Source organism: Rhinopithecus roxellana, chromosome 19, assembly GCF_007565055.1.
Source record: "Rhinopithecus roxellana isolate Shanxi Qingling chromosome 19, ASM756505v1, whole genome shotgun sequence".
NCBI classification, from domain to species: Eukaryota; Metazoa; Chordata; class Mammalia; order Primates; family Cercopithecidae; genus Rhinopithecus; species Rhinopithecus roxellana.
The window spans coordinates 49,133,992-49,275,726 of NC_044567.1; the positions used below are offsets into that span (position 1 = coordinate 49,133,992).

Consider the following 141,735-nt stretch of genomic DNA (forward strand, 5'->3'; position numbering starts at 1 on the left):
TGAGTGGGTGGTGGGAAGAGGAAAGGAAGAGGAGTGGAAGGGCACAGCCTTGGTGTGGGCTGGGGACTGACTGCGAGATGCCTCTTGGAGAAGCCCCTGAGCCTCTGGGGGAAGCTGGCCCCTGCTGGTCGGCCACTGGCACCATTTACAGCCAGAGCCTCTGCTTCGGGAGATGGTCTGTCTTGGGGGCGCTTTCCTGAAGGGAAACAGCATCGATTTTTTTCTTTAAAAGATCCCTTACTCCTTTTTGGCTAACTTCCTTTCTGATTGCTTTAGTTTCTTTACCATCCCTCTCCCCAGATGGGGCACTTCCCTGGGTTTACCTTGGTCCACGTGGTCAAATGAAGCCTGGGCATGGTCACTTAGCTCTGGGTGTAGGAAGGGCAAGATTTAGGCTTTGGGGCCCAGGACCCCGCAATCTGACTTCTCCCATTTCTGGGCCTCCCGAGACCTCCCAGAATCTGAGACCGCAGTGAATAGGACGTAAGGATAATGGGGCGGGGGAGAAGGGATCCCGTCCTTACAGCATCGCGCCCCCAATTCACTCCTAGTTAACCCTGACGTCGCCAACATAGTGTCTCCATCACATATCTGGCACCTCCAAGTGATGGTTAAGCCGATGGAAGAGCCCAGCCCAGGCCCGGAGTGCAGGCCGGTGGTGACCGGGCCGAGGACGGCGCAGTCCCCATCCCCGCCCCGGGAAGCGCAGCCACTTTCTCGCCAGCCCCGCCGCAGCCCTCCCCCTCCCGGGCCGCGCCGCTCTGACCGACTGGGCCCGGGTGGCGGCGCCCGGGGTGGGGTGCGGGGCGGGGGCCGGCGTTCCCCGCGAGCAGCCCCGCCCCCGCCCGCGCACCGCCCCCGAGGACTCCGCGGGGAGGAGGAGACTCGGGCGCAGAGCGGGGGCCGCGAGAAGCGGGAAGGGAGCGCGGGGAGCGGCGGGGCCGGGGCCGGCCCAAGGGCGCCCTCGCCTCTGAGCAGGGCGCGGGGGCCGGGGCGGAGGCGGAGGCCAGCGGGGCAGCGAGAGCAGAGAAGTTTGGCGGCGGAGGGGCCGGGCGTCCCGGGGTCGCGAGGAGGCGGTGGCGGCGCGGGGACCGGGGCCATGGGGGCGGGCGCGGGCTGCGGGGCGGGCGCGGAGGCGGCGCGGAGCGCACTGAGCCCCCGGAGCGGCGCGGCCGCCGCGGCGCAAAGTTAGCCCGGCGCCCCGGGACGAGCCCCGCAGCCGCCGCCGTCCCCGGACCCCGTCTCGGTCATGGGCGAGCACCCCAGTCCGGGCCCCGCGGTGGCCGCCTGCGCCGAGGCGGAGCGCATCGAGGAGCTGGAACCTGAGGCCGAGGAGCAGCTGCCCGCAGCGCCGGAGGACGTGAGTGCCCCCTCCCCGCCCGGCAAACTTTCTGGGGGCACCGGGGGGAAAAGCCGCCCCTGTCTCGCCCCACGCCGGGCAACTTAGAGGTTTCAAGGTGACGCGGGAGCGCCCCGGATTGGCCGGGTCCCCGCGGGCAGGAGGGGGCGGAGGGACCGGTTTCCGCGAAACACGCGCGCACCGCTTCCCTCGCTCTGGTTCCCGCGGCTTCCCTGCGGGACACAGCCCCGCAGCTGCGCCGCGGACCTGTCGCCGCCGGAGCCCCCTCCCCGCCGCTGGTGCAGTGCCGGGGACACGGCGTTTTCCCGCAGAGGCGGCCGCGTCACGGCAGTGACTCCCCCTCCCCTCACGCCCGCGACTTGCGGGCTCCCGGAGCTGAGGAAGGAACGGACGCTGCAGAGTCCCGGTCCCTGGCCGTGCAGGCCGGTCTGGCGACCCCTTCCTCCGCTCCCGGATTAGCTCCCCCCCTCCCCGCCCCCGGCACCCGCCTTGTCGCGACTCTGATTGAAATTCAAGCCGGCCCCCGCCTCTGACCCTGGCCGGAGCAGGGAGGGAAAGTGCTGGGAGCGGCTTTGCTCCTAGAAGGAGGCCCGTGAGTCCAAGACTGTGGCTGTGCCAGGGGACGGTCCCCTGGGCGAGAAGAGAGAGGGGCTGCCCCGAGGGCTTCCCCGCCCTCTGCTGCTCGGGTCTGCATCCCTCTGGTCCTGGGGGCCGGCCCTGGGAAGCCCTGAGAACTAGAGTTTATTGGGTTAACCTCCCGGGGCTAACCTACAAATAGGGGTGAAAAACCGGGCAGACACCCTGCCCTGCCCACCCCCCCGCTCCTTAGGGTGGGGAGATGGAAGTGAAACCAGGCTCCCAACCTACACAACCAAAGCGGGAAAGTCTGAATGGGGTTGGGGGATAATTTACCATCTTCTGTCTTTGGCGTCTGCAGTTAAATCTATCACTTCCTTCTGGCCCTAAATCCCTGGCAGAATCTGATGTAGTCACCTCTTAGACTCAGCCTTGGAAGAGAATGGGTGGGCTTCACCGCATTCGGCATTCACCCCCCACCCGCCCGCTCCCACCCAATAAAAACAAAAAATAAAACAAAACAAAAAAACTGCAGGCAAAATGTTAGTGTTTATGCAGAGTTGAGTTCTCCTGTGGGGCGAGGGTCTCTTCCCCCCAGCAGGTGAGACCCATTGCGGCAGGGTCTGATGGAATTGCACCTGGCCATGCTCTCCCAGCCCTGGGAGTAGCTGTGAACATAAGCTCTAGGCAGCAGAAATTATTAGAGGCTCTTGGACATAGTTGGACGCCTTTATTTAGTAATTGTTGAGAATCACTTGTTCTGCCAGTTCCAGAACCAGCAACACCCACCTTGCCGCCCCCGCCCCCACCCCATCCCTTACTGTGAGTTTCCTCCCTCTGCTCAGTGTGGACTCATTGGGGAGCTCCTCCCAGACTTCCCCTGCTCTCCTGTGGCCAGTCCCTGAGCCTGGTCATGACTCTTGGGCAGCTGCTGGGAGGCTATGTCAGAAACATCCGAGGACTACAGAGACCTTCGTGATAAGTGTGTCTTTCTTTCTCTCCTATTCCTTCTCTCCTGCATGGCCTCCCTCTCTGCCAGCACTGGAAAGTCCTGTTTGATCAGGTATGTGAGCAGTTAACCCCCCACTTCCTTCCAGCCCTCCCTGAAATCGGTCTCAGTCTCCCTGCTTGCGTGGGCTTCCCTAGCTCCGCGCTCCTGAGATGGTGACGTGGGGTGGGGGTGTGGCTTCGTGTATCTCTGGGACTGAACGACGCTGCTCTCCAGGTATCAGGAGGAAGAGATGGACTCCCCTGAGAGGATCTCCCTCCCGCCTCCTCCCTCCTCTGCTGCACCAGAGCCGGGTTTACACCATATATAAATTGGACGTTATATATTGAATGCCTGGGAAATCCTCCGTATGCCAGGGGATTGCAGTAGGGGGCTGGAGAGGTGGGGGAAGGGCTCGGACTGACAATCCCTCTCCCTTTCTACCTCCACTATGGAGGGTCCGTGGCCACCACTGAGGTCAAATCTCTGCTATCCTTGGGGGCTGACTTACAGTATGGACTCTTTTGAAGGCTGATTCAGTGTTTTTAATTCTGTCATAGGGATGAGAGAGTGCTGGGAGGTTCCAGAGGGGAAATTGTATGTGATTCTTTGTGCAATGCCTGGAGTCTAGGTGTAGGGAGTGGGGTTGGGGGTGCCAAGTATTGGCTTTTGAACCTGGAGATGGACATTTGACCTTCAGCAAGGAAATGGTTCTCCTCTTTGCTTAGCATTCGTGGTGGGTGCTGTTATGTGCTTCCTTCTCCCTCTTTGCCCCATGTTGGAGGATAGTTGAGTGCTGTGGTCCTGGGATGAGAATGATTGTGCCATGAAGTTTGTGCACCTTTGAGAAATTGGTGTGAGTGGACCAGAGGGAATGTGTTGCGTTGGAGAAGAAGATAAAGCTGAAAAATTAGCTTGAACCAGGACTTCGTCGTAGGCAGGGGAAGCCTTAGAAAGTTTTTTTAGCAGGGTTGTTACAGTATCCAAGCCAGGCTTGGGAAAGCTCCAATGTCTTAGGGGACAAAGGGTGAATGGCCTGCAGGGACCAGGGAAGCTAGGCAGTAGCTGCAGCACTGAATGGAGGCAAGAAGGTGACAATGAGGATGGACAGGAAGAGGGACATGGAGATGGAAGAATTGGAAGCTCTTAATAGACCATAGAGGAGGGGAACCACATATCTAACTTTGAGATTCTGAACCTAGGAGGGAAAGAAAAAGTTGGAGTGGGGCCGGGTGTGGTGCCTCACACCTGTAATCCCAACACTTTGAGAGGCTAATGCAGGAGGATCACTTGAATCCAGTAGTTCAAGACCAGCCGGGCCAACAAAGTGAGACCTCATCTCTACAAAAATTTAAAAAATTAGCTGGGCATGGTAGCACACTCCTGTGGGTCCAGCTACATGGAAGACTGAGGCAGGGGGATTGCTTGAGCCCAGGAAGTTGAGGCTGCAGTGAGCCATGATCGTGCTACTGCACTCCAGCCTGAGTGACAGAGTAGGACCCTGTCTCAAAACAAAAACAAAAAATAAGTTGGAGTGCAGAGAGACGTTGGCAAAAATGACAACTTTGGTTTGAGACAAGTTCAGTTAGAGGAGCCAGCTGGTTGCAGATGCCGGAGTGGGCGTGATGACACTGAATTGCAGTGTGAAAGGCCTGGGGTGAGGATTTGGGGTTATCATCCATATTAACCACGAGGCCTGGCTGTGGTTTGAAGTTCAGAGCATGCACTGGCTCCTGTCCTGACGGGTAGAGCATCTCTCCCTCTGGCTCCTAAGAGTACAGCAGCTGCTGGCCTGATGCCCCAAGGCAGGAGGGAGCCCGCTGCGCCACTGCCACCACTACCACCAAGCTGCCAGCCCTTCACACCTCCTGCCAGATTTAGAATCAGAACCTAGAACAAAGTGTATCGTTCTTTTTTTTCTCTGTCTGTGTCTGTCTTTCTCATTTGATTTATTTCCTTTGCCAGTCCTTGTGTGTATGTGTACATTTTAAAACAAACCATTTGGGTGAAAGGAAGAGAGCTTTTAGTAGGAAGAATTTGGAACTCAAGGGAATGTGTAGCACCTGATAGTAGCTAGTGGTCTATGAAATCCAATTTTTCCAACTGAAGGTGGATCCTGGGTGTCACAAAGAGCATACCCCTGCTTCTGGGAGGCCTGCCCAGAATTAATTCTAGGAAAGAAATTAGGCCAGGCACAGTGGCTAATGCCGGTAATCCTGGCATTTTGGGAGGCTGAGACAGGAGGATGGCCTCCCAGAAAGTGAGACCCTTTCTCAAAAAAAAAAAAAAAAAGAAGCAAGCAACCCTGGTAGGTCAAACTGCAGTCACGGATGGGACATGACGCCCATCAGAGTCCCTGTAAGCACAAGTGGCTCTGGAGTTCACCTTCCAGAGATCAGTGGCATGGGAGGCTAGAACCAGTCAGGCATCTCCTCCCTCCCTTCTTGGGTCAAGCAGACACCAGTGGTCACCCAGTTTAAAACTGGGATCTGTTAGGATCTGTTTTCCAGGTGTTAGGGATGGATTAGACCAGTCCCTCTGTACTGTCTGGTTCTTCAGCATGTGGAGTAGCCTTGATCTAGCCTGACACCAACTGGACCCCAAGGGCTAGAAGCCATGGCGTTGGTCTTGTTGGTCCTATATGGTCACCCTTAAACTAAATGGCCAGGATACCTTTTGTGGCAATTGGAAGTGATGAAAGCAGGTGACCCCAGTCCCATGGAAGCTTCTGTGTCTCCCTCCCTGGCATTCTGGCATTTGGCCCGCTCAAGCAGGAGTATAGTAGGGTCAATCCATGCCATGCACCCTCACTCCCCGGTTTCTTCCCCACGGGTCCCAGAAGTTACAGCAGGCGGGAGACCTGAAGGTCATCAGTTCAACTCGGTATGTTCCATGTGTTCATGTCCTGTTCAAACTTCTTCTTGAGGGAATCGTCTTTTCATATTTTGGAGATCTTGATGGTTTTCCTAAATATTTAAGTAGATTTAAAATTTACGATAAATATTAGTCTGTTGTTATAGTATAATATCATAGCAAAGATGTTTTATTTTTCTGACTGGGTGCTCACACCTGTAATCCCAACACTTTGGGAAGCCAAGGTGGGCAGATTGCTTGAGCCCAGGAGTTAAAGACCAGCCTGGGCAACAGGGCGAGACCCCATCCCTGTTCTTTAAAAGTTAAAAAAAAAATTTTTGTTAAAGAAAAAAGTCTTATTTTCTGTGGAATCTGTTGAGCTTTTCCTTCATGATTCCTTCTGTTGCTTCAGACCTGAGATAGTTTTCATCCCTCCCCAGATCTCATAAATATGCCCTTCTATTTCCTACTACTTTTTCTATGATTTAAAACATCATATGACCCTGTACTCCACCTGCATCTGATTCCTATCCAGCTATGCTAGCATCACTTATTAAGTAGGCCTTCTTTATTGTATTGTTTGAGAAATGTTATTTGGTAAATTTTTGTGTGTGGTTGGGTTTATTTTTTATTTCTGATTTATGCCACTGGTGTTTATAATTTTGCACAGGTAATGTCCCCTTTAGTTATTGCTTTATATCTGTTCCATATGTTTCTGAAAAGCTTCCCTTTTTCGGGTTATGCTTTGATAGTCTTATTCTCAGTCCCTTCCTGAATCCCAGGGAGCTTTGATCCAAGGTCAAATATTTAGTCAAAGGCCAAATAGCGAGGCAGTGACAGATATGGGACTGGAGCCCAGTTAACCCACAAAGGGCTTCTTGGGTTGGAAAAGTCATTTCCAGGTTTACCCGTAAAAATGCCTCCAAGATCTCTGAATGTTTAATGAACAAAAGGGTTTGGAGCAGAGTTCTGTTAAATCAACAAAGCACAATTGCTTTCAAGCTCAAAAGAACAAAAGGGAAAAGGCAAAATTGAAAGTAACTTGACTGTCTTCCTTTTTCCCTTCTCACTGGGAGCCTGTATTTCCTAGACCCCCAAAAGAGACCCCAATTTTGCTAATCTCCCAGAAGGAAAGCAGATAAGTACTATCTCACCAAAATTATAAACATAAACATGTGCTACGATGAGCAGAAGGCATGGGGCCACCACTTCAGTGGGTTGCTAGAGGCAGAAACTTGGATTCGGAGTCAGATAGACCTGGGTTCAAGTCTTACTCACTTTGTGATTGGAGGTCATTACATTAGCTCTCTGAGCCTCAGTTTCCTCCTCTGTAAAATGGGGACAGTAAGGTTTAACTCCAGGGTGACTGTGAGAATTAAATGGAAGTGGAAATTCCCTTTGCAATATCTGATTCGCAGTGGACATTCAACAAATGTATCTTCATTGAGAATCAGAATTAGATTGGAGAAGCACAAGGACCACTTCTGAGATCCAGGCCCCTGTGGGGAAGGCAGCTCCTCAAGAGATACTTCTGAGCCCAGAGGATTTTTCTGCTTTCTGTCTTCCAGTGTCTCCCCTTCCCAGCCCCCTGCCCTCCAGCCTGGGGCTGTTCCCTTGGCCTGACTTCATTTGTAGTCCCCGCTTCAAGCTGGCTTAAGGGTGTTCTGATAAGACCCCTGAAGGGATTAGCAAGGAGCTGCAGAGAAAACGCCTGCCCCAGAGACAGGGTGTTGGCCACCCCCAGAACTCACAATTAGCCAACACTGCAGGGTTCCCAGAGAGGAACAAAGGCACAGGCTAAACTGGAGTCCTTGGGCTCTGCACCCCCAACTCCTTATCAGGTGGCCTCTAGGACCCTTGAGGCTGTGGACTGCTCTCCACCACAGAGCCTGCTTCCCTACCTTGCTCCTGCCCCAGTGACCCCATCAGCTATACTGACATTAACCCTTTTATTCCTGACCACTCACAAAAATGCATTTGATTGCTTTGGGCAACAGGGCCGAGGGATATGAGATTGAACGTGGCCTGGCTGCCTTCCTGACACATAATAGATACACACGTTTGAGCGAATGACAGGTCGAACTACACCTCTGCATGCATTGTCTTGGATTAAAATATCCTCTCTAGGAGCAGGCCCTGACTGTGCAGCTACGACACTCATGGCAGCCCCTCTACCACCGTATGGCTGCTGCTACCTCAAGGAATATAAGTTATTAGAAGGTTGGTGGAGTCGTCTTGTCCAGTCTGCTCATTTTGTTTTTGCTTGTTTGTTTGTTTATTTGTTTTGAGACATAGTTTCACTCTTGTTGCCCAGGCTAGAGTGCAGTACCGTGATCTCAGCTTACCGCAACCTCCACCTCCCAGGTTCAAGCGATTCTCCTACCTCAACCTCCTGAGTAGCTGGGATTACACGTGCCCGTCACCACGCCTGGCTAATTTTTTGGTATTTTTAGTAGAGACGGGGTTTCACCATGTTGGCCAGGCTGGTCTCAAATACCTGACCTCAGGTAGTTCACCCTCCTTGGCATCCCAAAGTGCTGGGATTACAGGCGTGAGCCACCGTGCCGGCCCCGTCTGCTCATTTTGCAAATGAGGAAACAGAAGTCAGTGGCCTACTGAGGTCACTTGGTGCAATAGAGCCAGAGCTGAGACTAGATCCCAACCCTGCTTTCTATCTGAACTGTGTTCCTGCCATCAGGCCATTCACTTAGTTAGTGCCTTGAGTAATCAAAGCAGGTGGAGAGGACACACATCTAGGTCAATTCCCAATTCTGCTCCTACTAGGTGTGTGGCAATGGGCAAGCCAGGTGACCTCTCTAGGCTTCAGTTTTCTCATCCGTAAAGTGCCAGACAAATACCTTCCCCTCCACATTGTTGTGAAGACAGGATGCTGTGTGTATAGTGCTTGGCACAGTATGTAGTGAGCACCTCATAAATACTACTGGGTGTTAAATTTAAAGAAAATTTAAAAAGACATATAATAGAGTAGGTTTTTTTGTTTTTGTTTGTTTGTTTGTTTTGTTTTTTTGAGGCAGAGTCTCACCCTATTGTCCAGGCTGGAGTGCAGCGGTGCAATCTCGGCTCACTGCAACCTCTGTCTCCCGGGTTCGAGTCATTCTCCTGCCTCAGGCTCCCAGGTAGCTGGGATTATAGGCATGTGCAATCGTGTCTGGCTAATTTTTGTATTTTTAATAGAGACGGGGTTTCACCATGTTGGCCAGGCTGGTCTTGAACTCCCGACCTCAAGTGATCTGCCTGCCTCAGCCTCCCAAAGTGCTGGGATTACAGGCGTGAGCCACTGCGCCCGGCCAGACCTGGGTCTTGAATCAGTGTTCAGAGCCCCAGTTGGGGTTCCTTCCACCATATCAGGCTGCCTGCTTTAGGGAAGAAGCTGAAAAATCACATTCCTCCTGAACTTTCCAGAGAGAAAGGAGAGAAGGTTTTGGACAGAAGCTGCCTGGGGAGCGTTGTGCATGGCAGAGGGTGAAGGGTGAGATGAGGTGTCTGGCCACCAGGTAGACAGGGCTGGCACTCCTCTGTCTGGTGTTCTGATCTGGCAGTTCCTGCTGGAGCTTTACTTAGTGGGCTGTCATGACATTGGGGCCATTGTCTTGTGCTAAAGAAACGAGTCCATGTGTGTCTTAAGCTGTGAACAACTAGAGGTAGCCCCCATCACCGTTCCCCAGGCTTTTGTGAAGCAAGGTACAGGTTGAAATCAGTATATTTGAGTCAGTAAATATTCTCTGAGGGAGCAAACATTGGATGTCTAACTGCGTGCATATAAATTTGTTGTCTTATTTTGATCTCTCAGCAGCCCTGTGAGGTGTGTGGTGCTGCACCTCAAAAGAGGAAACTGGCTTGGTGCAGTAGCTCACACCTGTAATTCTACCACTTTGGGAGGTTGAGATGGGAGGATAGATTACTTGAGGCCAGGAGTTCAAGACCAGCCTGGTCAACATAACAAAACCCGTTCTCTGTTTAAAATAAAAAAGAGGAAAGTGAGATTTGAGGGGGTGGAGTTTGCCCAAAGACAGCAGTGAGGACCTTCTTCTGCAGTTGCATATGTGTGTAAGCGTGCGCGTGTGTTCATGTGTGTGTGTGCATGCGTGTGTCCCCACAAGGCTTCTGGGTGGCTCCTGAAACGGGCCAGGATATGCAGGAACAGCTGAGCACCCTTTATCCTTCCAGCCCTTTATCCTGCCTGCCATGCACCCCCTCTGCATCTTGCTCCGCTCCTTCTCCCTGGATCTGTTGGCTCTCTCTCCTCTGGGGGACCAGAGGGACCCTTTGGTGGCTGCCAGGAGAAGCAGCAGCGGCCAGAGGTTTAGGCTGAAGGGGAGGGATGGGGTGATGTCAGACCTCTCCCTGCTGACATTCACTCTCCACTCCCTGCCTGCAGCTCCCTTGAGACTCCTGGGCTTCATGGCCATGACTCCGCTTCAGTCCCCAGGCGGCATGTCAGGCTGGGCCGGATGAGTCAGCATGGATGTTACATCTGCTCCTCCCGGGTACCCAAGGGCCTCTGAGTCACAGCCCCCAGCAGCCCCCTCAGTGGCCTGGCAAAGGCAGGGGCCGATCTGGAATGGGAAGGGAGCTGTCTGTGTTCCTGGGAGTCCTTGTGAGGAGGTCAGAAGGAAAAGGGGCCTGCAGGAGTCCCCCAGGGGTGGGAAGGAATAGGCCCAGTGGAGGAGGCAGTCCCCCATCCCATGCTGCCCACCCCATCCATCCCCAGCTGCATGCCTTCCAGGGAAGGTGTGTGGTCGTTTCTTGCCCTCACTGCCCAGGTATTGGGAGAGCTGGGTGGTTTTCTGGAAGCATGCCAATTGTCAAGGGCTCAGCCTGAGTTCAGGAGAGGATCCCTGTCTCTACCTAATCAGCTTGCCTGCCCCCATCCTAGGGTTCGGCTGTTTGACTTAGGGCAAGGGGGATGCTCAGGGGGCCGCTTGGGAGAAGTCCCATTAGAGGGCTGCGCTGCCTCCCCCACCCCTCTATGGTGGCAGCTGAGGGAGCAGAAATAATACAACTGGGAATCCTGGAGGCTTCTCCAGCTGTCAGGAGCCTGGCCTGGCCAGATCCCAGGGGAGTAGGGGTCACAAGGGCCCCTCATGCCTCCATCTGGGGAGGCTGGAGGACAAGAGGTATCAGAACCTGGTTTTGAGAGCTGGTCTCTCTCCTTCCCACAGAGGCTTGAGGTCTCTGAAAACCCACTCCCAGCCCCAGCTTGAAGCAGTGCCTCAGGCAGTGGGCATGTCTCTGAGTACCTCAATTTCTGTATCTGTTAAATGGGATGAACCAGACTTGCTCTAGGGTTGGCATGAGAACAAAAACAAAAACAAATTGTGAAAGTCAGTATTTTAAAGAGTCAGGGGAAAAGGTCAGGGGAAAGTGTGAGGTGGTTTTTCTCTGTGGGCGAATTAGCATCCTCATTTGCAAGAAAGTAGAACTGGAAGAGAAAGCTCCTACTCCCCTAACCTCCCTGCTGACCTCGGCAGCTGCAGCCTGGACCTAATTTATGGGGCTGTAAATATCCATGAATGGGCCAGAGTTCCCTGGTGGGCTCTGGCCGTTGGGTGGGGAGAGCTCTACTGAACCATAAACCCCTGGGCAGCCTCGTTAATTCTGCTCTGCTCAGAAGCCGGGTAATGAGGCAGGGGGCTAGCAGATGAGCCATGGTAACCTTCACCACCACCCACCAGAGGGGAGAGACAGCTGCCTGCACTGTACTCCAACCCTAGCACCGGACTCCAGCCCTAGCACACGTGCCTGTGCTCATTTCCCAGGGCTCATTCTGCCTTGGTATGTGTGCACGGGAGAAGACAATGGGGATCCGGGTTCCCCGCTCTAGATCCCAGGTCTCTACCTTCCTGGCCCAAGAGGTCTCTACCCCAGTGGCAGCTGGTTCTTTGGCCCCGGGTACTGCCTTTGAGGTCCTTGAGAGTACTCACATCCCTCCCTGAGGTCCAGGACCTGTCTAGATCATGGACAAGGAGAGGGTCCTCCTGGGAGAGAGAATTCAAGCCTTGGAGGCTGGAGTACGGTGCTAGGGCTGGAGGAGACATGTATTTGTCCTGGAAATGCAGCTGATGAAAATCACACATACATCATAGACACAAGAAGATAGAGGTATGCACTTCTTTCTCTCGTGCTTTCCTGCTGCTGGGCAAATTCTGAAGCCTTGGCCTGGCTCCTGGGCCAGCCCCTGGGAGGGGAGAAGCAGTGCTGCTGTCCTGGGTGCTGAGCAGGCAAATCCCAGCTCCAGCAGGGTTTGCTCCCTGAGAGCTCAGCTCAGCGGCCCCATTAGGCCAGTCACAGACTCCTCAGCCTCTCCCGGGGCCTGGTGTCCCCAGTCAACCCTCAGGCTGGGCCTGGAGCCGACAGACTTCTAGCATTGCTGGAAGACTCCAGCAAAGTGTCAGCTGCCTGGAGAGCCTGTGCTACTCATGGGGCGGAAGTGAAAGGCTCTGCTTCTGAACCAGCGGCAAAGGGGCTGGGTTCACCAAAGGGAAACATGACTGCTGTGGACTCTTGCCTTGTTCCCAAAGAGTGTTCCATCGAGTGTTACTGTGAAAAAATACTATGACCAAAGGTCAAATAAGTTTGAAGAATGCTGGGCTGAACAAAATCAGACAGGTTTCTCCAGCCTAAGACCTTGCAGAGTCCGCGATATGGTGCATTATGACCCTCCAAGAGGGTTTTCTACTTGTAGGACCACAGAACCCTTATTTCAGGTACCATCAGGTACCTGGTATTCCACAGGACACACCTGGGGAAATGCTTAAACATCAGCCAGGCGCGGTGGCTCACCCCTGTAATCCCAGCACTTCGGGAGGCTGAGGCAGGCAGGTCACGAGATCAGGAGCTGGAGACCAGCCTGGCCAACATGGTGAAACTCCATCTCTACTAAAAATACCAAAAATTAGCCAAGTGTGGTGGTGGGTGTTGTAGTCCCAGCTACTCAGGAGGCTGAGGCAGGAAAATTGCTTGAACCTGGGAGATGGAGATTGCAGTGAGCCAAGATCTTGGCGATCATACCACTGCACTTCAGCCTGGGGACAGAGTGAGACTCCATCTCAAAAAAAATAAAAATAAAAATAAACTCGGGCGATGTTTCATTCAACTGAACAAGACAGAGAAAAACAAGGGAGGGCAAGATGGGACCAACCAGCACAGTGGAGGAATCCTGAACTGTTTCTATCTTGACCGCGAACTCACTGTCTGACCTGGACTAGTTTATTTTGTTCCTTTTGCCCTCTTCACCCGTTTCCCCATAAAACGAATGTGATGCCTGGGCCACAGTTGATCCTTAGTGAATATGTGTTAGGTGGACACGTAAGAGGATTGGATGAGGGTCTCTCAAACTCTCTTTAGCACAGCACTCTAGTGATGGGGGAGAGTGCAGGCTCTCACCCCTCTGCCTGGATGTGAATCCATCTGCACCGATGACCAGCCGTTCACACTTGGGCACCCCAGCTCTTGGTGCCTTGGTTTCCTCTCCTGTAAAATGGAGCTCACAGTAGTATCTACCTCTTAGGGTTGCTGTGAGGTTTATATAGGGGGGACCACTCTCAAAGTGACCAAGTTAGGACATTTGAGAGTGAAGGAGCCACTGTAAATCACACTCAAGGCCGGCATGGTGGCTCACGCCTATAATCCCAGCACTTTAGGAGGCCAAAGTGGGAGAATTGCTTGAGGCCAGGAGTTTAAGACCAGCTTGGGCAACATACCTAGACCCTGTCTCAAAAATAAAAATAAAAAGAAATTAAAAATTAGCCAGCTATGATACCACATGCCTGTGGTCCCAGCTACTCACGAAGCCAATGCAGGAAGATTGCTTGAGCCCAAGAATTCAAGGTTGTGGTGGGCTACAGTCATATCACTGCACCCCAGACTGGGCAACAGAGCAAGATCCTGTTGTTTCTTAAACAAGAACAATAATAATTATTATGCTTAGACAACAAGTGTATGCCAGGACTGTCACAGAAAAACCAGGATGTGTGGTGGCCTGAGGTTTCAGTCAAGGATTGCCTGATACACAGCAAACTTTCCACATATATCAGCGCTTATCGTGTTGCTGTTCACTGGGATAGTATGCAGAAGGTCAGCACATAAACTAGCTCCGAATGGAGCTGCCCTGCCTAAGGAGAGCTGGGGGCTGCTCCTCAGTCCCCTCCCCAGCACCTCTGGGCTTTGGAGGCCCCATAGCCCCTAGAACTCTGCAGTGCAGTTTGAAAACCACTGAGTTTCCCTCCTGCTTTCCTATACCGTGATTTCTGATTCCCTGACCTGCTGTCCCTCTCCCCAGTGTTGCCAGGCCCCTCCAACAGCACAGACCCAAATGACCCCAGCCCTTCCGCACTCCCGTGTGGAATTGCCTGCTCCGATCCCAAATGTCCCGTAGCCCCTTGACTGTGCAAAGACTCTGAATAGAAGATTGGCTGCCCTCGTGGGCTGCATGGGTTGTGGATTTCTCATTTTCTATCCCCCATTTTCTTTTTTTTTTTTTTTTTTTTTTTTTTTTTTTGAGGCGGAGTCTCGCTCTGTCGCCCGGACTGGAGTGCAGTGGCCAGATCTCAGCTCACTGCAAGCTCCGCCTCCCGAGTTTACGCCATTCTCCTGCCTCAGCCTCCCGAGTAGCTGGGACTACAGGCGCCCGCCACTTCGCCCGGCTAGTTTTTGTATTTTTAGTAGAGACGGGGTTTCACCGTGTTAGCCAGGATGGTCTCGATCTCCTGACCTGGTGATCCGCCCGTCTCGGCCTCCCAATCTATCCCCCATTTTCATATGGCACGCTTATGTGCATGGGGTGGCTGGCCCTTACATCTCCCTGAGAAGAGTTTCTGCTTGATTGATGGAGAAACTGAGACAGAGTGGTCGAATGAACTACCCAAGGTGGCACAACAGCTGTGAGTGGAGCCTCCTGGAACTCTCTTCCTCCCCTTGCCCCAGAGTGGGGAAGGAGCCCCAGATGACAACAATACAAAGAGGGAATGTGGTGGGTCAGCTCCCCCACCTAGGTGGACTGAGCACCCCAGGAAGGAGTCCAGCATCGAGGATAGGAGATGGCAGACCGTGTGGGAGGCCTCAGGCTGGGCGAGCTGTGACCTGGAGGATTAGGGTCGGACGCTGGGTGCTGGCGTGATTAAAGGCCGAGGCAGGTGGGCGGGCCAGCTCCTCAGTGCGTCTGTGTCCTCCGCTCAGGCTGAATGTGAACTTGGCCGCCCCTCCCTCCACGGCGCTGACCCCTATTCAGGAGGCAGCTTCCAGGACGCTCCCAGGCTCCTGGCTCTCTGCTGGGCCCTTGTGGTCCATTCGCAGCCCACATTCTAATGGCTGCCCCGACCAGCCCTAGAGCAGCACTGGTCAGGCCGCCTCAATCCCACCCAGCCCAGTCCCCATTAGGAGCACCTCACTACCAAAGTGGGTGAAGCCGGGGCACGGTGCCTGTGGGAGGGGAGCTTCAGGACCAGCGGCACGGTATTAACGAGGAAACTGCATTAAAAGGGCTTGTTTTCCCGAAAGCTCCAAACCACAGTTTGGATCTGCCTAATGATCCCATCCCCCTTAAGCAGGCTGTGAAGGAGGCGAAGGGTAGGATATGTGCCCAGAGAGGGCCGGCCACACCTCCATCACAGCGGGATGCTCCCAGCTTTGCCGCAAGGGAAGCTGGTCTGGCCTTCAAGCCCAGGCCCTGTTGAGCTGCTGCCCCACGAGAGGAAGGTAGCCCACTTTGTAGATGAGGTAGTTGTGGCTCGGGAGTTTACTGTAAATTACACAAACCCTGGTTAGTGGCGGACACAAGCATGAGGTTTGCCTTGTTCCTTGCTACCCCTGAGTGAGGGGTGCAGCCTCTGTTAGAAGCTCCCAGCTTCCTTCTGGGGCAATGGGATGCACCTCTCTCCTGCTTTCTGGGCACTCATGCTCTCCCTGGCTCTCTCTGTCTGTCTCTTTCTCCCTTTGCCTCCCTTTCTCTCTCCCCCACGCCCCACACGCATTGTCAGCACCTGCCCTTGCTCTCATCTTCCTGGGGCTGGGGGTGGGGGTCGAAAGGTGTCCTGTGCATTCACAGAGCCCAGGCAGCCGGCCTATTGCTGCCTCTCCCTCCCCCTCCCCCAGCCGTCTTCTGGGCATCCCCGAGGCCTCATTATTAGGGTAGCGGTGACCCCCCCATTGTCTGGCCTGTCTGGCCCTGCCATGAAAGGTAGAGTTTTGGCAGAGAACCGAGGCTCGGCCTGATTCCAGCTTGTTCTCTGCTGTCTGGAGCCTGTTAACTATGCTCGGGGCAGGGCAGGCAGGCCCTGGTTGGGGGTGGGGGCTTGAGGAGCCACAGGGCAGCCATGTCACTAGGACAACAGCAGGGAGCCCTGGAGGGGGAGGTTGAGGGAGAGAGCAGGTGGTTCTTTGTCTGGAGCCTGATCCCAGCACCCCCACCGCACCCCCACCCCACGGCCCTCCCCAGCCTGGGAGGCAGCCCCTAGAGGGGGATTGGTGCCTGCTCCCAGGGCACGCAAAGCCGCTGGGCTCCCTCCCCCAGGCAGAGGCAGGAGAGACTGCACAAGCTGTGCTGAAGACCCATGGCCCCCTTGCACCCCTCACTGGGGGGATTCCCAGGACTCCACCTGCTCCTTCTCAGCCTGCACACCGCCCCCATCCGCCCACCCAGCACAGGAGGGCCAGGCTAGTGAAACCCTGTGATGGAGCAGGGGTTGGTACGGGTGGCTTGTAGAGATGGGAGGGGTCCCAAGCACCAAGGAAACAGACCCTCCCTGGCTGCGGTTGCCACATTCCCTCTCCAGGCTCCATTTTCTTAGCTGAGCAGTGAAGGAGTTTGGAGCTGTTGCTGTCTGGGGCTCTTTCCTGATTTAAAAATCTCTGCCTATGGGGCTGGGCGCGGTGGCTCACGCCTGTAATCCCAGCACATTGGGAGGCTGAGGTGGGTGGATCACGAGGTCAGGAGTTCAAGACCAGCCTGGCCAAGATGGTGAAACCGCGTCTCTACTAAAAATACAAAAATTAGCCGGGCGTGGTGGCGGGTGCCTGTAGTCCCAGCTACTCAGGAGGCTGAGGCAGAGAATTGCTTGAACCTGGAAGGCGGAGGTTGCAGTGAGCCAAGATCGTGCCACTGCACTCCAGTCTGGGTGACAGAGCAAGACTCCATCTCAAAAAAAAAAAAAAAAAAAAAAAGAATATCTCTGCCTGCTGTAGGGCTGTGAGACTCCTGGGCCCCACACTCACCTCTTTGGTACTTAAATTTTGTTCCTGAGCATCAGAGCAGTCCCTGGAGCTGGAGGTCAGAGGCACCTGGCCATGGCTTAGAGGAATCGTGCTTGGCTGCCTGGAGGTGGAATCCAGGCTCTGCCGCTTGCTGGGCAAATCACTTCATGTCTCCGTGATAACTTTTCTGTGCCTCTGTTTCCTCATCTGTAATACGGGGACATGGATAGGATCTACGACATAAGGTTGTGTAGGGGTCAAAGACATTATATGCATAAGGTGCTTAGAACAGTACTTGGCTCCATGAAAATAGTCAGCAAATATTAGGTGTTTTTATTCTTCAAGATCTTTACTGAGCAACAAGTAGGTGAGTTACCTGAAATACTTGATGTTGTGAACCAAACAGATGTCATTCGTGAAACCTGGCATTTTGGCTTGAAGGTGGGAAATACAGATTTTAAAATATGCCTCAGGACCAGGCGTGGTAGCTCATGCCTGTAATCCCAGTACTTTGGGAGGCTGAGGCAGGAGAATCGCTTAAGCCCAGGAGTTCGAGACCAGCCTGAGCAACATAGTGAGAGCCCATCGCTACAAAAAATTTAAATATTAGCTGGTTGTGGTGGCACACAACTGTGGTCCCAGCTGCTTGAGAGGCTGAGGTGGGAGGATTTCTTGAGCCCAGGAGGTTGAGGCTTCGGTGAGCTAGGATGGCTCTGCTTCACCCCAGCCTGGGTGACAAAGCGAGATCCTGTCAAAGCGAGATCCCGTCTAAAACAAAACAAAAAACAGTAGACCTCATTGGAGATGTCCTTTCTTGTTGAATTCGGTGGAGAATTGAAATAGCCCATGACTGGGATTCCAGACTGTTGCTCTTTGATTGTCTCAGAAGTACTACACACGGAATCCACTTTCCTGAAATAGCCTTCATTGACCATCTAGAAAATGCGAAAACGTGGGTTTGGTATTCCGGACTCCCCTCGCCATGCACACACATACACCCTCAATGTCTGTTTGCCTTTTAAACAACTCATAGCTGCATCTCCAGGATGCACCTTGTGAACAGGAAAACTGGCGCCCAGGAGATGCTTGGTGTTAAAAGTGTTGCCGTGGGCATTGGGTGGGTTCTGTGAGGGAAGGGACAGAAATGATAAGGTCTTCTCTGGGAGAGGTGACTAAGATTCTGCCTCCTCTTCTCCTCCTCCTCCTCTTCCTCCTCCTCCTCCTCCCTCCTCCTCCTCCTCCGCCTCCTCCTCCTCCTCCCTCCTCCTCCTCCTCACTCCTCCTCCTCCTCCTCCTCCTCCTCCTCCTTCTTCTTCTTCTTCTTCTTTCTTCTTCTTCTTTTCTTCTCCTCCTTCTCCTCCTTCTCCTCCTCCTCCTCCTCCTTCTCTTTTCCTTCTCCTTCTCCTTCTCCTTCTTCTCTTTCTTCTTTTTTTAAGATGGAGTCTCGCTCTGTCACCCAGGCTGGAGTGCAGTGGCGTGATCTTGGCTCACTACAAGCTCCACCTCCCGGGTTCATGCCATTCTCCTGCCTCAGCCTCCCGAGTAGCTGGGACTACAGGCACCTGCCACCACGCCCAGCTAATTTTTTGTATTTTTAGTAGAGATGGGGTTTCACCATGTTAGCCCGGATGGTCTCAATCTCCTGACCTCGTGATCTGCCTGCCTTGGCCTCCCAAGGTGCTGGGATTACAGGCATGAGCCACCGCACCTGGCCTGATCCTGCCTTTTCTAACTGATTTTCATGGAAAATCAGTGCCTGTCTGTTCATCTGAACACCCACTATTTATTCATCCAACAAATCTCGGTTGAGTGCTGATAATGCCAGGCTCTGTGCTAAGCCTCGGGGATAAGTTGTGATACCCATCTGCGAGGCACACAGTCCAGGAGGAGGCAAAAGCAGACAGACACCAGTGTGGGTTGGAGGCCCAGAGGTCTGGACAGAGCGGAGGGCGCAGTGAGAAGAGGCCAAGCCTGAGGGGAGCCTTCCAAGAGAAGGGCACATCTGAGTAGTCAGGAAGGGTGAGTCGGAGTCTTCCAGGGAGACAAAGGAAGAAAGGGAATCCCAGGCAGATTCGTGTGCAAAGCTGCAAACGATGAAAGAGCATGGTGCAAAACACAGATGCACACTCATGTGCATGCACAAACACCCCGCAAAACAAAAACCACAGAGCAGAGTGTCTCCGGGGAGACCCGCCAATCCTCCCTGCCTGGGTGTGTGGGAGGGGCTGTGGGAGGGTGGCCTGGGGCACAAGGACTTGCAAGGCGGTGCTTCTTGCTCCCCAGGGCCCTCTGGCATCCCCCCTGGAGTCCCTCTGGCCCAGTCCCCTTTCCCTTTGCCAGTCGCAGCTGAAACGTCCTTCTCCTGCTGTCCTCTCCCCTGTCCCAGGCCCCAGAAGTTTCTCATCTTCCTCCACCCATTGCCTTTTCATTTGTACTTCCCTCTCCATGGTGAGAGGAGGCAGTTTAACTTCTTTGAGCCTCAGTTTCCTTATCCACATGAGATGGCTGGATTGGGTGATCCTGAAGTTCTGCAGGTCCTCTAGGACTTCAAGTGATTGTCATTCCTATTTAGATGTTTCCCAGGGAGATCCTTAGAAACCTCCCAGACACTGACTGAGACTCTTTGCCAGGGGCTGGGGATTAAAGCCAGTGAATAGTAGTGGAGATCCGGGCACCCACATCAGTGTGAAGAGGAGGTGGTGCCCTGCTGACCCCGCTGCTGTCTGCTTTTCCCTCAGTTTGACCCTGGGAACACAGGCTATATCAGCACAGGCAAGTTCCGGAGTCTTCTGGAGAGCCACAGCTCCAAGCTGGACCCTCACAAAAGGGAGGTACTCCTGGCCCTTGCCGACAGCCACGCGGATGGGCAGATCTGCTACCATGATTTTATCAGCCTAGTGAGTGCTCTGGGGCCCTGGGTGCTGGGAGGGACCTGTTTGAGGGTTGTGGCTTCCACACATTTAAAGGATTTAGGCAATTCAAAGGATCTGCTGGCCTGCAGCATTGAAAAAGTCCAGGCTTCTGCAGGTGAAAGTGTGCCACCAAGGACTCATCTTCTCTTTGTCTCTAGGCTCTGCCCTCTGCCTTGTCAGCCCATCCTCAAGGCAATTTCAGACCCTCCCATTGTGGCAGCAGCTGTTCTAGCCCTCATACCCTCAGGCCGCACCTTGCAGAAGGAGGGAGGGAGGGAGGAAGCGGGGGGGTGGGGGGGTGGGGGGGGCGGAGAGAGAGACAGAGAGAGAGAAGAGGAGGGGAGGGGAGAGAGAGGAGAGAGAGAGAGATCCTTCTTAGGGTAGCTCTTGCACAAGGCCTGGTATGTTCTCCCTCCCATTGGCCTAGATTGGGTCAGTAGGATGGGTAGATTGAGTTAAACCAATCATTGCCCCACCCCTGGAGCTTCGAGTGGGGTCAGTTCCACCAAAATGAAGGACTGGGAGTAGGTAGGGTATTAGTGGCAGGAGAAGGGACTGGGGAATGGGGGCCAGGAGTGTCAGTGCAGCACGTGATAGAGCCAGAGCTCAACAGATCTGCTCAGCAGATGCCCTGGGCTGCCAAAGAGGCTGGAGAAGAGAGGCCTATGAATCCTGCCCAGCGGCCTGTATCTCAGAGCAGAGACTTCCCCTCACTGAGGGTTAATGCTGTGCTGTTTCAGGGGCTGCTGTGGACTGGGGTTCAGTGGGGTTAAGCAGGCAGTATTTTACCCACCATGGGATGCAGGTGACATCAGTAAAAAAGTGGCATGAACAAGCAGGTTGAAAATAAGACCCAAAGTTTTTGCTGGGTTTCCCTATTGGTGAGATGGAGCTGGTCACCTCTCTTCATGTCACCCATGGAGGGAGCGAGAGTGAAATAACTTGTGTGAAGTGCCCCAGGCTCCTACAATTCAAAGGCACCAGTGATGGGGGAGCTGCCACCACTGGAGCCTGTCATTGTGCCACATGAGTGCTCTGATGTGGATGCCCAGGAAGAGGAGATGTTTCAACAACCTCTTGGCTGAGGGCCAGCCTTGGTCCAAGGGTTGGCGTGATTGCAGGGAGCTGCTGTGGGGCATTTAGGAGTGGAGGAATCGACTGCTGTTCAGAGTGGACCCAGATAGCAGACCTTGAGGAGGGCAAGGGACAGAGCTGAGCTGAGCAGGGGAGGGGGCAGTCAGGATTCACAGGATAGGCAGTGGGGGTGAGTCCCGTGACTTGGAACCCGGCAGTGCAACCAAAGACCAGGCCAAAGGTTTGAGCCTGCCCAGGCTCATCCACAGCCCCAGCCCTAGCACCTGTGTGTTTGTTGCAAGGTACCCTGCTTGGTCATAGGGCAGAGTCGGGCACGCAGGGCCAGGAGTGGCTTCTCTCCAGCCAGGGGTCAATGGAGCCTCTGTGTCAGCTCAGGACAGCCAGTTACTTGTTACTGCTGGGATTTCTGGGATTTCTCTGTTCAAATTCTGCACTGGATCTGTATGAGCAGGGCTGCCCTGGAGAGCAGACAAAGAAGGGACTCACCAGAGGGGAAGCTCTGAGTAGAGCAGAGAACTGAGGACCTGGAGTCTAGCAAACCCAGGTCCTGGTCTAGCTCTGCCTTTGCCACTCACTGGGAAAGAGCCTCTGAGCCTGGCTTTTCCCATTTGTAAAATGAAGCCAAAGGATCCCCTCTTTAGGGCTGCTGCAAGGATCAAATAAAAGTATTTGAATGTTTTTGATGTCTCTTAAATGTTCTTCCACCAGGTAAACTCCTCTGCATCCTTTGTGAGCCTTTACCTGCCCAATCCAGGCAGAGTGAGTCAACCTTTTTCAGAGCCCCCACAGTGCCTTGCCCAGGCCTCTCTCATAGTACAGACCGCCACACTGCATTACAGCTGAGCAGCCTGGGTAGTCGTGTGTGAGTGTGCAGGTTGTATACTATACAAGGGTGCCTAGCTGAGAGATGATGGAGACTGAAATCTGGCCTGAACTTTGCCCCCCAAGGCTTGGCATGGGTGCACCCATCCAGAAGAAGAGGCTCCTTTATCTAATTGGCACAACAGGTCCATATGGGCTAGCGTGGACTGTGGAGTCAGGCAGATCTGGATTTGAGTCCTGACTCTGTGGTTTATTAAGTATGAGTACCTGGGGAAACTACTCACCCTCTCCAAACTTCAGTACCCATATTTGTAATGTCAAACTAATACGGGGCACCAAATAACTGCGATGGCACCCTCTTTTGCTGTTTTTACACTTCTGTCTCCCCTTGTAAGCTCCATGAGGCCTGAGCCCATGGTCACGACTGTGCCCAGCACAGCACTGGGCACGTGAGGGACACGGGTGGATGGTGAGTGTGTACTCCTGCTAAGCCAGCTCCCACCATGGGTCTTCAGGGCCCCTGGGCCGTGTGTGTGTGTGAGTGTGTGTGAGTGTGTGTGTGTGAGAGTGTGTGTGTGTGTGTGCTGTGCATATGCCCCTGTGCAGGTGCATCCTCAGGGACTGGGAGAGAGACAGGTAAGAGTGGCCACAAAATAATCTGACAACATGATCCTGTCTTGGGCTTGCAATGTGCACGAGGACCCTGACCCTGGCCTACATTTACAGAGCTCTTGGGCCATTGAGAAGAGCTAGATCTAAGCTTTGTATGCATGGAGAGGATGGGGATAGAGAATGGTTAGAAAAGGTTCATCTGGGACGGCCTGCTGGAGGGGGCAAACTTTAAGCTAGATTTTGACTGTGAGACACAGCAGAGCTCAGGAATGTGAGGTGGAGGGACCCTACAGATGGAAGTCCACACCGCCTGGCCTGGTCTGAACCTAGATCCTCCCCAGCCACCTGCCCTCTGACAAGGCCTACAACCGCTGTGCTATGTGGTCTGGCTTGGTTCACCTCACCAGCCCACTGGGCTCCTGCCTTCAGGTTTAGCCTGATGTCTACTGCTGGGCCCAGAGTCCCAGGAATATATTGATAATCCCCACACCAGTAAACATGAGGACAGCTGAGGTGTGGGGTTGGGAGAGCCATACCTCTAGAATTTCTCCCCATGAGAAGGGTCTAGAGTTGGCCATGGAAGGCAGGTGGGAGGTAATGGAGGCCTCAGGAGGCCAGGAGTCAGCAAGGCCACCTGTGGTCTTGGAATCAGGCTGACCACTGGGTGAGGCTGCCAGAGCTCTACCCAGTATGTGTCAGGGAAGCTTCAGGCCGCTGAGGATACAGCCGGTCTCCAGGTGGAGCTCTGCAGCCAGTCCTTGGGCTTGCTAGGCATTGCAGGTCTTGTGAAGGCCCTCAGGAGTGGTGACCTTCCCCAGGCACAGCTTGGGTTTTCGCTCTGGGGGCCTCTCTGCAAACCAAGGGCTACCTGCCTCTTCCCAAGCTAGTGTGTCTGAGGGTGCTACCTCCTGCTCGTCCTTTGATTCTCACTCAGACTTCACCTCCTCCAGGAAGCCTTCCTTGACCTCTGACCTCCCTTGGGAATGGATTGGGCTCCCTCTTGTGTGCTCCCACAGCAGCCATCTGAACTGTGATTGCTGGTTACTAATCTGTCCTGAGCACCACCGTATCCCTCCCTGTGCCTGGTAATGAGCCTGACACTTAGGAGTTGCTCAGTAAATTGTGATGCACGGATGATGAATGAGTGGATGACGGAAGGTATGGTGAACACAAATACGGGCTCTGGAGGCTTACTGGGTATGAACTTGATGGATTCCTAAAGCTCTCTGAGTCTCAGTTTCCTAATCCAGTAGAATGGGGATGTTAATAGTCCTTATCTAACGGGAAGACTGGTGATCATCAAATGAACCAAAAGACCTGAAGGGCTGAGAATAACGCCGACACATAACAAGACCTTGGTGAATGTTGCTTCTTATTAACTATTATAGGAGAAAGGGAAATGCGGGATCAGGCCTGGTGCAAGGAACATGCTGGCTGGGAAGTGGGTGGGGGGCTCCGCTGGGCCCCAGCTCTGACACTCTCCCAATTCCACTTCCTGCACAGATGAGCAACAAGCGTTCCAACAGCTTCCGCCAAGCCATCCTGCAGGGCAACCGCAGGCTAAGCAGCAAGGCCCTGCTGGAAGAGAAGGGGCTGAGCCTGTCACAACGACTCATCCGCCACGTGGCCTATGAGACCCTGCCCCGGGAAATTGACCGCAAGTGGTACTATGATAGCTACACCTGCTGCCCTCCACCCTGGTTCATGATCACAGTCACGCTGCTGGAGGCAAGAACAAGGGTGGGGAGGGGGTTGCTCTGCCTTGGGGAGTGGCGGGTATGGGGAGAGGAGCCAAGAGGATGACACAGATCATGAGGGAAGAGGGACATTTCTTTTCCATTGAAGGGCGATGGTTGAGGATCAAATAATAGTTGTATTGCAAGTCAGACTCTGTTGCAGTGGATACCAGTGTTGTAACCCTGGACTGCAAAGATATTCTAAAGATTATTACTTCCAACAATATTGACTGCAGCCAAATCCCCATAGGACCACTGCCCCCCACCCACCCCAAAACAACAGCAACAAAAACGATGTCATAAGTTCATTGACTTGGGAGATCTAGCCAGGCTAACTCATTAAAGCCAGTTTATTTAGTTCCTCCCCAGGTGGGTAATGTGGACCAGTCATTTGCTCCATTTTCCCGCCTGAAAATCAGAAATAACCAGACCTGCACTCCCTCTCCCAGGACACCTTTATTATAGTGAGAGGATGGCTACGGTGCTTTCTGAACACAAAAGCATCATACAAACACATCTGGGAGGGAGTGTGAACAGGTAAATATGGGCTTAACATTTTTAAAGAACATTCTCCCCTTAGGGAATTCTCTGTGCCTATTGTTATGCTAAATTCTATTGCTTATGCAACAGAATCCAAAGGTACCCCTCGCTGTGTTGGTGCCCATGTGTGATAAAACTCAATTCTTTTGGCTTCTCCGCTCAAGAACCTGTGCAGCCCACCCCAGCTCCAGCTCCAGCTCCTGAACGGATGCTTGGCTTCGCTCTGGGATTTGATGATCTCCGCTGTTTCTCTTCCAAAGCCACGGGCCTAATTACCGCCTCTGCATATGTTCTTGTAAAGTTCCTGCCTAATCAAATGGCAGGATCGTTAAGCTTCACGGCATCGTTCTTCTTTTTTTCTACATCAGAATATCTGGTCTGCAGGCCAGCGTTCCACTGTTTGTTGTTATGGCTTCATCCAAGTACATGTTGAAGTTGCGATGTTTCTGAGATATTCTTGGACTTGTTCTTCAAGTGCTTACTGTGTTGGTCTATTTATTAACTTCTATTTAAGGCCCAATAATAACGAGATGCCTTGGAAGCAGGATTTGCTGCCAGGCCACCTTCATGGTGTTAGGTGGACAGAACAGCTCCTCAGAGAGCCCAGGCGAATACAGCTACCAGGGGACTAAGCCATTCCCAGGCTGAGCGCAGAAGGTTTTAACCCGACACTAATTATAGTTTCCTTCTCTAAGTGTGTGCCGGGCAGGGGGCTGGCTCTTTGTGTATAGTTTATCACTTTTAAACCTCATGGCCACTCTGGAAGTCTGGGTACTGGTACCCATTTCCAGATAAAGCAACTGAGGACCAGATAATTCAGTTTGCCCAGGTTGATCAAGAGGAGTGATTCTGTGTCCAGATTGTTTCATATGAACCTCAGCTATGTAAACCCAAACCGCCAATCTAGAAAAACTGGGAAGTGCTCAAATAGCTGAAATAACGATCTCAAAGCCCTTGTGCTATAACGCCCAAGGCTTTTGTCTTCTATACAAAAGAAGTAACCTGGCTTTCGGATTCCATAATGAATAGAAAATAGGGGGGACATGGTGCGAAGAAACGAAGGGGTCTACTACCAGCAAGCAATAAGAAATAGTAGCCGACAGCCTGGCAGTGAAGGAAGTAACAAAAGAAAAGTTTAAAGCAGACCTGAATCTTAAAGAAATACAATAATTGGCTAAGTGCGGTAGCTCACATCTGTAATGCCAGCACTTTGGGACGTCAAGGTGGGAGGATCTCTTGAGCCCACGAGTTCAAGACGAGTCTGGACAACAAAGTGAGACTCTGTCTCTACAAAAAATCAAAACATTAGCCAGGTGTGGTGGTGCATGCCTGTGGTCCTAGCTACACGGGAGGCTGAGGCAAGAGGATCGCTTCAGCCCAGGAGGTCGAGGCTGCAGTGAACTGTGTCCATACCACAGCACTCCAGCCTGAGTGACAGAGTGAGATCCTGTCTCAATAAAAAAAAAAAAAAAAAAAGTAAAAAGCATACAAGAATTTGGGGGGCTTAGCCGAATGCAGTGGCTCACACCTGTAATCCCAGCACTTTCAAAGGCTGAGGTGGGCGGATCACTTGAGGTTAGGAGTTCAAGACCAGCCTGGCCAACATGGTGAAACCCTGTCTCTACTAAAAATACAAAAATTAGCCAGGTGTGGTGGTGGGTACCTGTAATCCCAGCTACTGGGGAGACTGAGGCAGGAGAATTGCTTGAACCCAGGAGGCAGAGGTTGCAGTGAGCCAAGATAGTGCCACTGCACTCTAGCCTGGGCAACAGAGCAAGACTCTGTCTCAAAAAAAAAAAAAAAAAAAAAAAGAGAAAAGAAAAGAAAAAAAGAAAAAAAAAAAGAATTTAGAGCCTTGGGTGTACGAGCAAAAACACTATGCTGGCTGGGCGCAGTGGCTCACGCCTATAATTCCAGCACTTTGGGAGGCTGAGGCGGGTGAATCATTGAGGTCAGGATTTCAAGACCAGCCTGAGCAACATGGTGAAACCCTGTCTCTACTAAAACTACAAAAATTAGTTATGTGTCGTGGTGGGTGCCTGTAATCCCAGCTACTCGGAAGGCTGAGGCATGAGACTTGCTTGAACTCAGGAGGCAGAGGTTGCAGTGAGACTGCACCACTGCACTCCAGCCTGGGTGACAGAACAAGGCTCTATCTCAAAACAAAAACAAAAGCAAACAAAAAATGCCATCTTCCTGGGGTTGCTGGAGGAAATATCACTCTTATAGCCCAGATCAATACCTGAGATATTCTTTTTTTTTTTTTTTAGACGGAGTCTCACTCTGTCATCCAGGCTGGAATGCCGTGCTGCAATCTTGGCTCACTGCAACCTCCGCCTCCTGGATTCAAGCAATTCTCCTGCCTCAGCCTCCTGAGTAGCTGGGGTTACAGGCGCCTGCCACCAAGCCTGGTTAATTTTCATATTTTTAGTAGAGACAGGGTTTCACCACATTGGTCAGTCTGGTCTCAAACTCCTGACCTCGTGATCTGCCCGCCTCAGCCTCCCAAAGTGCTGGGATTACAGGCGTGAGCCACCGCGCCCAGCTCATACCTGAGATATTCTTAAACAGTTATGCATATGCCCCAATTAAGAACACAGGGGCCGGGCGCGGTGGCTCAAGCCTGTAATCCCAGCACTTTGGGAGGCCGAGACGGGCGGATCACGAGGTCAGGAGATCGAGACCATCCTGGCTAACACGGTGAAACCCCGTCTCTACTAAAAATACAACAACAACAAAAAAAACTAGCCGGGCGAGGTGGCGGGCGCCTGTAGTCCCAGCTACTCGGGAGGCTGAGGCAGGAGAATGGCGTAAACCCGGGAGGTGGAGCTTGCAGTGAGCTGAGATCCGGCCACTGCACTCCAGTCCGGGCGACAGAGCGAGACTCTGCCTCAAAAAAAAAAAAAAAAAAAAAAAAGAACACAGGGACATAAATGATACATTTTAGCAGGAGTCCCAGAAAAAAAAAAAAAAAAGTTACGATAAATACCCTTTTAGAGATTAAACAAGTATACTTCAGTCACATGTGCAAAATCAACTTCTGTGGAATGTTAGTGAGAATGTGGAGAAACTGGAGCCCTTGTGCACTGTTGGTGGGAAGGTAAAGTGGTGCAGCTGCTATGGAAAACAGTCTGGTGTTGCCTCAAAAAATTAAACATAGAATTACCATATGATCCAGCAATTCCACTTCTGACTATATCTCAAAAGAATTGAAAGGGACTGGAAGAGATATTGATACACCCATATTCATAGTAGCATTATTCACAATAGTCAAAAGGTAGAAGCAACCCAAGTGTCCGTCAGTAGAAGAACGGATAAACAGGCCGGGCGCGTTGGCTCAAGCCTGTAATCCCAGCACTTTGGGAGGCCGAGACGGGCGGATCATGAGGTCAGGAGATTGAGACCATCCTGGCTAACATGGTGAAACCCCGTCTCTACTAAAAATACAAAAAACTAGCCGGGCGAGGTGGCGGGCGCCTGTAGTCCCAGCTACTCGGGAGGCTGAGGCAGGAGAATGGCGTAAACCCGGGAGGCGGAGCTTGCAGTGAGCTGAGATCCGGCCACTGCACTCCAGCCTGGGCGACAGAGCGAGACTCCGTCTCAAAAAAAAAAAAAAAAAAAAAAAAAAAAAAAAAAAAGAATGGATAAACAAAATGTGGTCTATGTTCACAGTGGAGGCTGGGCCCGGTGGCTCACGCCTGTAATCCCAGCACTGTGGGAGGCCGAGGAAGGTGCATCACCTGAGGTCTGGAGTTCGAGACCAGCCTGGTTAACATGGTAAAACCCTATCTCTACTAAAAATACAAACTTAGCTGGGCATGGTGGCCAACGTCTAATCCCAGCTACTTGGGAGGCTGAGGCAGGAGAATTGCTTGAACCCGGGAGGCAGAAGTTGCAGTGAGCTGAGATCATGCCACTGCACTCCAGCCTGGGCGACAGAGCGAGACTCCATCTCAAAAAAAAGGAAGGGAAGGCTGGGTACAGTGGCTCATGCCTGTAATCTCAGCACTTGAGGAGGCAGGAGGATCGCTTGAACCCAGGAGTTCAATACCAGCCTGGGAGGTAGAAGTTGCAAGCTGAGATTGCCCCACTGCACTCTAGCCAGGGCAACAGAGCGAGATCCTGTCTCAAAAAAAAGGGGGGGGATCATTCTGACACATGCTACAACATGGATGAACCTTGAAAATATTATACCAAGTGAAATAAGCCAGACACAAAAAGACAAATACTGTATGATTCCACTTATATGAGGTACCTAGAGTAGTCAAATTCATGGAGACAGAAAGTAGAATAGTGGTTGCCAGGGGCTGGAGGGAGGAGGGGGTGGGACGTCATTGTTCAGTGGGTACAGAGTTTCAGTTTTGCAAATGAAGAGTTCTGTGGATGGATAGCAGTGATGGTAGCACAGCAACATGAATGTCATTTAATGCCACTGAACTGATTAAGGCCGGGCACAGTGGCTCATGCCTGTAATCCCAGCACTTTGGGAGGCCAAAGTGGGCAGGTCACATGAGGTTAGGAATTCTAAAGTGGCCTGGCCAACATGGTGAAACCCCATCTCTACTAAAAATGCAAAAATCAGCTGGGCATGGTGGTGCACTCCTGCAATCCCAGATACTTGGGAGGCTGAGATTGGATAATCGCTTGAATCCGGGAGGCGGAGGTTGCGGTGAGCCAAGATTGCATCATTGCACTCCAGCCTGGGCAACAGAGCAAGACCTTGTCTCAAAAAACCCCCAAAAAACTGATTAAGATGGTAAATTTTATGTTTATTTCACTATAACTTTTAAAGAAATCAACCTGTGTGGAATTTGTCATCTCCCAAGTGGGTATGTGAGTTATTACTGGAATTAAAGTTCAAAATCCTCCAAATCCTTTCTACTTAGCATGGAGGAAGTGTGGACAAAGAGACCCCAGGACCATTTTGTTTCCATTTGACACAAAATAAGCAAACAGAAGTGGGTGAGGGGTGGTTAAAAGCTCAGCTTAGACCGGGCATGGTGGCTTACGCCTGTAATCCCAGCACTTTGGAAGGCCAAGGTGGGCAGATCACCTGAGGTTGGAAGTTCAAGACCAACTTGACCAATATGGAGAAACCCCATCTCTACTAAAAAACACAAAATTAACTGGGTGTGGTGGTGCATGCCTGTAATCCCAGCTACTCAGGAGGCTGAGGCTGGAGAATTGCTTGAATCCAGGAGGCGGAGGTTGCCGTGAGCCGAGATTGTGCCATTGCACTCCAGCCTGGGCAACAAGAGCGAAACTCCATCTCAAAAAAAAAAAAAAAATTGCTCAGTTGGGTACTGGCTGTGGGGTATCCCTCTTTCTCCGAGAAGAAAAGGTGATAACTTCCCGTAGGGACTCCCAGTGCTAGTCAGCACAACAGGAAGTTTCCTGGGCAGTGTGCACCTAGTAACAGACTCTCTCTGTTCTGTCCAGGTTGCCTTTTTCCTCTACAATGGGGTGTCGCTAGGTCAATTTGTACTGCAGGTAACTCATCCACGTTACTTGAAGAACTCCCTGGTTTACCACCCACAGCTGCGAGCACAGGCTTGGCGCTACCTGACATACATCTTCATGCATGCAGGGTGAGTACCTGTCTTCTTTTGCTCTGTCAAAAGACCCTATAGAAAAACAAGTGGTCAAGATAGCCTGGATTGAAATACAGTTTTTAGTTTATTTTTATCTACTTAGACACAGGATTTGAGATGGCTGCTTGAAACTTATTTAATACCAAAATTATGTAAATTATTGAGAGTGAATGGGAAAGGGAAAAATAGATAAGAAGGAAAATGCTAAAAGCCAGCAGTGAGAACAGCACACACATACACAGCATTTGATTCCATGTACTTGCTAGAGGTGGCTTGAAAATTTATTCTAGTGCTTCCTAGTGGCTTCCTAGAGCTTTTGCTTTGGCCACTAGAGCAAAAAGGGATGTCAAGCCACCAGATTTATTGTCCATAACTGTGTGAGTGCCCTCGCTGTGTGTGAGTTCCTCCCAGTCTGGTCTCCATAAATATAGAGGGTCTTCTTGAGAACTCTGGCGATGATTATAGTTTCTATTTATAGAGCCCTGTAGCCTGTTTTGGGGCTGGAGCACAATCAGTTTTCACTGGTGCCTCCCACTTCATGATAAAAACCTACCAGCTGGCTAGGTGACCACCCAGGTCCATGTCCCTTGAGCAGCAGTCTGGAGGCTTTTATATGGTAGAAGCCCTTTGATGGGAGAGGAGAGACCCCAGACACTAAGCCTTTGTGGTGTCTTCTCTTCTGCAGTCTCTCCAGAGAAGTGAAGGAGCTCACACTTAGCCTGGAGAAAGCCCTGGGGGTGCCTGGCCCTCGAGTGGGAACTGGGAAGGGGGTGACTCTGGCCCCAATGACGCCATCATTCCCATTGCTCAGCAGAAAGACCCGCAATGACCAAGAGGGTTGTCCCATCAGCCTCCCTTCCCCAGAGCCTCTAAAGCAGGTGCAAGAGCTAATCCCGAATTGGCTGCACCTGCAGGGGAGGGTGCTTTCTGGTGAAGAGACCTGAATGAATGCCTCTGCTCGGGCGAAGATTACCATTGGTACAGGCTGCTTACCTTGTCTAGCTTGCCCCAGGCTTCGATCTCACAGGGATAAGGAGCAACAGGATGGCTGTCATGCTTCACTCACATCCACTCATAAGCCAGGGGTGACAGCAGACACGGGGGCTTCCCTGCCCAGGCATCCCAAGCCAGTGGCTGCACGTGGGTTGGGACTGTCTGCCTTCTTTCCAGGACTGCCCCCTGACTTCTCTTGGTGCCTCAGGCTGAGGAAGGAGAATAGCCAAAGCCTCCTTGCTCCATCCTCTGCCTCCTGGAGCCAAAAACAGTGTCCTCACAGTGGACAGGGCTTGGATCCCCCCAGCTGAGGCCTAGAGGACTGGCCATGGTCCTTTCTCCAGTAGTTCCTTTGATGGGTCAACGCCTGCCAGGAAGAGTCCTGGGAGGATTCTCCAGGTCTATGGATTTTGAACAAGGGGCTCTTGCCTGGTGTAACAGAGATAGCAGTAGACAGGAGATAGGGACAGCTGGCCAGCATCTAGGGAGATCGCAGCAAAGTGACCTGTTGACCAGGTGAATTGATTGGCTCACATCTGTAATCCCAGCATTTTGGGAGGCCAAAGTGGGAGGATCACTTGAGGCCAGGAGTTTGAGATCTACATGGGCAACATAGTGAGACCTTATCTCTATGAAAAATAAAAAACTTAGCCAGGCCAGGTGGTGCTTGCCAGTAGTCTCAGCTACTCTGGGGGCTGAGGTGGGAGGATCGCTTGAGCCCAGGAGGTCAAGGCTACAGTGAGCCAAGATTGCACCGCTGCACTCCAACCTGGGAAACAGAGTGAGACCCTGTCTCAAAAAAAAAAAAAAAGAAAGAAAAAAAAGTCACCTAAAAAAAAGTGACCTGTTACTCAGAGACACACTGTAGGCCTGGGAATCCAGAAGCCAGTGTGATAAAGAAGAGCTCAGATTAGGAGGCAGGAGCCCTGAGTTCCTCCCCTGGCCTCTGCTAGTCTTAGGTTCTGAGACTGTAAAACAGGGCGTGGTTCTAGAAAAGCCTGTAAGGCCCCTCCGCCTGGGAATCTGATGTTGTCACTCAGCTCCCTTTCCAGTGACTTCTCCTGACACCTCTAATCTCCCTAGAATCCTTTAGCTAGCAGTCAGTGGTGGGTAGAAGATTCTAGCATAGTAGGAATTTAGGACACAGCCTAACCTGCCTGAACTACCTCGCAGGTGCACTCCTGAGTAAGCAGGTGCCCATGTGTTGCCCACAGTTCCTCTGCAGCACAGCCGGGCCTCCAGGCAGGGCCCTGTGGTCAGCAGCAAGGCGGAGACCCAGGCAGGGCCCAGGCTCCCTGTTAAAGGCTGTTACTTCCTGACATACAGCATCCCCCGGGAGCTTCCTGGGGGATGTCTGCTCAATTTAAATGAGACAGTGGGTGTTAAAGTGCTGTATAAAGTTGGAAGCACCCGATTGATTTAGTAATAGTCATGTTACAATCTTTTCTGGTAATATGCATACAGCTAGACACCCCACAATTTTAGCAGCAAGATCTAGTCACAGGTAGTATAGGGAGGCAGGCATTCACAGGGTCAGAAAACCTGGGGTAAACCTGGGGTCCCATCTCCCAGTCCTGAGGACTTTGGAGCAGAATAGGTCTCTCTTTTTTTTTTTTTTTTTTTTTCTGAGATGGAGTCTCACTCTGTCACCCAGGCTGGAGTGTAGTGGCATGATCTCGGCTCACTGCAGCCTCCGCCTCCCAGGTTCAAGCAATTCTCCTGCCTCAGCACCCCAAGTAGCTGGGATTATAGGTGCATGCCACCACCCCCAGCTAATTTTTGTATTTTTAGCAGAGACAGGGTTTCATCATATTGGCCAGGCTGGTCTTGAACTCCTGACGTCGTGATCCGCCCACCTCGGCCTCCCAAAGTGCTGGGATTACAGGCTTGAGCCACCGTGCCCGGCCTAGGTCTCTTCTTATACCAGGAAAGAGAAACCTCCCTTTAATTGACTTTAAGGGAAAACTTTGAATTATTAAGTTATAAGATGTATCTTTAATACCTGCATTTGTTTTGAGAACATATTTTTCTTTAAACATCCGTAACTCTTACAAATAGAGCCAGAACATGGCCGGGCACAGTGACTCATGCCTGTAATCCCAACACTTTGGGAGGCCAAGGGATGGATCACTTGAGTTCAGGAGTTCGAGACCAGCCTGCCCAACATGGTGAAACCCTATCTCTACTAAAAATACAAAAATTAGTCGGTGTGGTGGCACATGCCTGTAATCCCAACTACTCGGGATGCTGAGACAGGAGAATTGCTTGAACCCAGGAGGCAGAGGTTACAGTGAGCGAAGATCATGCCACTGCACTCCAGCTTGGTTGACAGAGCAAGACTCCATCTCAAAAAACAAAACAAAACAAGAACAAACAAACAACAAATAGAGCCAGAACGACCACATGACCCAGTGAATGGAGCAGGTCAGGCAGATTAGAGGCCTGAGCTGTTGTCTCAGCATGGCCACTAACTGTGACTGGTCACTATCTCTGAGCCTTGTTTTTTCACATGTTAACTGATGGAGTTGCTGGATTTTTTTTTTTTTTTTTTTTGAGACAGAATCTCGCTGTGCTGCCCAGGCTGGAGTGCAGTGGCTTGATCTCGGCTCACTGCAAGCTCCGCCTCCCAGGTTCACGCCATTCTCCTGCCTCAGCCTCCTGAGTAGCTGGGACTACAGACGCCCACCACCACGCTGGCTAATTTTGTTTTTGTATTTTTAGTAGAGACGGGGTTTCACCGTGTTGGTCAGGATGGTCTTGATCTCCTGACCTTGTGATCTGCCCGTCTCGGCCTCCCAAAGTGCTGGGATTATAGGTGTGAGCCACTGCACCCAGCCTTTTTTTTTTTTTTTTTTTTTAAAGAGATGGGGTCTCACTATGTTGCCCAGGCGGATCTTGAACTCCTATGTTCAAGTGGTCCTCCCACCTTGGCCTCTCAAAGTGTTGGGCTTACAGGCGTGGGCCACTGTGCCCAGCCTAGTTGCTGGATCTTGACTGTGGTTAGTCTGTCTCACTGTGCCAACTGAAATGCTGCCAGTCATCGCCCAGGCCTTGCACATGTGTTCCTGTCCCATCTGGAAGGAACACTCTTTCCAAGATGGTCTGAATTGTCATTCCTTCCCCTAGACCATGAGCTCCTCAAAGGCAGAGATGGTGTTGTTCACTCCTGGATCCCTGGCATCTTGGGGGATGCAGGTGTTTGTTGAATGAATGAATGAATGAATGAATGAATGAATGAATGAGTGTGGTCTCTCTGTCACAGGATAGAACACCTGGGACTCAATGTGGTGCTGCAGCTGCTGGTGGGGGTGCCCCTGGAGATGGTGCATGGAGCCACCCGAATTGGGCTTGTCTACGTGGCTGGCGTTGTGGCAGGTAGGCAGGTAGGCCCTGTGTCCACAAAGGCACATTGTCCCAGGGTGGGGTGGGACAAGCCCCAGGCTTCCAGGACACACAGAAGATCCTCATCTCCAAGGCTCCTGACTTACCAGGCTGTCCTCCAGGCACACCCACCTCCCCAGGAGGCTGGAGAGGGGACTGCTGCCCAGAGAGGGAGGTGTGTGGCAGGACGGGACAGGAGAGCACTGGATTTGGGACAGGCTGGCCAACGGACTCTCAGTCTCACACCACCATGTGGTAGCTTCTGAGCTTGGGGTAATTTCCTAACCTCTTTTGGCCGTGTTAAGCTTTAAGAGGGAACTAATGAGATCTGCCTATAGGGTTGCTCGGAGGGTGGAGTGAGTGAGGCAACAGATGGAACAACAGTGCTCTGATAACTGCAAGGGGACAGTGAGATCCCCAAGGGGGAATCAAAGGGGTGAGTGGAGCCAGGTACCGTCCTGGCCGCATAGCACCTGTCCCCAAAAGGAGAGCTGGCTGCTACCCAGACCAACCGCAGTTGCCTTGCCTGACCCACTGCTGACAGGGATTCTGGCCTAAGAGGCAGTGAGCCCTGGCTCCATCTGAAGGCGTCTGGGCCTCCAGCTGACTGGGCACACATGTGGCAGGTGATCATCCTTCATGAATAGTGGCCAGAGTGACTTCCAGTGAGCCTTCCACCTTCTGCCCCCTCCCCAGTGAGAGGTGAAGTGGGTGAAGTGAGCTGGGGAGAGCGTGGCTTTCTGCAGGAAGAGTCTGCCAGCCAGGCCTCTGAACATGAGGATCTCCCTCGTGATGTCTCCAACTTTATTGCCAGCTGGTTTTTTTTTTTTTTTTTTTTTTTTTTTTTTTTTAAACAAGGTTTGCCGCTTCAGCTCTTCAGCTTGACAGCTGTGCCCAAGGGAGCTTTGTGTGTATGTTTAAGTAAGATCTTAATCCTTTCTGAGTGGTATTAAAGTTGTCATCAGGAGAGCCGGGCAGCGTCAGCCTTGTAAACAAGAGGCAGGCAGGGACCCTGGGAGTAACTGAAGTGGTTTCAGAAATCAAAGAGGAAGGGTCCCACCCCACCCACAGGAGGCTGGTCTGCTAGTGCATGAACCCTTGACCGGGAAGATTCACCCTGCACCATCTCCTTGGCTCCTGTGTGCGCTGAGGTTAAAATCACTGGCCACCTTGGACAGCACCCCTGCAAGCCCCTCCCAGAATCCAAGGCTCACCGCCTCCTTGAACAAAGGGCTAATGAGCATCTCTAAGTGCCAGACTTGTTCAGCCACCCACACACCCCCTAATCCTGACATCTAAGGATTTATAGCCCCATTTTCCGTACCTCAATATCCAGAGACCCAGATGTTAAATAGCAAGGAACAGGGAAGACATTAATAACATTTGCAGCCTTAGTATTCAATTAGATGGGAATGCCAATAACCTAGAAGATGAAAACAAGATTCAAACGGACTCAGACCTCACCCAAACCAGGTGACATGCAGTGGGGGGACATTGTAGGTGTCACCTCCCAAGTGACACCAGTGCAGAGTGGGAAGATTCAGACAGAAGCAGAGCTCATCATCTGAATGTGAGCATGTAGGGCTGTATCATTGAGCACATGGCATGCACTATTCTGTCTGAGTCATTGATTAAGACCAGAGGGCACTCTGGTCACCACACATGTCATTGATCTCCATGATTGAGTTGATTGATCTGCCTCTGCTGTCTACCCTTTCCTGTCCTCCCAAGCTCTCCTCTGAGAGGGGAGCTGGTTTACAGCTAGCCAGCCCTAGATTGGACGGGTGGCAGTTACCAGTGCCTACCATATGCAGGCCGTAATTCATCCACACAGCAACGCTGCAAGGTGGACACTGTTGCTCTCCCCCAGCATGGATCGGAAACCAAGGCTTAGAGGGCTAAGTGACTCGCCCAAGAAGACACAGTTAGAAAGTGGTGGAGCTGGGCACACATCCAGGCTGTTTGACCCCCAAGGCTGTGATCTCAACCACTACAGTAGTGTAACGGGAACCAAAAGATGGGCCCTGTCCTTTTTGCAGTTAATTTATTGTCAGAAACCAAGGCAGACCAGGTGCAGTGACTCACACCTGTAGTCCCAACACTTTGGGAGGTCAAGGCAGGAGGATCGCTTGAGTCCAAGAGTTCGAGGTCAGCCTGGGCAACATAGGGAGACCCTGTCACTACAAAAAGCTTTTAAAAATATTAGCTGGGCATGGTGATATAGGCCTGTAGTCCCAGCTACTTGGGAGGCTGATGCAGGAGGATCGCTTGAGCCCAGGAGTTCAAGGCTGCAGTGAGTTGTGATAACACCACCGCACTCCAGCCTGGGTGACAGAGCAAGACCCTGTCTCAAAAAAGAAAGAAAGAAAAAAACCAAAGGAGACCTTAATAGATGTCTGGCAGCCTTAATCTCTAATTCCTGCCCAGTGAAAGTGTTTCCAACCCACACTTTGTAACGAGGATAGCTAACCTCTGTGGAGCATATACATGCTCCAGGCATATGATGAGGGGTTCGCGGATGTTCGTGGATGCTATTCTCATCACAGCTGTCCTATGCGGTGGGTACTGTCACTCCCATTTTACAGGCAGCCCAGAGAGGTGAAATGACTTGCAGATTTGCTTACCTGAGAAGTACTACAACTAGGGAGGAGCCCTTTCCAAGCCCTGTGCTTCTAACCAATGCTTGAGGCCAATGTGCAAATTACTTATGGCTAGCAATTATATGGCACACAATGTAGGTGTTTTAAAAACCAGTATCTTGGGCCAGGTAAAGTGGCTCACTCCTGTAATCCCAACACTTTGGGAGGCTGAGGTGAGGGTATTGCTTGAGGCCAGGAGTTCAAGACCAGCCTGGGCAACATGGTGAGACCCCATCTCTACCAAAAAAAAAAAAAAAAAATCAATATCTTAAATGCATCACCAATCTTATATTACAGATTGTGTAGATTACTAACCACATGTGCATCCCCAGAGCCTAGCACAGGGCTTGGCACATGTTAGGCAATAAATATCTATAGAATAAGGGAAAGTGGCCAGGCCTGGTGGCTCACACCTGTAATCCCAGCACTCTGGGAGGCCGAGGCAGGTGGATCACGTGAGATCAGGAGTTCGAGACCATCCTGGCCAACATGGTGAAACGCTGTCTCTACTAAAAATACAAAAGTTAGCCGGGCATGATGGCGGCACCCGTAATCCCAGCTTCTCGGGAGGCTGAGGAAGGAAAATTGCTTGAACCTGGGAGGCGGTGGTTGCAGTGAGCCAAGATCGCATCATTGCTTCCCAGCCTGGGCAACAAGAGTGAAACTTCATCCCCCCCCGCCCCAAAAAAAAGGAAAGATACAAAGATATGTAAATAAAGTTATATTACTTAAAGATAAATGTTCTGCCAATTTTGGGATTTTTTTTAAGGCCAAAGAAGATGTTGAAGAACACCTGCTTTAAAATTTTCTGGGGCTGGGCGCGGTGGCTCACGCCTGTAATCCCAGCACTTTGGGAGGCCGAGGCGGGTGGATCACAAGGTCAGGAGATCGAGATCATCCTGGCTAAGATGGTGAAACCCCGTCTCTGCTAAAAATACAAAAAATTAGCCGGGCGCGTTGGCAGGCGCCTGTAGTCCCAGCTACTCGGGAGGCTGAGACAGGAGAATGGCATGAACCGGGGAGGCAGAGCTTGCAGTGAGCCGAGATCACGCCACTGCACTCCAGCCTGGGTGATGAGCAAGACTCCGTCTCAAAAAAAAAAAAAAACAAAAACAAAAAAATTTTCTGGGCTAAAATTATCACAGCTGTACATTATGGCAAAGTTGCCAGTTTATCTGTGTGCTGGCATGAACTTGGAATTTTGGGGTGCGGGATACAGAATTTGTAATCCTGAACTAAGGCCCCTGGGTTGCCTCTGTGCAGAGGTATGGCGTGTCACTCCAGTTCATTCTGTCCTGGTCCTCTGCCCCCATGACCTCTGTGGAATTCACACTGGTCTTATCTGCCTGTACCTATTAGGATCGTTCAGAGCTTGTGAGAGGATTCCTCCCTGACCCACACTTCTGTCCAGGGAGGGCCTTTATTACTGTGTTTGTGTGTACACAGCCCCATGTTTGTCTTTGGTCTCTCCCAGTTGCTCTAGTCCAGGCCTCACCTTCAGTCACTTGAAAGTCTTTGCTTTTTTTTGTTTTTTGGGGTTTTTTTGAGACGAAGTCTTGCTCTGTCATCCAGGCTGGAGTGTAGTAGTGTGATTTCAGCTCACTGCAACCTCTACCTCCCAGGTTCAAGCGATTCTTATGCCTCAGCATTCTGAATATCTGAGGCTATATGCGTGTGCCACCATGTCCAGCTAATTTTTGTATTTGTTTTTTTTAGTAGAAATGGGGTTTCACCATGTTGGCCAGGTTGATCTCGAACTCCTGATCTCAGGTGATCTGCCTGCCTCAGCCTCCCAAAGTGCTGGGATTACAGGGGTGAGCCACCACACCTGGCCCAAAAGTCTTTATATCACCATTGGGGAGCAGGTGGATTCAGGCCGTTACCTTCGAGGTTCCAGAACCGGAACCCAAGCCTCTGCCCCTGGATCTTAGGCCAAAACTCAGGTCACTGAATTTCTGATCTGGAAGGAACCAGGGAGGTCCCCTCCAGCACTGGCAAACGGTTCCCTAGGCCCCGTCCCCACTTAGCCAGAGCTGCTGCCTGTGTTCTGCTCCATGGCTTAGGGCGTCCCTGAAAGGTTTCATTTGAAGAGAATTTTGCTGCTCAAAAGTCGGAAAGCCTTAGACCTCATTCTATAGATGTGAAAGAAAACTGAAGCCCAAAGAATTCAGGGACTGTGCCCAAGGTCACACAGCTAGCTGGCCAGGCCCCTTCCATACTCCTGCCACAATCTGAAGCTGACCCCTGACCCTAGGGTCAGGACTCCGAGTGTGGATGGGGTGAGGGAAAGGTCAGTGTGTGCCAGCTTGACCCTGGCAGGGGCCCTTCCCTGCCTGGGGCTGCCCTGAGGCGGCTCTGCCTTGGTGGACCGCGCTGGCGCAGGGGCGAGGGAGTGGACTCTGGGCGGGTTTGTACAGACCTGCTCTGTGAAGAGAGGCCAGCCTAGGGAGGCTAGGGCTTCCTCTGTCCAAAAGGTAATTAATGAGGAGCAGCCTGGGCAGCCAGCCCTCATTGCAGCCCTGCAGTGCAGCCTTCACAGACAGCCCCGCCAGGAGAGCGTGGGAAACCTTTGTCATGCAGATCCTGCTGCCTGTTTGTTTGCCACCCTGGGATTTTTCTTTCGTGTTATATATGGCTGACCCTGTGGCTAAGCAGTAAAAAAAGCAAAAGAAAAAGAAAGTTATCTGACAATAGATCAATACCTAATTAAAGCCAGAGGGAAGGCATGAAAGATTTATAGTTGCCCTGGGAGGGGAGGAGGACTTGGGAGTCCTCAGTTCATGACAGGTTTTTTTTTTTTTAGAGATTACATCCCCCTTGAGACCAAGAATTGGTTGTGGGGAATCTCTTTCTTGAAGACCTCAGTGAGTAGGGGAGGCCTTGATGGAGGTGGGGGCAGGGGAGGTGGAAGAGTTTATTAGGGGGCTCTGCTGCCAGGTCCTTGGGTGCTCTGGTTGCTGGGCTGGGCCAAGCCTCCTTCTAAGTCCATGGATCTTGCACCCCATAGAGCCTGCAGAATTTGGCTTTCTGCCTGTCCCTCCTTTCTCCAGCAGCTAATTGGCTCTTGAGCCCGCAGGCATTTTCCAGTGGTAATTTCTGCACACTCACCCAGGCCAGCCACCTCTCATCCTCTGAGCCCTGGGCTCTACCTCCTAGTTATTTTTAGTTTCCCATGTCCTTCCCTGGAAGCCAAAGCATTGATCACACTTAAATGAGACCAGAACAATAAATTTCCCCTCTTCTCTTTGCTCAGCTTCCCTCCCAGGACAAAAGTTTGTCATCCCCCAGACCAAGCCTCGCATACCCTTCCTTTCCCCCAGAGGGTATGACATCATCTCTTTCTCTTCCCCGTGACTTTTCAAGGACATGTTTCTTCCAAAGGAGCCCCACTTGAGAGATGCTGTTGGCCTTTTGTGATTTAGCTGGGCTGGAGGAAGGGTGGAAGTAACCTTAAGTAAGCAGTTTTCTAAATGCTGTTGAACAGAGGGAGAGATGGAAGAGGGTGGAGGTTAACCGCCGGGCCAGTTTGGGGCGTGGCTGCTAGAGAGGCCAAGAGTGCGGGCTTTGGTCAAGAACACAGGTGGGTTTTGCATCAGGCAGACCGAGACAAATCCTGGTTCTAGCACTTCCTACCAGGAGACTCTGGGCTCAGTCTCCTCATCTTGGGAATGAGGCTACTGGCTCCTGCTTCAGAGAGCTGTCTTGAGGGTTGAAGGGAAGAAAGTCTGTAAAATGTTTGCCTGGTGTCCGTGTCACCTAGGTGGCAGCTGTTTCTGAAATAACTACTGCTACTATTTTTGTTATGGTTCCAGAACCCTGACATAACACCATGTCAGGCAGAGGTTGGGTTGAGAGGCAGATAATCCAGGTAGAAGTCTGAATTTTACTTTGGGCTGGACACTTCCCTCTTTTGAGTCAAAGAATCAAATGGTTCTTTCAGCCAGAAATTAATCCTCTAAGAAATGCATTGGAGGCAGGGCTCTGTGGCTCACACCTGTAACCCTAGAACTTTGGGAGGCTGAGGCAAGAGGATTGCTTGAGTCCAGAAATTTGAGACCAGACTGGGCAACATAGTGAGACTCTGTCTCTACAAAGAAAAATACAAAAATTAGCTGGGCATTGTGGCGCACAACTGTAGTTCCAGCTATTTGGGAAGCTGAGGCAGAAAGATCACTTGAGCCCGGAGGTCAAGACTGAAGTGAGCTTATCGTGCCACTGCACTCCAGCCTGAGTGACAGAGTTAGACCCTGTCTCAAAAAAAAAAAAAAAAAGAAGGAAAAAGAAAGGAAAGGAGGGAGGGAGGGAAGGGGGCGGGGGCAGGGAATCTCCCAGGCGACATGGAGGAAGAGGTGGAGCCTCTTGCTCTGGAGTCTTAGCATGGAGCCTGCAGAATCCAAGGCCTGGGGCTGGGTTGGGTGAGCCGAGTCCCTCATTCCTGAGAATTCTCGTTGTCTTTCTGTACTAGGGTCCTTGGCGGTGTCTGTGGCTGACATGACCGCTCCAGTCGTGGGCTCTTCCGGAGGGGTGTATGCTCTCGTCTCTGCCCATCTGGCCAACATCGTCATGGTGAGCACCTCCCATTCTCAGCGAATCTTTCTGGCCCTGTCCTCTGCCATCACTGGGCCTGAGTATTAATCCACTGGAGCTGGCTCACCAACAACCAGGCAGACCTGACCTGGAGCAGAGTTCTCACACGCTCCTCAGCCTCTGCAGGCCCATTTCAAATGGGTGCCTTCTGAATGTGATTCCTGTTTTCTCCAGTCATGGCTTGGCCTAGGACCATGCCCATCTCCTTCTTCTGCCTCTTTCCCATTCACTGACGTTAAAGAGTTAACATTTGGCCACTAGCATATATGGCCGTTGGAATTGCTTATTTATCATAGATTGTTAAAAGGGCCTTAGAGATTATCTCATCAAAATTCAAAAGGTTAAGTGACTTGTCCAAAGTCACAGTTAAGTTTGTGGCAAAATGAGGGCTTGAACCCATATCTCCTGACAACCATTCAAGAGTTGTTTCCTGGCCAGGCACGGTGGCTCATGCCTATAATCCCAGCATTTTGGACGGCCGAGGCAGGTGGATCACAAGGTCAAGAGACGGAGACCATCCTGGCCAACGTGGTGAAACCCCGTCTCTACTAAAAAAATACAAAAATTAGCTTGGCATGGTGGCATGCTCCTGTAGTCCCAGTTACTTGGGAGGCCGAGGCAAGAGAATTGTTTGAACCCGGGAGGCGGAGGTTGCAGTGAGCCGAGATCACACCACTGCACTCCAGCCTGGCGACAGAGCGAGACTCCGTCTCAAAAAAAAAAAAAAAAGAGTTGTTCCCCTATCCCAGCCTGTCATGGGAGGAGGGCAGCACTCCATTTCTCATCCTCTGCCTTTTCCTGGAAGGTAGTACAGTGTGATAGTGAAGGACATGGGCTGTGGAGCCAGTCAGCCTAGGTCTAAATCCCTGCTACACTCTGGGCAAATTACTTAATGACTTTGCATCTCACTTTCTACATCTGTGAAATGGAATGGGAGCTGGGCACAGTGGCTCAGGAATGTAATCCCAGCAGTTTGAGAGGCTGAGGTGGGCAGATTGCATTGAGCTCAGGAGTCAAGACCAGCCCAGGCAACATGGTGAAACTCCATCTCTATAAAAAATACAAAAATTAGCCAGGTGCAGTGGTGCATGCCTATAGTTCCAGCTATTCCAGAGGCTGTGGCTGGAGAATCGGTTGAGCCTGGGAAGTGGAGGTTACAGTGAGCAGAGATTGCACCACTGCACACCAGCCTGGGCAACAGAGTGAGACCCTGTCTCAATTAAAAAAAAAAAAAGAAAAGAAAAGAAATGGAATGATATACAGTAAATGAGATAAAGTTCAAATAACCACCTATATAAATGTAAAATTAATTTCCTTCTCCTGACAGAAGAGGCCAGGATGGGCTCAGACTAGACAAAGCCTTGAAGGCCAGAAATTGGGATCTGATAGTCTTAGAAGATATCAAAATCCTTTTTTTGGAGGCAGTCTGAAGTCTGAAGGCTGATGGAGGAGTCAGTGGCTAACCCTGCCCAATCCCTCTGCTGGCCTGGGAGCCTCCAGGTCTTACTTGTCTGTTTCCCCAGTACCTGGCTTACAGCTGGGAGCATGGTAGATGGTGCCCGCTACATTTTAGTGAATGAAGGAAGAAAGGAAGAATGTCCAGAAAAGGCATAGCTTTTCTTTGGGGTCCTCCTGTTCTCACCCACTCCTCCATCAGTGTCTTCGCCCACGTGGCAGATGTTTGAATGCTCAGTGATCGCAGTGCACAGGGCTTGGAGTTCCTGAATTATCCCATGTTTTTCCTCCTTATCAATCTCACTGTCACCCACCCTGCTCCCAACCCTGTCCCTTTTGTTCTCATCAAAATGCCCATTGTACATTGAGCAAGAGAAGAGAGAGCACAAGAGGGAGGGGAAAAGAAAGGAAGAGAGGGGGAGAGAGAGACACTGAGTACCTGCCTACACTTGCTACTGGCCTGAATTTTGGCACCTTCAGGTAAGTGCTCAGAGAGAGGCTGCGGGTGTTGGGAAACGTGGAACAGTGAGCCTCTCAGTGTGTGTGTGCAGGTGTGTTTGCACATGCACACAGCTCAGTTTGTTGAAAACCCGAGTGCATGGGCTGCCTCCCATGGCCCTTTTAAATGGGTCATTCTGTATCAGTGCCACATCTTTCCCCAGACACAGCTTTTCCTCTGAATTCTGCCTCCTCCACTCCCCCCTCCCCCTGCCCCAATTCCTTTCAGTAGGGGAAGGAAATGCTAACCTCCTCCCTCCCATTCCGCCCAAGACTTGTATGTGTGTAGGGGTGATGAACAAGCTCAACTGAAAGAGAACACAGGGAGGAAGACACGTGCTGGAGTTCATAACGATGCCCTGTTCCCACCCTCTTCCCCACCTCATGGGAAACAGCCCTGATGGCCCAGAAGTTCCCATGGTGAAGTCAGACCACCCATGGACCATGGAGTAGGGCATGGGGGTCGAGAGAGGTGTGAGAGCAGTTTTGTTCCAGTTGACGCTTCTGTCTGGCAAGTAGCCCATGGCCTGCAGCTGTGGAGACCGGCAGCCCCATATGAGAGCCCAATGCCTTCCAGAAGCAAATGGCTTTCCCTAGCCAACTGGGAGCTGTGCAGTCCCCAAAGCATGACACATGGGGAGCCCTTCTCTAGGAAGTTGTGGGCTAGGCGCGCTGGCTCACACCTATAATCTCAACACTTTGGCAGATCGCTTGAGCCCAGGAGTTCAAGACCAGCCTGGGCAACATCTCTACCCATCTCTACCAAAACTACAAAAAGTCATCCTGGTGTGGTGTCATGCACCTGTGGTTCCAGCTACTCTGGAGGCTAGCTGAGATCACCTGAGCCGGAGAGGCAGAGGGCCGTAAGCTGAGATTGCGTCTCTGCATTCCAGCCAGGGCAACAGAGTGAAACCTTGTCTCGAAAGAAAGAAAGAGTTATGTGGTGTTTATTGACAATGAAAGAAAACTCATCGTCTCATTAACAAGGTTGATTTCTCTTTGTCGAGAGGCTACCTTTACTCTAACTAGTTCAGTGCCAAGCAGTTCAGAGATGTGTTGGGTCGACCCGTATGAAATTGCCCCTTCTGGCTGGGTGCGGTGGCACACGCCTGTAATCCCAGCACTTTGGGAGGCCAAGGTGGATGGATCACAAGGTCAGGAGTTCGAGACCAGCCTGACCAATATGGTGAAACCCTGTCTCTACTAAAAACACCAAAATTAGCTGGGCATGGTGGCACACGCCTGTAATCCCTGCTACTTAGGATGCTGAGGCAGTAGAATCACTTGAACCCAGGAGGCAGAGGTTGCAGTGAGCCTAGATCACACCACTGCACTCCAGCCTGTGCAACAGAGGGAGACCCTGTCTCAAAAAAAAAAAAAAAAATTGACCTTTCTATGGGCCATCAGCATTTGAACAGTGGCAATTTCATATGGTTCTACCTAATAGATATACTATTGTTTTTAGCTTCAAAATGAAGATTTGAAGTGTGTGTGTGTGTTATACACAGTAAAGTACCTTATCAGAACTAAAAGAAAAAGCATGGATTTGAGAGAAAATCCACATTTGAGTACCAGTGTCACCATCTTTAATAGCTATGAGTCTATTACTCAACTTCTTGGAGCCTCAGTTGTCTCATCCGTAATCCCATCTTCACAAAACAGTTGGTTGGGAGATGAGAAAATGGACGAAATATTTCAACAAAAGATCTGGAATGTGAAAAGCCCTATAATCAAGACTTCTTTTTTTTTTTTGAGACAGGATTTCGCTCTGTCGCCCAGGCTGGAGTACAGTGGCACGATCTCAGCTCACTGCAACCACCACCTCCTGGGTTCAAGCGATCCTCCTGCCTCAGCCCCCCAAGTACCTGGGACCACGGGTTCGTGCCACCATGCCTAGCTAATTTTTTTTTTTTTGAGACGGAGTCTCGCTCTGTTGCCCAGGCTGGAGTGCAGTGGCCGGCTCTCAGCTCACTGCAAGCTCCGCCTCCCGGGTTTACGCCATTCTCCTGCCTCAGCCTCCCGAGTAGCTGGGACTACAGGCGCCCGCCACCTCGCCTGGCTAGTTTTTTGTATTTTTTAGTAGAGACAGGGTTTCACCGTGTTAGCCAGGATGGTCTCGATCTCCTGACCTCGTGATCCGCCCGTCTCGGCCTCCCAAAGTGCTGGGATTACAGGCTTGAGCCACCGCGCCCGGCCGCCTAGCTAATTTTTTTAAAAAAATTTTTTGTAGAGACAGTTTCACCATGTTGCCCAGGCTGATCGTAAACTCCTGAACTCAAGTGATCCACCTGCCTCTGACAATGCTGGGATTACAAGCGTGAGCCAAGACTTCTTTTTTTTTTTTTTTTTTTTTTTGAGACGGAGTCTTGCTCTGTCGCCCAGGCTGGAGTGCAGTGGCCGGATCTCAGCTCACTGCAAGCTCCGTCTCCCGGGTTTACGCCATTCTTCTGCCTCAGCCTCCCTAGTAGCTGGGACTACAGGCGCCTGCCACCTCGCCCAGCTAGATTTTTTTATTTTTTTAGTAGAGACGGGGTTTTACCGTGTTAGCCGGGATGGTCTTGATCTCCTGACCTCGTGATCCTCCCGTCTTGACCTCCCAAAGTGCTAGGATTACAGGCTTGAGCCACCGCGCCCGGCAAGGCTTCTTATTTTAAACACTAGAAAGATACAGACACGGGGCCGGGCGCGGTGGCTCAAGCCTGTAATCCCAGCACTTTGGGAGGCCGAGACGGGCAGATCACGAGGTCAGGAGATCGAGACCATCCTGGCTAACACTGTGAAACCCTGTCTCTACTAAAAAATACAAAAAACTAGCCGGGCGAGGTGGCAGACGCCTGTAGTCACAGCTACTTGGGAGGCTGAGGCAAGAGAATGGCGTGAACCCGGGAGGCGGAGCTTGCAGTGAGCTGAGATCCGGCCACTGCACTCCAGCCCGGGCACAGACCGAGACTCCGTCTCAAAAAAAAAGAAAGAAAGAAAGAAAGAAAGATACAGACACACCTAATTGAATACTTTATTAATTGTCTCCTGCTGGCCAGAATTCCATTTTTTAATCTACAAGATATTTACTTACACTTTGCTCTGTATGATTGATGTTTTCCCAAAATATTTGAGATCTGAATTTTCACAAACTGAACCATATTGTCAAAGCACAAGGGAAGATGGTTGCCTAAAAGACACTAAAGATTTGTTGTAAGGTTTACTTTATTGGCCCGGCACAGTGGCTCATGCTTAAAATCCCAGCACTTTGGGAGGCCGAGGCGGGCAGATCACGAGGTTAGGAGTTCAAGACCATCCTGGCTAATATGGTGAAACCCCATATCTACTAAAAAATACAAAAAAAATTGTTTGGGTGCAGTGGCTCACGCCTGTAATACCAGCACTTTGGGAGGCTGAGGCAGGCGGATCACAAGATCAGGAGTTTGAGACCAGCCTGGCCAATATGGTGAAACCCATCTCAACTAAAAATACAAAAATTAGCTGGGCGTGGTGGCAGGCGCCTGTAGTCCCAGCTATTCGGGAGGCTGAGGCTGAAGAATCGCTTGAACTTGGGTGGCGGAGGTTGCAGTGAGCCAAGATTGCGCCGCTGCACTCCAGCCTGGGCGACAGAGTGAGACTCCGTCTAAAAAAAAATACAAAAAATACAAAAAATTAGCTGGGCGTGGTGGTGGGCACCTGTGGTCCCAGCTACTCAGGAGGCTGAGGCAGGAGAATGGCGTGAACCTGGGAGGCAGAGCTTGCAGTGAGCCGAAATTGCGCCACTGCACTCCAGCCTGGGTGACAGAGTGAGGCTCCATCTCCAAAAAAAAAAAAGTTTGGCCGGGCGCGGTGGCTCAAGCCTGTAATCCCAGCACTTTGGGAGGCCGAGACGGGCGGATCACGAGGTCAGGAGATCGACACCATCCTGGCTAATACGGTGAAACCCCGTCTCTACTAAAAAATACAAAAAACTAGCCGGGCGACGAGGCGGGCGCCTGTAGTCCCAGCTACTTGGGAGGCGGAGGCAGGAGAATGGCGTGAACCCGGGAGGCGGAGCTTGCAGTGAGCTGAGAGCCGGCCACTGCACTCCAGCCTGGGCGGCAGAGCAAGACTCCGTCTCAAAAAAAAAAAAAAAAAAAAAAAAAGGTTTACTTTATTAAGGAAAAATCCTTTTGTAGGACAAAGAATCACTGCCTAATTTATCTGTGTCATGCTTTCACATTCCCTGTGTTGGGTTTTCTTGAAGTCATTTCACAAGAAACCGTTTCTACCAGGGATAGATATAGAAAGCTGTATTGGAATGGAAGCTCCCTGCCTGGCTTTCAGCCTCTGCACTCTTAACTGGTTGGGTAAGCAAGATGCTGAGGGGACTAGTTACCAACTTGTTCGCTGTAGGTGAGTTACTGTCTCACTCTTTGAGGCTCTAGGAGAGAATGAAATTAAAGGGCCTGCAAAAGGTTTGTATTCCCCAAGGATCTGCGGGCTTTTCGGCATTTATAGCCACAGCAGTGCTGGCTGTGTATGAGATTTTTTTTCTTCTCTCCTGTTGTTTCAGTGCTGATTTTATTGGCGGGAATATTGGATTGGGAAAGTAAGGCAGCTGGTCGGAAGCAGGGACTCTCTAGTTTAACCCCTCGGCTGCTGGGAGGCAGATCATATTTACTGGCGTTCCTTCGCTCTGTTTGTGGTCAGCTGGGACAGACGGCACAGGCACATGGAATGTGACCTCTGAAGTGTAGGTGGACAGAGTCCTGGACCAGGAGACCAGTCAGCTTGCCATTCACTCACTGTGACCTTGAACCAGCCCACCTGAATCCTCAGTTTCTTCTTCCCTAAAGTGTGCGGCAGAGGGATGGACTGGATCAGTTTGGCAAGCTCCAGGGCTTTCAGGGGCCAGGCAGATGTTGTAAACCCATAAAGCGTGCCTGGGAGGTGCTGTGGCAAAACTGGAGTCATTCAGATTCAGAATTTTTCAAGCCACTCTGCAGGGCAAACTCCCTGTCTTTGTCTCAGGTCAAGATACTGCCACACATTTAGATGATGCCTACTGTGTGCCAGGGAGTGGTCTTAGTACTTTACATATATTAATTCATTTCATTCTCACAACCACCCAATGAGGTGGGTAGCTGAGATAAGGTGCTGTTGTTACCTCAAATTCACAAATGAAAACAATAGAGAAAAAGGAATTCTGAGCCACCCCACCGATGACCAACCAGGCCAAGAATAAGGATGGTGCGTTTAACATTATCCCAGATAGGACCCAGGAGGGGCATGGAGGCAGGAGACCTCAGATAAAGGAGAGAGCCATCCACATGTTCTAACTTACTTTGCCTGACATTATCACTCAGGACACAGTGAAAAAGACACTGACTTCAGAGAAGATATTCACTCAAGCCAGGCTCAGTGGCTCACGCCTACAATCCCAGCACTTTGGGAGGCTGAGGCAGGTGAATTGTTTGAGCCCAGGAGTTCTGGACCAGCCTGGGCAACATAGGGAGACCCCATCTCTACAAAAAAATTTAAAAATTAGCCGGGTATGGTAGAGTGTGCTTATAGTCCCAGCTAGTTGGGAGGCTGAAGTGGGAGGATCACTTAAGCCCAGAAGGTCAAGGCTGCAGTGAGCCGTGATCATGCCACTTCACTCCAGCCTGGGCAATAGAGTGAGACCCTGTCTCAAAAGAAAAAAACAGAAAAAGAATAAGATATTTACTCAGAGGGGGCCGAGCACAATGGCTCATGCCTGTAATCCCAGCGCTTTGTGTTTTGTTGTTTTGAGACGGAATCTCACCCTTCACCCAGGCTGGAGTGCAGTGGCGCAGTCTCAGCTCACTGCAGCCTCCACCTCCCAGGTTCAAGCAATTCTTGTGCCTCCAGAGTAACTGGGGTTACAGGCATGTACCACCACACCCAGCTAATTTTTTTGTATGTTTAGTAGAGATGGGGTTTCACTATGTTTGCCAGGCTGGTCTTGAGCTCCTGACCTCAAGTGATCTACCTCCCTCAGCCTCCCAAAGTGCTGGAATTACAGGCCTGAGCCACGACACCCGGCCTGTTGTTTTTGAGAAAGGGTTTCGCTCTGTTGCCCAGGCTGGAGTGCGCTGGTGCAATTTCAGCTCACTGCGACCTCCACCTCCTGGGCTCAAGCAATCATCCCACCTCAGCCTCCTGAGTAGCTGGCACTACAGGTGCACACCACCATGCCCAGCTAATTTTTGTTGTACTTATTGTTGTCCCAGATTTATTGAAAATAATATAGCACTGCAGAAAAAATTCAAACAGGTCCCCGAGGTGTTTTGAAATTCATCCCAACTGTAGGCTGAGTGACCTGCAGGTTGGACAGACTGCCGAAGTCCAAAAGCTTCAGCATTTCCTTCGTGTCAGGATCTACTTCAATGATCTCCTGATCCAGGGCTGAGACCTCAGGAACGTAATTGTCTCTCCTTTCTCTCTCCTCCTCCTGCAGCTTGATGGAGATACCTCTTACAGGGCCTCTCTGAATCCGCTTCATCAGATGCATGACATAGCCTGCTATCTTGTTGCGGAGCTTCTTGCTGGGGATAATGGCGATCTCCTCACACATGCGATTGTTCGTGCAGAAGTCGTTGCCCAGGCGCGTGTAGTACTTCTCTATGATGACCCGGGCCGCCTTCTTCACGGTTTTGGTGCGAATGCGGCCCATGTTGGCGGGTCCTTGGTAAAAGAGCACCCAGCTAATTTTTTATACAGGCAGGGTTTCGCCATGTTGCCCATGCTGGTCTCAAACTCTCAGGCTCAAGCAGTCCTCCTGCCTTGGCCTCCCAAAGTGCTGGGATTACAGGCGTGAGCACCTGGCCTATAATCCCAGCACTTTGAGAGACCGAGGCTGGAGGACCACTTGAGGCCAGGAGTTCGAGACCAACCTGACGACATAGTGAAGTTCCATATCTACAAAAAATAAAAAATTTAGCTAGATGTGGTGGCACATGCCCATAATCCTGGCTACCTGGGAAGCTGGGGCGGGAGGATTACTTGAGCCCAGGAGTTTGAGGCTCCAGTGAGCTATGGTTGCATTGCTGTATTCCAGCCTGGCTGACAGAGTGAAGCCCTGTCTCTTAAAAAGAAAAAGTCTTCTGTACTTTTGCTTTTAATTGTGATAAATGTACATACCATAAAATGCACCATCTTAAAGTATACAGTTACATTTTAAATGTACAGTTCAGTGGCATTAAGTACATTCATACATTCACATTGTTGTACAATCATGGCCATCTGTCTCCAGAACTCTTCATCTTGCAAAACTGAAACTCTGTATCCACTAAACAATGACTCCCCACCCCCTCCTCCCTCCAGCCCCTGGAAACCACCATTCTACTTTCTGTCTCCATGAATTTAATTACTCTATACTTCATCTAGGTGGAATCATACAGTATTTAGCTTTCTGTGACTGCCTTATTTCACTTAGCATAAGGTCCTCCAGGTTTATTTGTGCTGTAACATGAGTCAGAATTCCCTCCCCCCCCCCCCCGCCTTTTTTTTTTTTTTTTGAGATGGAGTCTAGCTCTGTCATCCCAGGCTGGAATGCAGTGGTGCGATCTTGGCTTACTGCAAGCTCCGCCTCCCAGGTTCACGCCATTCTCCTGTCTCAGACTCCTAAGCAACTGGGACTACAGGCGCCTGCCACCACGCCCAGCTAATTTTTTGTATTTTTAGTAGAGACGGGGTTTCACCGTGTTAGTCAGGATGGTCTCGATCTCCTGACCTCGTAATCTGTCTGTCTCGGCCTCTCAAAGTGCTGGGAGTGAGCCGCCGCCTTTTTAAGGCTGGATTGTGTTCCATTGTATGTATATATCAGCAGGTGACAACGTTATCCTGCCATCTGCTTCTTAGCTTGGAACATGTCAACAAGTGAAGATTAGACTTTCCACCTAAAAAGGGAAGGCAGGTAGCTCACCTCACCCTCTGTGAAGAAGGGGTTGCCGGTCAGCGAGGAAGAGTGGGGGAAGGGAGGAGGTGGAAAGAAACCAAATATATAGACATATGTATGTATATTTCATTTATCCATCCATCAATCTATGGACACTGGGGTGGCTTCCACATCTTGCCTATGGTGAATAATGCTGCTATGTACATGGGTATCACTTATTTTTATTTTTATTTTTTTTGAGACGGAGTCTGGCTCAAGTGATCCACCTGCCTCGGCCTCCCAAAGTGCTGGGATTACAGGCATGAGCCACCGCGCCCAGTCGGGTATCACTTTTAAGGGAGAATTGAAACCCATGGAGGGGACATTATAGGGAAGGAAAGCCTGGCAAACAATAGCAGGAAGAACTGTTAGGGGTGAGAGCCCTTCCCAGGGCTCCCAAGGAGGCAGGGAGCACCCCGTCACGTGGGCTGGAGGGCCATCTAGTTGGCTACTTGGCAGTGGGTGTCCGCCTTTGGGAAGAGATGTCCCATTAGATGATTCCCAAGTTTCCTCCCATCCTAAGGTTTCAGCTTGGAGGGAGGCTGCAGTACCCACCATCCACTAACTGAGCCAGCTCAGATTGGGTCGCTACATCCAGGGGAGGGCACCGACTCCTGTTTTGTTCCTTGTCTCCTGGCAAGGCTCCTCTGTGGGCAGACACCAGCAGATGACAACGATATCCTGCCATCTGCTTCCTAGCATGGAACATGTCGGCAAGCGGAGATAGGCTTTCCACCTAAAGCGGGACCGCGGGTGGCCCACACTTCACTTTCTGTGAAGAAGGGGTTGCTGGTCAGTGAGGAAGGATGGGGAGAAGGGAGGAGGTGAGTGAGAACTGAAGGCTGTGAGGATTTCCCCCTCTTTGGCATCTGCTCTGTGTCCTCCTTGCTTGACTGAAGCTTTCATAGATGTTGTTGTCAGTGCCAGTGTTCAGGGCCTCTGTAAAGTTACACGGATGTTCCTGCAACCTCACGGAAGTGCCAGACATACCCCCGAGCTGGGCCTGGGCCAGACAGCAAAGGCAGATTGGGTGGTGGGAGGGAACCAAAGTCTCCTGGTTGTGCCCTCCTTCCCTGGGGCTTATGTGTTCCAGGAAGATTCCGGGCTTATTTCTGTGCACGTGCACCTCTGTATAAATGGAATAGTGCTTTGAATGCACTGCAGGAGTGCCTCTCAAAGGAACCCTGTGGTGAAGTCTTTTGTAAAGTGAAAAGTCCTTTTGTAAAGTGAATAATTGTACTGTTTATCTGCTTTGGAGGTTCCGAGTTTTCCGAGATTCTCAGGGGAGAGAGGGAGTTGTTTGAAGGTCACCTAGGCCACCCCCTCTCCAGCACCTGATTCACCTCTGGAGCATCCTTTCCGAGTGACATGAAATCCCTGATGGGCCGGGTGCGGTGGCTCAAGCCTGTAATCCTGGCACTTTGGGAGGCCGAGATGGGCGGATCACAAGATCAGGAGATCGAGACCACCCTGGCTAATACGGTGAAACCCCGTCTCTACTAAAGAATGCAAAAAACTAGCCGGGCGACGAGGTGGGCGCCTGTAGTCCCAGCTACTTGGGAGGCGGAGGCAGGAGAATGGCGGGAACCTGGGAGGCGGAGCTTGCAGTGAGCTGAGATCCGGCCACCGCAGTCTGCCTGGGCGACAGAGCCAGACTCCGTCTCAAAAAAAAAAAAAAAAAAAAAAAAGAAATCCCTGATGGTGGGAAACTCATGACCCCTGCAAAATGGACCATTCTATCTCTGGAGAGCTCTGCTTACTAGAAATGGAAACTTACTCTGAGCTAAAGTCTCTCTCTGAAGTTTTCATCCATTGCATCTTCTACTTGCAGGTTACACTGAATCGAATGTGCCCTTTCCTTGTGTTGACTCATTTGATATTTGACAACAATGAACTTGATCCCTGAGTCTCCTCTTCTTTGAGCTAAAAGATCCTGGCTTCCCCATTCATTCCTCATCTGCAGGATTTTGAGCTCTTTTATCATCCTGGTGGTTCTGCTTTGGCTTTGCTTGGTTGGCTGTCCTGCATCTTTTGCAACCATGGAGCCCAGCAATGAATGCAGCTCTGAGATGTTCTCTGTCCATGCTGAGGAGACAGGGCCTCTCCTCTTCCTAGATCTGGAGTCTCTTCCTCTGTTAGTCCAGCTCAAGAGCTTTTATGACAGGAGTAAACTTGCTGTTGCCTAAAATCTCAAAGCCATGTGGTGTGTTCTGCTACTAAGCCACAGCCCTCTCTTTCAGTACTTCATGGAGATCCTTATTTTAATGTCAGGTTTTCTTAAGCAAGACACACTGGCAGAAGAGTGGTCTAATCTGGAACTGACTGAACTCTCTCCTTTTTCCCTAGAACTGGTCAGGAATGAAGTGCCAGTTCAAGCTGCTGCGGATGGCTGTGGCCCTTATCTGTAGTAAGTACTGATGGGACAGCTGGGGGACGAAAGCCTGGCTCCAGGCCATGGGGTTCAAAGATGGCACAGTCCCTGCCCTTCACGGGCTTGTGGTCAAGAAAAAAAAAGTGGGACATGTCAATGATGTGTGAAAGAGTAGGGCTATTGTGAGAGCTGTCTGTCCTGCTGTGCTGCTTCGTAACCATTCATCTTTTATTTATTTACCTATTTTTAAAAATTATATTTTCATTTTTGTTTGAGACAGGATGTCTCCCTCTGTCATCCAGGCAGTAGTGCAGTGGCACAGTCATATCTCACTGCAGCATCAGACTCCTGCCTGGGCTCCAATGATCCTCCCTCTTCAGCCTCCCAAATAGCTGGGACTACACATGTGTGGTACCATGCCTGGCTATTTAAAATTTTTGCAGAGATGGGGGTCTTACCATGTTGCCCAGGCTGGTGTTGAACTCTTGGGCTCAAGCAATCCTCCCGCCTTGGCCTCTCAGGTTGCCGGGATTACAAGTGTGAGTCACCATGCCCAGGCTTTTTTTTTTTTTTTTGAGACAGAGCCTCCCTCTGTCACCCAGGCTAGAGTGCAGTGACATGATCTCAGCTCACCGCAACCTCCACCTCCCAGGTTCAAGCGATTCTCTTGTCTCAGCCCCCCAAGTAGCTGGGATTGCAGGCATGTGCCACTATGCCCAGCTACTTTTTTGTATTTTTTGTAAAAAAGGGGTTTCACCACGTTGGCCAGGCTGGTCTCAAACTCCTGACCTCAGGTGATCTGCCCACCTTGGCCTCCCAAAGTGCTGGGATTACAGGCGTGAGCCACCACACCTGCCCCCAGCCTATTTTTTCCATCTTTTTATTGACATATAATATGCAAACAGAAAAGTGCTTAAGGACCAGCACCCAGATCAAGACAAATAACTTCCTAACATTTTGATCATGAAACTGATCCTTTGAGATCCCCTGTTGAAAGTCCTAGGCCCTGTCACCAGAAAAATACATATATGTGCACTCATGTGCATACACACTTATATCAAAAGCTGCGATTTTAGCAGGTTCACAGACTGTGACTAGTCCAAGAACCCCCTAGGAACAAGATATCTTCAGGGCCCTAGTTGGGAGAGCTCAGTTCTACCTGCAGAAGTCATTCTGAGTGTTAGCGGCAAGCAGGTGTCCACCAAGTAAACACGGTGCAAGAGGACATTTCAGGCAAAGCTGCAGCCTGAACTAATACATAGATGGGTGAAGGGTCATGGCCAGCGAGTTGGTTAGTAAAATCAAAGAATTCGTTTTGGGACTGTGTGTGATTTTGATCAGCGATAAAGTTAGTGAAATAGTAGGAGTCAGACCATTAAGGGCTTTAAATGCTAAGAAAAGAAAATGTATTTCACCTTGCATTCCCTGGGATCCCACTGGAGGGCTTTCAACAAGAGAGTTATTGATGGATAATCAGAGTTTTAGAAAACCAGTCAGGCTGCAGTGTGGAGAACAGATTGTGGGGACAAGGGGGATAAGACCAGAGGCCAAAGGGCTCTTTCTGAGATAGAAAGAAATGAGTCTGAACAGAAGCAATGGAGGAAGGGGCTGGGCAGTGTAGCTAACACCTGAAATCCCAGCACTTTGGGAGGCCAAGGTGGGAGGATCGCTTGAGCCCAGGAGTTCAAGACCAGCCTTGGCAATATAGCAAGACCCTGTCTCTACAAAAACAATACAAAAAAATTAGCCTGGCATGGTGGCTTGCACCTGTAGTCCTAGCTACTTAGACTGAGGCAGGAAGATCTTTTGAGCCTAGGAGTTTAAGACCAGCCTGGGCAACAGAGCAAGACCCTGTCTCTACAAAAAAAAAAAAAAAAAAAAATTAAAAATTAAAAATTAGCCAGTCATGGTGGCTTGTGCCTATAGTCCTAGCCCAGGAGCTTGAGGCAGCAATGAGCTATGATCATGCCACTGCACTTCAGCCTGTGTGACAGAGTGAGACCTTGCCTTAAAAAAAAAAAAAAAAGAAAAGAAAAGGCCAGGCACAGTGGCTCACACTTGTAATCCCAGCACTTTGGGAGGCCGAAGCGAGTAGATCACCTGAGGTCAGGAGTTCGAGACCAGCCTGACCAATGTGATGAAACCCTGTCTCTACTAAAAATACAAAAATTAGCTGGGTGTGGTGGCGTGCACCTGTAATCCCAGCTGCTCAGGAGGCTGAGGCAGGAGAATCCCTTGAACCTGGGAGGCGGAGGTTGCAGTGAACCGAGATCACACCACTGTACTCCAGCCTTGGCGACAGACCGAGACTCTGTCTCAAAAAAAAAAAAAAAAAGGCAAGGCAATGAGGGTAGAAGAGGGAGTGAACGCATTTTCTCATCCAGTCTTCCAAACTTGCCTAAAAAGGGTATTATTTTTAGCTTAATTTATAGGTAGAAACTCCAGGATCAGAGAGTTAGGTTCCTTGGCCAAGATCACCCAGCTAAGAAATGATAGAGCCAGAATTCAGGACCAGCCTGTGCCATTTCAAATGCCCCACATGTTAGCCAAGCTAGACAGTAAGCACCTGGGCTTTCTCTGGGTCAGCCACTTGCTGTGTAGGTAAGAGGGAGACTGAGTCTGAGCAAACCTGGGACGGAGGGTCAGGCCTGGGAGGGCTCCACTTCAGTTCATGTCCAGCTTCCTCGCTTCTTACCCCATGGCTTTCAGGAAATCGGGTCTGCCCCTGAGCCTCTGTGGGTCTCTCTGGATCTCAGTTTCCTGGATGGGGCTGGAGGATCTCTCATCCCAGGAGGGACCTTCCAGCCTTAAAACCTGAGGACTTCTTGAGTCAGGGCATAGGGTGCAGTGGGGTGGCAGTGGGTGTGGGATAGCTTCTGCATCAGCTTGGGCTCTGAGTTTGTTTTTGAGGAAGGAAAGAGAAGCATGAGTCTTGTTTTTTTTTTTTGTTTTTTTTTTTTTTAAAGTCCAACTGTAAGCATCATAAAAACTAAAATGCTATTTCGGAGTTGGAGACCATCATCTTTCAAACTCCCTTTATCAAACCCTGGACCTGGGGAGCCAAGGCTGGAAGGCTGTCCCAGGGCAGCAGTGGGGGAGGGGAGGGCCGAGGGTCCGTCCCTGGATGCGCCTTTTCTGCCATCTATCGGCCATCCTTGGAGTTGCAGGGCTCAGCCCAGAAGGCTGGGCAACTCCAAGGGAAATGAAGGTCCCTGGAGATTCTGGTACCCCTGCAGTGGTTAGGGTGGAGAGAAGTGCCCTGGCTGATTAACTGGTAGCTAAACAGGTACAAAATTCCCCTCAAAGGGCTTTATTTCAATGTCTAATTTGCCTTGGTTTTCTCATCTGTAAAATGGGAATAAGAATACCTACCCTCAATGTTCTTTGGTAGTGGATAATGGGATGGCAGTTTCCTAGCACCCGTCCTTTCAAGAGACTCATTCTCACTTGACTGGCTGACCCAGGAAGTTCACATAAGAAGTGTGGATTGGAGATCAGGATGAAGGCATCTTAGAATCTGTTAAGGGTCTGGGTGTGGTGGCTCATGCCTGTAATCCTAGCACTGTGGGAGGCTGAGGCAGGAGACTCACTTGAGCCCAGGAGTTCAGGCCTGGGCAACATAGTAAGACATCATCTCTACAAAAAAAGGGTGTTTTTGTTTTTGTTTTTGAGACGGAGTCTCGCTCTGTTGCCCAGGCTGGAGTGCAGTGGCGCGATCTCGGCTCACTGCAAGCTCCGCCTCCTGAGTTCATGCCATTCTCCTGCCTCAGCCTCCCAAGCAGCTGGGATTACAGGCGCCCACCACACGCCCAGCTAATTTTTTGTATTTTTAGTAGAGACAGGGTTTCACTGTGTTAGCCAGGATGGTCTCGATCTCCTGACCTTGTGATCCGCCTGACTCGGCCTCTCAAAGTGCTGGGATTACAGGCGTGAGCCACTGCGCCTGGCCAAAAAAAAAGGTTTTTTTAATTACCCAGATGTGGTGGTGGGTGCCTGTAGTCCCAGCTACTTGGGAGGCTGAGATGGGAGGATCACCTGAGCCCAGGAGGTTGAGGCTGCAGTGAGCTGTGATGGTGCCGCTGTACTCCAGCCTAGAGTGAGACCTGTGTCAACAAGAACAACAAAAAGAATCTGTTAAGGGGTCAATTCATCAATTTGTTGGGGTCTGGGTTTTCTTTTCTCGTTTGTTTTTGAGACAGAGTCTTGCTCTGTTGCCCAGGCTGGAGTGCAGTGGTACAATCTCAGCTCACTGCAACCTCCACCTCCTGGGTTCAAGCAGTTCTGCCTCAGCCTCCCGAGTAGCTGGGATTACGGGAGCCCACCACCACACCCAGCTAATTTTTGTATTTTTAGTAGAGACGGGGTTTCACCATGTTGGCCAGGCTGGTCTTGAACTCCTGACCTCAGGTGATCCACCTGCCTCGGTCTCCCAAAGTGCTAGGATTACAGGTGTGAGCCACTGCGCCCGGCCAAATGTCACCTCTTTAGAGAGGTCTTGTGTGACTCCCCAAGCTAAAGAATTTCCCTCCTAAAACCAGGCATTGCTTTTACATCACTTGTTTCCCCCCATAGGTGTCTCTCTTCTTGAAATTATCTTATGTATGTAATTGCTTACTGGTTTATCACTAGACCCTATAAGCTCTGAGAGAACAGAGATTTGCCTGCCTCCTTCACTACTGTGTCCCCAGTGCAGAGAATGGTGCTTGGCCTAATAGGGAATGAATGCATGAGTGGGTGATGAAGTGAAGGCCCTTAGCCCCTGCTCAGGGCCCTCCTATGACGTCTCTCTGCTTCCTCCCCTTGCAGTGAGCATGGAGTTTGGGCGGGCTGTGTGGCTCCGCTTCCACCCGTCGGCCTATCCCCCGTGCCCTCACCCAAGCTTTGTGGCGCACTTGGGTGGCGTGGCCGTGGGCATCACCCTGGGCGTGGTGGTCCTGAGGAACTACGAGCAGAGGCTCCAGGACCAGTCGCTGTGGTGGATTTTTGTGGCCATGTACACCGTCTTCGTGCTGTTTGCCGTCTTCTGGAACATCTTTGCCTACACCCTGCTGGACCTGAAGCTGCCGCCTCCTCCCTGAGGGCTAGAGGCCCGAGGTGGGAGAGGGGAGGGAAAAGCAGCACCCACAGGGAGCGCCTGTGAGGTTTTTTCTCATCACCAGCTCAGCTAGGCCAGGCAGGCGAGGACAGAAGACTCTGGGCTGCTGTAATGTTTGTGTTTAGATTTGGACAGACAGTGGAGACCCTTTTCTGAAAGGCACCTGGCGGAGGAGTTAATGTGGCTGCTGTCATTTTTCTAGGCTGCTCTGATGACATCGGGCCAGGGTGAAGGTCTGGGGTGGGCTGTGTGAGTGGCCCTCCCTCACCTGGGCTGGGCTTGTTCCATGGGGCCAGGGGTGCCCCCTCGCTGCTGTGGATTGAGCAGCAGCTTCTTCCTCATCCTCTACCCTCAGAGACCCTAAGAGACATGGGAAGGCCTGAGGGTTGTTGCAGCTAGGCATGGCCCCTCTCTAGCTCAGAGATGATTGCAGGCCATGTGGTGTCTCCTCGACACACTTGCTGGGTCTGGAGCTCCAGTAAGAAGAGGGCCTACTGGACATGTCAGCTGTGACCTGGCTGAAACCAGGGTGCCTTCTTGGGCTGGTTGGTGGGCACTGGGGCATGATCTGTTGTGCCTGGGTTGGGCAGAGCAGGGACGCTGTAGGCTCTAGGCCCCCTTCTGCGCTGGGGGTACCCAGTGAGAGGGACCCAAGCAGGGGGAATAAACTTCATTCCAAGTTCCACCCTGGAGAAGGCAGACCCAGGACCAATTTCAGACTTCTCCCTCCCTTTCTTCGAGGATGTTGGCATCTCACACCAGTGCCCCAGCCTCCATGCCCAGCCTTCTTTTAGGGTTATTTTCTTTCCTTTTGCTGCCCTGACACTACTTTGTGCCTCTCTTTGGTTATGGAGACAGTGTTTTGATACATTCTTGCGTGTGTGTATGTGTGCATATGTGTGGTGTGTGTGTGTGTGTGATGGGAAAGGTAATTGAGGCAAGTCAGCGCCTGCAGAGAAGGCACGGCGGATGCAGGGGGCCCATGTGAGTGTCCATGAGAGGTGGGAGACCATGGTGTGCTGTGGTTGCTGAGTGTCCTTGCTTTGACAAAGCCTACCACCTTCCTTTCCATCTCCCGTCCCTTCCACACCTGCTCCTGAGCATCACTGACTGGTGGCAGAATGGCCCTGCTGGAGGGAGAGCTCAGGCCCTCCAGGGATCCCTGGATGCTGAGGTTTGCCAGGTTCAGCTCTTGTTTTCCTCTGAGATGGCCCTCATATCCGAAAATGTTCCATCCTGTCTCCCTTAGGAGAGAAAGAGCTTTGGGGATGCAAGAGAGGCTGGGGTAGGAATGTTGAGACCATGTGTCCATTTGAATTAGGGGGACAGGAGGCTACAGGAAGAGGAATTCCAATTTAGTTGGAAAACTTTACCTCAGGAGAATTTGTGGGTGCATGGATGAGCCTCGGAGGGCAGCTGGTAACCTCGGAGGCTTGGATGCGGGAGAGAATATGGTGGTTATCAAATCCACCCCACCCCATTTCACAGGTGAGAAAACAGGATGGAGGGAATGACCCTCCTAATAGGAGCTGGTGCAGGCCCCAAATGGAGGGTATGAGGTTGACCTTTGACAAAAGTTGACACTGCCTTTATCGTGCTCTTGGAATTCACAACCAGTGACAGCCCAGAAGAACAAAGAATGCCAGGCCTGGGAGGAGGCAGGGGGCTGGGCATGTCCAGAAACGGGGGCAGGAGTGTGGGAATGGTCTTTCTCCAGCCTCATGCCCATCCTGGCCCTTGAATGTAGTGGGGTCCAGGGTCAGTCAAGCCAGGCGTTTGGGGTCTTAGGCCACAGTGGCTTCCCATCCCGGTAACTACATGTAAATGGGGTCACTCACTCATTGGCAGGCGAGGCCCAGCCCTACCCCATCTTGGCCCAATGCTAAACAGATTGCCCTGGCCTCATATGTAGCTACGTAGGTCCTGCTCCCCCGCATCAGTGCCGTGCTGAGGGCTGCAGCCTGTGGCACTGTGGGCCCATGTCTTTGGCGGTGTTGTGTCAGCCTGGGGCGTCTTGTGTGTGCCCTGCCTGCCGTTCTCTGCCCTAGTGATAGAAAGATGTAGATGGAAGAGTCAGCGCGTCAGAGGAGGAGGCTCTGAGGCTGTGGAGCTGGGCTCAGGGAAGACCGGGGGAGGATGCAGAAGGAGCCAGGACATTGCTGCCTCTGCCTGGGCTGCAGCCACAATAAGCTGAGCGATGAGGTCCTTTCCTGGAGGGATGGAGAATCCCATCCAGATTCCTGTCCTGGCCCCTGGGGCTTCTGTGGTGTGGGTGGAATGAGCAGAGTGCCACGTCTGTCTGGTATGACCTGGAGAGTAGGCTTCCTCTCTCAGGGGTGAGAAAGCATTGACCTAGAAGACTCTAGAAATCCCTCATAGAAGCACTCAGCTCCCTCGGGGACTCCAAGAGAAGCTTGTTACTGAGAAGGACAGTGGAGGCAGAATCGTGTCTCCCACCATGTTAAGTGTGTCCTCTGCTGCCAAGGACCCTTATCTACACCTTAGACCACCAGCCCCAGCTGTTCCCTGTCAGCACACCCACCTCCACCACCTCTCCCAACCATGACTTCCAAGCAGGGCCACAGGGTGGGGTCACAGGGTCACTTCACCTGACCCAGGCCTCTCCCCAGGTCAGGAGGCAGCTGTCTGGTCCGAGGGATTCCCTTTGTGGCATCTGACTTTCTCCTCAGCAGGTCCCACCACCCTCTCGGCAGCACTTCCCCATGGCCAAGGCTGGCTGTGTCCTCCCTGCCTCCTTCCTTGTCCGAGGTGGCTGCTGGCCCAGAGGGGGGTGTATAAATCTTCAGGCTGGTGGAGATAGGTTGGCCTTTTATCCACAGGATACGGAAACTGAAAGCTGGGGAATCCCCAAACAGCAGCCATAGACTCACTGGCTTTCATTAAACGGGAGAGGAATCACAGAAACTGGGGAAGGGAAAACAGACCTTCAAAGGAGAAATTTCACTTTAATGACACCATTCATCATTCGTTTTTTAATTAGGAAAAGCTCCCTAATGAGGCTGTTTTGCCAGCTAATAGGACTCTCGATTTCCATGAGCACCGTTCTTGCCCAGAGGATTAGAGGAGCCATTGCTCACCAAGCCGGGATCTTCCCCCAGCGTCCAATTTAATTTGCAAATACGTAATGCAGATTCCCTGGGTGCCATGAAAGCCCTTCCTGGCATCATTCATGTTGCTCCCCGTGCTGGCTGGAAAGCACGGTTCTCCTCTGCCTTAAAAACAGTGCCCAATAGTGAACTGCCCCTCCGAGGACTTGAGTAAGTGGAAAAAACAAAATACAAACTGCAATGTTTGTTTCTAAGTATTTTTGTATTGTGTACATTCTGTATATTTTTGTTGTAACATATTATTTGAGCACAGATTCCATTAAAGATTTTTTTTTTCCAAGCCATTGGTTATTCAGGAAGTGACCTGAAGGGCTGGCATTAGGGCCTGTTTCATCTGGGTCTAGGTCAGGATGGGTGGGAGAGGGTGAACAGCAGTGGTGGTGGATCTAGGATTTCTATAAAATACAGATCAGGGCATCAGTGCTTAGCACCAGTCTGTAGATCTGTGCTTCTTACTTTTCTCAAATCACTGAACTCTTTTGAGTGGTTGATGAAAGCTTCCCATAAAAATGTGTATGTAGGACAGACATGGTGGCTCACGCCTGTAATCCCAGCACTTTGGGAGGCTGATGCATGTGGATCACCTGAGGTCAGGAGTTCAAGACCAGCCTGGTCAACATGATGAAACCCCATCTCTACAAAAAATACAAAAAATGAGCTGGGCATGGTGGTGCATGCCTGTAATCTCAGCTACTCAGGAGGCTGAGGCAGGAGAATTGCTTGAACCAGGGAGGCGGAGGTTGCAGTGAGCCAAGATCGCACCACTGCACTCCAGCCTGGTGACAGAGTGAGACTCTGTCTCAAAAAAAAAAAAAAAAAAAGAAAAGAAAAGAAAAAAAGGCCGGTGCAGTGGCAGTGGCTCATGCCTGTAATCCGAGCACTTTGGGAGGCTGAGGTGGGCGGATCAGAAGGTCAGGAGTTCGGGACCAGCCTGGCCAACACAGTGAGACCCCCATCTCTACCAAAAATGCAAAAATTAACTTGATGTTGTGGTGGGCACCTGTAATCCCAGCTACTCGGGAGACTGAGGCAGGAGAATTGCTTGAACCCTGGAGGTAGAGGTTGCAGTGAGCTGAGATCATGCCACTAAACTCCAGCCTGGGCGACAGAACTAGACTCCGTCTCAAAAAAAAAAAAAAAAAAAAAGAAAAAAAAAAAGAGAAAAGAAAATCTAAATGCTGCAGAATCTATCCAAGAACAAACATTAGAGTGCCGTTAAGGCTAAAGGCCAAAGAACCCACTTCTGTTTCGAGTGTGGAGATCCAACCTCCCTAGAAGGAGAAATCAGGACCCTCTCTGAGCATCAGTGCTCTTATAGGTCAACTTCAGGCTCAAGTACCTGAGCCATTTAAAGGCAAGCTCCCACCAGGCACGGTAGTTCATGCCTGTAATCCCAGCAGTTTGGGAGGCCGAGGCAGGCAGATCACTTGAGGCCAAAAGTTCGAGACCAGCCTGACCAACATGACAAAACCACATCTCTACTAATAATATTAAAAAACTGCCAGACGCAGTGGCTCATGCCTGTAATCCCAACACTTTGGGAGGCTGAGGCAGGCAGATCATGAGGTGAGGAGTTCCAGACCAGCCTGGCCAACATGGTGAAACCCTGTCTCTACTAAAAATACAAAAATTAGCTGGGTGGTAATGATGCGCACCTGTAGTCCCAGCTACTCGGGAGGCTGAGGCCGAATTGCTCGAGCCTGGGAGGCAGAGGTTGCAGTGAGCCGAGATCCTGCCACAGCACTTCAGTCTGGGTGACAGTGGACCCTGTCTCAATAAATAAACAATAATAATAAAGGCAAGCTCCTCGGAGAGCCAGAAGCTGTTGAATTCTCTGCCTTTGCCGCCTTTCCCTTTTTTACTTTCCTGGTTCTTCCCTTCTATTAATACTAGATTCTCATTCTTCAATACATTAATAAGGCACTTCCCAATAATAAGGTAATTAAGAAATGAAGGGCCAGGCACAGTGGCTCACACCTGTAATCCCAGCACTTTGGGGGGCTGAGGCAGGTGGATCACCTGAGGTCAGGAGTTTAAGACCAGCCTGGCCAACATGGCAAAACCCCGCCTATACTAAAAATAGAAAATTAGCCAAGCATGGTGGTGCATGCCTGTAGTCCCAGCTACTCAGGAGGCTGAGGCAGGAGAATCACTTGAACTCAGGAGGCAGAGGTTGCAGTGAGTCGAGATTGCACCATTGCACTCCAGCCTGGGCAACAAGAGCGAAACGCCATCTCAAAAAAAATAAAAAAAAAAGAGGACGGGTGCAGTGGCTTATGCCTGTAATCCCAGCACTTTGGGAGGCTGAGGCAGGCAGATCACCTGAGGTTGAGTGTTCGAGACTAGCCTGACCAACATGAAGAAACCCTGTCTCTACTAGAAATATAAAATTAGCCGGTCGTGGTAGAGCATGCCTGTAATTCCAGCTACTTGGGAGGCTGAGGCAGGAGAATCACTTGAACCTGGGAGGCGGAGGTTGCGGTGAGCCGAGTTCATGCCATTGCACTCCAGCCTGGGCAACAAGAGTGAAACGCCATCTCAAAAAAAAAAAAAAAAATGAAGACAATTTACTGTGTACCTACTATGTGCTAGGCACTGAGGTAGGCATTTCCACAGCTACTTTATGTGAACTGGGTTGGGTATAAATATCCCCCTATTTATACACAAGGGAAAAGGTTAGAGAAATTTAGTTACTTGCTGGTAATATGTGGCACAAGCTGGCTTCACACCCAAGACTGCTGGTACCAAAGTTCATGCTGTCAGCCCTCAGTATTTGCACAGGACTGTAAGGGCACTAAGCATGTGCAGGCCTCAGGGTCTTTGTTTAAAGATCCATCTCATTCCATTAGGCCTAGGGCCATCTGGTAACAGGAATGAACCTCGGGACATTCACTCCAAGTTTGTGTAATAGGACCTTCACTTTATCAGCCCTCATAGTTTACAAGAAAAACCCCAGCTGTCGATTCATTACTGCTTCCATATATATGTATTTTCGCTCTTGTTGCCCAGGCTGGAGTGTAATGATGTGATCTTGGCTCACCGCAACCTCCAACTCCCAGGTTCAAGCGATTCTCCTGCCTCAGCCTCCTGAGTAGCTGGGATTACAGGCATGCGCCACCACGCCTGGCTAATTTTGTATTTTTAGTAGAGATGGGGTTTCTTCATGTTGGCCTGGCTGGTCTCGAACTCCCGACAGATGATCTGCTCGCCTCGGCCTCCCAAAGTGCTGGGATTACAGGTGTGAGCCACCATGCCTGGCCTATTTCTTTATATTTGAGACAGGGTCTTACTCTGTTGCCCAGGTTGGAGTGCAGTGGTACAGTCACAGCTCAGTTACTTTGAGCTCCTGGGATCAAGCAATCTTCTAGCCTCAGCCACCTGAGTAGCTGGGACTATAGGCACATACCACCAGGTCCTGCTAATTTTATTTTTTGTAGAGACGCGGTTTCACTCTGTTGCCAGGCTGGTCTCGAACTCCTAGGCTCATGCAGTCCTCCTGCCTTGGCCTCTCAAAGTGCTGGCATTTACAGGCCTGAGCCACCACACCCCGCCACATTTAGGAACTTTAGCAATTAAGAGAACTGGGCTGCCCTCCAAGTGGAAAGACTTCATTGAAGCCAGCAGGGTTTCCATTAACTGAGAAGACACACTGTTAGGAAAGTGTGGTCCTAGTAACTGCATCTGATTTCCAAGAAGCCCGCAGGCTTTCCTGGCACCTGGTCTAAGGGATCCTCTGGTAGAGGACAGGCATTCTGTCATGGTGAATAATGAATGAGAGTGAAAGGAAGTAACTTGGTTTATTGAGTTCTACGGGTATAACTCTACTGGACGATGAATAAAACATTGTGAGGGAAATTGCTCTTAGACTGTGCATGATGCCTCCTGCAAGAAGTAGAAAGTTGTGTATCCCAGCAAGTGATTTGATTTTCTTCAACAAATTCCTTAGTATAACAAGTATAATTTCCTCACAAACTTGTTGGGAATACAAATGTTAGGCTTGAGGACTGAGCTCATTAAACAAAAACAACTGTCTTGATGAGAAGCTAAGTTTTATTATTATAATTACAAATTAGATACACTGAAGCCATTCTTCATACATGACAAACATACATTTCCTCTGTGTGTACAGCACACAAGTAATATACATAACTATATTCCATGTCTGAACAAATTCTTTTTAAAACTTTAAAAGCTGGCTGGGTACGGTGGCTCAAGCCTGTAATCCCACCACTTTCGGAGGCCAAGGCGGGCATATCACGAGGTCAGGAGATGGAGACCATCCTGGCTAACACAGTGAAACCCCGTCTCTACTAAAAATACAAAAAATTAGCCAGGCGTGGTGGCGGGTGCCTGTAGTCCCAGCTACTGGGGAGGCTGGGGCGGCAGAATCGCTTGATCCTGGGAGGCGGAGGTTGCAGTGAGCCGAGATTGCGCCACTGCACTCCAGCCTGGGCGACAGAGTAAGACTCCGTCTCAAAAAATAAAACAAAAACAAAGACAAAAAACTTTAAAAGCCAAGATAGTAGCTTATTAAAATTTGAATACAGTACTTGTTTCTAGTCATGAGCTCTGTGGTTTCTTCTCATGACCAAGATATTCAATTCCATGACACCATTTTCCTTGTCTAGAGTAGTGATATACAGTTTGTCAGACTTTTTTTTTTTTTTTTTTGAGATGGAGTCTCACTCTGTCGCCCAGGCTGGAGTGCAGTGGTTTGATCTCGGCTCACTGCAAGCTCCGCCTCCCGGGTTCACGCCATTCTCCTGCCTCAGCATCCTGAGTAGCTGGGACTACAGGTGCCCGCCACCACGCCCAGCTAATTTTTTGTATTTTTAGTAAAGACGGGGTTTCACCGTGTTCACCAGGATGGTCTCGATCTCCTGATCTTATGATCCGCCCGCCTCAGCCTCCCAAAATGCTGGGATTAAAGGCGTGAGCCACTGTGCCCGGCCCAGACTTACTTTTTTTAAATAAGACTACCAGAGGCTGGGTGCGGTGGCTCACTTTGGGAGGCCAAGGTGGGAGGACTGCTTGAGTTCAAGAGTTTAAGACCAGTCTTGAGCAACATAGTGAGACCACATTTCATTAAGAAAAAAAAAAAAAAGATAATCATATAGAACTGTGTAATGTAGTGAGCCTACATTACAAAAATATATACAACCACACAGAGAATATATAATTACACCTTGCCTATATCCATAAATGATGCGAAGCAGGTAACACATTTGCTTTTAAACGCCATTTACAACACAGACTCTTCAATGACATGAATTTGAAAATGAAGTATGTTTTTCAGACTTAAAACACTGATGTGCTAATGTGGCTTACTTAAAAAAATTATTTCTAAATGGGGAACCAACTGCATTGGGAAAAGATAGTCAGATTCAACGATAGTGTCATAAAATTACTGGTTTTCCTTAATCACCCTGACTTTATTTTTTTTGAGACAGAGTCTCGCTCTGTCGCCCAGGTTGGAATGTAGTGGCGCGATCTTGGCTCACTGCAACCTCCGCCTCCTGGGTTCAAGCGATTCTCCTGCCTCAGCCTCCCGAGTAGCTGGGACTACAGGCACACGCCACCATTCCCAGCTAGTTTTTGTAATTTTAGTCGAGACAGGGTTTCACCATATTGGTCAGGCTGGTCTCAAATTCCTGACCTCAGGTGATCCACCCACCTTGGCCTCTCAAAGTGCTGGGATTACAGGCATGAGCCACCATGCCCAGCCTCTCTCATTTTAATACTATGAAAAATGCTACTTCGATTTCTTTCTATACTACCTACAATCCAAGTTATTAAAGTTTAAAACCATATGAAAGCATTTATGAAGATCCTGAATTGTATTTCTCATTAAAGGAAAAGAAATGCTTGGTAAGTCATGTCCCGAGGCTTACGTAGAGGACCATTGTCAGTCATTTTGAAAGTTAAAACTCAGCACTTAATGTGAATTTAGATCCATTTAAGAAAGGATTCCTCAGTTTTATGGGTTTGTGCTCCTCTGAGCATCCTCAGGGAAGTGAACACAAGACTTCTGTTCTTCTAAGCAAAAATCATTATCAAATGAATTTATTAAAGAGCTATGCCGAGCAAATTGCAATTGTATGTGTGTAGCTACATAGGCTTCCATGGGAATTGTAAATGGCTAGCTGAGGGCACTTTCAATTGATTCAGAGTAAAACAATCTGAAGCTGGTAACAAATGTACAAAAAACTGAAATCAATGAGTCACTCTAATATGAAGAACCTGTTTGCATTCCTTATGTTACAGTTTGCTTGTAAACTCTATGTACTTTGTTTCTTTTCTCAACACTGTTTTAAAACTCCAGCATTTTCACCTAAAAGAAAACACAGGCTCTTCATAAATACCTGTGAACAAATAAATGAAATGGTGACTGGGGGCGATTTCTCCAGTAGCTTTCTCTCAAAGATAATGTTTTATCTTGAAGCTAGTGCATCGATTTTTTTTTTTTTTTTTTTGAGGTGGAGTCTTGCTCTGTCGCCCAGGCTGGAGTGCAGTGGCCGGATCTCAGCTCACTGCAAGCTCCGCCTCCCGGGTACGCCGTTCTCCTGCCTCAGCCTCCCGAGTAGCTGGGACTACAGGCGCCCGCCACCACGCCCGGCTAGTTTTTTGTATTTTTTAGTAGAGACGGGGTTTCACTGTGTTAGCCAGGATGGTCTCGATCTCCTGACCTCGTGATCCGCCCGTCTCGGCCTCCCAAAGTGCTGGGATTACAGGCTTAAGCCACCGCGCCCGGCCCAGTGCATTGATTTTTAAAGCTCATTTAATTTTCTACATACTCAGGATTTGCATATTGACTTAAAATCTTGACTATCATCCATGCCATTATCAACTAGACAAAAAAAATGTATCAAGCACCCACAGGATGCACAGATCTATCTCTGAAATAGTGTAGTGGTATTAATCTGTTCTAAGACTAGGATTACATTTTTTTTTTTTAAAAAGCTACAATCCATTGAAAAGGAAGTATTATGGTTTTTCTTTTTTTTTTTTTTTTTTGAGACGGAGTCTCGCTCTGTCACCCAGGCTGGAGTGCTGTGGCCAGATCTCAGCTCACTGCAAGCTCCGCCTCCTGGGTTCACGCCATTCTCCTGCCTCAGCCTCCCGGGTAGCTGGGACTACAGGCGCCGCCACCTCGCCCGGCTAGTTTTTTGTAGTTTTTAGTAGAGACGGGGTTTCACCGTGTTAGCCAGGATGGTCTCGATCCCCTGACCTCGTGATCCTCCCGTCTCGGCCTCCCAAAGTGCTGGGATTACAGGCTTGAGCCACCGCGCCCGGCCGTATTATGGTTTTTCTAAGAAAGGTTGCTAAATACTGCAGCAGACTCAGGCTTTTCCTGAGAAAAGCCACAAACAAAATCATCTCTGAAATTTTTTAAGCAGCAGCTTCCTGAAGCCTGGAATTTACAGGGCCAGTGAGACACTAAAATTCCACAACTCTCACATACGCATCTACCCAGGACTCAGTGAAGAAAACTCCACAACCCTCACATACGCATCTATCCAGGACTCAGTGAAGATGTTCCTCAGATTTTTGTTTAAGTTAAACTGGTAAAATATGAAAAGAAAATCTGGATTGAGTTTCAAATCATCTTAAATAGCAATCCTATGAACAATTATAACTGCAATTTCAAACACTAAGACTTAAATATATCACTTGATCATACAATTATCTCAAAACATATGATCAAAAACTTTGGTCAAGCGCTTCTTTCATGAATTCTTCAAGGACAGCTACCACATTTTTGGCTTCAGGCATTTCTTCATGTTCCACTTTAACAATCTTCAAAAGTATATCTCCACTACCACAGTTCTTTAGGAACATGTAACATTTAAACAAAGCATAATGATTCATTTCTGCCTGTCGGATAAATCTCTTCAAATTATTTGTGTCTTGTATGGCCTAGAAAAAGATCACCCAGTTAAAAATGTGTTAAGTGAAATAATAATGAAGCTAAAAAAAAACTCCTATCCAGCTGAGAACTCAACATATCTTCCTGAATTGTTTGCTTTTCATATTAAATATTTCCAAAATTTACATTGCAGTATGCTTTGCCCTTGGTAGAAGAAAATCTCTGTTTTTTTCTTGTTTCACTCTTGTTGCCCAGGCTGGAGTACAATGGCTCGATCTCGGAGCTTGTACTCCTCCTCCTGGGTTCAAGTGATTCTCCTGCCTCAGCCTCTGAAATAGCTGGGACTACAGGTATGCGCCACTATACCTGGCTAATTTTGTATTTTTAGTAGAGACAGGGTTTCACCATGTTGGCCAGGCTGGTCTCGGAACTTCTGCCCTCAAGTGATCCACCTGCCTCAGCCTCCCAAAGTGTTGGAATTACAGGCGTGAGCCACCACGCCCAGCTGAAAATCTCTTATACGAAGTAAAAATACTTTAAAATAATCTCCTGCCTAGCATGGTGGCTCATGTCTGTAATCCCAACACTTTGGGAGCCCCAGGCAAAAGGATTGCTTAAGGGCCGGTAGTTTGAGACTAGCCTGGGCAACACAGCGAGACCCCATCTCTACAAAAAATAAAATAATTAGCCGAGTGTGGTGGTGCACACCTGTAGTTTCAGCTACTCAGGAGGCTGAGCCAGGAAGATTGCTTGAACCCAGGAGATTAAGGCTGCAGTGAGCCATTATTGCACCACTGCACTCCAGCCTGAGTGAGAGAGTAATATTCTGTCTCTTAAAACAAACAAAACTCCTAAATAAGGTGACAACAAGTCTCCATCAGAATTCTTTTTTTTTTTTTTTTTTTAGACAAAGTCTCACTCTGTCACCCAGGCCAGAGTGCAGTGGCATAATCTGGGCTTATTGCAACCTCTGCCTCCTGGGTTCAAGCAATTTTCATGCCTCAGCCTCCTGACATAGCTGGGATAACAGGCACGCGCCACAATGCCCAGCTAACTTTTTGTAATTTTGGTAGAGACAGGGTTTTGCCATGTTGACCAGGCTGGTCTTGAACTCCTGGCCTCAAGCAGTCCACCTGCCATGGTCTCCTAAAGTGCTGGGATTACAGGCGTGAGCCACTGCGCCCAGCCCCCAACAGAATTTTGAAAACTTAAGCACTGAACCACTTTTTTTGTGCTTTGCAACTAAGATAAGTCACAAATTGTGGCCAAGACTGATGTTCCTTAAATATAAGCAAGCATTCAATCCAATTTATTAGAAATGATATGTATACAGAAGCTACCAAAAAATAAAGTAAATGTCTTCTGATAGTTCCAGTTTTGAGAACATCCTAATTAACAGACATCACAGCTATAAAGCAAGTTTGTTACTCTGTCACTGGTACTAATTAAAATTCAGACAAAAATTTCATGTGGGACTTGGCACACAGCCAACTAATTACCTTTAGTTTAAAGTTCTCCAGTACTTGTCGGAAAAGAAAAGGGTTACCTCCTTCAGCACCATTTAAAAAAGCTTGCATCCAATCCTCACAAAACCGGTTACTTCCTATAAAACATTTCAGAGAGACTAAATAAAATGAAATTTTACAAAGCTTTATTTATTTATTTCAGAGTTTTGCTCTTGTTGCCCAGGCTGGAGTGCAATGGTGTGATCTTGGTTCACTGCAACCTCCTCCTCCTGGATTCAAGTGATTCTCCTGCCTCAGCCTCCTGAGTAGTTGGGATTACATGTGCCTGCCACCATGCCTGGCTAATTTTTTTGTATTTTTAGTAGAGACAGGGTTTCACAATATTGGCCAGGCTGGTCTTGAACTCCTGACCTCCGATCCACCTGCCTCAGCCTCCCAAAGTGCTGGGATTACAGCTGTGAGCCACCGTGCCCAACCCATTTATTTATATATAAAAACATCTATAATGAATTATTTAAGACTTGCATAATGGCCTAAAAAAAATGGTGTGCTCACCACATGGCTAAGGAATACCAAAATGGCTGAAGCCCCCTGTATGCCCCTTCCCAATCACATCCCCCTTCCTTTCCCATCAGAAAGCATGATCATTCCCACAGATGTCTTTAAACTTTTCCCATATACCTTTGTGTGTGCAAGCCTTATCTACATTATTCTGCATATGCTAAAACTTTTATGTATTTTTTCTATTATGGTTATTTCACTAAATAGTATGTTTGAGAGCTATATTGACACAAGTAGCTCTAGTTCATTCATTTTCACTGCTCTGTTATATTCCATTGCATGAATATAGCAGTTTATCAGTTTTCCTGTTGATAAACACTTAAATTGCTTCCAATTCCTTGCTTTTTCAAATAATGCCTTTATGGACATTTTAAAATTCGTCTCCTTGTACACACATAGTAGAATTTCTTTATGTACTAGGCGTGGAATTGCTAGGCATAGCATGATTTCCATGTTTCTAGAATTATATTGTTTTCAGCAAGTGGTTTCTCATTGTTTGAGATAACCATGTAAAACTGCGCAAGGCAGGAAGAATAAGATTGTATCACATGCTCTCAGTGCAAAGATGGGGACTCGCAAGAGATGTAGGAAGGCTGCTTCAGAGGTTGTAGCTCACCTGCATTGCAGAACTGAGGCTGGGAGCTGCTGCAATCGATGACCACAGACTTATGCTGCTCCTCTGTCATGGCCATGCACAAAGAAGTCATGGTGCCTTCATGAATAAGTCCTTGAAGACTGGCCACACTCAGAAACCTGCCACACACACAAGTCCATTTCCACAAACAATATTGCAGGACAGAAGGGTGAAAACAAATTTATTTTGCACTAGGCTGGTGGGGAAGGGATGGGAGGAGCAGTTTACAAACATAGATGTCAATCTTGCTGTGGAAAAGCTTTTCTCTTTGAAAAAACTGTGTTCTTTACCTGTTAATGTCTCTCTTTGTTTTTTCATCTGATTCTTTAACTTCAACAGGAGTATAACTCAAAGCCTATGAGAGAAAAATGAAACCTGATTGGTACATATATTCCAGCTTTTCTTGAGCAGCTACTCATGACTAAATGTCCCTATAAGTCCCTACCACACTGGACAACGATTGATGGGCACTGGTCACAAACTCTCCAGAGCCTTGTTCAGCCACTGCCCATTAACATTTTATAGAATCAAAATTGCTTTGGATTTTTGTTTACCTTTTCAAATTGTTTTGGAAACTATACCTTTCCCAGATGACTTTGAAAAGTAATTATTTTAAAATGTTTTATCCTATTAGGAAGACTCAGCATTTGAAATCCAACTCTACCTTAGTAATATCACTTTCTAGATCTGAGAAAATAAAGTGTGGTCTATCTTGATAGCAAGGATAGTTTGAATATTTGGGGAGGGATGGGAGTCATATTCAGAGAAAATGAGTATGTTTCTAAATGATCCAAAGTGATTCTCAGTTAAGGAAATGCTCTCGTTTGGGCAGTACTTACAGCATGTAGCAGAAAGGTAAGCTTTTCCTGAAAGAGAAGAACAACCCTTTGGATTGGGCATACAACATCCTCAAACCAGCTGCTCAGATAGGACTTTATGTGACTCTCCAGGCCCCTTTCCTAAATCAAGAAAGAATGTCATTTGCTTTAATAGAAGCCTTCCCTTTAGTAGACTTTATATTTTCTTCATCATATCCTTGATGGTAAAAAAGACCAGGATAGATACCTCCCTTTTTAAAGCTAACACCACCAATTCAAAAAAAGAAACTGCGATATATCTTTCCTGGCTTGTTGGGCAGGGTGAGGATGAATTCTGTGCTGAATTTATTTAAAACACACCAAGAAATACATTCTATAAAATGAAGAGACTGAATTAATAGGGTTCCATGCTATTTCTTCACAGGGAAGAGTTGGGCATTCACATGCCCCTGTCCTCCTACTATACTGTGCACTCAATGGAGATACTCACTCAATAATCCTCATTTCCCCAGCACTTGCGGTACAGTGTCTAAAACATGCATAGTATGAGCTTATTAAGTGCCTATTGAATGACTAAAGGCATGTAGATACAGAATTCATTCGTATTCAGAATGTGAATAGGGAAGGATACAAGTAACTCATCAAAGCACTCCACCCCACTTCAGATGTCAGACATGCTGCCATGAGCACATCTGGCTTTCTAGGCTATGCTGCTCCCTGAAGACCAGTGTCACACAGGAAGAGCTCTAGTCTGGGAGAACAGCTCTATTAGACTTGCATCCCTTGCTCACTCCTGCACTATCCCTTCCTCTCTCCTGCAGTATCTTCTAAGTATGTGAAAAGTAAAACTACTACTATATATGTAATAGGTGGTAAATTTGTGAGAGTCATGACTAACAACTGCTACAAGCTGAAAGCAGTTTTTGTTTGCTTTTTTTGAGACAGGGTCTCACTCTGTCATCTGGGCTGGAGTGCAGTGGTGCGATCATAGCTACTGCAGCCTCAACTTCCCAGGCTCAAGTGATCCTCCTACCTCAGCCTCCCAAGTAGCTAGGACCACAGGTGTGTGCCACCATGTCTGGCTAATTTTTGTATTTTTTATAGAGAAGGGGTTTCACCTTGTTGCCCAGGCTGGTCTTGAACTCCTGGGCTCAAGTGATCTGCCCGCTTCAGCCTCTCAAAGTGCTGAGATTACAGGTGTGAGCCACCACACCCAGCCAGTTTTTCAAAGGTTTGAATAAGTTGATATGGATATGCCTAATTCATAAAAGATCAATTAATGAAAATAGAATGTTTTTAAGAATCTTTGATGTTGAGTTCAAGAACAGCCATACTATTGCATAGCATGTCTTTGTGCCAGAGGCTGCATGGACCACTACTTCTGACCATAATACAAATCTTATATGCCTAGAAATCAGGAAAAGGACATCCTCTTTCTCGCCAGGCATGTTACTACATGCCATTGAATAGATCAAATTTTTCATAGATACAAAACATCAGAAGTAGTCTTGTGAAACTTTCAGCACTTACAGAACTATGTTCCCTTTATGCCTTTAAAATCACCTGTGCTGGGTGCAGTGGCTCACACCTGTAATCCCAGCACTTTGGGAGGCCGAGGCAGGTGGATTACTTGAGCTCAGGAGTTCAAGACAAGCCTGGGCAATATGGCAAAACCCCACCTCTACCAAAAATACAATTATCTGCACATGGTGGTGCATGCCTGTGGTATCAGCTACTTGGGAGGCTGAGGTGGGAGGATCACTGGAGCCCAGAAAAGGCTGCAGTAAGCCATGATCGTGCCACTGCACTCTAGCCTAGGTGATAGAGTGAGACCCTATTTCAAAAAAGAAAAAAGAAAAAGAAAAGAAAAAAGAAAAAGAAACCACCTGTAGGCCAGGCACAATGGCTCACATCTGTAATCTCAGCACTTTGGGTGGCTGAGGTGGGAGGATTGCTTGAGGCCAGGAATCCTAGACCAGCCTGGGCAACAAAGTGAGACCCCCATCTCGATAAAAAATACCAAAAGTTAGCCAGGAGTGTTGGTATGTGCCTGTAGTCCCAGCTATTTGGGAGGCTGAGGCGAGAAGATTGCTTGAGCCCCAAGAGGCTGAGGCTGCAGTGAGCCTGATCGCACCACTGCCCTGCAGCTTGGGCAACAAAGCAAGAACCTGTCTTAAAAAAAAAAAAAAAAAAAAAAAAATAGTCACCTCTCTACTAGCTCACAAAGTGGCAAGTTTCTAGAATATAGGTGTCTTTGTGTCTATATGATTTGACAAGTAGAGCAATCACAGTATATTAATCATTTCAGTCTTTATTTTATTTTTTTAATTTTTTTGAGACGGAGTCTCACTCTGTTGCTCAGGCTGGAGTGCAGTGCTGCGATCTCAGCTCACTGAAACCTCTGCCTCCCGGGTTCAAGAGATTCGCCTGCCTCAGTCTCCTGAGTAGCTGGCATTACAGGCATCCGCTACCATGCCCAGCTAATTTTTCCATTTTTAGTAGAGACGAGGTTTCATCATATTGACCAGACTGGTCTCTGACCTTGTGATCTGCCCACCTTGGCCTCCCAAAGTGCTGGGATTACAGGTGTAAGCCACTGAGCCTGGCCCCATTTCAGTCTTTAAAAACCATTAAGTCAGTCACCTTACCTCACAATTCATGTTATTTTTCAGCCCTTGAATGTACTTGTCCAATTCAAGCCTGAAAGTATGTTCTTAAGGAAGCAATAAAGGATGAATAATGAAGACAGTATTTTGTCTCTTAACGAGAAATATAAAATCTCTCAAATAATGTGAGCTGCAAATGCAAACAAACCAAGGCAAAATGGCCACATGAAGGTATGAAATTCAACTAAATACATGAGGAGTAGAAAAGCTTTTTGGAGGTTCGTAGTAATAGTCTTCCACCTGCCTTCCCATGTTTTCCTTCCTGATGTTCTCAAAAACCAAAGAAAGGATATAGCTCAAGTCCTTTTTCAGACCCTCCTAAAAAACAGACCACATATTCTGAAAGGTTATGTTCAGAGTCTGTCGTTACTGTTTCAGGAAGCAGTTTTTCATTTTGGAAAAAGCAGTAATAACAACCAACTCGGTAACCTGGAATTCTAGAAAAGAAAGAAAATGTAAAATGCATTATTTTGGTTACTCATGCATCTATAATTTTGTGGACTACTCTGAATTTTGGTCATCTTGATCTGGCAACACCATTAAACTGCCCACTAACTCAGAGCTTCCCAGACTTCTTGTTGGTGTGCTTGTAGCAGCAAAGAAAAACGAATGTATACCCTGGAGGGCTTTAGTTAAAGCAGCCACTACCATACATGAAATTTCTTTGAATTCTCCTGTCTTACGTGAACAATTCACACAAATTTCACTCTAGTTCATACCCATGTTTATATTAAAAAATAAAAGCATGTTCTCCCCTCTCCCAAACTTTTACAAATTGATGTTTCAGGCAGATGTGCCTGAAGGTGGCCTCACCCTTGGGACATGGCCTCAAACTCCTGAGGGAACCTGTATGCTAACTTCACGGTCTGAGTTGAACTATAATAAAGAGGTGTAATGGAGGCTGGACGTGGTGGCTCACACCTGTAATCCCAGCACTTTGGGAGGCCAAGGCAAGTGAATCACCTGAGGTCAGGAGTTTGAGACCAGCCTGGCCAACATGGTGAAATCCCATCTCTACTAAAAATACAAAAAGTAGCTGAGTGTGGTGGTGCATGCCTGTAATCCCAGCTATTCAGGATGCTGAGGCAGGAGAATTGCTTGAACCAGGGAGGTGGAGGTTGCAGTGAGCCACAATCAGGCTACTGTACTCCAGCCTGGGCAACAGAATGAGACTCTGTCTAAAAAAAAGAAAAACAAAAAAATAGAGGTGTAATGGAAAGACAGTTGGAATTGAACTAAGAATGCTCATGTTTAAGCCTGAACTCCATCGATTTGACCAGCCTCATGACCTGAGCTTACATAAACTTCTCTGAGTTTATTTCCTCATCTGAAAATGAAAATAAAAGTATCTGCTGTATTTCCCCTTTGTAAAGAAAAATACATAAAAGTTTGTGAAAATACTTTACAAACTGTATACAAATTTAGTTTTAATAATCAACTCTTTTCTTCTTCTAAGTATAAAACTTACTAGTCTGGGCAACATAGTGGGATGCCATTTCTACAAAAAAAAAAAAAAAAAATTTAAAAATTAGCTGGGCATAGTAGTGCCTGCCTGCAGTCCCAGCTACTTGGGAGGCTGAGGTGAGAGGATTGCTTAAGCCCAGGAGGTCAAGGCTGCAGTGAGCTGTAATCACGCCACTGCACTCCAGCCTGGGCAACAAAGCAAGACCCTGTCTCAAAAAAATAAGCTAATTAAATAAAGTTCAATTGGGTGCCAGGGTCTCTGCCATTCAATTAATTCCATTCCACAAATGTTTATGTGTGAGGCCCAGTGCTCGGACTGCCAGAGAATAAAGACAAATTCTACAGGTCTAGTAGGAGCTGATCTTTTGGAGTTTCTCATCACTTCTCATATTTAGTTCAGAAACAAAAACTCAGGACACAGCACATTTTGCACTTACTTCAGCTCCACAGATGCAACATTACCCAGCCCTTCAAAGACTGCACCTTTTGAAAGACGCTTAGCAATAAAACTGCGCAGCTCTGGCTCCACTTCGGATGGTAGATTAGTATCCGCCAAGGAGAGGCTTGACAAATGAAAGACACACATTCTTTACCAGTGGACTAGTGTATTCACACCCATTAAGTCAGACAGAATGGTACCAAAGCCAGGGGCTCTTTTAAGGACGGGGGAAAGCTGTCCTTATGAATCCTATTGGTGAAGCTCCTAGGAATGCATGTCACTAAGTATGATCTACCTCATCAAATAGCTTAAAATACTCCTATCTTTCCAGCTCATTCTCTCCAGTACTGTGACTCCACTGGAACCCCCAATCCACTGACCCTACCTCTTTTTCACAGTCTCTCAAGTTTCTCATCTCATTTCCCTCCTTATTCCACCTTAATTCCATGGTCAGTCATTATAATCACACCCCTGCACACATTCTTATCTTTTTTATCTTTCAACTTCATTGAGGTATAATTGATGATTTAAAAATTTCAGGGCTAGGACCGGGCGCAGTGGCTCACGCCTATAATCCCAGCACTTTGGGAGGCTGAGGTGGGTGGACCACGAAGTCAGGAGATCGAGATCATCCTGGCTAACACAGTGAAACCCCGTCTCTACTAAAAAAATACAAAAAAATTAGCCAGGCATGGTGGTAGGTGCCGGTAGTCCCAGCTACTCAGGAGGCTGAGGCAGAAGAATGGCCTGAACCCGGGAGGCGGAGCTTGCAGTGAGTCGAGATCCTGCCACTACACTCCAGCCTGGGCAACAGAGGGAGACTGTCTCAAAAAACAACAACAACAAAAAAGAAATTTCAGGGCTGGGCAAGGTGGCTCATGCCTGTAATCCCAACACTTTGGGAGGCAGAAGTGGGCAGATCACTTCAGTCCAGGAGTTCAAGACTAGACTGGGCAACATGGCGAAACCCCATCTCTATCAGAAATACAAAAATTAGCCAGGCGTGGTGGTCAATAGTCCCAGATACTGGGGAGGCTGTAGTGAGAGGATCACCTGAGGCCGGGGAGGTTGACGCTGCAGCGAGCCAAGATCATGCCACTGCACTCCAACCTGGGCAGCAGAGCAAGACTCGGTCTCACTTTAAAAGGAAAACAAAAGGATTTCTTTCTAGCTAATCACCAAGCACAAGTATGTGGATTTGTTTGTCCCAGCCTTGAATGAACCAGCCAATGAGGAAATCAGGATGAGGTTTCTAGGGGACAGGAAGAATTGATGGTTTGACTCAGGGAAAGCTCAGTGGAAATAGAGTACCCACTGACATGCACAGGCCAGAGATGCAGGGAAGATAAAAGCACATGCATGAATTACGGTGAAGCTCTTTTTACCTGAAATCATCACCAGAGGGAGTTTCTGCATTTGTGCCACTTGGGCTTCCGTCATCACTGTCCCCTCGTTGCTGTGCCAATCTGCAAGCCACAAAACCAATAGTGCTATCAATTATGGGCTCTAAACCAAGAGGAGTATGGGGGCCTTGCAAGCAGGGTAAGACAAGGAGTCAACTAAAAATGCTGCAAGGTGGAAGTGCACTGCCTATCCTCATGACAAGGAAAACCCATACAGCAGTGCTGACAAGAGCCCCTTCTCTCTCCAGGCCACCTAAGGGATGGAGGAAAGGCTAAATACCCAGAAGGTTCAAGGAGACTCCTTTAAAAACCAAACTTGACAGGGCCAAGAAGGTTCCAGGAAAGTCAGTCAGGAGAAGGGAAAAGAGGAAGCAAGAACAGAGGAAAACCAGAGGGTGGGGACGCGGGGTGTGTGTGACAGAAATAGAAGAAAGTGGGGAGATAATGACAGAAAGGAGAGGGGACGGGAACTGAAATTATTGAGCGTGCGGGGCACTGCGCTAAACAAAGGGCAGCCGCAGAGTAAGGAGCTGGGATGATATAGAGGCAGATGAAGGGCACAGGCATGGTTGGGCCAGGCATACAAGTCCACGATGGGGGCTGGGAAGAGCAGCGTGAGGCAAGGAGCGCCCTTCAGGCCAGAGACCTTGGCTGGGAGAGGAGAAGATGGCTTTTAGGAGTGGCCGGGCCGCCGGGCCGGGGGTGGGGTGCAAGGCCGGGCGGCGGGCCGGGGGCGGGGCCGCAAGGGCAGGCGGGCTGGCAGGCCGAGCTGGGCGCCAGCACCTGCTTCCGCGGTAGCTGTAAAGACAGTAGTGGCTGCTGGACGGCGGCTCGAGTCTCCGCTCCTCGGCTGAGCCTCCCTCCTCGCTACTCTCTAGCTCCTTTTCATCTCCATCCAGCGATTCCTGCAAGGAGGGGAGCATCGCGACGGCCTCTGGGTGGCCCTGTGTCTCCGCCAAACCGCTCCCCTGCTGCCGTGCAGCCGTCGGTATCCGGGCTCGTCCGGCTCCCGGCTCTCGCACACCTGCGTTCCGCTGGTTTTCCCGGGTTCGCAGGCAAAGACTAGCCTGGTAAAGGGAGGCTTTTCTCCCCCCCGGGGCTGACAGGCGTACTGAGTTCGCCTTTACTGAAAAACTTTTACCATTTATTTTGAACTTATTTTCCGTTGAGTCGTCTAGGAAACTTACTATGTGATGAGGGTGGCACAACTACCTAGCCACATGGAAAAGAATAAGGCTATTTGTCTGCCTCCTTGTGCGCGTGCCAGCACGCACAGACACCCATTCGATAAAAAAGTTAAGAATTTAAAATGAATTTTGTTAAAGTGAAAATATGGGATAATGTTAATTCTCGAAGTTAAGGAGGTCTTTCTAAACATAATAAAACAGAAGTCATACAGGAAAACGTTTTAAAAATCTAACTATGTAAAAACTGAAAGGCCGGGCACAGTGGCTCACGCCTGTAATCCCAGAGCTTTGGGAGACCGTCGCAGGCGGATCACTTGAGGTCAGGAGTTCAAGACCAGCCTGGGCAACATGGTGAAACTCTGTCTCTACCAAAAGTACAAAAAATTAGCCAGGCGTGGTGGTTCACGCCTGTAATCCCAGCAACCCTTCAGTCTCTGCCCATTACCCAGTTCTAACATCAATTCACATTTTCGGGTGTTTGTTTCTGCAACACCCTATTCTCTGGTACCAGTTTTCTGTCTCAGTCCATTTTATGATGCTATAAAAGGATATCAAAGAGTGGGCAATTTATAATCACCTCTTAAAGGCCCCACTTCTTAATAGTCTTACAATGGCAATTAAATTTCAAAATGAATTTGGGAGTGGACAAACACTTAAACCATAGCACCATGTGAAGGAGGAGGCAGACTGCAGTGATGTGTCTACAAACCAAGGAATGTCAAGGATTAATGGTGATCACCAGAAGCTAGGAGAGGACATGGAACAGATTCTCCACTAGAGGCTTCAAGAGAGTATGTCCCCACCAGCACCTCCATGTCAACTTCTAGCATCCAGAACTGTGAAATAATACATTTCCATTGTTTTAAGCCACCGTGTGTGTGCGTGTGTTTTGTATTTTTTTAAATTTTTAGTACAAACTTTATTCATAAATAAAACTTCATAAAGTTAAAAGCAGGGGCAGTTCCTACTTTAAGCGAGACTCCGTCTTAAAAAAAAAAAAAAAAAAAAGGGAATACTGGAAGGCAGCCTGCCATTTTATTTAAAGTTACAAGTTAGGTTTTTCAGATGGATAACAGTTGAGATCATTAAATCCCCTTCCTGCTTCTCAGATTTTCACAAAATAGCACATTAAATCCTCAGTCCTAAGCAATCCCAGCAGAGATTCCAAATTGCCTCTCAATATCAAAGTGGATAGCACAGTTTCTTCTCTTGCAATAAAGGTACTCATTTGATGAATGAGGGAGTATAGCAGTCAGATTCTTAAAAGATTGTGTTGCAGAAGTTACTGCCATGTCTTCATTCGCAATGTGTATCCTCACCTCTATCTCCCATTTAGTAACATTGTCAGTTTCCTTATCTCTCATTTCAACTACATTTAAAAGAGGATTCTAATTGCGGACAACACACGACAGAGGCATTTCAGATTGGAGAGTAGTCTCTTGAGATACACTTGATTTTAGTTTTAAGCAGAACTTCCTGGGGAGGTTAAGTTACAATACCACAGTCACGAGGATGGTAGAAAAACTCATAGTAAATATTTGGCAAAACATAGGTTACAAGGCAACCACCTCCTAGAAACACTTCATCGGGGTTCATATACAAATTGTGAAATATCATGGGTTTAATCCTGGCACAGAACCAAAACTGGGTGCATTATACTTGAATAGCTGACCAGTCCCCAGCACAGGTCCATATCAAGGAATGGAGGAAAAAGAGCCCTTTTAACCCCAAAATGGTCTTCATTTGCCCAGACTGAAAACCAAATCTCACTCAGGAAACAGCTGTATTTTTATTTTTATTTTTATTTTTATTTATTTATTTTTTTTTTCTGAGACGGAGTCTCGCTCTGTCGCCCGGGCTGGAGTGCAGTGGCCGGATCTCAGCTCACTGCAAGCTCCGCCTCCCGGGTTTACGCCATTCTCCTGCCTCAGCCTCCCAAGTAGCTGGGACTACCAGGCACCCGCCACCTCGCCCGGCTAGTTTTTTTTTTTTTTTTTGTATTTTTTAGTAGAGACGGGGTTTCACTGTGTTAGCCAGGATGGTCTTGATCTCCTGACCTCGTGATCCGCCCGTCTCGGCCTCCCAAAGTGCTGGGATTACAGGCTTGAGCCACCGCGCCCGGCTGTATTTTTATTTTTTATAGAGACAGGGTATCAAGAAAGAAAGAAAGAAAGAAACTAATACAGAGTCCCCCCCAACAACCCTTTCTTCTATTCCAATCTGGATTTTTTCACATTCTTCCCTGTTAATCCCATTTTTTTTTTTTTTTTTTTTTGAGGTGGAGTCCCGCTCTGTCGCCCAGACTGGAGTGCAGTGGCGCAATCTCGGCTCACTACAAGCTCCACCCCCCGGGTTCACGCCATTCTCCTGCCTCAGCCTCCCGAGTACCTGGGACTACGGGCGCCCGCCACCTCGCCCGGCTAGTTTTTTGTATTTTTAGTAGAGACGGGGGTTTCACCGTGTTAGCCAGGATGGTCTCGATCTCCTGACCTCGTGATCCGCCCATCTCGGCCTCCCAAAGTGCTGGGATTACAGGCTTGAGCCACCGCGCCCAGCCTAATCCCATTTTTTCTAGATTATGGTTTATTCTCTTAATTTGCTTTAATCAAATCAAGAGGCAGGAGAATCACCTGATCCTGCGAGGCAGAGGCTGCAGTGAGCCAAGATCGTGCCACTGCTCTCCAGCCTGGGCAACACAGCGAGATTACGTCTTGGGGGAAAAAAAAAAGAAATAGAATTTTAGACTGATATGATTGGACATTGAATTCTAGGTTGAAAAGAATTACCCCAGCCGGGTGCAGTGGCTCACACCTGTAATCCCAGCACTTTGGGAGGCTGAGGCAGGTGGATCACCTGAGGTCACAAGTTCCAGACCAGCCTGGCAAACCTGGTGAAACTCTGTCTCTACTAAAAAATATAAAAATTAGCCAGGCGTGGTGGCACACACCTGTAGTCCCAGATACTCGGGAGTCTGAGGCAGAAGAATCCCCATGTTGGTCAGGCTGGTCTCGAACTCCTGACCTCGTGATCCGCCCTCCTCGGCCTCCCAAAGTGCTGGGATTACAGGCATAAGCCATGACCGTGACCGGCCCGAATCAGCCATTTCTCCAAGAACCTCAGGTTGCTTTTACTGGAGAATGGTATTATAAACCAAGACCCGGGGGCAAAATATGCTTGCTATGGGGCATTATTGCTTCTAGGCCCTCTCAGCTGATAAGACAAGGAAATATATGTATCTATACTAACTTGAGTATATACCCATATCCATAAATATTTCTCTATGTATCTATTTTAAAATAAACATTAGTTCATCCTGGTGTCTCCAGCTCTAATCTATGGCCACATGGATCATTCTAGCCTCCTCTCCTTGCTTATCTATAAACCCACTGCAACAAGAGGCACAGCATGGTGGTTCACGCCTGTAATCTCAACACTTTGAGAAGCTAAGACAGAAGGATCACTTGAGCCCAGAAGTTCAAGACCAGCCTGGACAACAAAGCAAGACCTTATCTTGACAAAAAATAAAAAAAATTAGCAAGGCATGGTGGCATGGCCCTGTAGTCCCTGCTACTTGGTGGGCTGAGGTGTGAGGATCCATTGAGCCCAGGCGATCGAGGCTGCAGTGTGCTACAATTGCACCACTGCACTCTACCATTCTGGGCCACTGAAACCCAGCTAATTTTTATTTTCATAGAGAATAGGATAATGCTTTGTTGCCCAGGCTCGCCTTAAACTTCTGGCTTCAAGTGATTCTCCCACCTCAGCCTCCCAAAGTGTTGGGAATGAGCTAGCCCACCAGGCCTTCTTTAATTTCTAACAGCATTTTTTTTTTTTTTTTTTTTTTTGAGACAGAGTCTCGGTCTGTCGCCAGGCTGGAGTGCAGTGGCGCAATCTTGGCTCACTGCAACCTCTGCCTCCTGGGTTCAAGTGATTCTCCAGCCTCCCAAGTAGTTGGGATTATAGGCACACACCACCAGGCCCAGCTAATTTTTGTGTTTTTAGCAGAGACAGGGTTTCACCATGTTGGCCAGGATGGTCTCTCTCTTGACCTTAGGTGATCTGCCCCCCTAAGCCTCCCAACTAACAGCAATATTTTATTGCTTTCATAGTAAAAGTGTTTTAATCTGTTTGTGGTGCTATAACAAAACACCACAGACTGGGGAATTTATGAGTAACAGAATTGTATTTCTTTTTTTTGAGATGGAGTCTCACTATGTCGCCAAGGCTGGAGTATAGTCGTGCAATCTCAGCTCACTGCAACCTCCACCTGCAAGGTTCAAGCCTCAGCCTGGGTTCTCCTGCCTCAGCCTCCTGAGTAGCTGGGGTTACAGGTGCCCACCACAATGCCCAGCTGATTTTTGTATTTTTAGTAGAGACGGGATTTTGCCATGTTGGCAAGGCTGGTCTCGAACTCTTGATCTCAGGTGATCCACCCACCTCAGCCTTCCAAAGTGCTGGGATTACAGGCATGAGCCACCACACCTGGCCAGCATTTTATTTCTTTTCTTTTTCTTTTTTTTACCCTGGTCTTATTGCCCAGGCTGGAGTGCAATGGCGCGATCTTGGCTCACTACAACCTCCGCCTCCTGGGTTCAAGCAATTCTCCTGCCTCAGTCTCCCATGTAGCTGGGATTACAGGTGCCCGCCACCATGCCCAGCTAATTTTTTTGTATTTTCAGTAGAGACAGGGTTTCATCATGTTGGTCAGGCTGGTCTCGAACTCCTGACCTCAGGTGATCCACCCACCTCAGCCTCCCAGAGTGCTGGGATTACAGGCGTGAGCCACTGCGCCCAGCCTAAACTTAGCCTTTAAAATTCAATTCAGCTCCACACTTTGTGCTTTTGGGCAAATTATTCCAGCTCTCTTAAGTCTCTTTTATCTCATCTCTATTAACAAGTTGACAATAATGGCTCCTACCCCAGAGGCTGAGATAAATAATGTTAAAAGTTACTACAATGCTTGGCACACGGTATGTGCTCCATGGATGTTATTATTTTCTGCTTTTAATAGTAACACATAACTTACATTACTAGTTATTACTATATGCCAAGCTCTGTTCTAAGTGCAGCCAGATGAAGTTTAAGTGCCTTGCCCAAAGTCAGGCAGCTAGGCAGTGGCACTGGTGGACTATGAACCCAAGCACTGGGCTTTTAACCACCTCTCACTTGCATGATCCTCCAGTTGCCCTCTTAGAACTCCTCTGTGCCTTCTCAGAGACTTCAGCCTGAAATCCAATTTCTGACAATGTTTCTAGGGTTTGCCAGAATCTGCCTTTGCTAGCCTCCCTAGGATTATCTCTTGTGACCAGCACCTTCACTGACAGCTCCAGTATTTTTTTTTTTTTGAGATGGAGTCTCACTCTGTCACCCATGCTGGAGTGCAATGGCGAGATCTCGGCTCACTGCAACCTTCACCTCCCAGGTTCAAGTGATACTCCTGCCTCATTCTCCAGAGTAGCTGAGGTTACAGGCGCCTGCCACTACGGCTGGCTAATTTTTGTATTTTTAGTAGACAGGGTTTCACCATGTTGGCCAGGCTGGTCTCGAACTCCTGACCTCAAGTGATCTGCCAGTCCCGGTCGGCCTCGGCCTCAGCCTCGGGCCCGGCCTATACTGCTGGGATTACAGGCATGAGCCATCGCGCCCGGCTATCAGCTCCAGTCTTACCACGACTAGCGTTTTCACGTGCCCAGCCTCAAAGACTTCAACTCTTTGCTCCCTTACTGAGATACCCTTTCCTTCACCTTGCTTGCTCCCTTTGACTCTTCAAGAAACCTTTCGTGTGTCGGGTGCAGCGGCTCCAGCCTTCAATCCAGCACTTCGGGAGGACGAGGCGGGCGGATCACTTAAGCCCAGGAATTCGAAACCGGCCTAGGTAACACGGTGAAACCCCATTTCTACTAAAAATACAAAAATTAGCCGGGCTTGGTGGCGTGGGCCTGCAGTCCGCAGGAGGCTGAGGTAGGAGAATCGCTTGAACCCGGGAGACAGAGGGTGCACTGAGTAGAGATCGCGCAGCTGCACTCCAGCCTGGGCGACAGAGCGAGACTTCGTCTCAGAAAAATAAAACAAAACAAAGAAAAACAAAACCTTTCTTGACAACCCAATGATCACTACCACTACGGCCGCCTTAGGACTCCCGCTCTCTGAGGTCCTACAGCACTTCACATTTCCCCCAACGCCGCACTGAGGGCTCTGCGTTGTGTACTCGTCTGTCACCAATCTGCGAGTTACAAAGCAGAGACTAACTTCTTTGGTTTAGCATTTAATAGGCACATAATCAACATTTACTGTTAAAACAAAATTAAAATTGGGCGCTGTCTCTATCTTTGTGATCGGCCCTAACTGCACTGGCAATCTTTCCCGTTTTTTCGTTTTCTGTTTTCCATTTGCATGTGCCTTGGCGTACCTAGGTCTCCGGCTCCTTTACAAAAGAAACCCGAAGTGCTCCGCAAGCACTGACAGCGAAAGCGAAAGACTCTCAAACGGACAAGATGTCAGCCACCTCTTCCCGCCTCTTAGTCCCACCCACTCAGGGCGGAGGTCTGCGTCATGTGACCTTCCCTTGCTGGCTCCGCCTCCTGCCGCAGTGCCTGACGGGAGGCGGAGCGGCGAACGAGGCCGTCGGCCATTTTGTGTCTGCTTCCTGTGGGACGCGGTGGTAGCCGTTGGGTCGGGAAAGTGAGGGATTTTCGCCTTGTTTCTCCTGCTTCTTTTCTCCTCCCTTTTACTTTGTCGGTAGAATACAGTTATGGGTCGCAAGAAGAAGAAGCAGCTGAAGCCGTGGTGCTGGTATCCTTTGTCGGTTTGAAGTCGAGGTCGCGCTGGGGTGCCGGTTGGTGGGGCCTGGGACTGGGAGGCCTGGGTTTGGCCTATGGCGTGGAGCGTTTGTATTTAAGCATCGGCGTGGGTGGCCTGGTGGCTGGGATTGGACTTGGGAAGGCTTCTAGGAAAATGGTGTTGGGAGGTCGAGAGGCTCTTGCAGTTGTGGATCGTGTGACTGACTCAGGAGGATCTTGTTTGGTGCGAATTTTGGACTCTGGGAGGCGGCCTGGACCCCTCCGCCAAGGACAGTGTCCCCTAGGGACTATTCAGCCACATTCCGTTGTTTTGGTGACGATTCAACAAAGGGACTTTTCTTCGAGTGCGATAGGCTTATTAATTCCATGGAGGGTTGGGGAAGAGCTTCCCAGTCTGTCACCCACTTTTTCCGTTTTTATGTACTTTATGTGTGCTTTGTGTTTTTTCGAATTGGCGGTTTATTAAAGGCCCAAGTTAGTCAACCCTGGTTTCGAACCTTTTTTATTTTTTTCTTTTCAGGGCTGGAGGAGAACTAGCTTCCGTGTCTCACCCAGAGGCGCCTAAATCTGCAGGAAGCGTTCTCACAGGGTGGAGTTTCTGTTACCCAACTTTGTGGGACTGAAAAATGACTATCTTATTAGAAAGGAAAACTCTTACTACAGTGTGGTACTATTTAATACTTTTTCCGGAAGCGTTAATATTCTTTACATTAAAATTGATCTTATTTAGTTTTGTACGTAAAGGCGGCTTGTTACAGTACTGCATTTATTTATGTAACAGCTTTAAAAATAGCTTAAATACAGTTATGAATTTTGTAATATGATTTTAGGAAAATCTGAGTAGTGAGGTAAGAATTCTGTTTTATTTAGTAAGAATTCTGTTTTATTGATTTTATTGAGCTGTGAATTTACATTGCTTGGCAACAAGTTCATTCGGAATTGGAAACAATTTTATGGATTGATCATTCGAAATTATGTGATTATTGTTCACCATATAATCTTAGATTCTAAATATTGCTAAATTCCTAATCCAGTTATTGCTATCGTCTACATGTCTAGTGAAGTAATTGTCTTGACAGAACCTTGGGGATTTCTTAACTGAACTCCTTCCTGTCCTCAGTGTGCGTTTGTAAATGTTGAAATATTTGTAACAAAAGTTAGTTTCACAGACATCTCTGTTGAACATACGAATTTGACAAAGTATATTGCTGATGACTGATGTGTTTTTTGGCGTGGTGAAGAGAGATGGGCTTCTAGGAAATTGAAAATATTGAAATTACATGGCATGTGCAGTCCTTAATTGTGTAATAAATACCAAAAGCAGGGTTTCTATACAGTACCATTTTGGTTTTAGCTGTTCCCATATTGTAATGTTATCCATGTGTTTTTATCATAGGCAGTGTCATCATTATGCTGTTTTTGTGCCTTAACAGTATTGATCAGGTATTGTAATAGAGATTTTGATGATGAGAAGATCCTTATACAGCACCAAAAAGCAAAGCATTTTAAATGCCATATATGTCACAAGAAATTATATACAGGACCTGGCTTAGCTATTCATTGCATGCAGGTAAGGATTTTTCTTCTGTATTTATTGTCCGCTTGTGATTCGGAAACAACTTGAAGGAATAATCTTTTTTATTTTTTTGAGCTTCGGTCTTGTCGCCCAGGCTGGAGTGCAGTGATGCAATCTCAGCTCACTGCAACCTCCGCCTCCCCAGTTAAAGTGATTCTTCTGCCTCAGCCTCCCGAGTAGCTGGGACTACAGGCGCCCGCCACCATGCCTGGCTAATTTTTTGTGTTTTTAGTACAGACTGGGGTTTCACCATGTTGACCAGGCTGGTCTGGAACTCCTGACCTCAGGTGATCCACCCACCTGGGCCTCCCGGAGTGCTGGGATTACAGACATGAGCCACCGCACCTGGCTGAAAGAATAATCATTTATTTCTCTGACAACTGTAATTTTTTTTTTTTTTTTGTTCATTTACTTACTGCAAAAGATAAGATAGTTAGTCAGCCTTAAAAAAAAAATTATTCGATAGCCATCAAGACAATAAACAAAACTGGCTTTTTATGTTTAAAGAGAGTTTATATTTGTATTTAGTTTGATAGTACCTTACTAGGGTAGATTGGTAACAGATTGAAATCACAAAATATTTCCTGAGTTCTTGGAGCAGAGAACAAGGATCAGCGATTTAAATTTTGTAGGTGGTCTGTCCATAAGGATTAATACTTAATTAGCTGTCATTACTCACTGCCATTGAAGGATTTGTTATTATTTGTAGCTGGGGGCTAGGCTAATTTCAGCAACTCATTTATTGGAAAGGCAGCGTTGTGTTCTTTGCTTTTAAGAGATGGCCTTGCTCTGTGGCCCAAGGCTGGATTGCAGTGACATGGTTATGGCTCACTGCAGCCTCAAACTCCTGGGTTCTAGCCATCTTTCTGCCTCGTTCTCCCAAAGCCCTGGGATTATAGACATGAGCCATTGTGCCAGCTCAGAATTGTATTTCATTTAATAATTTCTAGGTTTCAACCAGGCATGGTGGCTCACGCCTGTAATCCCAGTACTTTGGGAGGCCGAAGTGGGCGTATCACAAGGTCAGGAGTTCAAGACCAACGTGACCAACATGGTGAATACAAAAATTAGCCGGGTGTGGTGGGGTGCGCCTGTAATCCCAGCTACTGGGGAGTCTGAGGCAGGAGAATCATTTGAACCCTGGAGGTGTAGGTTGCAGTGAGCCGAGATCGCGCCACTGCATTCCAGCCTGGGCGACAGGGTGAGACTCCATCCCCAAAATAATAATAGTAATAATAACAATAATTTCTAGGTTTCTTAAGTTCTTTTAAGTAAATAGAGCATTGTAATTTATAGTTTTTAAGATCTAGTAATTACCTTCATGTCTCATTCAATGTTACTCTACTTTTGCTTAGTCCTAGAGCCGTCTATACTTTTGCTAAATTATACCTTAGAGAAATATGAGAAGATCAAATACCCAATCATTGGAAACTACTATTGGTGGGAGGTAGGGAGACATGGTTTCTCCGGATTTAAAGATAAATTTATATAGATCCTTTTCACTCCATATACTTTAACAACAATTTAATACTCACTTTAAAATGTTGACCAGGTGCGGTGGCTCACGCCTGTAATACCAGCAGTTTGGGAGGCTGAGGCGGATGGATCACCTGAGGTCACGAGTTTGAGACCAACCTGGCCAACATGGTGAAACCCCATCTCTACTAAAAATAGAAAAAATTAACTGGGCTTGTAGTCCTGGCTACCCACGGGGCTGAAACAGGAGAATCACTTGAACCTGGGAAGTGGAGTTTGCAGTGAGCTGAGTTTGTGCCACTGCACTCCAGCCTGGGTGACAGAGACTCCGTCTCAAAAAAAAAAAAGTGTTAGAGAACCAAAAGTGTTAGAGAACCTACTACATGTTAGACCCACAGCTGTTCACTGTTGCAGCCACTAGTTACATGTGGCTATTTGAAATTCTATAAATAGCTAAATGTTCAGTTTCTCTGTCACGTAGCTAACTATTACATTGGATAATGTGGATAAGAACATTTTCTTTTGATTGATTGACAGACAGGGTCTCACCCTGTTGCCCAGGCTGGAGTGCAGATCATAGCTCACTGCAGCTTTGAACTCCCTTACTCAAATGATCCTTCCACCTCAGCCTCCTGAGTACCTGGGACCACAGGTGTGTGCCACCATACCCGGCTATTTTTAAAATTTTATTTTGTAGAGACGGGGTCTCACTATGTTGCCTAGGCTGGTCTCCAACTCCTGGGATCAAGTGATTCTCCCACCTCAGCCTCCCAAAGTGCTGGAATTACAGTTGTGAGCCACTGTGCCTGGCCGTTTTCTTTAGTTCTGAATGAAATGGGGGTTTAAATGGAGATATATGCTCTGTCACTTTATTTATTTACTTATTTTTTTGGAGACAGAGTTTTGCTCTGTCTTGTGCTCACTGCAACCTCTGCCTCCTGGGATTAAGTGATTCTCATGCATCAGCCTCCTGAGTAGCTAGGATTACAGGCGTGCACCACTGTGCCTGTCTGAGTTTTGTATTTTTAGTAGAGATGGGGTTTCGCCACGTTGGCCAGGCTGGTCTTGAACTCCTGGCTTCACGTGATCCTGTCTCGGCCTCCCAGAGTGCTGGGATTACAGATATAAGTCACTGCAGCTGGCCTCTGTTAGACTTTTTTTTTTTTTTTCTTTTTTAAGACGGAGTCTCTTTTGCCCAGGCTGGAGTGCAGTGGTGCAATCTTGGCTCACTGCAACCTCTGCTCCCCGGGTTCAAGTGATTCTCCTGCCTCAGCCTCCCGAGTAGCTGGGATTACAGGTGCCTTCCATTGCGCCTGGCTAATTTTTTTGTATTTTTAGTAGAGATGGGATTTCAACATCTTGGCCAGGCTGGTCTTGAACGCCTGACCTGATCCACCTTCCTTGGCCTCCCAAAGTGCTGGGATCACAGGCGTGAGCCACGGCGTCCAGCCTGTAAGACTTTTTTAAAAGGATTTTTCTGGCTGCAGGGTTGAAAGTAGAGTGCAGAGTACAGTGAGACCAGTTTAGAAAACTTGGAATATTACAGACAAGAGGAGATGGTGACAGAGACCAGAGTTTGATAGGTTAGATATGGGGTATAAGAAAAACTGAGGAGTTAAAGGTGATCTCAAGATGGTTTGGCTAGGTGCGGTGGCTCATGCCTGTAATCAGCACTTTGAGAGGCCGAGTTGGACTAATCACTTGATCCTAATAGTTCAAGACTAGCCTGGGCAATGTAATGAGACCCTATCTCTACAAAAAATGCAAAGCTGGGCATGGGGGCACATGCCTGTGTCCCAGCTACTGAGGAGGCTGAGGCAGGAAGGATCACTTGGGCTAGGGAGGACGAGACTGCAGTGAGCCATGATAGCACTACTTAGCTTTAACTTGGGTAACAAGAGTGAGACCCTATCTCAAAAATGTTTTATCTGAGCATTGTGAAAAATGAGTTAGCATATATCGAAATGTGAAAAGCTACAGGGATAATAGACTTAAATGAGAATAAGGGAGGCCTGTGTTAATTTTGAATGTAGGTATGTTTGATGTCTATTAAATATTCAGACGGAAAGGTTAAGCAGTTTGATGTACAGGTGAGGAATTCACAGAAGTTAAAACAGGAGATAGCAATTTGGAAGCATATAATGTACGGGTGGGTAGTTTAAGCCATGCTACTAGATTTCCTTTCTAGGGACTGTAGTGTGGATGGAAATTAGGTGCTCTCTGCTCTTGGCCACTTCCAATATTTGAAGGTCAGGAGATTAAAAGGAATCATCCAAGGAGATTGAAAGGTAGGAAAACCAAGAATAGTGCCCTGGAAATCAATGATGTGTTTCAAGGAGTGACTTATTTAACTGAGTCAAATGCTGGTGGTTGGTTCAGTAAGAGGACCGAGACTGGGTTAATAAAGTCATTGGTGACTTGACAAAGAGTGATTGCTAAGAGTAGTGAGGGTGAAGTGTGATTACGGTGCTTTGAAGAGACAAAGGGAGAGGAAGCGGAGGCACTCTTAGGGAGTTGTACTATATGAAGAGCAGAGAAGTGGTGTGGAAGCTGCAAGGAGGTTAGTTGAGAAACTGTTAGTAACATTATTAATTGTCTAAGTGCCTTTATTTAGTCCTATTTTCACAGCAACCTGTGAGATAGGCCTGGCAGTTAAATCATACCAGTTTTATAGATGATAAACTGTAGGACATGATTAGTAAGTTAGGTGGTTCCCTGCAGTTTCTCATCAATGCTTGCCTCCTGTCTTTTCAACCAAGACCCTTTGACTTTGCTTGACAAGGTCCCAAGACATCTAATTCTGGCTGTACCATAATAGATAACACCTTTAAATTAATAAATCGTTGCCCTCAGAAATGTAGTGAAGACTAGTGTGTATGTGAATGTAATTGTTTATAGAATGCCTGTTGCGTCATCTCTTTAAGAATAGCAAAATATTCCAAAAATCCTTAGGAAACAGGGCAATTAAGTCACTTGTTGAGTCGCTTTATCCATAAACATTTTAATTGCTATATAAGGAATAGCTTTTAACAATCAGATATTAAGATAATTTCTGAGTTTGGTTTGCATGCCCCAGTTTCAAATCTTTAAGTGAGATACATTGCTAAGGAGAAAATACTTACCTTTTTGTAGTTACTTTTCTGTTCATACATGAAAATGTTTTATGAGGAAAGAAAAAATGAGTGTTATTTGGGCGAATATATCTAAGTCGTTAGCCTAAATCAGGGCTTCTCAAACTTGAGCATGCATTAGCATTTCCAGAAAGACTTGATAGTCTAGGTAAAATACTTTGACGTCTACTTCAGCAAAATGGCTTGCTGAAGAAACCAAGACTGGGAGGGATATTGACGAATGTTGTCCAGATCTGAAGATTAGAAGCATTTATGTAGCAAAACAATATAGTGAGAAAAAAAATCCCAGATTTTCAGTGTGTTGCAAGAAACATGTTGAAGTGCCTCAGGGCCGGGTATGGTGGCTCACCCCTGTAACCCCAGCACTTTAGGTGACACTGAGGCGGGTGCATCCCTTGAGTTCAGGAGTTTGAGACCAGTGTGAGGAATGTAACAAAACCCCATTGCCACAGAAAATACAAAAATTAGCCAGGCATGGCGGTGCACACACCTGTAGTCCCAGTTACTTGGGAAGCTCAGGGGGAGGATGGCTTGAGCTTGAGAGGCAGAGGTTGCAGTGAGCTGAGATAATGCCACTGTACTCCTGCCTGGGCAGCAGAGTGAGACCCTGTCTTAAAAAAAAAAGTAAAATGCCTCACGTAACTCATTAGTTGCAAGTGATACTGATTGTAAATGTAACTTTTCTAGTTTGTGACCAGAGGCTTGTCTCAAGATCTATACTTAGAAAATTTGCTATTGTAATTATTATTATTATTATTATTATTTTTGAGACAGAATCTCGCTCTCTTGCCCGGGCTACAGTGCCATGGCTCACTGCAACCTCTGCCTCCCGTGTTCAAGCGATTCTCCTGCCTCAGCCTCCTGAGTAGCTGGAATTACAGGTGCATGCCACCATGCCAGGCTAATTTTTGTATTTTTAGTAGAGACAGGGTTTCACCACGTTGGTCAGGCTGATCTCAGACTCCTGACCTTGTGATCCGCCTGCCTTGGCCTCCCAAAGTGCTGGGATTACAGGCGTGAGCCACCGCGCCTGGCTTTTTATTTTTTTATTTTTATTTTTGGAGACAGTCTCGTTTCAGCCCAGGCTGGAGTGTTAACTGCAACCTCTGCCTCCCGTGTTCAAGTTATTGTCATGCCTCAGCCTGTCCAGTGGCTGGGATTACTGGTGTGCACCACCATACCCAGCTTTTTTTAATTTTTATTTTTGAGGGACTCTTCCCTCTGTCGTGTAGACTGGATTGCAGTGTTGCGATCTCTGCTCACTTCAAGCGATTCTCCCTCCTCAGCCTCCTGAATAGCTGGTATTACAGGCACCCCCCACCACGCCCGGCTAATTTTTGTATTTTTGGTGGGAACAGGGTTTTGCCATGTTGGCCAGGCTGGTCTCAAACTCCTGACTCAGGTGAACCACCTGTCTCGGCCTCCCCAGTGCTGGGATTACAGGTGTGAGCCACCTCACCTGGCTATATTGTAATTCTAATATGAGACTCTTTCCTAATCTTTACTTAATTCACATGTGAAACATCCCTGATTTGGATAGGACTACTAGTTACTGCTAATAATTAAAGTAATCAAGATTATATGATAAACTTGAAAGAATGTTTATTGAATGTTTACTGTGTGTTAGACGTCTGGCCAAGTGTTTTTTATATACAGTATTTAATCCTAAAAACAACTCTAGAAGTTAGCTACTATATAGATGAAGTAAACTGAGGCTTAGAGGTCCACTGACCTGCTTGATATCAGTCACAGAGCTAGTGAATGGCAAAACTGGGAATTGACCCTACGTGGCCTCACCATAGAACATTTATTCTTTTTTTTTTTTTTTTTTTTTTTTGAGACGGAGTCTCGCTCTGTCGCCCAGGCTGGAGTGCAGTGGCCGGATCTCAGCTCACTGCCAGCTCCGCCTCCTGGGTTCACGCCATTCTCCTGCCTCAGCCTCCCGAGTGGCTGGGACTACAGGCGCCTGCCACCTCGCCCGGCTAGTTTTTGTATTTTTTAGTAGAGACGGGGTTTCACCGTGTTCGCCAGGATGGTCTCGATCTCGTGACCTCGTGATCCGCCCGTCTCGGCCTCCCAAAGTGCTGGGATTACAGGCTTGAGCCACTGCGCCCGGCAGAACATTTATTCTTTAACATTATACTAAGTAGTCTTTGATTAATTCGTAATTATTCTTAAAAAAGACTTTTATCTAATGGAAATTGTTGTTGTTAGGTACATAAAGAAACAATAGATGCCGTACCGAATGCAATACCTGGAAGAACAGACATAGAATTGGAAATATATGGTATGGAAGGTATTCCAGAAAAAGACATGGATGAAAGACGACGACTTCTTGAGCAGAAAACACAAGGTAAATATTGGGATTTTTTTTTTTTTTTTTTTTTTTTTGAGACAGAGGCTTACTCTGTCCAGCCAAGGCTGGAGTACAGTGGTGTGATCTCGGCTCTCTGCATCTTCTGCCTCCAGGGTTTAAGTGAGTCTTTTTTTTTTTTTTTTTGATGTGGAGTCTTGCTCTGTTGCCAGGCTGTAGTGCAGTGGCATGATCTCGGCTCACTGCACTGCAGCCTGTGCCTCCCAGGTTCAGGTGATACTCTTGCCTCGGCCTCCTGAGTTGCTGGGACTACAGGCATGCACCACCACGCCTGGCTAATTTTTGTGGTGTTAGTAGACACAGGGTTTTACCATGTTGGCCAGGCTGGTCTTGAACTCCAGACCTTAAGTGGTGATCTGCCCGCTTTGGCCTCCCAAAGTGCTGGGATTACAGGCACAAGCCACTGTGCCCAGCCTCAAGTGATTATTGTGCCTCAGCCACCTGAGTAGCTGGGATTACAGGTTTGTGCCACCACACCCAACTGATTTTTGTTTGTTTTTGTTTTTGAGACAGAGTCTCTGTTGCCCAGGTTGGAGTGCAGTGGTATGATCTCGGCTCACCACAACCTCCGCTTCTCAGGTTCAAGCGATTCTCCTGCCCCAGCCTCTGGAGTAACTGGCATTAGAAGTGCGCACCACCACACCTGGCTAATTTTTGTATTTTCAGTAGAGAGGGGTTTCACCATGTTGGTCAGGCTGTTCTCGAACTCCTGACCTCGTGATCTGCTCCTTACCTAGTGATCCACCCGCCTCGGCCTCCCAAAGTGCTGGGATTACAGGTGTGAGCCACCTTGCCCGGCTTGTATTTTTTTTTTTTAATTAATTAATTTATTTTGAGACAGAGTCTAGCTGTTGGCTAGGCTGGAGTGCAGTGACATGATTTCATTTCACTGCAACCTCAGCTTCACAGACTTAAGTGATTCTCGTGCCTCAGCTGCTCAGCTGGGATTTCAGGCGTGTACCACTATTCCCAGCTTTTTTTTTTTTTTTCCTGTGTTTTCAGTAGAGACAGTGTTTCACCATGTTGCCTAGGCTGTTCTCAAACTCCTGGCCTCAAGTGATCCCCCCGCCTCAGCCTCCCAAAGTGCTGGAATTACAGAACTGAGTCACCACACCTGGCCTAGATTTTTTTATATTTTTTAGTAGAAAGGGAGTTTCACCATGTTGGTCAGATTGGTCTCAAACTCCTGACCTCAAGCAATCTACCTGCCAAGGCCTCCCAAAGTGCTGGGATTACAGGTGTGAGCCACCATCTCTCTCCCCTTGTGATAATATTCTTTTTTCAGCCTCACTGAAGCCCAGAGTTACTATTTTCAATTATAAATGTAATGGTAGGTTAGTTGCAGTGGCTCACACCTGTAATCCCAGCACTATGGGCAGGCAGTGCGGGAAGATTGCTTGAGCCCAGAAATTGGGAGACCAACCTAGGCAATAGAAAGTGACACGCTGTCTTTACAAAAAAAATATAGAAATTAGCTGGGCGTGGTGGCACATGCCTATAGTCTCAGCTGAGGTGGGAGTATGTCTTGAGCCCAGGGGGTTGAGGCTTCAGTGAGCTCTGAATTCTCCACTGCAGCCTGGGTAACAGAGTGAGATCCTATCTAGATAGATAAATTGACTGGTCACTCGATAGATAAGATAGATAAAATTGAGTGGTAGATCTATCTATTTGGAATTTAAAATTTGAGCTCTGTTTTTGAAGACATGTACTTGATTGGTATATATGCAGTACTTTTTGGATCATTCCATTTTCTTGTATTATTATTCATAATTGAATTGCAAATAGAATTAACAAGTGTTAAGGCATATGAAAATGAAGGACCCCCTATAATTTCAGTGCTTTAGGTGGCTTGAGGCAGTAGGATCAATTGAGGCCAAAAGTTCGAGACCTCATCTTTACCAAAAATAATAATAATAATAATTTTTTTAAAAGGCCCGGTGTTGTGGCATGTGCCTGCAGTCCCAGCTACTTGGGAGACTGAGGCGGGAGCATCACTTCAGCCCAGGAGTTTGAGAGTGCAGTGAGCTGCAATCGTGCCATTGCTTTCCAGCCTGCATCACAGAGCAAGACCCTACTAAAAATTTAAAAGAAAAAAATACTGATTTAGGATAATCATTTTACCTTTTATGGGACAGGGAAAGAACGTTAACCTTGTTTAATATAGGGTGAAAACACATTTGAAGAACATAGAGCAATATTGAATTTTGGGGGAAGAAAAATCTCATGAACTAATTTTACCAATATAAGTATTTTTAAATATTGAATGTTGTAAGTAAACTTTCTTAGTTTTTACTCTATGGAAATAATTAAGATTTTTTTGTAACAGAAAGTCAAAAAAAGAAGCAACAAGATGATTCTGATGAATACGATGATGATGACTCTGCAGCCTCAACTTCATTTCAGCCACAGCCTGTTCAACCTCAACAAGGTTATATTCCCCCAATGGCACAGCCAGGACTGCCACCAGTACCAGGAGCACCAGGAATGCCTCCAGGTAGCACATAGGATTGCTTAAAATCTAACATTTTTAGGGCATTATTTATATTGTATCGAAGTATTACTTTCTTCCCCCTAACTCTTTAATATTTGTTATTATTTTGATTGAAATTCTTGCTTGTAGGCATACCTCCATTAATGCCAGGTGTTCCTCCTCTGATGCCAGGAATGCCACCAGTTATGCCAGGCATGCCACCTGGGTAAGAAAATTTTTAAAATTATCTTGTAGGCTTGTGCCTAGTAATGATCTTTTTCAATTTGGATGTTATATGAATGAAATGTTAGTTTCCATTTTTTGCTTTAGAAGAAGGTATGGGCTCTATAAATCTTGTCTAATAAAGGGATCAACCAAAAAATTTAAGGAGTATAAATTTGCCTCTGAATAATAGATTTTTGGGTTTTAGGATATATGTAAGCAACCATCTACTTCAATTGCATTTGCTGTGATTAAAGTAGTTGGTTATTTATAGATTTGCGTTTCTGAGATTCAGAACTATCTGTGACACTTTGTAGTTGTGACAAGAAGCAGACAAACTGTAAATGATTTATTTGTCAAAGCATCAAAACTAAAATGAGTATGAGGTGCTTGTGCCCGTCACTTTTACTTAAATATTGTTGGATGTGAGAGGTATACAATACACTTTCCCACTGTATTTTGAAAATCACAGTTAGATTTTGATTTTGTCATACATTTTCACAGATTGCATCATCAGAGAAAATACACCCAGTCATTTTGCGGTGAAAACATGTAAGCATCTCATTCATAATGTAATTCAGGAGGTATAATCATACTGTCATTTTTTTATGTGTGTGTTTAATGGTATCTATTCAGTTGACTTCAGAAATTTTCTAACCTTCCTCACTAAAACTTGAAAGCTAATTAACACAGGTCTCTTAAAGAAGGAAAATAAAACATCTTTTAGGAAATAGTAATAGACCCATATAAACATACTTAAAACGTGCAGTGATTTTCTCCAAACTATTAAAAGTAATGGGACCTGATAATAAGGGTTAGTATTTAAGAAAGACTATATTCTGGGAAATTATGTGCTTTATTATTATAGGATGTAATGCAGTTTTCTAATCAATCAATAGAAGTTAATCTTCTGATAAAAATTTTAAATCAAGAACTGAATTTACCCACAAAAAATTTAAAAATTTTAAAGAAAATTGACCAATTTGTCGTTTTTTAAGTGAATTGGACACTGATATTTGAAGGTGAGCTCTTTTAGGGGAAAAAAATGAGTGAGTTGTGTTTTTAAGTCATGGTTTAGTGTTAGGTAGTTATTGTAAATACTAGGCCATCTGATTTTACTTGTTGAGTATCTTTAATTTTGGTGGTAGTATTTCCTTCCTCTAAAAATATATGTGTGTGTGTGTGTGTGTATGTATTTGAGACAGGGTGTCTTACTCTGTCGCCCAGGCTACAGAGCAGTGGTGCAATCACAGCTTACTGCAACCTTGACTTCCTGGGCTCAAGTGATCCTCTCACCTCAGCCCCCTGAATATCTGGGACTACAGGCACACAGTACTGCACCCAGCTAATGTTTAAAATTTTTACTTTTTTAAAAAAGATATGGTCTCACTTTTTGTCTAGCCTGGGTTCAAGCAGTCCTTGAGCATTGGCTTCTCAAAAGTTCTGGGATTGCAGGTGTGAGCTGCTGCACCTAGCCAAATAAAAAGTCTCATTTCAAAGGGTACATTCATTCAACCTTTCCCTTTTCAAAATCTGACACAACTCTAAAATAGAGGTTTCTTCTTTTTATTTAATACTCTGTGTGGATATTTTACAAGTGGAAAAAGTGGTAATTTTGCTTTCCATTACACGTATTTTAGATGAGGTCTCTTATACATATTGAGAGTATATTTGTTCTCAATGACTTTAAATGTTTTGTCAACATTTTTTTTTTCTTTTATTGGTAAACCAAAGAGTTTGCTGGGTTTTAGACAGTTTATTTTGATAGGATTGTTACAGTGTGTTGTGTGTTCTTTCGACTTGATTCATATCAATATTAGAGGTCAAATTCAAGTCTATCTAGTGTTGTTTCAGGCTTTAGCCAGAATATTTTTTAATGGTTTATGCTGTTCATTAACTTACTGTTTTTTGAAATTTGCTTTCTAATAGAATGATGCCAATGGGTGGAATGATGCCACCTGGACCAGGAATACCACCTCTGATGCCTGGAATGCCACCAGGTATGATATGTTAGACAATTTCCTTTTAATATGATGTACAGGCTTTAATTCTAAGTTTTTTTAGACATTTGTGGGCATTGGTATAATGAAATTTAAACATTTTCGTAAGTTGCAAGTTCCTGTGAGAAGTGTTATATGGGCCCTATTTACAAAAATGTATTTTAGTGGGTGTCTGAAGACCATGGCCCTTTCTTGAAGTTTGAAATAGATGATAGGTTTCAAAGCAGCCAAAGTGAGTCATGGCCTATGTGCTGAATCTCATATACTTAAGAGCGCTTGTATTTGTTAGGAATGTTTTAGACAAGTAATAGAGAAATCCAACAAACTGGTTTTTTTTTTTTGAGACGGAATCTCACTCTCACCCAGGCTGGAGCATGCTCTTGGTTCACTGCAACCTCTGCTTCCAGGGTTCAGGTGATTCTCTTGCTCAGCTTCCCGAGTAGCTGGGAGTACAGGCACCCACTACCACACCTGGCTCATTTTTGTATTTTAGTAGAGACAGGGTTTTGCCATGTTGGTCAGGCTGGTTTCAAACTCCTGACCTTGGGTTATCCACCTGCCTTGGCCTCCCAAAGTGCTGGGATTACAGGTGTGAGCCACTGCGCCCGGCTGCAACAAACTGTATTAAACAGTGTAGGCATTTATTGTCTCAGTCAACAAAAAAGTGGTAGATCCAGTGGTTCAGTGATACTTATTAACCCATGCTTTTTTGACTTTGCTAGTCTTAGCTTTTTTTCCTCAGAAATGTCATTTGGTTATAAGACAGCTCAGACAAGAAGGGGTGTCAGTAGTAGTGCACTCTCCATTTTCTTTTTTTCCTTTTTTTTTTTTTTTTTGAGACAGGGTGTTGGTCTGATACCTGGGCTGATGTGCCGTGGCACGATCATAGCTCACTGCAACCGTATAGCCTCCCAAAATGCTGAGATTACAGGTGTGAGTGAGCCGCAGCACCTGACCTCCTTTTTCTTCTATTTGGAAGCAAAATAACTTTCTCAGAAGCGCCTTAGCTCCTTACATATTATGCTGTGAGGGAATCTGGGAAATTAAGTATATAGAATTTGGCCTATAAAGCAGGAAATACAGCACAAGGAAAGGGAGGGATTCAGTTGGCCAACAAGGTACGCCACACGAAGCTGTTTCTTTCTTCTTTTCTTTCTTTCTTTTTTTTTTTTTTTTTTTGAGATGGAATCTTGCTCTGTCACCCAGGCTGGAGAGCAGTGGTGTGATCTCGGCTCAATACAACATCCGCCTCCTGGGTTCAAGCGATTCTCTCCTGCCTCAGCCTCCTGAGTAGCTGGGATTACAGGCGTGTGCCACCACACCCGGCAAATTTTTGTATTTTTAATAAGAGATGGGGTTTCACTGTGTTTGTCAAGCTGGTCTCGAACTCCTGACCTCTTGATCCACCTGCCTCAGCCTCCCAAAGTGCTGGAATTATAGGCGTGACCCATCGCGCCCGGCCCTAGCCTGGTTTTTATGTTGGTGTGTTTGCAAACCGTAGCATATTTAGAGTACTGAAAATAATTGATGTAAAGGGACACAGGAAACATAAAGCATCAACAAAATACGAATAATTGCCTAGCGGCTCCATATACATTATGTTGTGATACATATTTAGGTATTTAAAAGAATACAGGATAATAATTGATGTTCATTTGATAATGTGAAGTCATTAAAAGTTTTGTCATGTTAAGGAAGTTTAAAGAATGTAGTAGTGATGTGTTTAACTTTGGAAAAGTTTTTATTGTTCATGATATTTGATTCATCAGAGTTTTTATTGTAATTTGCACTAGAGTTCAGGGACCATTTAAATATCTGTCTTGTAGATGATTGAAATAATTGTTCTGTATATTGCAAGAAGTTTGCTAAGTCATTAGGATCAGTAAGCATAATTGCCAGATGTTTTGTGCATGCGGCAGAGTCTAGTGTTATCTTCCACTTTGTAAAATTCTGAAGCAGTCCAAAGGAAGGGAAAATTTGAGGTAAGAATATTGCATGGGGCAAATGCCTGAGTTCCTTGGATTTAATCGAGTCATTGAGCAGTTAATTGTTCATAACTTTGTAGTATAGAAGTGTTTTTTCCTACACTAAATATTTCAGTGACTCAATTTCCCCAAACATTTCTTCTCTGCAGGTATGCCCCCACCTGTTCCACGTCCTGGAATTCCTCCAATGACCCAAGCACAGGCTGTTTCAGCGCCAGGTATTCTTAATAGACCACCTGCACCAACAGCAACTGTACCTGCTCCGCAGCCTCCAGTTACTAAGCCTCTTTTCCCCAGTGCTGGGCAGGTAAGGTGAAAATCCTGTAAAGGAGTGCACTTAAAGATAAAGTACAGCTATTTACAGAAGTCTTTGAAATTCTCGTAGGTCAATTTTTTTTTTGTTTATAATATTTTTAATATTACTTATTAAATGTACTAAAAGGTGGCTTATCCACTTCCATGTTTACACACTGATTTCCTCTACCCATAAAAGGTTAAATGGAGCCAAAGTTAGTATGTTACTTTTTCATAGTTGTGAACCCTATTTATTCTTAGTTTTTTTTTTTTTTTTAAGCTAATGAAAGTTTAATTTCTGGAGTGTTTAGAAGTTTTCCTTTGCTAGCTAAACTGTGAATGGAAGGACAGCAAAGTCAAAGATGAGCATTCTTAAGATGGTAGCAAATTATTTGTCAGGCTCTGCCTCTAGTATGGAACAGTGATGAGCTACAATGCCACACTTGTGCTAAAATGGCGTAATTTAATGGCTTTTGACCTAGGCACACTTGTATTTCTTATTGGTCTTTTTTCAAAGCTTTTAAAACTTTTTTTCCGGAGCATAAGTGAAAGATGCTTCTATTCTATGTAGTGTGCACATAATGGTTAACACCTCAGATTTTTTTCCTCGTTTCATTGAGAATTAAGCAGATTCAGATTTGATTTATTCAGAATTTAGATCAGGATGTATGTTTATTCATTTTCTTTTTTAGCTTATCCCTTAGATTTTTTTTAACTGTTTTTTCTGTTTGTGGGTGCTAAATTAAAAGCATTTTCTTTTAAGTGCCTTTTATTAAGCACATTAACCTAGCTTTTTGGTGGACGGGCATTTTATGTATTGAGAGATGTAAAATTTGATAAAAATTTTTTTTTAGAGAATCACTGATACAGAATTGGATTGAAGTGTCAGTATTTATACATCGTTATTCTCAGTTTCAGGTATCATTCTTGAAATAATGCAAAACAGTAGTTTTAGAAAAGAAGCTAGTTAACTAGGTTTTGGTATAGAATTAAAATTTTGAGGCTCATACTTTAATTTTGTTTATTGTAAATGCATTAACTGCCTGCCTTTTAAAATAAATGACATTTGATTGCATTAAATTTTGCATTTACAAATATGCAATCTACTAAAAAGTCTACCACATGGCTTATTTTGACCCATTTGTTTGGAGACTTTTCATTGTTTCCTTTCTTTTATGCTACAGATGGGGACACCTGTCACAAGCTCAAGTACAGCTTCATCCAATTCAGAAAGTCTGTCTGCATCTTCTAAAGCTCTGTTTCCTAGCACAGCACAAGTACGCAGGAAGTTGCAGTTTAAAATTGTTAAAATGGCTTTATAACTTAACCCTTTGGACCTTACTTTAAAAATGAATATTTTTCCAAAAATATACTGTGTTTACTTTTTTAAAGCAAAATTAATGCCGTATAAGTCAAATGGTATTTAAAAATTTTAATTCATGCTAAAAAAACTACCCCGAACTCCTGTGGTTCTAAAGGGTTAAAAGCATGTAAGCAGTAAATGCATTATAGTGGCCAATGGTTAGCCTGATGCATGATTAAGCTATTTTGATTTGTGCTATTTAATGCATCATATTTAATGTAAGAAAATTTAATACTTTGCTTTGGTTCTAAAGTTGGCCTAGTCTACATGTTTTAGATGTGTGGTATTATGAAAAGTAACACATTTGTTACTGGTAACTTGTTACTTTAAAAGATCCTGCTAAATTAACCGTTTTGTCCTTGATAATTATCCAGCCATTGTTAATTTGGAGGGGATTATATATATATAAAGAATACTACTAAAGGATGTATCTTTAATGTGTCACCATTTACACTCGTTCATGTTATACTTAGTAACTGGAGTTTAAACTCTCATTCTGTAGTTTTTTGTTTTATTAGCTGTTTGATAGATTAATAACTAAACTTAATAGAACAGTAAAAATAGAACACTTGCTATTCTAAGATACTGTATTTCAGCAATCTGGAATAAATACAGAGCATTGTAAATTTAATTTTTGGTGAGGAGGTAGAAGACATCTAACAAGTTAAATATAGTCTTATTTCCATTGCTGTGTTGTGGGTGTGACTTTAACCCAGCATCTTTTGATGTTTTTATGGGTTATCTTGAATTTTGTGGAGTGTTTATCGCATGTTAACTTTGTTTTAATTTCATTTAAAGTTTGGTCCTTTAATGTTGATGCCTTGTTTTAAGTTAAACTGTTGTAGATATAGTTAATTTTGGGTTTTGAGGTTTTGTTGACGAAGTATTGTATTTTACAGGCTCAGGCAGCTGTCCAAGGACCTGTTGGTACAGATTTCAAACCCTTAAATAGTACCCCTGCAACAACTACAGAACCCCCAAAGCCTACATTCCCTGCTTATACACAGTCTACAGCTTCAACCACTAGTACAACAAATAGTACTGCAGCTAAACCAGCAGCTTCAATAACAAGTAAGCCTGCTACACTCACAACAACTAGTGCAACCAGTAAGTTGATCCATCCAGATGAGGATATATCCCTGGTAAGTTGTTTTTAGTTTTCTACTAGCAGCATTTAATTTAAAGCCATTATAGCAATTTGTCCCTTTAAAAAGTGTTAATTTGTACTCAGATGGTCTGTGATCTGGTTTAATGCTAACTAAGTGGTTTTTGCCATTCTGAATCTTAAGAAACCATAAAATACTTGAAGTGAATGGATATTGCATGTTTTGGTCTTAGATGCTTTCTCTCCCCTTCCTCCACACTGTTTCTAAAAGAAGACAGTAAGTCAGGTTCTTAACTCTCTTAAAAATCATTTTAGTTAAACATAAGTTTGCATATGTTAATTGAAGAAACGTTAAGTGTGAAGTAGAATCTGCAGGTCCCTTAAGTCCCGTATAAAGGAATTAATTTTGATATAAAGTTAATGTTTAGAATGTTGATAACGGCTGGGCATGGTGGCTCACGCCTATAATTCCAGCACTTTGGAATTATACTGCCAAGACAGGCAGATCACAAGACAGACAAATCACACATCATTAGTTTAAGACCAGCCTGGCCAACATGGTGAAACCCCATCAATACATAAATTAGCCGGGTGTGGTGGCGGGCACCTGTAATCCCAGCTACTGAGGAGGCTGAGGCAGGATAATCAGTTGAACCTGGGAGGCATAGGTTGCACTGAGCCAAGATAACCCACTGCACTGTAGCCTGGGCAACAGAACAAGACTCCATCTTAAAAAATAAAAATAGAATGTTGGCCAGGCGCAGTGGCTCATGCCTGTAATCCCAGCACTTTGGGAGGCCGGGGCTGGTGGATCACCTGAGGGTCGGGAGTTCGAGACCAACCTGACCAACATGGAGAAATGCCATCTCTACTAAAAATACAAAGTTAGCTGGACATTGTGGTGCATGCCTGTAATCCCAGCTACTCGGGAGGCTGAGGCAGGAGAATCGCTTGAACCCGGGAGGCGGAGGTTGCGGTGAGCCGAGACCTGGCCATTGCACTCAAGCCTGGGCAATGAGCAAAACTCCATCTCAAAAAAAAAAAAAAAAAGAATGTTAGCAATACTTCATTAATTTCTTGTTGAAGCAATTTGTAATTCCTGGAAAGTTGTTAGCCATGCTTCAAGTTTACAAATAGGTGAAGTTTTAAGGTATCTAGAGTTTAAGTAGTTGGATTGGTTTGTCTGGCAAAAGTAAATAGTTGGGATGTAAGGTTAAATTTTTGAAAATTACTCTTAACGTTGTAAGATTTTAGATGCATGCCTTTATGCTTGATGAGCCTCTACATTTGAGTATTTAGCCTTGTGCTTATTTTTATTCCCAGGAAGAGAGAAGGGCACAGTTACCTAAATATCAACGTAATCTTCCTCGGCCAGGACAGGCCCCCATCGGTAATCCACCAGTTGGACCAATTGGAGGTATGATGCCACCACAGCCAGGCATCCCACAGCAACAAGGAATGAGACCCCCAATGCCACCTCATGGTATTCCTCTTTTTATGTTTATCATATTTAGTGGATTTTCTAAGTTAATGCATAAAATATTAAATTTATCTGCAGTATACATTGCATTTAAAAGTACAATACGTAACAGTCTATTTTTTGTGTTTGAAATTCTTGTTTTTTAGGTCAATATGGTGGTCATCATCAAGGCATGCCAGGATACCTTCCTGGTGCTATGCCCCCGTATGGGCAGGGACCACCAATGGTGCCCCCTTACCAGGGTGGGCCTCCTCGACCTCCGATGGGAATGAGACCTCCTGTAATGTCGCAAGGTGGCCGTTACTGATCTTACTTCATCCAGTCTAATAGGTTTGGAGATTAAACCTTTTCTCAACTTGTGCTGTTTATATAGCCAAGCTTCCGTCAATAAGGCTTCATTGTGACTTTAACAAACATTATCTTCCCACATACCAGGAACTATTGGACATTTATTTTACATGGGAAAAATTATTTGGAATAATAAAGCAGGAACTTTTCCTGAAGTTGCAATTTATACTGTATGGCTTCTTTTTCATGTTTCATCTAGGTTTTTAGAAGTGAAGTATAGTAAATTTGGTTCGTTAAATTGTGAAGGCGCTGGATTTACATGAACATACCACCTTAATAAAGGCAAGTTCTGTAAGCTTACATTGCTATTTGTAAAGTTTGCCTTCACAGCATTTCAGATGCTGTTGGACTTCATGTCCCCAACCTAGCTTGGTGAGGGCTGTAACTGTTTCCAGTACTTGTACATTGGAAGTCTGAATGTGTAACAATATTTAATGTATTTAGAGTTCCTCATGTTGCAGGGTTTAAGAAATCTGACCCACCAAGGTCATGTGACTTTTCTGTACTGTTAAACTTCATTGTAATAAAATGAGAGAAAAATTTATGCCTTTTTATTCATAACCCAGCTGTGGACCACTGCCTGAAAGGTTTGTACAGATGCATGCCACAGTAGATGTCCACATAATAAAATTTATAGTTACCAATGCAGTTTTGATATATCATTGGATTCTGTCTTTGAGTTGTAGGTTATTTCTTAGCTGCATGTTTTAAACTGAATATGCATAGAGTTGTACGTTAATGTTTCAGTTAAGAGAAAAACTTAGATACATGAGTCATTACATAATGGGTATGAAATCTTTATAATCACCTTTCCACCCTCTTTGGTGTCAGTACACATCACGTGTTATAGATACTTAAAATGTAAATGTTAACACTTTTCCTTCCTGTTGAGATGTTTAGAGCCTAGTGCCAGACCCATTCATTTCCTTTTGATTATTTTTGAGACTTCAGTACTGCATGGACCTCAGAAGCTTTTCAGGTACAGACTTCTAGAAGCTTAGGTGCATGCAGTAATAGCTTCTTGTGCTGTTAATGGGTTGTAATATATTTTTCTAAGCGTAATGCTGAGAATCTAAATGTGTCTCTGTTGGGATGGTTAACAGATGGATTGGCAATTTTTAATTTTATTATGTTCCTGGAAGATTACATTATTCATTTGAGTACCTTCTGTTATTAAGCCTAGATAGCCTTACTGTGCAACTTTTTATCCTTGGAAATTTTGAATGTTGTGTTTTTACAGAGAGCTTTTCTGTAGAGATGACTGCTATTCAATATTTTGTGTTACAACCTCTTAATAGCTCTTGTTGACCTTTTTGGGATCTGTTTTTCTGATTTTTACTTTTGCAGGGTAGTTTATGATTTTTTAGGCATCAAATAACCTGTGCAAAGTATTAATATAATGAACTCAAGTTGAGTTTTTCTCATTGTAAAGTTAAGACTTCCAAGAAAATGGTAACATTTCTTTATAACTTTAGTGTGAAGGTATAGATAAAAGACATGAACTCTGAAGTTGTAACGATAAAAGGGCTTTAACTTTGAAGGAAAATATATTGAAAAGTGATGTAGCCATCACAAAAGAGTTTATATGTGACAGGTAAAAGTCATACGTTTAAGCAAAACATTGCAAGTATTATAAAGCTGAATGCTATTTTAACTCATATTGGCTGGGTGCAGTGACTCAAACGCCTGTAATCCCAGCCCTCTGGAAGGCTGAGGTGGGAGGATTGCTTGAGTCCAGGAGTTTGAGACCAGCCTGGCCAACATGGGAAAACCCCACCTGTACAAAACATTTAAAAATTAGCCAGGCGCGTTAGTGTGTGTCTGTGGTCCCAGCTGCTCCAGAGGCTGAGGAAGGAGGATCGCTTGAGCACAGGAGGTCAAGGCTGTGGTGAGCTATGTTCACTCCAGCCTGGGCAACAGAGCGACACTCTGTCAAAAAATAAATTAAAATACCCGATTATTTGGCTTCAATGATTTTATGGCTCCTGTGCTTGTGGTACCATAGTGGTACAAGAATTTTCATAGTTTGAAAGTAAAACTACTGTATTTTGCCGAGAATGTATTTCTTCCTTCTGCCAGCCACCAAGTCTCAAACCACTTTCCCCTCTGAACCTCTGCCTACCTAAATGGTTTCAAAATTAATACATGCTTCTTTGATTTGGCTGCACACTTAGTATACTGCCGAAGAAGAACTCGTGTTGAAAATCTTTAAGATAAAAATGGTGAGATTAAATTTACAATAATTAAGTAAGAGATGCTCTCCCAAATTCTCAAGAATTTCATGTACAGGGTTATTGACAAACTGCAATAGGTTTAGTAGACCTGTTTCAGAAATTACGTGAAACTTTATTTGCATTTTATGCAAAGAAGGCTGATACTTTATAGCAAGGTTTTTTGCTCTCTATATGTCTGATGGGCAAAAATGGAAATTTTTAATATGGGATAGAATTCTAATTAAAAATTAATTGAAAGTATTAGGCATTAGCACATAAAACTTAAGCTCATGAGTTCCTGAGTTTGTAGCTATAGGCTCAGAGGTGGTGTACCTATTTAATATATTTGAAGGGTAATTTTTGCATGCATCCAAGCATAATTAAGCTTCTAGAAAATACCTTTTATCTAAATGCTTCTGGGGTCCATAGTGTGGTTGAATCATGAGTAGAGCAAATTACATTAATATAATTGACTCTGACTCAAATTTCCTTAAGTAATAGATGAAGTTGAGTCAAAGTGGATGCCAACTGCCCTCACAGAAGACAAGTTTTGGGACTTGATAATTCAAGCTGATTGCCATAATTAAGGAAGCTGTAAGGTTAGTAGGGCTGGCAGCTTTGGCTCTACCTTACATCCACCCCTTTTAGAAAAACAAACATTTTGTCTGGCACTAGTTTCTGTTGTATAAGTTTTCATACTGTGTAACAGTAACAAGACCACAGCAGGTGAGGATTAAGTTTTGAGTGGCTGCTGGAATTACTTGATTTGAATACTTAGTATTTTAGTAGTCTGTCACACATTTGCCATTAGGTATGATTAAAAATTCCTACTGTACTCCTGTTCCACTAAGTTACATTTTGGACTTAGACTCACCTTAATTAAACTTAATTAATTGGGGAGGGGGATTCCCCAACAAAAAGAAGTACGGGCTCAGAATGGAATTGTAGTGGACAGTAGTTTTAAAAACAAAGCTGCTCCTTTTGCTTGCTTGATCATTGGGATTTTTTTTTTTTTAAATTTAATGCATGTCTTTTAAATTAATTGGGAACTGTTTTTCTAAAATTAAAATTTTCTTCTTCCTATAGCCCTGCCATAGGACAGGCTGAGGCTGAGTCTCAGTGTTGCCCTGTTCAGTCTGAGGCAAGTGGGATTTATTTTATTCCTTATAGGGGCTTTCACAGCTTTATGGCTGTTGGATATTTATGTCCCCAAACTTGCAGCAAGTTTGGTGAAGGCCCCTAAATTTAATTAAACTTAGGATTTTTATACTCTTTTGGCAGAGAAGGCTCTATATTAATATTCACGTTTGACTGTGGTGTTAATAAACATAAGTATTTCATATGCATTTTTATGTAATTTGCTTTGTGTTACGTAATTAACAGCTTCAGTAAAGCTTGTGTTACTATATTGAACTTTAGTAAATTCACAAAATTTGATGTTTTTGATTTGGAGGCATGAAATGTTTCATTCAAATTTTCTACTTTCACTTTTAGGAAAATTTTACTGGTTTTATTTTCTCCATAAACTATTAAATTTAACTTCAAGGATAAGTTTAATCGCTGGAAATGCCACTGGATGCTGAAATCTGCATTTTTTTTTTTTTAAGGCGGAGTTTCACTCTTATCGCCCGGGATGGAGTGCAGTGGTGCGATCTCGGCTCACTGCAACCTCTACCTCCCAGGTTTAAGTGATTCTCCTGCTTCAGCCTCCCGAGTAGCTGGGATTATAGGCTCCTGCCACCATATCTGGCTATTTTTTAAATATGTTTTAGTAGGGATGGGGTTTTGCCATGCGGGCCAGGCTGGTCTCAAACTCCTGACCTCAGGTGATCCACCTGTCCTCAGCCTCCCCAAGTGCTGAGATAACAATAGGTATGAGCCACCACACCTGGCCAAAATCTGTATTTTTTTTTTTTTTTTTTTTTTTTTTTTTGAGACAGAGTCTCGCTCTGTCACCCAGGCTGGAGTGCAGTGGTGCAATCTCGGCTTACTGCAACCTCCACCTCCTGGATTCAAGTGATTCTCCTGTCTCAGCCTCCTGAGTAGCTGGGACTACAGGCATGTGCCACCACGCCCGGCTAATTTTTTGTATTTTTAGTAGAGACAGGGTTTCACCATGTTAGCCAGGATGGTCTCGATCTCCTGACTTTGTGATCCGCCTGCCTCGACCTCCTAAAGTGCTGGGATTACAGGCGTGAGCCACTGCGCCTGGCCAAAGTCTGCATTCTTAATCACTAACTTATGCATTGAATGTTAAGGCTAAAAGGTCATCTGGAAATGCTTAATTTTAAAATATTTTCAAGCCTCACCACATTAGAGCAAATGTTAATGTAGAGCCCTGTTAAGGTGGGAAGGTGGTGTCTTTGTGGGTGCTTGTGTATGTGGGGATATAGACCATACAGTTGATACAACAAGAGAATTTGGGTGTTACAGGCCTTTCAGCATGGATGGATTACTAATTTCAGGTATCCAAACTGAAATTTGATACCTGATCATGTGGTAAAGTATGATAAACTATGGTTTTGGAGTGATTTTTTTGAGGTTCATTTTCAGCCTCACTGAACAATGTTTATGGACATGTGAAAAGTATGCACATTTGTTTCCAACTATAATTTGCTTTTATTTGATGAGAAAAGTTGTGTGTGCGTGTTTGTTGTAGGGAATAGAGAATTGGAAGAGAGGCCAAAAACAAACCTGAATTACTTTTGTTTCTTGTGTTTGAGCCACCATTCTATCCAGATAGCAGTTAACTCTGAGCAGTAACAATGAACAGTGTAGCATTTAGCAAACCTGGAATTGTTTGTATATGGTTTTCATTCTTGGAAGCATAAAGAAAAAATATGCATTAAATGAATTACAAATTTTGACTTGTTAAATAAAATAACGTTTTTCACTGTAAAAGGATTTTAATATTTAAAGAATTTTGTTGCTTCCATGACAAAATATTCCATTCAACTATTTTATAACCTCAGTAATCAACATGTAAGAGTCCTTAATTGGAGATCTGTTTTCTCTGTTACCTACCATCCCCCATTATGCTGAAATCTTTTTAAGTTGCTTGTCATAATTCTAATGGTGATAAGTGAAAAAAGTGTGCTGGAAATACAGGCTCTTATCTGCTTGAGTACTGGGGGTGGGAGGGATTTAGTAATGTCATAATTTGTTGAAGGTAATATATATAGATAACTAGATAGTTCGATAGTTCCTTTTTTTTTTTTTTTTTTTTTTTTTGTATTTCTGTGACTCAAATAAGATTTCGATAATTACGTAATTTTTAGGTGTCTGTAACATCCACTGGTAAAACTTGGCAAATGAAAGAAAATGGTGAAGTCACCACTTTAACCGAGTCAAAATTTTGTTTGAATAAGCTGATGAAAGTAGACATGTACCCTAGAAGTAGATACCCTAAAATTTATACAGATATGTATGTCTTTTTTTTTTTTTTTTTTTTTTTTTTTGAGACGGAGTCTCGCTCTGTCGCCCAGGCTGGAGTGCAGTGGCAGGATCTCGGCTCACTGCAAGCTCCGCCTCCCGGGTTTAGCCATTCTCCTGCCTCAGCCTCCGGAGTAGCTGGGACTACAGGCGCCCGCCACCTCGCCCGGCTAGTTTTTTGTATTTTTAGTAGAGACGGGGTTTCACCGTGTTAGCCAGGATGGTCTCGATCTCCTGACCTCGTGATCCGCCCGTCTCGGCCTCCCAAAGTGCTGGGATTACAGGCTTGAGCCACCGTGCCCGGCCATGTATGTCTTTTTTAAAAGGTTGTAGTTATTGACCTAATACTGAATAATCTTTCTGCGTTATTCCAAATTGAAATTTGTTTGCTCCTCATCGTAACTTTTATGGAAAAGTCCTTTGAAAGGGGATTCAGTTTTAAGGCTATTTGGCTATAGGGCAGATTTTTATAAGTAAACTTTCCCCCAGTTCCACTTATGCTAACTATCTCATGACAGTAAAGTTTACTCCTTTTTTAAAACCCTTTCTCAGTATTTTAATTTGTCATTAAATCATTTAAATAATAACCTTTTGTTTTTATAGCAAAGAAATCATTTTCTGTGTGATGTTTCTTGGCAAAATAAGCACTTGATGTTGTATGGTCGTGTACATAATGGATATGTATTAATTTTGTGATTAGTGCTGAATTTTCTAAACTAGTATCTTAAGCTCTTAGACACCCTATTATGGATCTAATTCAAACCATTATGTAGGAAATGGAGAAAGTAGGACTTCGGTTTGAGCTTCCCAATAACTTTAAATACATCCACCTTTTCCAAGTGTTTAAGCCCTAAAACATCTGTCTTTATTTTTTTTTACCTGGCATTTTTGTTAGAAAATAGATTAAGTTTTAAAGTAACATTAAAAAAAATTCTTCAGTAAGGTAATTGCTTTTAGTAAGTACTATTTTTTTCTTACTCTTGGCTCTATACATTTTTGCGTATTTTAGTCTAAAAGGAAAAGCTTTTCATTTTCTTAACTCTGGAAAAGAATAGTTTGGAACTAAATTAGTTTGAGAAATCTGAATCATCTCTCTTTAAATCTGTTCGGTTAGTCTCATGTATTCTCAGGGTAAAATGTCTATTTTACTAAGCAGAAGTAGTAGTCATATTGAGGCAGAAATTTGTAGACCAAATGAGGTAGATCTTCACTGAAACTAATTTGGACTATTCCTATTTGAAGCAAATTGAACACTATTATAAATCCAGACTGGTTAATTAGATGGAAATTTTGATGGTTAGGTTCTTTAAGAGGCATACAATCAGTTATAAGAATGTTTATGTATATTTTTCAGTTTTTATCAAAATAACAGAGGAGGTACATGTGAGTAAACTTAGTGGTTGATTACTTGGACCCCACCCATTAATTCTAAATGATGTCATGGTCTATAAGGTAGTAATGTGGCACAGCTTCAGTAACGTGTGCTGTGTTTGTAAAAAGGTGAAGTCCTTTATTGGCATTTTCTAAGCCCTCTGACATTGTTAGTGTCTGGGTTGGTTGGTTTGCATTTTATCATTATGGTTGAATCTGTGTTCCTTCACCATTAGTTAAGTCTGAGGAACTAACTGTGAAATTCATTGATGGCCAACTTGGATAAAAATGAAGAATGGTATTTTCCAAGTTTACTACACATGGACCGATAGTGATTATTTGGGAGAACACTGGGTAGTGTTGTTTGACTTAAGAACCTTAAATGTATTGAAAAGTAACAGCATTCTTACTCATGGTTTGCGTTTGTTACTGAGGTCTCACCATATTATTTAATGTAGCTTCTTATTAAAATTTTATAAATAGTTTAGCAATCACAGGGGTCAAAAAAAAAAAAAAAGATTTGCACCATCGTATCCCTGTCTTTACTAATAGAATGAGACTGCTTAACTACCCAAGTGGAGCAAGGGAAGAGTTACTACAGTTACTGTAAGTTTGAGTTAGAAAAAATATGGAGCATCTAGTTATTGAGCAAAGTCCCCTTTTACCTGTTTGCTTATTCAAGGAGAAACAGTAGAATTTGCCTCAGTACATGTTTTTGAAATTGAGAATCTCTGATGTGACAAAATTAATTTTTGTGAAAGTTGAATTAAAAGCTTTTAAAAATGGCTTGTCTGTGGGGGTGTGTCTACATATTCGTTTAAATTTAGAAATTGCCACATATTTAAGATATATGCCATCCCCTTTTTAGAGTAATCAATTTCCATCACAGTACACATACTGGAATACATAGTTTATTAAAATTGAGATGTGTCCAAGAGATTTTCAGTGTTAATTAGCTCATTCTAAATAGCCAATATAAGGTAACTTTTGTTAAAAAAAAAAAAAAAACAGGGAAGAGTTTTAAATGTATTAATATCAGACTCTGAGGAAATTTAATGCACATTGAATTTTTAAACTATGGATTGAACTCCTCAGTTTAATACAATTTGTGTTTTTGTTAACTAGCAGCAGAATTTCAGCATTTGCTACTTACTGGTAGAGAAGAAAAATCCCACAGCCCTGCCAGTACAGGTTAGTTTAATCTGTAAGTACCTGATGTTCCTATTTTTTTCAAACATATCCATATAACTCACACAAGGAAGAAAGCTGTGCGGTTACTTAAATGTGAGTACAACTAATAATAGATCCATTGGACACTTTAAACACTCAGTACTTGGGCCAAAGTAGATCTAGGTTTGCTAACCCCAGTTGTAATAAAGGTGTAATACTGCTCCTTTGTTATCTCCTTGTGGTTCAACCTAAGTAGATACATTGTACATAAAAGGAAAAGACAGTTTGAGTTGGCTGTGCCCTTGTTGATAGATGAGATAGAGTCCAGGGCTTTGGGTCCAGGGTCTTTTACTTAAGCTATTTCATGGTGATTCTCTCATTCACCTTTTAACTTTTTACAGTATGAATCAACCTAAGAAAAAAGGCAAGTTTCCTCACATCTAGAAATGATAAATGGTGTACAGTCATAAGCTAGAATGTTTTTATAATGCTTTTTTGTTCTTTTAGCAACACTTGTAGATACAAGTACTCCTTTTTTTTCTTTTTTTGTAAACTATAACGTATCCTGTTGGTGTAGCAGTGAGTTCATTTTACTGTGAACTAAGAATAACATACATACCTTTTTGATATTGAAAGCTGACTACCCATCAAGAAATGTAGCTAGATTCTTCATGTAACACTTTTGAGGGGCAGTGGGGACATAATGGGTTGTGGAAGATGTGTTTAACATTTTTATTTTTATTTTTTTTTCATTCTACCCAAGTTCATTGTTGTTTGAACCATCCTTTAACCTTTAAATGTTGTGCTTTTAGGTTGATACAAATGTAAAGCACTGAGGAGGGAGGAATAAAGCATACAAGTTAATTTCTAATTTTTGCAAGCCTGAACCATCCTAATCTGATGGTAGGATGTATGGCTTCTTCCTTTTCACCTTGTGTGATACCTAATTTGAGACGATCTAGCCATAAAACTAGTTAATCTTGAATTCCTCTTGAACTGGATGGTGATTAGCCATTGTGATAACAGATTATCTTTATATGGAAATTGTGCGTATTGTTAAATTTTAAGACATGGATTTATCAACTAATAATAAAATATATCTTATAAGATATCCACTTGTTTTTTAATGTAAAATTGCACAAGGGCTTAAGTTTCGTTGCCTTTCACAGTTTAATTTGTATATGAAATGGTGTAGATACAGTGGAAATGGTTTTCCTTAAAACCATCTCTTTAAAGCTGCCTTTCTGGTGAGTACTATTTTATACTTTTATATATTATAATTTAACCTTCTAAAATTAACTGAACTAGGACACTTTGATTAAAGAGGGAAGCAATCTGAATTTCTACATCTCTTTGGATATTACTTGAATCAATATTAGAAAATTATTATTTTACCACCTGGCATTTCCCTTTTAATGCTTTTTTAAGAAAAAAGTTCACCTTTTTCTGACCTTCACTTAACAGACTACAAATACAAAAACTTTTAACACATAAATTATTTCATTTTCATGAGATGGAATAAATGTTTAAAACTAGTATTTAAGAAAGTTCTTAAACATTTTCTTTTTAGTTGGCAGCCAAAAGATTTTTGTCAGTGCTTCGGAGACATTGCATAGGTGTAAAGTTAAGATACCAGAACTTCATTCTGTTCTTGTTGGAGCTCTTGTTGCAGTGATTCATGAGCAGTAAGCTGGAGTTCGGGTGGAAGAGGGGTTTACCAAAATCAGAATTCTTCATGCAGACCAGTTACTTACAGGGTTTCCTTGAGAGGCTTAAAAATTTCAAAAGTATTATTTAAGCCACTCTAACCCTGCGTGAAAAATTGGAGTTAGAAATACTGATTTCTGAGACCACGTATACCAGTGAAAGTTAGCTTCTGAGTATGTTTTTAATTACTTTATGCCCTGCTTTATTTAGCCTCGGTATATGTAACACACGGATTATTTTTTCCCTCTAGTTTTTAACTGTTCCTACATAAAAACCAGCATATGCTAAGAATGTTTTTACATTCTGTTTCCTCCTGTGATCTTTGGGAACTAGTAATGAACAATCAACTCTGATGCTTTTTAGTATGAACAATGATAGTTTTCTGAAATTTGAAAATCGGTATCTGAGTATGTGATGTGGCAATGCATTCTTTTAGATAAGCACTAAACAAAGTATGGACCCTCCATTTGTGTCTTTAAGATTTAAAGTGAAGTAAATTTCTAAGGAACTGTGTCCTTTCCTAGCAGGAATAAACAGACAGTGAAAATTTGGTAAGTATGTAACTTTAAGTGCATGTAATAGTGATGAGAGTAAGTAGCCAAATTTTGATAGCATAAGATAATGTTTAAAAGTGAGCAATAATTATTGCATCTCTTGTGACAATGTATATATGTGTTTAACATTTTTTACAAATTTGTGTACATAAAGATTAAATTGGAACATACCTTACTCTTTGTCTGTTTTTTTTTTATTTTGTATGGTGCTTTAAATACTAATTTTATATTTCAAGCTTTTTGCAGGGTAGAAATAAGTGACTGTTAAAGAAAATACCTTCAAGAGGAATTATTTCAGTATCCCTTTTTAAAACTCGATGATGGCTTTCAGTTTACTTAAGTCTTCTGTTTTTCAGCTCCAGTTAAAACTGACAATAGGCAGCTATCAAAAATGGAAAAAATCTTGTGCTCTTTCTGGAATATTAAAGGAATCAGTAACAGTAAAGTGATATTAACCCACTACTTGATTTGCAGTTTTTAAAGCAGTTTTTAAATTGAGAGAAAAGGGGCCGGGCCCTGGCTGAGTTGGGTGGATTGCCTGAGGTTAGGAGTTTTTGAGACAAGACTGGTCAACATAGTGAAACCCCGTCTCCCCTAAAAATACAAAAATCAGCCGGGTGTGGTCTGACGTGCCTGTAACCCCAGCTACTCGGGAGGCTGAGGCAGGAGAATCGCTTGAACCCAGGAGGAGGAGGTTGCAGTGAGCCAAGATCGCGCCATTGCACTCCAGCCTGGGTGACAGAGACTCCGCCTCAAAAAAAAAAAAAAAAGGTGATGGAATTTGGGAGTCTATTCCCTGGGATATTGTATTAAGAATAAAGTGATAATGAATGAAGGTTAAAGTGTTCAGTTGCTACAGCAGGAAAGATTATTTCTGAGGAAAAGGTCCATTTGTTTCCAAACTAGTCTGTAGTGGTTTAGAGTAAGCATTATTTTATGAAGTGGTACAAGATCGCAAAGGTTAGTAAAAGGGCCAGGTCAGTCTTCAGGCTTCACTTTTACTGGTAAGGGATTATGTGAGGCATAAGTCATACATGGGATATGATTGTAAGGGGGTCTGAACAAAGCATGATAAATGTTAGACCATGTGGATTATTAAATGGTCTAGTTGAATAAAAAATCATGACTGATAGGATAATTTTTAGTGTACGTAAACGAGCTCACTAAGGGTAATTAAATACTAGCTTTTAAAATTTAAAGTTCTCACGAATAATATTAGTGCATCTTGTCACTTTGATTTGTCACCTGGTTAAATAGCTGGCAGCTTGTGCAAATGAAAAAGGAAATGGAAACCTACGTTTATGTGTATTATCTGTATAATTTTTGTCTAATAGTAAGTTCAGAGAGAGAGACGTTCCTTAATATGTAGCCATGTAATTAGAACTCACAAGGGGCATTGAAATGTTTTTCTTTTTCAGATGGTCTGGGGCTATTTACTTACTTTAAGTAAGCCAAGTCTACCATTTGAAAAATGGTGCTTTATTTCCGTATCTGAAGTCTGAAGTTATTTTTTAGTTTTCATCTAAAAGTGGAAAGATTTTTGCTTCTGCCTTATTAAAAGCCTCTTTGTTTGGAGATGATTATCTCCTTCACTCATTAACCTTTGAGTGCTTGTTATCTACAAAGATGAATAAAATCTTTCGTTTATTATTTATGATACTTGTCTGAGCCCATTTTTAAAATTTGTATCCAGAACAGTTTTTATTGAGAAGGTGTTATGATATGCATCAGTTATCCTGAGCAGTTTTTGTTGTATCCTGGGAACTATAAGGAAGAATTATTTTTATTAAATACAGAATGTTTACGGGGAAAAGTAAGGGGTAAAAGAGCACACTAGTGTGGATATTTTGTGTGTGATACAGTGTTGAGGTTGGATAGGTAGATGAGCCAGAAGAAACAGTCATTTAGAATAAGCATAAAACTAGAGCTTGCAACCAAATGCTTTTCTGTTATTTATTATATGACTTGGAACAAGTACTTCTCAAATGGTAGTCATAAGTTTCATAGGTTTGTGAGAAACAAGTTAATATTATAAATTTAGCCTGGCACTTTTTAAGTGCTCAGTATTTTCTGTATGTTTACTTGAAAGAACTAACACAGTATACATCTGGGCTAACCTTGTTAGACCACAGGAAATGGTGGGAGCAGACAGTTATTGCAAACCAAAAAATTTCATTTAGCACATATATATGAATGCCCACAGTGTGCTTTATTATCCTTTGCACATAATAAGAGAGAAAGTGCATCTGAGTAGAGACTTTGGAACTGAGGATTTAAGAAGTCAGGCTTTGCACAAAGTCTCATTGGGTAACAGGGTTTTGGGCAGTAGGTGTGCAGGAACCATAAGATGGGAAAGCATAACATCTGGAACAAAAAATGAGGTCTGAATGGTGGATTGGATGGGTGTGTGTGCGCATGTAAGGTGAGTGGAGATTGGAGAGAGATAGGCCAAGTCACACAAGGGACCATGGTTTGAATGTCATTCTAATGGAAGTCTTGAAGAACTTGGAGGTGGTGAGTAATACATGGTTTATGATTAACAGATGATCCTAAGTTGGTTGGCAGTGGGGCAGGGTGGGTTGGTGGGTAGTATGAGGATCAGAAGGCAAGAAGAACCTGGCCCCAAACATCTCAAGTAACTGATGTAATGACCTACTGGATAGTCATTGGAGAAGTTAGAATATGCTAACCCTCTTGAATGTGTGAAACACAGGAAAAGGCAAAAAGCAAAATATTGATGCTGGATACAGTGGCTCATGCCTGTAAACTCAGCAACTGACTGAGCTGGGAGGATTGCTTCAGGCCATGAGTTCAAGGCTGCAGTGAACCATGATGGTGCCACTGCACTTGCTGGTGCCTGGGCAACAGTGAGAACCCCCAACTCAAAAAAGGGAAACATTGGAAATATAATGGGCTGGCTTCGGGGTTTTTTTGTGTTTGTTTTTGTTATTTTTTTGGATGCTGTTTAGGCTCCACCTAATCTGTAAGACTTATGTAGGAAATGGAGATATAGTAAGACATTGAGAGTCAAAAATAAGTTTCTTCAAGAGTCTAAGAGGGATAAATCAGTAATAAGAAAGTGAAAATGCCCTCAAAGGAAGTAAAATTTGGAGAAAGCAAATTCCATCTATGTGATCTCAGGATGGTGGCATTTGAAATAGGTCTTGGATTGTTAGGATTTGGGCAAATTGGAAAAAAAGAAAAGTGTTAGAAAAAAGATGGAAAACCCAACGATATGAGGCATATGAAGGAAAATTGTAAAGAATGAGATAAGGTCATTTGACTAAAGTGTAAAGGTCGTTGGATACCACGTTAGGCGTCCACATTTTCTCAAGGAGTTGGGGTGTTTTGGGATTCTTGGCATAGAAACAACATTGATTGCCCGGGCGCAGTGGCTCACACCTGTAATCCCAGCACTTTAGGAGGCTTAGGCGGGCAGATCACGAGGTCAGGAGTTCAAGACCAGCCTGGCCAAGATGGTGAAACCCTGTCTCTACTAAAAATACAAAAGTTAACTGGGCATGGTGGTGGATGCCTGTAATTCCAGCTACTCAGGAGGCTGAGACAGGAGAATCGCTTGAACCCGGAAGGCGGAGGTTGCAGTGACCCAAGATCGTGCCACTGCCCTCCAACCTGGACAAAGTGAGACTTTGTCTCAAAAGAAAAACACCTTGACAAGATTAGTGGCTGTGGTTTTGGACCCAATGTCTTTTCAGAAGCACCCAAAGTGTATCACCAGTGGCTGTGGTTTTTGGACCCAATGTCTTCTCACAAGCACCCAGTGTATCACCAGTGGCTGTGGTTTTGGACCCAGTGTCTTTTCAGAAGCACCCAGAGTGTATCACCAGAGGCTGCCACTGTTTCCTGGCACTATCAGGGTATTTCCATATCACTGCCATCTGGGTGACAGGGAATAGTAAAATTTTAGAAACCGTAATTGGGCCTGACAGCTATTGACTTGGTGAGTTGAAACTAGTACTGTCTTATGTTCACTAAGGCCAGCTTAAAATGTTTTGGAAGCCTTATATACTTGAGGCCATTGTTTTTCTTGGTCACTTTACAGACTAAGTTTCTTAATTTTTTTTAAGTTTCTTAATTTTTTTGCTATTCCACGCAATTATAGGACGTTGCTCCCTGCTCAGAAACCTTTGTTACCACCACATGTATTTTGTAGTAATGGACCACCCCTCTTTCTGAATTCTTCATGGAACTTTTCCTGAAAGCTGATTCTCCACAGAGGGTATAGTTTCTAACAGTTGCAGAATTGAGTGTACTATTCTGGATTATTTTTCCTGGAGTATGAGAGGACCAGTAAGCTTATTAACAAAGACAAATTGGGCAATTAGTTATAAATACGTAAACATACCCCATTTGGGCCAGGCGTGGTGGCTCACACCTGTAATCCCAGCACTTTGGGAGGCCGAGACGGGCGGATCATGAGGTCAGGAGATCGAGACCATCCTGGCTAACACGGTGAAACCCCGTCTCTACTGAAAAAAAAAAAAAAAATTTAGCGGGATGCGGTGGCAGGTGCTTGCAGTTCCAGCTACTCGGGAGGCTGAGGCAGAAGAATGGCGTGAACCCCGGAGGCGGAGCTTGCAGCGAGATCGTGCCACCGCACTCCAGCCTGGGTGACAGAGCGAGACTCCATCTCAAAAAAAAAAAAACCCTATTTGCCTTCATGACCCCACCTCACTGCTTTTGATCTGATTCCTGAAAGTTCCCCCTTCATTGAAGTCTTAGAAATATGATGTAGTAGGTGTTCAACGAATAACTGGAGTGAATTCTTTCTCTGAAGAATGGTAATAGTGCTGTAGTGAAGTCAATCACAATTCTGCAGGTTAGTGTCTCTACCAATGTATATTCATACGTTGTGGATGTATTATAACCATGTACAATGGAAGTGAGCAGTGCATAACCATGTCAGTATTTGCTAGGATCATGAAGCTATGAAGCAATTGATAGTCACCCTTTTCACTTATTCCGTTGGCTATTCCACGTCTCTACTTTTGCGATTCATCCCTTGATGCCATAAACACATTTGTCTAATGGCTTTCTGATCCATGAAGGTGGTAAAAGCCAAGGCCCTGAACAAGACCCTACCGTATCTATAAAATCTGTATTTTGCATCCTTTTGTATCACATTATACTAGGCATCCATTTACAGCTCTCCTCTTTTACTATGCTCTGGAATCCAACTTCTGCCATCGTAGTGGTCTCTTTGTTCCCTTTTGTGTCTCTTCAGCTTCCTATCCTGTTTCTCTCTCTCTCTTTTTTTTTTTTTTTTTTTTTTTTTTTTTTGAGATGGAGTCTTGCTCTGTCGCCCAGACTGGAGTGGAGTGGTGCAATTTTGACTCACTGCAACCTCTGCCTCCCAAGTCCAAACGATTCTCCTGCCTCAGGCTCCTGAGTAGCTGGGACTACAGGTGCGTGCCACCACGCCTGCCTAATTTTTTGTATTTTTAGTAGAGGCGGGGTTTCACAATGTTAGCCAGGAGAGTCTTGATCTCCTGACCTTGTGATCCACCGGCCTCGGCCTACCAAAGTGCTGGGATTACAGGCATGAGCCACCACACCTGGCCCCTGTTTCTCATTCTTTTAATGACTCCTTTTTCCTAGGATAAAATTTGCATTAGAATTGACATAAGACATAGGAGTCAAGAATGAGGCTCAGGTTTTACCTCTGAAAACTATTGGCTTGGCCGGGCACAGTGGCTCAAGCCTGTGATCCCAGCACTTTGGAAGGCCGAGACAGGCGGATCACGAGGTCAGGAGATCGAGACCATCCTGGCTAACATGGTGAAACCCCATCTCTACTAAAAAATACAAAAAATTAACCGGGTGAGGTGGCGGGCGCCTGTAGTCCCAGCTACTCGAGAGGCTGAGGCAGGAGAATGGCGTGAACCTGAGAGGTGGAGCTTGCAGTGAGCTGAGATCCGGCCACTGCACTCCAGCCTGGGCGACAGAGCGAGACTCCGTCTCAAAAAAAAAAAAAAACAAAACAAACAAAAAAAACCTCTTGGCTCAAAGACCCTTAGTAATCTGACTCCTGCTTATCTGTCCAAAATAATTTCTTGCTATTCTCCCTTGGTACTCGGCTTAAGCTCTCAACACCCTCTCTGCCCATTAGTACTTTGACTTGTGTAACTTCCACTTCCTCACATCTGCCAGGTACTAGTTTAGAGTTAATTCGCCCTTACAAATCCCCGAGCCTCTGTGATGACCTTCATATGTGCTTTCACTGCGTTATGTGCTTACCATCAATGTTGCGTGTTTGTATTGGACTGCAACCTCAAAGGCAGGACTGTGTCTTGTTTGTTGCATTCCTAAAACTTAGCACGTTGCACGACCCTTAAAAAGAGACACTTAATAATAATTGCTGGGTTAAATTAACCCATTACTAGCAATGGGTTGATTCATTAATTTTTTTTTTTTTTTTTTTTGAGATGGAGTCTCGCTCTGTCACTCAGGCTGGAGTGCAGTGGTGCGATCTCGGCTCACCACAACCTCTGCCTCCCAGGTTAAAGCAATTCTCCTGCCTCAGTCTCCTCAGTAGCTGGGATTATAGGCGCATGCCACCACATCTGGCTAATTTTTGTATTTTTTTTGTTTGTTTTTGAGATGCAGTCTCGTCCTGTCGCCCAGGCTAGAGTCCAGTGGTGCGATCTCGGCTCACCTCTGCGTCCCGGGTTCAAGCGATTCTCCTGCCCCAACCTACCGAGTAGCTGGGATTACAGGCGTACCCCACCACACTGGGCTAAGTTTTGTATTTTTTTAGTAGAGATGGGGTTTCACCATGTTGGTCAGGCTGGTCTCGAACTCCTGACCTCGTGATCTGCCCGCCTTGGCCTCCCAAAGTGCTTGGATTACAGGCATGAGCCACTGCGCCCAGCAGGGTTAATTTGTTTAATCAAAACAGACTAGAAGTTTAGAGAGATGTGCCTTTATTTGAATATTGTGCAAGTTAAACCTGACTCAGTCATGCTGTCCTTCTGAGCAGGATCTTTAGAACAGGTACTTGTGATTGTCTAAAGAATAACCCCTGACAATAGCAAAGGTCTCTTGGACAGAGCTGTTTCAACAAAACAATGAAATCGGTATTTGTTTAAGAAGATTAGAAGGATTTTTGAAAAGTAGCTTTTCCTGTGGCATGTCTGCTAGAATAAAAGGTTCTCGTTTTACTTATGTGAAAGAATGGCTTTAGTTTGGAATAGAGGTAGGCTAGACCAGTGATTGCAAACTGAAACACCTACAAGAACCAGACAGGTAATAGAAATGAGTGAAACAAGCCAATTGGGGACTGGGGAACTTGTGACCCTTACAAATGAGGCTCATGCTGTGTGCATTGCTTGGCCACAGTGGCCAGCTTTCAGTTTTTTTCTAGAGAAGTTAGATCTCATAGCTATTTAAAGAGAATTTAAACACTATGGGCTAATCACACCTGCAGGACAGTTTTTCTTGTAGATCGTCAGTGTGGGATTTCTTTGATGAAAGCTGATGTTTCTGGAAATTTATATCAATAGGAGGAAAGCCAGATAGATAATCCCAGAGAGGAAGGTTTGATGATAGACAAGACGTAGATGATGCAGTATGATGATGGGGAAAAAGCCACTGAATAGACTGGTGCAGTTGAACCAGTAATTGGCTATTGTGATTGAGCTACAGGTTGTAGGTGTGTAAATTAAATAAATAAATTAGGTCAAGGGTCAGCATCAGTGTTTTCAGTGTTTCAGTTCTTAGATGGGCTTTTAGGAAATGCAGTATCCCAACGGACTAAGATCACAAAAGTAAAATTTCAGAACAATCAGTGAACATTTTTGGATGGGGGGGGACCTATCTTGGATATAGTCATAATAGGTGACTAAGTTTATTACTGTGGGGTTTGAAAGAGGTTTTTCTACCTCTGATTCATAGTGCTTGGCACCTAGTGGGCAGTAAGTGTTTGTTACATTGAGTAGGTTCATCTCTGATGCCATCCTCAAATCAAAGAAAGCAATGTATGATAGCTGTCAGGGTGTTAGCAAAGCATACTTCAGTCCTCAGTTTCTCAGTGAATAGTGGTGAGACAAAAAGGCAAAATATTTAACTCTAGTAGTTCATAATTACCAAGAGTATATAATCTTTTACCTGTTTTCTGGAAATTTGTACAAAGTTCATACTGTTCCTTTTCTTAAAAGTACATTTTCTTTATGTTTAAAGTGTTGCGTGTTACTTTTAAAAATCTAAGGCCAGTCATGGTGGCTCATTCCTGTAATCCCAGCACATTGGGAGGCTGAGGCAGGTGAATGACTTGAGGTCAGGAGTCCAAGACCAGCCTGACCAACATAGTGAAACCCCCTCTTTACTAAAAATTACAAAAATTAGCTGGGCATGGTGGCGCGTGCCTGTGGTCCCTGCTACTGCGGAGGCTGAGGTGCGAGAATCTCTTTGAGCTGAGATCGCGCCACTGCACTCTAGCCTGGGCGACAGAGTGAGACTCTGTCTCAAAATAAATAAATAAAATAAAATAAATAAATAAATAAATAAAAATCTAATGTGGATTAAACAGAAGGAATTGTTTTCTGCTCTACTCCCAGCTACAGTCCCCAGGAAGAACTACATTTGTCCTTTGTTATCCGAAGACTGGTTCCAGGACTTCTCTTTGATACTAAAATCTGCAGATTCTCAAGTCCCTGATATGAAAATGACGTAGTATGTGGATATTACCTATGCACATCCTCCCATATACTTTAAATCATCTCTAAATTACCTACAAAACTTTTCTTTTTTTTTTTTTTTGAGACAAGATCTCACACCCATCATCCAGGCCCAGGCTGGAGCGCAGTGGCCTATTCACAGCTCACTGTGGCCTTGACTTCTCCGGCTCGGATGATCCATGTCATCCGCCTGAGAAACTAAGATTACAGGCACACACAACCATGCCTGGCTAATTTTTTGTATTTTTAGTAAAAATGAGATTTTGCTATGGTGCCAAGGTTGGTCTTGAACTACTGGGCTTAAGTGATCTGCCGGCTTCAGCCTCCCAAAGTACTGGGATTACAGGCATGAGCCATGGCACCCAGCCCTTTAATACCTTTTTTTTTTTTTTTTTTTTTTTTTTTGAGATTGTCTTACTCTGTCTCCAGGCTGGAGTGCAGTTGTGCAATCTCGGCTCACTGCAGCCTCCATCTCCCAGGTTCAAGCGGTTCTCCTGCCTCAGTCTCCCAAGTAGCTGGGAACCCAGTCACGCGCCACCACACCCAGCTAATTTTTGTATTTTCAGTTGAGATGGGGTTTCACCATGGTGGCCAGGATGGTCTCGATCTCTTAACCTCATGATCTGCCTGCCTCGCCCTCCCAAAGTGCTGGGATTAAAGGCATGAACCACTGCGCCTGACCTAATACAATGTAATTTATAAGATAGACCGAAACCAACAACTAACACAATAGAACAGTTATAACAACATTCTGTAACAAAAGTTATGTGAATGTGGTCTCTCTTCCTCTCTCAAAATATGATATTGTACTCATCTATTTTCAGACCGTAGCTGACCATGGGTAACTGAAACCATGGAAAGCCAAATTTCAGATAAGGGAGAACTGTACATTTTTTTCTTGACCTCATCTAGGCAGCCTCAGTTTTGTTTTGTTTGTTTTTTGAGATGGAGTCTCCCTCTCTCCCCCAGGATGGAGTGCAGTGGCGTGATCTTGGCTTACTGTAACCTCCACCTCCTGGGTTCAAGTGATTCTCCTGCCTTGGCCTCCTGAGCATCTGGGATTACAGGAAGTTTATTCTATCTTTATCCAGATTGCTGGTTTTGCAATGCCTCTTTTCACAAGACTTTCTCAGACTCACTTTATTGTGTTCCCTCTTGAATGAGGCACTGGTAAGAAACATCCCTGTTCCCTACTCTAGTAGTGGAAAAACCCTAGTCTTGGAAACCCAAGACACCTGAATTGGTTCTTCCCACTCCCCCCGCAAAAGAGGGAGACACTTTTCGCTTGTATTTTGGTTTACGGGTTAAAAGTTTTACATTAGGATCAGAATGATTTCATCTGGTTTGAAGACTGAAATTTTATTTTTAGACAGGGTCTTGCTCTGTCACCCAGGCTAGAGTGCAGTCGTGTGATCACAGCTCACTGCAGCCTCAACCTCCTGTACTCAAGCAATCCTCTCTCAGCCTCCCAGAGTGCTGGGTTTACAGGTGTGAGCCATGCACCTGGGCCTAAGAGTTGAATTTTTAAAACCTACTTAAAATTACTGTCTTTGTAAAACTTTAAGAAATTAGAACCAGAAGTTGCCTTAAAGATCTAATCAGTCTAATCTCATTGTGTGGGAGAAGATTTGCTTGTAATACCTGTAGGATATGGCAAAGTAGAACGTGTAACCCTGGCCACAGTGGCTCATGCCTGTGATCCCAGCACTTTGGGAGGCTAAGGCAGGTGGATTGCTTGAGCCCAGGAGTTTGAGACCAGCCTGGCCAACATGGCAAAACCCCATCTCTAAAAAAAAAAAAATTAAAAATTTGCCAGGCATAGTGGTGTGTAACTGTTGTCCCAGGTACTAGAGAGGCTCAGGTGGGAGGATCATCTGAACCTCAGGGAGATGGAGGCTACAGTGAGCTGTGTTCACATCACTGTACCCCAGCCTGGGCAACAGAGTAAGATGCTGTTTCAAACAAAAACATGTAACTCACAAGGAGCAAAACGCTTACTTCTTTGTAATTACAACATTTTAGATGACTGTTTCTTTACCAATAGGACTGTTTTTTGTTTTTTGTTTTTTTTTCCTCCTCATTTGTAAACTTAGCTGTATATGTTTCTTACTCTTTGGTCTTGTTTACTTCAAAATCTTTTTAGAAGTTGAGGAGATTGTGAGGCCCAGGTGGGTGGATGGCTTGAGCTCAGGAGTTTGAAACCAGCCTGGGCAATATGGCAAAACTCTGTCTCTACAAAAACAAAACAAAACAAAACACAAAAATTAGCTGGGCATGTTGGCGTGCATCTGTAGTTCCAGCTACTTGGGAGGCTGGAATGAGAGGATCACTTACGCCTAGGAGGTGAAGGCTGTAGTGAGCTGAGATCACACCACTGAACTTCAGCCCGGGCGACAGAGTGAGACAGCCAAAATAGGAAAAAGAGAAAAGAGGTGGAGGAGAGAGGCATCATTTTTCTTTTAATTTTAATTTGTATTATTTTTTTGAGACCGAGTCTCGCTCTCTTGCCCAGTCTCTGTTGCCCAGGCTGGAGTGCAGTGGTGCGATGTCGACTCACTGCAACCTCCGCCTCCTGGATTCAAGCAATTCTCTGCCTCAGACTCTCAAGTAGCTGGGGATTACAGGCACCCACCACCATGCCCGGCTACTTTTTTGTATTTTTAGTAGAGATGGGGTTTCACCATCTTGGCCAGGCTGGTCTTGAACTCCTGACATTGTGATCCACCCACCTCAGCCTCCCAAAGTGCTGGTATTACAGGTATGAGCCACCACACCTGGCCTAATTTATATTTTTTTTACTCAAGTACATGAATCAATTTTTATTTTATTTCTTTTTACTGAAGTGACATTTTTCGTCTTTATACTGGGGATTTGTAATTCAGATTTCTAGAATATTTTAATTATCAAAGACAATTATTTCATTTATTTATTTATTTATTTATTTATTTATTTACTTTTGAGGCGGAGTCTCGCTCTGTCGCCCAGGCTGGAGCGCAGTGGTGAGATCTCAGCTCACTGCAAGCTCCACCTCCTGGGTTTACACCATTCTCCTGACTCAGCCTCCCGAGTAGCTGGGACTACAGGCGCCCGCCACCTCGCCCGGCTAGTTTTTTGTACTTTTTTTAGTAGAGACGGGGTTTCACCAGGTTAGCCAGGATGGTCTCGATCTCCTGACCTTGTGATCCGCCCGTCTCAGCCTCCCAAAGTGCTGGGACCACAGGCTTGAGCCACCGCACCCGGCCAATTATTTCTTTTAAAAAAAATTTTTTTAAGACGAGATCTCACTCTGTTGCCCAAGCTGGAGTGCAGTGGCATGATGTTGGCTCACTGCAACCTCCACCTCCCAGGTTCAAGTGATTCTCCTGCCTCAGCCTCCTGAGTAACTAGGACCATAGGCGTGTGCCACCGTGGCCAGCAAATTTTTGTATTTTTAGTAGATATGGGTTTTCACTATGTTGGCCAGGCTGGTGTGAACATCTGGCCTCATGATCTGCCCGCCTCAGTCTCCCAAAGTGCTGGGATTACAGGCATGAGCCACTGTGCCCAGCCAAAGACTATTTATTTATTTATTTATTTATTATTTTTTAAGACAGAGTCTCGCTCTGTCACCCAGACTGGAGTGCAGTGGCACCATCTCGGCTCACTGCAAGCTCCGCCTCCCGAGTTCACAACATTCTCCTGCCTCAGCCTCCCGAGTAGCTGGGACTACAGGTGCCCGCCACCATGCCTGGCTAATTTTTTTTTTGTATTTTTAGTAGAGATGGGGTTTCACCGTGTTAGCCAGGATGGTCTTGATCTCCTTACCTCGTGATCTGCCCGCCTTGGCCTTCCAAAGTGCTGGGATTACAGGTGTGAGCCACTGCACCCCGCCCAAAGACAATTATTAATCCCATTTCATCTTAGAACTTTTTCTTAAATTTTCATGCATTAGGGTTTTCTCAAGAATGTACTGTCCTTCTGAAAATTCTTATTTGCCTGTATATTATACTTTACATCTTCAATTTATTTGCTAATAGGTTGTTAGATTTAACCCAGTGTCTTGCTTGTAATTTCCTTCTCTCCAGCACAACTAGTGTACTTTTTATGTTTTCTTGATGTTGATGAAGATTAGTAAAGGGTACCAGGTACAATTTAAAAAATTTAAGTGAACCCAGCTGATATATTAGCCTTAATTTTATTGGTGACAGACTCCATCTAAATATGTGAAAGAGAAAAAGTGATACACATAACTTCAAAAGTTTAAATTGTATTGAAGATCATTTAAATTTAATTGTTCCAGTTTACTCACTGGAACACCTGTAATCCCAGCACTTTGGGAGGCTGAGGTGGGTGGGTCACCTGAGGTCAGGAGTTCAAGAGCAGCTTGGCCAACAACATGGTGAAACCCCACCTCTACTAAAAATACCAAAAAAAAAAAAAATACCCGGGTGTGTTCGTGCCCACCTGTAATCCAGCTACTCGGGAGGCTGAGGCACAAGAATTGTTTGAAACCGGGAGGTGGAGGTTGCAGTGAGCCGAGATCACACCACTGTACTCCAGCCTGGGTGACAGAGTGAGACTGTCTTTGTTGTTGTTATGGAGTCTCACTCTGTCACCAGGCTGGAGTGCAGTGGTGCGATCTTGGCTCACTGCAACCTCTGACTCCCTGGTTCAAGCAATTCTTCTGCCTCAGTCTCCCAAGTAGCTGGGATTACAGGCACGTGCGGCCCAACTAATTTTTTTTTTTTTTAGTATTATTAGTAGAGGAGTTTCACCATGTTGGCCAGGAAGGTCTTGATCTCCTGACCCCGTGATCTGCCTTTGTCAGCCTCTCAAAGTGCTGGGATTACAGGCATGAGCCACCTCGCCCGGCGCGAGACTCTGTCTCAAAAAAAAAAAAAAAAAAAAAAAAAATTGCTCTGGGCTAGGTGGCTCACACCTGTAATCCCAGCACTTTGGAAGGCTGATGCCGAAGGATTACCTGAAGTCAGGAGTTGAAGACCAGCCTGGCCAACATGGTGAAACCCCATATTGTCTCTACTAAAAATACAAAAATTAGTTGGGTGTGGACGCAGGTGCCTGTAATCCCAGGTACTGTAGAGGCTGAGGCAGGAGAATCGCTTGAACCTGGAGGCAGAGGTTGCAGTGAGCCAAGATTGCGCCATTGCACTCCAGCCTGGGGGACAGAGTGATAATCTGTCTGAAAAAAATAATGGAATAATACAAAATCATACTAAGATTCATTCATGTTATTTTTTGTGGCTGCAGTGCATTCATTTCCACTGTGTAGTATTTCATTGTCTGATATACCAGAATTTATCCACTTTCTTTTTGATGTACATTTGGATTTGCAGTCTTTTGTTTTATGAAAAGTGCTGCCGTAAACATTACTATTGTCTGTCTCCTGATGCATCTGTGAAAGGGTTTTTCTAGGAGTGGAATTGCTGGATAATATGTAAATAATAAAGATAAGAAAATGTCAAATTCTTTTCAAAAGTAGTTGAATCAAGTTATACTCCATCAGCAATGTATAAAGAGTTCTCACTGATCCGTATCTTCTCCAACATTTAGGTTTCTCACATTTTTACATTTTTTTTCCAGTTAAATGTACATAATATGTATCTTATGGTTTAATCTTTCTGTTTTTTTTTTTTTTGTTTTGTTTTTTTTTTTGAGACGGAGTCTCTCTCTGTCGCCCAAACTGGAGTGCAGTGGCTGGATCTCAGCTCACTGCAAGCTCCGCCTTTAGGGTTCACGCCATTCTCCTGTCTCAGCCTCCCGAGTAGCTGGGACTATAGGCGCCCGCCACCTCGCCCGGCTAGTTTTTTGTATTTTTTAGTAGAGACGGGGTTTCACCGGGTTAGCCAGGAGGGTCTCAATCTCCTGACCTTGTGATCCGCCCGTCTCGGCCTCCCAAAGTTCTGGGATTACAGGCTTGAGCCACCGCGCCCGGCCTGTTTTTTTTTTTAACTAAGTCTTTCTGCTTTTATTATTTTCTCTATTGAAAATAGTTTGGTTTAGATTTAGACTTAGATAGACAAAATGAAAAAAAAAGAAAAGAGAATTTGGGCTGGGTGTGATGGCTCACTCCTGTCATCTCAGCACTTTGGGAGACTCAGATGGGTGGATCACTTGAACTCAGGAGTTCAAGACCAGCCTGGGCAACATGGTGAAAACCCATCTCTATTTGAAAATACAAAAAAAACTTAGCTGAGCATGGTGGTTCATGCCTGTGGTCCCAGCTATGGGGGAGACTGAGGTGGGAGAATGGCTTCAGCCCAGAAGGTCAAGGTTGCAGTGAGCCAAGATTGTACCACTGCACTCCAGCCTGGGCAACACAGCCAGACCCTGTCTCAAAAAAAAAATTTCTTTTTTGTTGTTGTTCTGATTACAAAATTAGCACAAATATATTCATTTTCAACCAATGTTATCAGCTATAATATGTTTCAGGGCCCTGGGGAAATATATTAGGTAAACAAAACAGACGAGGCCTTCCCCTCATAGAGCTTCCATTCTAGTTTGGGAGATTAACGTTAAACAAGATAACTTTTAATTTCAGATACTGATAAAGTGCCATGGAGACAGTAAAACAGAGTAAAATAATAGTGGTTGGTGGAGTTGGGACTCCTTTAGATCGTTAGATGATCAAGGAAGGTCTTTCTGAGGAATGAAATTATGTGTGAGCTGTATCTAAGTGATCAGAAAGAGCCAGCCATGTGAGGAAGGCACAGGACGAGTGTCTTAGGCAGTAAGAGTGGGAATTCTAAAGGTCGAGAGGTGGGGAACAAACTGGTCAAAATTAAAGAATAAGAAGAAAGCAAGGCAGGCACCGTGGAGCATGCCTGTAATCCCAGTTACTTGGGAGGCAGAGATGGGAGGATCACTTTATCTCAGGAGTCAAGACCAGTCTGGGCAACATAGCAAGATCCCATCACAGAGGGAAAAAAATGTATATAAAAGCAGGCCGGGTGTGCTGGCTCACGCCTGTATCCCAGCAGTTTGGGAAGCTGGGGCGGGCCGATCACCTGAGGTCAGGAGTTGGAGACCAGCCTGACCAACATGGAGAAACCCCATCTCTACTACAAAGTTAGCCGGGCGTGGTGGTGCATGCCTGTAATCCCAACTACTCGGGAAGCTGAGGCAGGAGAATCGCTTGAGGGATACAACACCCCAGGAGGGAGGTGTTGCAGTGAGCCGAGATCACACCATTGCACTCCAGCCTGGGAAACAAGAGCGAAAACTCCATCTCAAAAAAAAAAAAAAAAAAGTAGAATTCATCCTTAATCCAACCATCCAGAGATAAGCATGTTAACATTTTTTTTTTTGTTTATTTGTTTTTTGAGATGGTGTTTCTCTTTTGTTGATCAGGCTGGAGTGCAATGGCGCAATCTCGGCTCACCACAACCTCGGCCTCACAGGTTCAAGCAATTCTTCTGCTTCAGCCTCCCAAGTAGCTGGGACTACAGGTGCGCACCACCATGCCTGACTAATGTTTTGTATTTTTAGTAGAGTCAGAGTTTCACTGTATTGGCCAGGATGGTCTCAATCTCTTGACTTCGTGATCTGCCTGCCTCGGCCTCCCAAAGTGCTGGGATTACAGGCGTCAGCCACCGTGCCCGGCCACCATGTTAACATTTTGATGCAAGTTGTTTTTTTTTTTTTTTTTTTTTTCCCAAAATGGGAGTCTTGCTCTGTGGCCCCGGCTAGAGTGCAATGTTGTGATCTGAGCTCACTGCAACCTCCACCACCCAGGTTCAAGCAATCCTCCTGAGTAGCGGGGATTACAGGCACGCAACCACGCTCGGCTAATTTTTGTATTTTTAATAGAGACAGGGTTTTACCATGTTGGCCAGGCTAGTCTTGAACTCCTTACCTCATGATCCATCCTCCTCAGCCTCCCAAAGTGCTGGGATTACGGGTGTGAGCCACCACACCCAGCCATTAACACAAGTTCTTACACACATCTCTCTATGCATCTTTGGTATTTCCCCCTATTTTCTGGTGAGTTAAATGGTAGAGTGTCTTTTTATTTTATTCGTGATTACTTTTTTGTAGTAATATTAAATAATATCACGTGAATGTTTTATAAAAGTTTATTGTCGAGACGGGCGGATCACGAGGTCAGGAGATCGAGACCATCCTGGCTAACACAGTGAAACCCCGTCTCTACTAAAAATACAAAAAAACTAGCCGGGTGAGGTGGCGGGCGCCTGTAGTCCCAGCTACTCGGGAGGCTGAGGCAGGAGAATGGCGTAAACCCGGGAGGCGGAGCTTGCAGTGAGCTGAGATCGGGCCACTGCACTCCAGCCCGGGCGACAGAGCGAGACTCCGTCTCAAAAAAAAAAAAAAAAAAAGAAAGTTTATTGTGGCTTTATTAATGAATTGTAACATATTTACATTCTGCTTTGTAGCCACAATTACTATTACTATGCTTATTTTTCTTTACAAGTCTAAATATTAACTGTTAGTCCTTTCACATCACAAATTCCAAATCAAAAGTGTTTTTTTCTTATTAAAGAAAAAAGTCGGTTGGCTGGATGATATCTTCAGGTATATTTTTCTTATGTTTTTTTTTTTTTTTTTTTTTTTTTTTTTGAGACGGAGTCTCGCTCTGTCACCCGGGCTGGAGTGCTGTGGCCGGATCTCAGCTCACTGCAATCTCCGCCTCCCGGGTTTACGCCATTCTCCTGCCTCAGCCTCCCGAGTAGCTGGGACTACAGGCGCCGCTACCTCGCCCGGCTAGTTTTTTGTATTTTTTTAGTAGAGACGGGGTTTCACTGTGTTAGCCAGGATGGTCTCGATCTCCTGACCTCGTGATCCGCCCGTCTCGGCCTCCCAAAGTGCTGGGATTACAGGCTTGAGCCACCGCACCCGGCCTATTTTTCTTATGTTTATGTAAAATACATATAACAAAATTTACCATCTTAATCATTTTTTAAAATTTTATTTATTTCTTACTTTTTTTTTTTCCCAAGATGGAGTCTCGCTCTATCACCCAGGCTGGAGTGCAGTGGCACAATCTTGACTCACCACAACCTCCGCCTCCTGGGTTCAAGCGATTCTGCTGCCTCAGCCTCCTGAGTAACTGGGATTACAAGTGCCCACCATCACGCCCAGCTAATTTTTATATTTTTGGTAGAGATGGGGTTTCGCTGGGCTGGCCTCGAACTGCTGACCTCAGGTGATCTGCCCATTCCAATGAATCCACAGAAAATTTTAGGATGCTGGCAAGCAAGTGATTGAAATGATGTGAATGAAATCTTTTATTTTTCTTTTATTTTTTGTATGTGGCAAGAGCTTCTGTGAAATTAATTTCCTCTATCAGAATTTGCTCTTCCTTGCTTCCATGACTCTGCTATTTATTTGCCCCATTATAATACATATATAGTAAAGGGAGTAAAACAAATTTAAAATAAAAAACTTACTAGATTATAAAATATATTCCTATTTTTATAAAATATAGAAGGATATATGACTTCTGATTGAGATGTTAAAGTGAGTTCAGCTTCAACACAATTCCTCTGCCTCAAACACGTAGCAATAAATACATGTTCAGAAAGGAAAAACGTGACTAAAAATAGAAGAGAGGCCGGGCAAGTTGGCTCACACCTATAATCCTAGCACTTTGGGAGGCTGAGGCAGGTGGGTCACCTGAGGTCAGGAGTTTGAGACCAACCTGGCCAACATGGCGAAACCCCATCTCTACTAAAAATACAAAAATTAGTTGGGCACAGTGGCACATACCTGTAATCCCAGCTACTCAGGATGCTGAGGCAAAAGAATCGCTTGAACCCAGGAGGTGGAGGTTGCAGTGAGCCGAGATTGTGCCACTGCACTAGAGCCTGGGCAACAGGGTGAGACTCAGTCTCAAGAAAAAAAAAAAGAAGAGAAAGCTCTAGTGACAAGTGAGGCTCACGGTGAGACTCCAGCTCTGGGTGGAGAATCAGTATTTGCTGGGACTCTGATCTCTTTCTGTAAAACAGATCCTTAGGAGAACTCCATGGCAGAGATGCCTGGAGCTGGGAGTATTCCTCAAAGCTGGGGCCTGGGATGGGTGTTAGCTTGTGAAAGCAGGCTGATAAAAGGGTTGACTGTCTGGGACTGTTGCTTTGTAAGAAAATGGGCCTAGTGAGGGTGAGGGAGAAAAACATGACTTTTTGACCAAAAACAGTAAAGTAACCTGTCTCCTCAAGTGACTGAATCTGTAATATTAGTGTATCCACACAGAAGGTTCAAAACACTGTGAAGTCCTAGATCTTGACTGAAGGCTCTGGAGGAACAGGTGGAGCCCACTGCACATCTTCTAGATAAAGTAGGGTAAGAGAAAGAAAAGGGAGAGATTTAAAAAGTAAGAAGGCGGCCGGGCACGGTGGCTCACACCTGTAATCCCGGCACTTTGGGAGGCTCGAGGTGGGCAGATCACAAGGTCAGGAGATCGAGACCATCCTGGCTAACACAGTGAAACTCCATCTCGACTAAAAAATACAAAAAATTAGGCGTGGTGGTGGGTGCCTGTAGTCCCAGCTACTTGGGAGGCTGAAGCAGGAGAATGGTGTGAACCTGGGAGGTGGAGCTTGCAGTGAACCGAGATTGTGCCACTGCACTGCAGCCTGGGCGACAGAGTGAGACTCCGTCTCAAAAAAAAAAAAAAAAAAAAAAAAAAAATAAGACAAAACCTTAACTTTCATTCAAGGATATTGAAAAACTTAATGCTAAGGAAGGAACGACAGATCACGTTTGAGAAGATAATCACTGAACATTTTCTAGAATTCAGACCGAGGCAGTGGCTCACACCTGTAATCCCAGCACTTTGGGAGGTCGAGGTGGGTGAATGGCTTGTGCCTGGGAGTTCGAGACCAGCCTGGGCAACATGACAAAATCCTCTCTCTACAAAAAATTAGCGGGATGTTGTGTTGCTTGCCTGTAGTCCCAGCTATCCAGAAGGCTGAGGTAGGAGGATCACCGAAGCCTGGTGGTTGAAGCTGCAGTGAGCCAAGATTGCACCACTGCACTCCACCCTGTGTGACCCACTGAGACCCTGTCTTTAAAAAAAAATTATTAAAGGATATACCTCTGCAAGAAGAAAAGTTAATCCAGAAGGAAAGTGTGGGCATCAAGAAGCAAAAGGTAGTTTCTATAGTGGGAGAAGTAGTTGACTTAAAGAAAAGTAATGTGACCATAGGAATTAATTTAACAAGTCAGTAAGTTTAAATTATTTATTGACTCTAAACACTTTTTTGTGATGAAAGGCCAAAATAATTTTTTTTTTTTTGAGGCAGGGTCTCACTCTGTAGTGGCATGATCACGGCTCACTGCAGTCTCAATTTCTGGGGCTTGAGTGGTTCTCCTGCCTCAGCCTTCTGAGTAACTGGGACTACAGGCATGCTCCACCACACCCAGCTAATTTTGTTTTATTTTCTCTTTTTGGTAGAAATGGGGTTTTGCCATGTTGCCCAGGCTGGTCTCGAACTCCTGGCCTCAAGCAATCCTCCTGCTTTGGCCTCTCAAAGTGCTGGGTTTAGCAGTGTGAGCCACTACACCTGGCCTGAAATGAATTTTTTTCTTTTTTTTTTTCTGAGACAGGGTCTTACACTGTCACCCAAGCTGGCATGCAGTGGCGCTATCTTGGCTCACTGCAACCTCTGCCTCCTGGGTTCAAGTGCCTCAGCCTCTCAAGTAGCTGGAATTATAGGCGTGCACCACCACACCTGGCTAATTTTTGTATTTTTAGTAGAGACAGGGTCTCGCCATGTTGGCCAAGCTGGTCTTGAACTCCTGACCTCAAATGATCCATCTACCTTGGCCTCCTAAAGTGCTGGGATTAAAGGTGTGAACCACTGTGCCTGGCCCCAAGATAAAAATTTATTTATTTACTTTTGTTTTTGTTTTTCCCGAAATAAAAATTTAAACCAAGACAGAAATGTAACGAGTAGCATTATTTGTACATTTTTGCAGATCTCTTTAATGTTTGTCTTAATAGAAGTCAGCTGGATTCTCATATATGCTTCTGTGTTCAGTACATTGCAGTGTTTTCTGGGTTGAAGTACCTGAAGAAAATCTAACCTCACACAGACAAGTAGTTGGGAGAGGGATTATTTTAATAGCTTTTTCACTTGAAAGCTTGAATGTTTTCTGATACAACATACTGAGTTGTTTTTCTTGAAGTGACAGGGTTACTTCCTTTTTGAGAAAATGTCTGCCACATACCCACATCTGTAGATCCATGGTTGTCTATCAGTTGTTCTTGCAAATAAAAATGGTGCTCCCTGAGAAAAGTAGCTAGTTCAGCCCAACTCAAAGGATCGCACAAATGTCTTTCCATGAGACAACTCTCGTACTTCTGTGTGTGGAAGTGTTTTATACATGCTTCTTATGTTATCACAGTTTTTAAAAGATGTGTATTCATGGGTCAAGGATTTATAAAATTAACCGTTTTTATTCTCTCATCTGGGGCAATCTTAAGTGAAACTGACTTTTTTTCTTCTGTGAGTGCATGATGAAGAACACAGTGACTACTGGGACAGTTCAATAACACGGTCTAGATTCATACTAAGACACCAGCTCGGCCGGGCGCGGTGGCTCAAGCCTGTAATCCCAGCACTTTGGGAGGCCGAGACGGGCGGATCACGAGGTCAGGAGATCGAGACCATCCTGGCTAACCCGGTGAAACCCCGTCTCTACTAAAAAAATACAAAAAACTAGCCGGGCGAGGTGGCGGGCGCCTGTAGTCCCAGCTACTCGGGAGGCTGAGGCAGGAGAATGGCGTGAACCCGGGAGGCGGAGCTTGCAGTGAGCTGAGATCCGGCCACTGCACTCCAGCCTGGGCGGCAGAGCGAGACTCCGTCTCAAAAAAAAAAAAAAAAAAAAAAAGACACCAGCTCTTTTACCCATCATCAGTTTTGTACCATTAATAAATGTCAATCAATTGAGAACAATTTGTAGTATTAGTATAAAAATAGCTTTAACCTTTCAGACCCTTGAAAAGGCCTTGGGGAACATACTTTGAGAAGTGCTGCCCTAAATAGTAATAGTGAGGGAGGACCTGTCCAATGGTGTGCTAAGAATCTCTTCACATTCCCCAGGAAGAGAGACATAGCTGTAGACATTTAGAGTAAACTTAAAGTTAAGTGTGTCCCTTTAAAATCAAGAGTAACTACTAAAAAGCCCAGACACATCTATGGTTTTCAAATTAGCACAGCTAAAAAAGGGAATATAGAAATCAATTCAATAGAAGGAAGGAAAAGAGACTCAGAAAAAGGGATAACATCTTGGGTGTGATGGCTCATGCCTATAATCCCAGCTGAGGTGGGAGGACCTGGACAATACATAGTGAGGCCCTGTCTCTACAAAAAATATAAAAAATTAACCAGATGTGTTGGTGCACACCTATATTCCCAGCTGCTTGGGAGACTGAGATGGGAGGATTGCTTGAGCCCAGGAGATTTAGGCTGCAGTGAACTATGATTGTGCCAGTACATTCCAGCCTGGATGACAGAGACCTTGTCTCTTTTTAATAATACAATGGGCAAAAGAAGTTCAAGAAAGGAAATTAGAAACCAATCTCATGAGTATAAAGAAAAGCAAAATTCTGCCAGGAGCTCAGGAGGCTGACGCAGCAGAATCTCCTGAGGCCAGGAGTTCGAAACTGTAGTGCACAATGATCGTGCCTGTGAATAGCCACTGCACTCCAGCCTGCACACAGTGAGAACACTGTCTCTTAAAAAAAAAAAAAAAAAAGGAAGAGAAGCAAAATTCTCACAAATTTGGCAGTGTACTAAAATAATATATGAGGCTGGGTGCAGTGACTCACACCTGTAATCCCAGCACTTTGGGAGGTAGATCATCTGAGGTCAGGAGTTCGAGACCAGCCTGGCCAACATGATGAAACCCCATCTCTATTAAAAATACAAAGAATTAGCTGGGCGTAATCCCAGCTACTCGGGAGGCTGAAGCAGGACAATCGGTTGAATCCAGGAGGTGGAGGTTGCAGTGAGCCGAGATCGCACCATTGCACTTCAGCCTGGGCAAGAAGAGTGCAACTCTGTCCCAAAATAAATAAATAATAAAAATAAAATACAATAGACAAGGAGGATTTATTCTGGAATACAATAATTTCTTTTTTTTTAGGGGCAGAGTCTTGCTCTATCGCCCAGGGTGGAATGCAGTGGCAAGGCCTTTGCTTACTACAGTCTCAACCTCCTGGGCCCAAGCTATCCCTCCCTCAGCCTCTCCAGGAGCTGGGACTACAGGCATGTACCAGTCACTAACAATTATTACCTGGCTGATTATTGAATTTTTGTGTAATTTTTTATAGAGACAAGGTCTCACTTTGTTACCCAGGCTGGTCTTGAACTCCTGGACTCAAGTGATCCTCTTGCCTTGGTTTCTCAAAGTTTTGGGATTACAGGCATGAACCACTGCACCTAGTCCAATAATTCAATTCTTTGAAAATGTTTACACTTTTTTGCTCAAAATTCTCCTATGGCAAAAATACAGAATTCTGCCCCAAGGGCCTTTGCACCTCTGGTTCCTTCAGCCTAGAATGGACTTTCTTTTTTTCAGAGGCAGACTCATTCTGTCACCCAGGCTGGAGTGCAGTTGTGTAGTCACAGCTCATTGCAGCCTCAAACTCCTAGACTCAGGTGATCCTCCTTCCTCACCCTCCCAAACTGCTGGGAATACACATGTGAACCACCATACCTGACCTTGTACTTCGTTTTTTTCCTTTGGAGTCTCACTCTGTCACCCAGGCTGGAGTGCAGTGGCGCAATCTCAGCTCACTGCAACCACCACCTCCCGGGTTCAAACAGTTCTCCTGCCTCAGCCTCCCAAGTAGCTGGGACTACAGGTGTGCACCACCACGCTTGGTTAATTTTTGTATTTTTAGTAGAGAGAGGGTTTCATTATGTTAGCCAGGCTGGTCTCCAACTTGTGACCTCAGGTGATCCATCTACCTCAGCCTCCCAAAGTGCTGGGATTACAGGAGTGAGCCACTGCACCCGGCCTATCTATCTATCTATCTATCTATCTATCTATCTATCTATCTATCTATCTATTTATTTTTGAGACGGAGTCTCCCTCTGTCGCCCAGGCTGGAGTGCAGTGGCACAATCTTGGCTC

At 46.1% G+C, this 141,735-nt stretch overlaps 3 protein-coding genes across 14 annotated transcripts; 2 read left to right on the plus strand and 1 right to left on the minus strand.

Annotated features, from left to right (window-relative positions):
- Positions 1 to 891: 891 nt before the first annotated feature.
- Positions 892 to 62,646, plus strand: RHBDL3 (rhomboid like 3). 5 transcript variants are annotated; one of them, XM_010372276.2, is made up of 9 exons: positions 892 to 1,360; positions 2,976 to 2,999; positions 19,727 to 19,885; positions 23,933 to 24,157; positions 30,145 to 30,293; positions 34,552 to 34,664; positions 41,775 to 41,875; positions 54,117 to 54,177; positions 58,948 to 62,646. In XM_010372276.2, the coding sequence occupies exons 1-9, from the start codon at positions 1,250 to 1,252 to the stop codon at positions 59,217 to 59,219; spliced, it is 1,215 nt and encodes a 404-aa protein (XP_010370578.2). In that variant the 5' UTR covers positions 892 to 1,249; the 3' UTR covers positions 59,220 to 62,646. The 5 variants fall into 5 exon arrangements, with proteins under 5 accessions (XP_010370578.2, XP_010370580.2, XP_030779127.1 ...); XM_010372277.2 differs by lacking the exon at positions 19,727 to 19,885 and adding an exon at positions 23,380 to 23,514 and having other exon boundaries at positions 1,236 to 1,360; XM_010372278.2 differs by lacking the exon at positions 2,976 to 2,999.
- Positions 62,647 to 69,896: 7,250 nt separating this feature from the next.
- On the minus strand, positions 69,897 to 80,652 carry C19H17orf75 (chromosome 19 C17orf75 homolog). 2 transcript variants are annotated; one of them, XM_030923268.1, is made up of 10 exons: positions 80,466 to 80,652; positions 79,665 to 79,745; positions 78,278 to 78,403; positions 76,670 to 76,813; positions 76,359 to 76,416; positions 73,732 to 73,758; positions 73,183 to 73,247; positions 72,875 to 73,011; positions 71,731 to 71,834; positions 69,897 to 70,281 (listed from the first exon to the last, which is right to left on the minus strand). In XM_030923268.1, exons 1-10 carry the CDS (start codon positions 80,603 to 80,605, stop codon positions 70,066 to 70,068), a joined length of 1,098 nt encoding a protein of 365 aa, XP_030779128.1. In that variant the 5' UTR covers positions 80,606 to 80,652; the 3' UTR covers positions 69,897 to 70,065. The 2 variants fall into 2 exon arrangements, with proteins under 2 accessions (XP_030779128.1, XP_010370577.1); XM_010372275.1 differs by having other exon boundaries at positions 73,732 to 73,851.
- Positions 80,653 to 87,450: 6,798 nt separating this feature from the next.
- ZNF207 (zinc finger protein 207) lies at positions 87,451 to 119,594 on the plus strand. 7 transcript variants are annotated; one of them, XR_004054997.1, is made up of 14 exons: positions 87,467 to 87,661; positions 89,113 to 89,239; positions 96,067 to 96,205; positions 98,553 to 98,720; positions 98,847 to 98,922; positions 99,423 to 99,470; positions 100,848 to 100,918; positions 103,053 to 103,210; positions 104,382 to 104,474; positions 105,460 to 105,702; positions 106,989 to 107,148; positions 107,292 to 107,475; positions 110,793 to 110,847; positions 115,635 to 119,594. XR_004054997.1 is itself a non-coding variant. In XM_030923269.1 (13 exons), the coding sequence occupies exons 1-12, from the start codon at positions 87,621 to 87,623 to the stop codon at positions 107,450 to 107,452; spliced, it is 1,485 nt and encodes a 494-aa protein (XP_030779129.1). In that variant the 5' UTR covers positions 87,467 to 87,620; the 3' UTR covers positions 107,453 to 107,475; positions 107,693 to 108,141. The 7 variants fall into 7 exon arrangements, 5 of the variants coding, with proteins under 5 accessions (XP_010370572.1, XP_010370573.1, XP_010370575.1 ...); XR_004054996.1 differs by having other exon boundaries at positions 115,638 to 119,594; XM_030923269.1 differs by lacking the exons at positions 110,793 to 110,847; positions 115,635 to 119,594 and adding an exon at positions 107,693 to 108,141.
- The last annotated feature ends 22,141 nt before the right edge of the window (positions 119,595 to 141,735 follow it).

Excerpts from the sequence above, each read along its gene's own strand:
- RHBDL3 (XM_010372276.2), top strand. The coding sequence starts at position 1,250 with ATGGGCGAGCACCCCAGTCCGGGCCCCGCGGTGGCCGCCTGCGCCGAG. Across the intron at positions 3,000-19,726 it reads GGAAAGTCCTGTTTGATCAG|TTTGACCCTGGGAACACAGG; the intron begins GTATGTGAGCAG and ends CTTTTCCCTCAG. Across the intron at positions 41,876-54,116 it reads ATCTGGCCAACATCGTCATG|AACTGGTCAGGAATGAAGTG; the intron begins GTGAGCACCTCC and ends CTTTTTCCCTAG.
- C19H17orf75 (XM_010372275.1), bottom strand. The coding sequence starts at position 80,605 with ATGCTCCCCTCCTTGCAGGAATCGCTGGATGGAGATGAAAAGGAGCTA. Across the intron at positions 76,814-78,277 it reads GTTGCATCTGTGGAGCTGAA|AATTCCAGGTTACCGAGTTG; the intron begins GTAAGTGCAAAA and ends TTTCTTTTCTAG. Across the intron at positions 76,417-76,669 it reads TCTGAAAAAGGACTTGAGCT|TTTCAGGCTTGAATTGGACA; the intron begins ATATCCTTTCTT and ends TTAAGAACATAC.
- ZNF207 (XM_010372270.1), top strand. The coding sequence starts at position 87,621 with ATGGGTCGCAAGAAGAAGAAGCAGCTGAAGCCGTGGTGCTG. Across the intron at positions 87,662-89,112 it reads CAGCTGAAGCCGTGGTGCTG|GTATTGTAATAGAGATTTTG; the intron begins GTATCCTTTGTC and ends AGTATTGATCAG. Across the intron at positions 105,703-106,988 it reads CAGATGAGGATATATCCCTG|GAAGAGAGAAGGGCACAGTT; the intron begins GTAAGTTGTTTT and ends TTTTATTCCCAG.